Raw genomic sequence first — 118,461 nt, 5'->3', positions numbered from 1 at the left:
TGCTGCTCCCGCACCTCGCCCAGCCAGTGAGCGGGAACCGGTCTGTATGTGGGATCCGAACCCTCGGCGGAAGCACTGCCGCGCTCTCAAGCGGCGCACTGTAGCAGTGCGCCACCAGGCCGGCCCCAGTCAATTGATTTTTGACCAGAGTTCCAAGTCCAATGAGGAAAAGAAAGTCTTTTTAACAAATGATGCTGAGTAACTGGATATCTCAACTTCTGTCTCAGGGAGCGCCGCCGCGCTTCCCAAGCAGCGCACTATCCAGTGCGCCACCGGGCCGGCCCCGAAAAGAAAGTCTTTTTAACAAATGATGCTGAGTAACTGGATATCTCAACTTCTGTCTCTTTGCACAAAAGTTAATTTAAGATGGATTACAGATCTAAATATAAAACCCAGAACAATAAAGCTTTGAGAAGAAAACAGATTATCTTTGCAACCTTGGGATAGGCAAAGATTTCTTGGACATGACACAAAAGGCACTAATCATAAAAGAAAAACTTGATAAAATGGACTTCAACAAAATTAAAATTTCTACTCATTAAAGGATTTCTGCTCATTAGAAAAATAGACAAGCCACAGACTAAACAATATTTGCAGTTGACATACCTGACAGAGAACTGATACCCAGAATATAAAAAACTTCCATATTTTTTTAACTCTTCCTGTTATTCCCATTCTTACTAACTATTGCTTAGATAGATACCTCTGGAATATTTGTCCAATTTCTGACTTTCAAAGGACCATTAATCAGGGCTTATAGATATTAGTTGATTAATATTTGAGGTTTTAAAGGTTGTAAACATAGACATGAAATATATCCTGAGGAATCAGTGGTATCAACTGCTCAAGCTTTCAGAAGTACCAAGTAACTTTGGTGAGATTCTACTCGTTTGTCTACTCTTATTCTTTTCTTTAACTTGCCTCTTTTGTAGCATCCTCATTTGAGATAAATTTAAATAATTCTCCCAAATTTTTATTTTTTACAAGTTTGTTAAATTGCAGTAGTGTTAGATCATTGTTCAGTTACATTGACTGTTTTAAACTAACTATCTGGCTAGCCTGAGAATCTAGTCAACACTTACAACATTATCTCCATTAAAAAACCAGCCTTTGAGTTTTAACAATATAATTATGCATGATTGTGAAATTTTAATCTAAGTTGTAATTTAGGAATGGCCTGTACATGGTTTCACTGTACTCAGGGCACTAGTCTATCCATATATGATGGATTTCCAAATGAGTAATTTTCTTTTTTTTTCAGTTGACACATTGTTCCTTAATATATATATATTTTAATAAATTTTCAAAATAAAATAATTCCGGGACTTGGTGCAGTATTTTGGGAAATGACAACACAGGTTGATTATCTCTTATTCAAAATTCTTGGGACCAGAAGTGTTCCAGATTTCAGATTTTGGGATATTTGCAGAATACATACTGGTTCAGTATCTTTAATCTGAAAATCTGAAATGTTTCAATGAGCATTTCCTTTGAGCATCATATCTGTGCTCAAAAAGTTTGGAATTTTGGAGAATTTCAGATTTTAGATTTTCCGATTAGGAATGCTTTAACCTATAGCAGTTAAACAGAAAAGTCAGCCTATTCTTTAATCTAAATGTGGTGTTCTTGCTACCATTTGGTGAATAGACCTATGCAACACACGTGCAGAAACATGCAGTGGCTAATAAATGGTCAAAGTTATAGAAGTTATTTTTTTCCAATGTGCTTAGCCAGTTAATTTGCTTCTATTTTTCTTTTACAGTTTCAGCTCCTAGCTTCAGCTCTATTCAAGTCTGGTTCAGATTTTACAGCTCTAGGTAAGTATTCCATTATAGTTTATCCAGCTGGATGCCCTAGCATTTGGAGGTTGGATTTTGGTTTCTTTTAAATGAAACATCAGGGGAGATGTTCATCCAAACAAATGGAGCAAGTTTCAGAGTAGCATGCAAAATTTCTAATAACCTGCTGCGGGGTACTTTCCAAGCACTATTCAACAGTTCATGGATCAGTTTGCATTTCCTATCACATGAATTGCTGTGGTATTATGCAAACAAATGGCAATAGAAATACAATCAAAATAAATTAATTTAGATAGCACTGCTTTGGAACACAGGCTGTATTACTGATGTACTTACTTTGAGATAACACCTGTTAGTTGAATGGTTTTTGCTTTCAGTTTGTTCTTTGAGGAATCGCATGGTATCAGGAGAATGGTGATGGGGTAGGCAATGAAATGTTTTGGGAGAAGAGAAAATGAATTATCTCTTTTTTAAAACTGAGAAATTTTGTTTGTTGGTGTCTTAATTGTTCAAGATAAGTCCCAGCTGAAACTGGTTTTTGTCAGACACCTCAGATATAAGCATCAGACTTCATTTAATATTACTGCTATTTAATATTAATGAATTACTAAAGTTGTTAAACTAGACTAGTAAAGTGGGGAGTCTGTACAAGTCCCTGAACTCAGAGCTTTCGTCAGGTAAATTTTCAAGGATATTTTCATTAAGATAACTCATTACTGGTAGCTTCAGGTTTTTTCCAAGATAGTAGTCTTTTGAAGTGTGGGGATTTCCAGCTTTCCTCTTGTCATTAGAAAATGTGATTACACAGTGAGTGTATATTAATCCCACTGGTGTAGGTACTATTATTTGCCTCAGAGTTGAACAATATTATTGAAATTTTATAGTATATATAATATAAATACCATTCTTCATATGCAGAATAAAGTTTAATTTCTTCATTGTTTGTCCTTTCACCTCTTAAAAGTGAGCTACACCTAGAAGAAAAAGACAATATGTATAATTCTGTTGCTTTTCACCGGGATGGGAAAAATAGCATTGTTCCTTGGGGTCTTGCCTCTTTTTCCATAGTAAGTAATTGAGGCTTCTCTATTAATCAAGGCAACTGCAGTCCTAAGTTCTAACTCCAGAATATGTAGGATTCCACAGAGCTATACTGAGCGGACTGCTGTAAAACATGACTCCAATAGGCTCACCTAAAAATTTAGATAGTGGTTCATCACTATTTCATACACTCGAGGGCTTTAAAAAAAAATGTCTACAGGCTATAGAAATCACAGTCCTGGGATAATGAAGAACCTGAGTATAAGCATCATTTTAAAGAGTTTGTGCCCTTCTGAATTCTGTCATTTGAAACAAAGATGTAGTAGTGTTACATGAATCGGGAGCCCAGCACATAGATATTCAGTTTGAATGAATGTGTGCCTTGTTATGTGTGGGTACCGCAGCTCAAGGTCATTATTTTAATTTTATTTGTGAACAGCACTAAATTTTCTCTAGCTGACTTACTTTTAGCCTTTAGAATAAGAATTTCTTGGCAGTAATTTAAATATGTTAGGGTGGTGGTATCAATAATATTTTACCTTCAGCTTAACTTCTTTCTTCTGTCTCTGCCCTATTCACTGCCAACTAATATATTTTGTCAGGAACAGTTTGTTTTACTTGGATTCTAAACAAACCTCAGATACACTGAGAACTATACAAACACAATAGAGAAAAATGCAAAAAGGGAAAATTCCTGTGGGGTTTTGTTCCCTACTTTGTTGGAAGAGAGCCAGTATAGTTTAATAGTTAGGAGGTTAGAGTTGTAGTATAGTGACCTGCTAATTTTAAAAGTGACCTTGGACAAGTTATTTTACCTTTCTAATCATCAGTTTCTTCATCTATAAAATGGAGGTAATGAGAGTTCTTACCTCAAATTGTTGAGAGAATTAAGTGCAATAATTATGGAAAACACTTAGCACAGTAAAACACTTAGTAGATGCTCCATTCAGGGTACTGTTATTATCCGCCTTAAAAATGTTCTTTGTAACATTGGTGGATTTGGATGGGGAGCAAATTCAGGTTGTATGCTGATTTTAATAATGAGAAATTTGATATATTATTAAAAAGTACTTTTCATAAAGATTTACGCCTATTTAGAGTTCTTGGTTCTAGCTCTCATTCATTTTCTGGCAGATTATTTTACCTTTATGCCAATTAGAATTGAAATAAAATTATTAAAGTTATTTACCATGCCTTTCATTGTGTAGGTAATCATTTTTTATTAAACTCTGCTCCCCCCAAAAATTAGCATCAGCCAAACTTTTGACTCTCTTCCTTTAGAATTAATCCAATTTATGTTAACCTTTTAGTGAGAATTAAAGTATTGATTAATGTTATGTAGAATATTTTAAAGAATCAGAAAGAAGAAGAGGGATTTACAAGCAGCTGACATTGTCTTAGTTTTGGAAAAATGACTTCTGAGAAAAATAATCTCCAAAGATCTTTATTTTAGAGCTTCTTGTGGCTGTAGGTACTGTTAAGACCGAACTTAGCCATTTTGCTAATTTTAAAGCTGTGCCTCATTTCTAGAAAATATGCATTGGAGCAATTGAGCTTATTTTCAGCAAAGTACATATCAAGTAGGAAAAATCTGGTCTATAGATCATGTTGCCCCTTTCATTCTTCACAACTCCCTTTAGAAGTTTACAGTATGAATATGATGTTTAAAACATTTTATGCCTAAAGTATAGTGCTTTTTGTCACTCTGTTGATATTAGTGAATTAGAAGCCTTAAGAATTTTATAGCATTTTATGTCCTTTAGGTTTTATATTTTTGCGATATCCACCAAACTTAGATTTCAGCAAGATACTTCCTTCAGCCTCCTATCTGTAGCGCATATGTTTACAGGGGATTTGTAAATAATAAGTTTACTATTAGGACTAGGAAGTGTAAATTAAAGAAAAACTTGTATGCCAGGAGAAAAATTAGAATTCTTGCTATTTCTCCTACCACAAATAGGAAAAGCCAGCTAGTCTATGTAGGAATTAAGTGAAAACTATATTCCTAATAGGTCACTTTCTTTTTAGAGTAGTCATTGTCTTTAGTCAGAGTAGTAGTGATACAGTGATAGCTAATTAATAATATTTACTGAGAACTTACTATGGGCCCAGGTACTATTCTAAGCACCTTGCATGTTATAACTCATTTAATGTCCACAGTAACCTTATGAAGTAGCTAGTATGTGATCCTCTATTGTGTGTGACAAAACTGGGGCACAGAGAGGCTAAAGTAACCTGCTCAGGAAGAGTGCAAGTGAGTGGCAAAAGCAGGATTCAAACTCTGTCAGTATGGCTTCAGAGCTCATTCTCTAAACCACCAACTATACTACCTCTCATTGAGCTTTACCAGTTTCCACTGCTCTGAGTGATTAGTTCCCCATTCCACTCTATGGCGAAAATAAAGTGAGAGAAACACAGTGGTTAGGAACATGAGGTTTGGAATCAATATAACTTTTTTGTCCTGTCTGCCACTTAAGTAGTTGTGTTACTGTCGATGAATATCCTAGACCCCCTGTCCTTTTTTAATATACTTTTAAAAATACGTTGACTGCAAATAAAGCTTAAGATTCTCTGTAAACAGCTTCCCCCAATCTCTGTTCCCTAACCTAAATGTGATCACCCATATCTGCCTTATCTTGTATATCTTTACACGCACACAAATATACAAAGAGATATACAGCTACAGTTGGTTCTTGTTATTCAAAGAGCTTCCCCCAATCTCTGTTCCCTAACCTAAATGTGATCACCCATATCTGCCTTATCTTGTACATCTTTACACGCACACAAATATACAAAGAGATATACAGCTACAGTTGGTTCTTGTTATTCAAAGTAGTTCTATAAAGTCACAGAGAACACTAAATTAGTGAATTCAGAATTATTGTTTCTATGGGAAATACAGAGTTAGGTTCCTTGTGAGCCTCTGGTCGTGACATTTTTTCAAATAAACCCTGTCTTACATATGTTTCTATTTAAAGATTCCTTATTTAACATATATTGTTGATTCATTTACATTAAACTCATGGTCAACAGCACTATAACTCATACCTGAATGAAGCTTCTCTAACACACCTGTTTTCTCCATAAGGTACATCACAGCCTTCTTGTACTTTGGAACACTAGCACTTCAGCACTATAACTAGAGGCCATTTTAAGCAGTGAACTCACCAACAGAAAGCACAGAAATGTGAAAAATGTGGCACCAAACAGAATGTAAAAGAATAGTTGTGTATAGTTTGAGAGGGGAGACAGGGTGGTGGAACATCACATAGTTCCACCTCAGCTGGGAATGTGTGCATGTGGCAGCTCAAATATTTTGCCACTCTGCACATGTCCATGAATGGCCATAGAAGTGCCATAGGTATTGATTTGGGGCTTACAAATAAATTTTAGCAACTAGGCAAATTCACAAATATGAAATACATGAATAATCAAGATCAACTGTATATGGGCACACACATATGTAAATGTACAGTTTTTTTTACTATATAATATAAAAATATATTCTGCAACATAATTTCTAAAAATTTAATGATGTGACTTGGAGATGTTCCCATAAAACTTTACTAGGTCTGTTGTATTCTTATGAAGTAACACATATTATTCCAGAATAGGGATCCACCATAGCTTAACCATTCGTCTAACGATAGTGTAAGTTTCGATTTCCTTATTGGTAAATAGTATATAAAAATAAAAGATGTACCTTTGAGGATTGAATGAGTTTAGCATATTGCCCTACAACTTCAGCACTAAATAAATTTGAGTTAATAAAAATAAATAAATGGGCTTTGGAGTCAGACAAACATGGATTCATATTCCATTGCTTCCCTCACCAGCTTTGATACCTTATTAAATTACTGAATCTCCCTAATCTGTCTCATCTGAAAGTGGAATTAGTGATAACTACTTATTGTTTTTGTGGCAAGAAATGTAGTCATACATAAAATACCTAGCACATATTAGGAACTCAGTGTTTCCTTCGTAAACCATTTGATCTCATAAAAAGGTATAATTTCATTAGAATACTACTGCAGAATCAGTATCTTCTCTTAAAAATATGATGTGCCACTGCATTTTTACAAATTCAGAACATAAAATAGAGAATAAAGTAAAACAAAGAAGGGAAAAACGGTAAAGTTGAATACATACAGAAACAAACCTGTTTATCAAATTGCTAAATAACCACATAATAGGGAAAAAAGAGAACTAAACCTTTTTAGTATAGTGCTTAGACTGTTTACTCTCAGTGCGGTATATTCTAAAAACAATAAAAACAAATATTGAGTTTTTGTTGGTAGTGGTATGAGTATATTAATTCTAGAACTTGCTTTTTATGTATTTTAAGTTGAGCAAATGAGTAAATATTATGATGTTGTTGGGAGGCAGGGTTTTCTTGGTAGAAGAAAGGATTTACAGAATGAGGCATGAAGAGAAGGAATCCTGTGGGATTTTTAAAAAATTGTAATTAGCGATAAAAGCATGAACTCATGATTTTGGGGGGGAAAAAGTGTGTGTATAGTATATGTATATGTGTAGTTCTAGAAACAGTGACACCCTGGAAGTTACCACAACTGATTGTGGTTTCTAATATCATTTTCTACTAAAAGTAATTAAGGCTTCTTGGAGAAATGGCTGACTTGAAAACTTGAAGACTTGAAGACTAAATGCAATGTGTGATCTTAGATTGGATTTTAGATTAGTGGAAAAAATGACTATAAAAAAGATTGTGGGGAGATCAGTGTTGTTTCCTGAATTTAATCTTAATGGTTATTTAAAAGAATGTTCTTGTTCTTAGCTGGAATGAACTCAAGTATTAGGGGTGAAGATGTCCAGCATTTGCTCCCAAATAGTTTCACAAAAAGATTATGAGTGGAGTATACACACACACACACAAAATAAGAACATATTTGGCAAAATGTTAACAATTGACGAATCTAAGTGAAAGGTGTCTGAGTGTTCACTTTACTATTCCTGAAACTTTTCTGTGAGTTTGAAAGTTTTCAAAATAAAAAGTTGAAAATAAAGCAACTTGGAAAATTCAGAAAAGCATAAAATAGAAAAAAAAAATTATAACCTCAGCATTAAGAGATAATCTTTGTTAATATTCTGGAGTATTTTCTTCTAATAAAAAGTTGAAAATAAAGCAACTTGGAAAATTCAGAAAAGCATAAAATAGAAAAAAAAATTATAACCTCAGCATTAAGAGATAATCTTTGTTAATATTCTGGAGTATTTTCTTCCATTCTTTTCTATGATATGACATTAGGCTGTGTTAAATCTTAAGGTCAGCTCAAAGGAGTAAACATTTTCCCTCAAACTTAAAATAACAATAATAAAACTTTTTAAAAATTAAAAAGGAATGTACTGTTCTTGAGGCATTGTTTATGTTCCTTCCAGGAAACTGGTATCCTTGGCAATGTTATGTTCTATTCTTGTTCTTTACAAAATTAAAAGAGATTGGACCTAAAACTGTATTCTGAGTTGAATGAAAATTAGTCCAATTTGAAGTAGTCTTCACTGAACATCACAGCATGTATAATTCTTTATGATGGCACTCAGTAAGTCTCTCATGTCTCAGTTAGGAGTATGGAAATCATTTATTTCATCATTTAAACACCTCATTTGTGGGTAAGAAGTCTGAAGCAGCTGTGAAGAGTGTACCAGCTGACTAAAAGAAGGAGGCATCTCACTCAACATTACTTTGGGCAGAGTGAACTTCAAAATCAAATGTTTATTAGGGGTTAAGGGGGAAAAATTCTTTAGCTTAACAGTCCTCACTTTTTAAGAATGCCACCTACTTTCTAGGGTTTATCTGGATAAAAGTAGTTTGTTGCTCTATTTCTCATATAATGTGTGCTTAGCATAGAACCTGGTGCATAGTACCATAAATATGTGGTATTTACTATGGGCCAGATACCATGCTACATATTGTACATGTATTTCTTTCCCTCAGTCATTTACATTTCACTCGGTTCTCTGAGACTACTTCCAGCTCTTAGGGCCTTTTGTTTTTAGAGCACTTAAGACCTGTTTCATTTTGATTTTATTATATTTTTATTAAAGAAATATTAGTGGGTTAGAAGCATTAAAAAGGCAGAAAAGGGGAGTGAGATTTCCTCTTTTCTGGACTAGCAGAGGAAAAACCTTCTAAGAAAGAGAAGATAAATCGATATTATTTAGTTACTAAAGTGCCAGGCGTTTTGTGAGGTACTTTTCATGTTATTGCATTGAGTCTGAGCAATAACCCTATGAAGTAAACAGGATTATCACAGATGTACAGCTGAGGAAACAGAAAGGCTGAAAGCCAGAAAGGCTGATTGATTTACTTAAAACCACACAACTGCCAAGTAGTAGATCAGTAGAATTTATCTGGTTTTGAAGCCTAATTTGATTTTGGTTTTTCCATTATACATTGCCGCTAGTCTCAACTAGCTTTTCTATTACATGTTGAGTTTTAAACACAATGGATGAATTTCTTTGTATTTCTTCTTCACCAGGCTTTTCGGATGTGGATCACACCTATGCTCAAAGAACTCAACTCTTTGACACCTTGGTAAATTTCTTTCCTGACAGCATGACTCCTCCTAAAGGCAACCTGGTAGACCTCATCACACTGTAACTGAAGAGTCACTGGACACACAAATGAAGAACAGGCATCTGCTTTCAGTGTTTTGGACTGCAGCTCTATTGACCGATAATTAAGCTACAGTGATTGAGGACTGTACCAGAGTTACCATCACAAATTTAATACTCTTCGTTCATACTTGACCTCAACCCCATAAATTTCATCCTATTCCTAAAGGCTAATAAAGTGAAATTGGTATACTTTCCATTTAAATATATATATATATTTTTTCTTACTTTAACTTTTAAGAATGAGTATAAAGGAAGAAATTAGGCAGATTACCCTTTTAAAATTTTTCTTTTTTTTTTTTTATCTGGGAGAAATAAGCACTATTAACAGACTCAGTGCTATAAGAATTTTGGATATGTTGTTGTTGGTTGTTTGGCCTTCTTTCTCCTCCCTTCCCATTTCACTTTACCTCACATCACACAACTGCTTGTAAGTGAGTCACTTGTTTACCTCTTTACTTCATAACAGGTATATATAGTTCTGTAGGACAACTGATGTATGTTAAAGTGATATATGTGTCTATGTTGACTTGTCTTATATTACATTAAACAGTAGGCAGAACAGAGGACTCAAATTTGCACTCCTTGCCATAGAACTAAAAAAATGAAACTCAAGGTTGACCAAGGCACCTATTTGAGATTGGAATAGACTATTTCTATAATGATATATTTTATAGTAGATCTTACAATAGCATCTGACTGAGTCACAGAAACCTTAAAATGAGGAGACTATACTTCAGAACATTCAAGAGCCATTCTAAAAGATGACCAGCAGGAGGGATCTAGTAGGATTAATATGTTTATTAATATCTTTATAGCAATTTTGGAAAAATTACTCTTTGCTCAAACAGAGCTATACAGAACCAGATCTTTAATTTCTCCTTTGTGCTATCTCTTAGTAGCATTTTCATCTGGGTGGGTGAGTTTCCACAGGTAGACTTTCATTATTTCCATACACATCAGCTTCCTGCATCTGCTTCTATACATTGATATTTTGAAGAGTAATGGTTTGTGGTTGTCCACTGAAAGGCATTTCCTTAAGCACATGGACCAGGCTTTTTTTTAAATGGAGAAAAGGAAAAATAATGGTGTGAATATTTTTTCATTAAACAGAAAAAAAGTTATTGCAGATGGGCTTTTCCACAGATCCTTATTTTTGTGTGTGATGGATAGGGGATATCTTCCCATGAGGTGCTGTGGAATGCAGTATGCAAAACCTACATCTAGCAGGCACTCACACTTGATCAAAAAGTGTGTTGTATGCAACTGATAATGTACCATGCTGAAAGCAGACTCAATATAATAAATGTCCATCAGTCCAGTGGCTCCTAAAAGTGAGTGAATTTATGGGATTGAGTATGCCCCTGGGTAGTAAGATTAAACATTACCAAAGAAAAAGAAGCTGATCTGCACTTTCAGAAAGTGTCATATATAGGAATGAGACTTTGAGATCCCTCTTTGCTCTGCCCTTACTACATTATTTTACTTCTTTTGGAGATGGACAGAATATATTTTTGTCATTTTTAGGCTTGAATCATGAGCCCCTTGGCTTTCCAGGCATCCCAAAACAATCAGTAATGATGTATTAAATAGTTAGATCTGTACATTATCTTGTGAAAGGTATACTATATAATTCAGCAAGTACCAAATTGTGTAGCTGCAGAATAATCAGTTGTTGTACAGTTGAGTAAATATAGTCTACTTATAACTTGTACAGTTTCATAAAGTGATTCCCCTGGGTGACAGTTAAGAACATAAGATATTAATATCACTAATATTGTAATCTATTAAATCTTGTTTTGTGGAGAAAGGTGTAAATTAGAATGTCAACAGAGAAGAATTTAAACTTGATAAGACTGCCTAAATTTAAAAGCTCTAGTTTTGCTTCCTGTGAATTCTGGCACTTTAAAAATTAACCAAATGAAATTCTGCCATTTATCTTTATTGTGTTTTTGTAGTTTTTTTCATTGGTCAGTTCTTTGACTTCATATTACTTGGAGGAAACTCAGTTCTTGAACTCATTGATTTTGTTTGTTTTTGTTTCTTCCTAATTGCTTCTTTGCTAATATTATTTTAAATGAATGTTTGTTTTAATTTCACCTTCATTTTATTTAGGTGGAATTTTTCCCCATCATTTCTGGAATTTTTTTTTTTTTAAACAACCATTCTTAAATGGGGTTAAATCATAGTGAAACATTTAGTGTTGCCTAAGTGTGATAGACTTCCTGAGGAGGCCATTGACTAGATAAGTCAGAATCTGTACTGTGGGGTTTAATGAAGCACTGCCAAGAATGATTGCAGAGAATGTAGGACTTCATATACCCATGACCAAGATTGACACATTCATGACATTTCACATCAGAACCATGATTTGAAACTTGTTTATGTATTTAGTGAGAAACTACATGTATTTCTAATAATTCCAGCAGTGTAATATGATTTAAATAATTAATTTGATATTTAGATACATTATTTAGGTAGCCAAGTACATGTGCTTTACTACTTAAAAATTCTTTCATTCTAGTTTAATGAGTCTTAAGTTGAAACATCTCGCTGATGCTTTAGACACATTAATTAATGGGATATAGTTTGTTCAATTTTATCATCCCTAACTTCAACCTCATTCCCATTTCTCTTTTTCCCAATGGAATATATTATTTTCAGCCAGAAATAGACCAGATCTCTAATATTATTTTCAGTGCTTGTGCTTCATGATCTGATTTGAAAGACACTTCTCAGATGCATTTGCATTTTATTTTGCGGAATGACAGAGATCTCACGTGGCCAGCCTGATTAATTCAGAGTGTATCACTTTCCTGTTCAAGCAAAGGAGTTCAGACTTGGATGCTTACCTCTGTGCTAAAGCTGACGGTATTAACCCTTATTAAGGTCATCTTTGTAGACCTGTTTTCCATTTATACTAAAACTGACCTGTCCATGTCTAATAAGTAAAAACTGATAGAAAACATTAAAAAGTTAAGTCACTGGCTTATCATAGAAAGGCTTGTTGGGTTTAGAGTGCAGTGATTTGTTTAAGCTTATAAAACTGTGGTCTTGGGTAAAATATGTTTATTGCATATAAATGGTTGGCAGCTTATCATTCCAATGAATCTCTTCACATCTGCCTTAAAAGTGGTTCGTGGAGATACATTAACAGGATTTCATTTAATAAAACAGGGTTTTAAAATCTAATCTACAAACAAAAACTAGCTTGAGGTACTTAATCAGTGAGAGATTGAGAGTACTGTTTAATGGATCAAAAAGCACTTAGGAGTACGTTTGATTTTATTCTCTGAATTATACTCAGTTTCATGGTAATTACATGAAGAAGTTACCCTATAATTATTCTTAACACTACATGGAATTCATTGGGTAATTGTGGGTTATTTGATTATTTCCTGAGTGAAAGTTATGTGAAGTCCTTAGCTGGTTGAATATTGCACAACAGTTGAGAATTATGGTTTGAGATTTCAGTGGGAGGGGATCATTATAATGTGTACTCTAACAAAGTCATCTACCTATTAAAAAAATACCCTTCCTAACCCTTATTTTCTTAAAAGTCAACATTCATCCAGTCTCATCCCTTTGCAGAAAGTCTTGCCTGAATTTTCACAAAGTTTTAAAATCCTAAAATAGTCTTTGATCTGGGATGTGCAGGCTCCCCCAGAAAAAGTTTATACTTGTTAGAGGGTCTTCAGGTGACAGTACTATAGGTTAAATCTTTGGGCTCTTTAACTCAAAGTTTTTTGTTGTCCTCATTAGTCAAATAACATTATTCTTTCGTGATTTTTGACTGTGGTTTATATCTCCCTGTGATTTGTTTTAATGCTGAAATGACTTGGCTATCCAAAACTTTTAGTCTGGAGATATGTCCACCGAAAGTAAGCATTTCCAAATTTGTTGAAGTAATATGGAGCTGACTATCTCAGCTGAATGATGTTGCCATTGTTTGTTTGGGGTGGGGAGGGAAGATTCATTATTGTAGTATATTGATTTCTTCACCAAGTGCTCTTTTGATTTTTCTCAATAAGTGCTTAGAGATTTTATTTATACATAATTTCTTCCTACCGAGAAAATACTGTGAATTGTGTTTCCATTAGTCTTAGCTAATTTAACTTTACTTTTGACTTTTTTTTTAAGCCCTAGACTTCCTAGGTTTTCTGTGGCATTGCTTAGGAGCATTGTACTGCTTGAAAAAAAAAAAAAAGAAAGAAAGACCAAAGTCATTCTGAACATGCTTTATTATCTTTGTTTGTGACAAGAGAATGGTGAAATTAAAAATTGTATATTATTAATTAATGTTCAGATAATGCTGTGAAAATACTTGAGTCATTTTCCTTTGGAGATAGTAATAGTGGCTGTGGCAGCTTTAATGGAGGTGCCTGTATTGGCTTCTTTTCCTGGCACAAGGAAATATTGTCTAGAACTATTGGTAAAGTACAGACTTCATAAGAGAGCTCATGAAATTCAGCATACCACCAGAATTTGTATTTGCCTGTTGTCTTTTATTTTTATTGTATTTTTTAGCCTTTTCTTTTTTTAATGTTCCTGACTTCTATGAGTAGCATTGATTTTTCTGCTGAAGTTGGAATTTGTGTTAAGAATTGACTTTCAATTTCTAATATAGTTGAATATTAGGAATAGCTTTGATTGCCATGAAATGATTGGTGTTCATTTTCTTCTTAAATAAAAATAAATATAGCCATATAAATGTCTCTTCCCCTCAAGAATTTGAATTTAGTTCCAGTTTCTAATGACTAAATCTTTTTCCCAAGTCACAACCAGGAAATAAAATCATCTGATCGTAGCTTCTGTAGCCCTTAACCTAAGGAGTCATTAGAGGTTATGGTAAATTCGAGGATCTAGTCGTGTAGAAAGAAATGCCCTCGTCGGAATCCCTATCACTGTCTGCCTTTTTCTGTCAAGTAGAACTCTGAAGTTATAGATCTTGAACTAGATCTCCGTTTACAACTTACAACACAAAAATCAAAGGTTGGTTCTAGTTTTTTTTGCTAATATTATTTGCTAATATGCTATCATGTCCCCCCAAACTGCCAAGCTTTCTTGAAAACAGAATTTTATGTGGATGTTACTTAAGAAGTATAAAGTTAACAATTTTAAAAAGGAAGTGTTTGGTAGGGAAGTAAACCAGTGTTAAGATATCACTTATATTTATGAAATAATATGTTTTCATTTTTATCTGCTCTTCAAACAGCCCCAGCATTTGTATGCAGTGTCCTATTTTACCTACCTAAGGCATTTTGACTCCGAAGTATTGAACCTCAGAACACAACCAGAGAGGAGAGGAAGTATACGTTAGAGAAGGAAAAATAGGAGCTTTTTACTCATGGATTTGAAGGATGACAAATCTAAATGAAAAAGAAAGCTCTTCATGTCTAACCCTAAAATAATTTAATCAGTGCAGTGCTGGGAAGACGTCTGTAAAAAAGATTTAAAGCTTCCATTTCTAGAATATTCAGTTATTCTGAATAGTTTTCGGACAGCAGCATTTCTTGGTTAGTTACATTTCTCCCCTTCTCCCAGATCGCAGTTAGAGATCTCAGAATAAGACAGAAAACCCAGTGTAATGGATAGATCTTAAACTAGGTAAGCAGTTACTTATGTGCAGCCCATTCCTGGATAAGGATCCAGAGGGAAAACCAGCAGTAAAACATTTTAACATGCAATTTTGGGGATCCCAAAGGACTTGCTTATTCACCGAGTTTAAGCTCTTGCTGCAACATGGCTCTGTACCATCTGGGATGCTGGCATTTGCAGTAGTTAGATATCTGAGCTGTCTGCCACATGAATACCAGCCTGGGGAGATCATCACTCCTCAGTTTCATTCAGTACCTAATGAGTGCCAAATTAATTGGCAGGAAGGAGAAACACTGTGTGTGTGATATACTGAATAGGCCTGTGTGCACGATTAAGGAGTTGCTCAAATAGCCAATTCTGAGCTTGCTTTTTCTCCTTTGTTAACAAATCTCAGGAAAGTCTTTGTTAGTTTAGCTAGTGTCAGCTGGTTGGTGTATTTTCTAGCCCTTTAAAATAAGAAAAGGGGGCTGGCCAGTTAGCTCAGTTGGTTAGAGCACAGTATTATAACACTGAGGTCAAGGTTTCAGATCCCCTTTAAAAAAAATTAAAAATAATAAAATAAGAAGTAAATTATTTTATGTATAACTTATAACCCATATAGTATTAAACTAATAGTTTCCATGCTTTAAAATAAATTATACGTAATCCCAAGAGTCTCTGTTTGTTCTGCTTTACCAAGAAATATGTGAATTCTGGGCTTGTTGTTAGAAGTAATTTAATAGTTTTGGTTTAGTCGTTAGGTCCCCACATTCATAAAGTGATTGATTAAATTAGGGAAGGTATCTAGAATAAGTCTAAATTCCACTGCAGCTGACACAGCTTTACAAATTCAGTTGCAACAAAGGAGAGCATCTTATACCATCAGGGCCATGCCATCAGATGTTTGCAGTGACTGTTTTAGCAGATTGCCTTGGAGTTGCTGTATTTACCTTCTTGAGATGAAGTGAGGAAAACAGGACAGAGATGTGTGGCTTTCCATTTTTTAGTTGCCTACTTTAAAAGTCCTAAGATAATTCTACCATTGTAAAGACTTGGCTTAATTTTACATATACACATTAGCTATACTTGTAAAAGCACTGAGTACACAGTTATAAGACATACAAAAGTAATTGTCAGCCCAACCCCAAACTTGATAATAGGATATCAAAGTCCAAAAGGTTAAATGAGTAGTCTACTATGGGGGAAGATATATTTCTTTAAAAAAATCTATGTATTTGATCTCCTTGAGATTTTCTTTTTCCTTTCGCAAAAAATGATTTTGACGACTGACCATTTGTAAATGATTTTTGTCCTCAGTTGTAAACCATTTGTTTAGAAAAATAAAAGTGGATTTCCTTTAGTAAGCATTACATTTAGCCTAGGCAAGAGATGCTGTGATTGTGTTATTCTTTAAGCCAGCTTACTTTTTTGACTTGTGTGGAATGTCTTTTGAAATGAATTAAATTAGATTGTATTAATTATCCTTTATGTATAGTCTTCAGCTCAATTTAGAAGTTGCAAAATAATTGACATTTTTCTGTGAGCAGATTATTTTATGGATATGTATATATATTTTACTTTTTAAAGAGATTCCTTCCTTTGCCACCACTGCAAAAGCTATGTACAGTTGAGTCTTCAGCCTCAGAAGAAGAGTACAGGAAAGCTAAGAGAGGACCACTTTTTCTTGTCTTGGTCTTAGGAGCAGACAGTATTCCATCTTTCCAAAATGGCATGTTTATAAGCAGCTTGGGAAAGATGTTTTAAAAAGTCAGTTATTATATTTTTATAAATTAGAAGTACTCAGTGGCCAGAAATTAAGATCCCTTTCGATAGAGGTAGATCCTCAAAACCAAAGTTGGACTGGAAATTAGATTGAGAAAAAAGACACATCTCCATCCAGAGCCAGTAGAATCTGTCTTTCCAGACCTGCTTATTCATGCTGTGGATGGCTCCTTCTCTTTGTGAGAATATCTCCTGGACTGGGAATATGGTGTTACAGCAGTCAGCTCATCTGAAAGTTGGAGAATGTTAAATATCTCTTATGGGACTTTAATAACCTTTATTGATTTTTATGATTATAAAAATGCTTATCATAGAAAATTAGGAAGTTACTAAATGTAAAGAAGGAAAACCACTAATAATTGATGAGACCTCTTCAAAAGTTAAAAAAAAGTTCCAACACAGCCATCTTCTTTTACCTGCGGGTAAGGACTAGTCTGCAAGCATATGTCCCCACCTTTACTTATATGAGGGTACTTCAAAAGTTTATGGGAAAAATAGAATTAAAAGATAATACGAATATTTCCAAGAACTTTTTGAAAACCCCTGTACAACGATGATCCCATAAGATTATAATGACTATACTATATAGCCTAGTTGTGTAGTAGGTTTGTATAAGTACATCCCATGGTGTTGGCACAGCAATGAAATCACCTAATGATGCATTTCTCAGAACATATCCCTGTTGTTAAGTGATGCATTGTTACAGGACAGACGGCCGAGAAACCAAGCATCACCCAGACGGTTAAAGAACTCAAAGATTTATTACATCAGTGGGCCCAGAGTTCACACTCCAAAGTCTGAACCCCAACCCCAGGCTTGCAAAGGGTTATATAGGTTATGTTCTTCCAGGGTTTTGGGTTTCATTTTCTCGGAATCCATGCAGTGGGGGCTAAGTTGATACAAAAGGCAGTCAGTGTTACAAAAGCAAAACAAAAATCAAAGATACAGGCAAAAAACAAAAAGCCAAAGTACAGGGGCAGGTTTAAGTTTTTCTGGGCTTGTCCATATCATTCCCCCCTTTGATGCTTTCATCTAATTCTTTAAGTGAGCATCATATTCAGGCTCTTTTGCAGGCATATGGGGTAGTGGTGATAATCAGAGGCACATGGGGCATCACTGGGGAAGCCAGGGCATGGGTCAGGAGTCATAACAGGGCCCATCAGTGAGTGGTCCCAAATGAACCCTGTCTGGGGACTTTCTAGCTAAGACCTGCAAGGGAAAGACACACAGCAGAAAATTAAAACAAAGGCAAGGATTGCCAATCCCAAAAAACACAGTCCAGCAAATTCTTCAGGGGTGCACCCCCTCATCAGAGATCCTCAAGCTTCAGCCACGCATTGACTGGTCAGCTTCCACAGTGACCAGGGCAGGGCTGTTTTCTGGTTGCCTCTGGAGTTGGACCTTGAGCGGATTCATGGGGTCATTGTGTCATCCAGTGTGACTGCCTTTTTGACACATGTGGTGGATCCAGGGCATGAGACCTGCAACTTTAATAGCTGTGGGAGTAGTAAGAACAACCTGTGAGTGAACCGGTCATCCCTATATAGGATCCGAACCCGCGGCGGGAGCGCTGCTGCGCTCCCAGCACTGCACTCTCCCGAGTGTGCCACGGGCTCGGCCCTTTCCATGAACTTTTTGAAGTACCCTTATATTCCTTTAAACATTGCCCTTTTCTAGACAGTCTGAAAATAATTAAGTATCTTTAAGCCTGAACTTTGGGTGTAAGATATTATCCAGCAGCTATAAAGGGAGCTGCCTTGTTCAGGCCATTGGAAATTTCATCTCTAAGACTCATTTGAATTTCTAAGCCCTTTATGCACCTTACGGGCATATGGAGTATATTCATACCACGAGGAGCCTTCTATTAAGGGTGGACTTTTTTACATGGCCATAATTCAACTGACACAAAAAGGATGAGGTACTTTTCAAAGGCACAGAGGAAAGCAAAACAAAAGAAAAACAGACAAAATGAACATAAATGTAAGCGAGGAGTCCATGAAACGAGTTCCTTATCATGCTTAAGCAGGTGTCTCTCAAAAAACTGTATTTCTCTGCATACCAGCTAAGATTGAGAAGTTTTGCACCTCAGTAGTGTTTCAGAGGAGACTCATTTTCTTATCTGGAGAAAACTGCAACCTATTCTGTGGCAATGTGGGGTTACCTAAAGTACCTTGATCAGGAACGGAAATCATGAAGGAACTCTGGAAAGCTGGCATGAGCTAGTTGGAGCTTTTAAATAGAAGTGCTTTGGGGTAGCAGATCTAACATCATTTGTTTTGAGTCACTGGGCTATGTTATTTTTGCAGTCTTCCCCATTCCCCTCACAATCCTCTCTGGTTTATCTTACTTTTGTCCAATCTATATGGATGTTTTAGGAATTTTTTTTCAATGCAAGTAACTTTTTGATCCCAGGTTTGGTAAATGTTAACACTACTTTGTGAATAAATAAATGAGTGATCTGCTGAACAATTGCAATTGTAGAATTATGCTGTATGTAATGTACATATGAAGAAAGAAATGTATTTTGTTCATTTTCTTAATAAAAAGTTATATATGGACACTGCAAGATGTCTGTCTGTTGCGTTCATTAAAACTACTTTTGAAGTCAGCTTTTAAAATGTTTACATACTTAATAGTTATATTTTTCCCTCAAAAAAGGTAAGTTTTATTCAGGCTTCCAAAGGTGGAAAAGGATACACTATACAAGGAGGGCCTTTGAGTGTTTTCCTTTGAGACAGGGTTTCAATGTAGAAGTACTGGTTGAGCTCACAAAGTTTCTGGGGGAAGTTCCCATTTTTAAAGAACACCAGTAAATTATTTCATGAAGTGTTTTCCCATCTGCTCTTTCATCTCTTTTGCAGACTTGGACATGTGTTTTTCCAGGTTTTCTTTAAGGGGCATGTACCTGTACAGATTAGGAACTGGAAGAAGAAAACTGAACTGAAATAGAAAATTAATTATAGAACAGAGTAAAGGGAGAAAACCTGAAGGTGTTGCAAAGAAAAAAATTCTGGGTCCCTATCCCCAATGACGGGGAAAGAAAATCCTGAAAAAAATAAACTCAGAAATAGGCCACATAATGATACTGGGTTGTTAGGGTTGACTTGTGTGAGCTCTCCAGATACTCTCAATAACCAGGAGATCTTCTGTTGGCCCTTTTCATCTCCAGATCTCATTTACATTTTCTTGGCTTTGTGATCTTGTATTCTGGGGTGAGTTATTAGCTAATTTTACTCAAAATTGGGATTGTGTTTTCTCAATTTACAAATCAAATAATTCATACTATACTGCGTAGCTTTCATTTCTAGGGTGTGCTTTGAGCGCAGCTCACAAGCAGCATTTCTTTGTGTTCTCATAACAGGAAAACATGAGGTGCAGTGATAAGGAATTGGCCTTTACTTGGTTAATCCCCCAGAGAATTAATTCAAAAGGATCAAAATGTGGGACACCGCCCTTGATATGTTTGTCACTGTCTTCTGGCAGGAAGACAGCAATAAACAAAGAAAACTTGGTGCTAAACATAGTGGAGATGCCAGCGGCTCCCTCATCAAGTGAATGTGGAGACCTGCAGAAATTGCAAGTTGTTACTTTAGGGGCTTCCACTTGTCCAAGGAAGATAACCCAACATCTAATAGGGAAATGGCCGTGTGTGCCCATACACACGTAAATTCTCATAAATGTCAGCCACAGAGTTCATAGGAATTACAAAAAAAACTTTTTCCTTGTAAATAAAGGAAACATTCTTTGCCACTAATCCTTCAGATACTGAAAGTATGACTGAAAAGACCAACCGATGGCTCCTCTGAGGCCTATGCTAGTCCTGGCGTAAACATAAATAGTAATTGATGATGTTTCTCCTTAGCACGTGCTATGCCACATCTTCCTTTGCCTTTTATATGTCTTGGAAGGAGAAGAGGAAGAGGAGAGTGGAGACTTGGGGCTTTTTATGGCATGGGGGTGGGTCAGTAGAGGGTGATGTTTGGAGTTATCTTCCCGTCCTTGCTCTATGGCTTCTCTAATGTTCACAGGGAGCTTTCCTCACCCAGGAAAAGCAAAGGCAGGCAGTTTTATCCTTGCCAGAGACATTCTCGTTACAGGGAAAAAGGAAAACTACAGGTACAAGTGGCCTGTCCAGCACTGTGCTGGTGAATTTTGATGGTTGGCAAACCCCAAGAGGAGAGATTAGGACACTTGGCAATGTACATAGACACATTATACATCTGCCATCTGAACTTGAGCCGTAGGGTGGAGAGCCTAGGAGTCAGGAATCCTGGTTTTTATTTCCAGGCCCACCAGTGACTTCTGTGTAGTGCTGGGCAAAGTCTCAACTTCTCTGCCTCATTTTTCTACATCTGTTAAGTAAATATTGGCAGCAGAACCCGTTTGCTAGGATCACTTTGATTTTTTCCGTCTATAAAATGCCAAGATCTTAGAGAAATGCTCAGTATTTATCAGTAGTGTTAATTATAGTCTTCCTTTTTTTTCCCCTTGGGGTAGGGTACAGAAGAAATAAGTGGTTTGGAAGGGATTTATAGGATGCAGAGGTTTGTGAGTGACAGAAGCATAACAAATTTTAAATGACAACTCAGAGTGTCTCTTGGTTGTCGGCAGGGAGCAGGGTCAATGACCTACTCAGGAAGAGAATGGAGTCTTAGGTCTAATTTGTAGCCCATGATAAATTATGAATCACTCCCTTAGAACAGTATGCCTCAAGCATGGCCAGGGTCCTGTGTGAGTTCCTGGTTCTTGGACTCTTTTCTGTATCCTTGGCAAACTCTTGAAATTAACCTCAAAATACCCCTGGTCCAATTCTGGCCCACCCTTCTGGGTGTTAACTGCCTTTCAGAACTCCCATATGAAAGGAAAATCACATTGTAATAGCAGTTGCATTCTAGAAATGTACTTTGTTGTTATTGGAATGCAAGCATTAATGTATTGAAAAAAATGCAGGACTAAAGAGAAAAGATGTGGAATCAAGGCCTGGTACTACCATTTAAATGGCTATGTAATCTCAGAAAACACTTTACCTCTGCACCTAATTTTCCTCTGTAGAGTGGTGACAATTCCTAAATAAGATGTGGAAATGCTTTGTAAACTGTTAAGATGCCAGGCAAACAAAAGAGATTGTCTAACAGCTAAGAATATGGACCAGATCTACCTGACAGTTAAGTTCTGCAAGTTGGGAATGATGATGTTTCCTCCTTGCAGTGAGGAAACATACAGATGTAGATAACGTCACCTTAGAGATAAAGAGAATCAGAATCATCTCTGACCATTCCTTCCCTGAACCTCCTCCTCCTCCACTAGGTACAGGGACAGGCAGAAGCCTCTTGTGGCAAGGAAACAGATCCTTTGATGGGCAGAAACAGGGACAGAACAGAGCTGCTTTATTTTTATTTGTTTGGTCTCTTGCCAGTGTTTTCATACCTGAGCAGGGATCAGCAGCCGCCTTGGGACCTCTGGCGGTGGTGATTCATGTTTGTATGTGAGGCGGAAGGAGAGGGAAGACAGTACATTTATAAAGCGATGTTGGGGGACAGGCTGAGATCACGTGGAGAACCATCGCCACCTCCAAGGTCTCCCTTTTCCTTTTCATCAGTTTCCCTCCTTTTCTCCTGCTCTCTGTGCGTAGCTCAGCGAGTATAACTAAGAGCAAGGTGCTGCATTCATGGGACCCACGTGATGGCCTCAGGTGCTTTCGTGATGAGCCTCACGCACATGTGAGGAATTTAAGCCAATTGGAGCAAAATACTAGGGACTGAACCAGCTTACACAAAACCACTTTAATAGTATACAATTTTCCAAAATATATTTTTGTAAGAAAATGCAATAATTAACTACAATCTTTACAAATAAGTTTCTCAGTAAATTCCAGTGTACTTCAGACCCCTGTCCACTAAGACACGTTCCCCCAGTCTCCTGGGCAAACTGTTTAACATTCGCTAATAACAAAGACCCACATCAACTAGTAATTCCCTTTCACTCAGTGTTGGGTTTCCAGCTAGTGACAATGACAAAAGCTATGCCATTGTTTTACTCTTGCCCTCTGTCTCCCCCTAGCTTGTTCCCTTTGACCCTTAGTCTTGCTAGTAGAAGTTCCATATGTAAAAGCTCATTCAAAACTGTTTCTTGGCAGAAAGAACTGTATGTTTACATCTTAGATCTAAATGACTCAGAAGTGGAGAAGCCCAGTGGGGCTCCTATTTTTGTCTTCTTGCTCTCCCTAGCTTTGCTGGGGTAAGATTTGGGAAGGGAATGCTGCCCTTTGTGTTATTCTGGTGCCTATGAGTGGCAGTCCTTAATTCACTGATTCCTTGTGAGGCACACAGCACTGGACAGTCTGTGGATCCAGGTTTTAATCCTATTTGTCCCTAACCATGTAATTTTAGCCAAGTCGCTATGTCTTTCTGGACTTCAGGTTCTTTTTCTGTAGAAAAAGATTGGATTAGATCTCTAAAACCCACTCCTTATGACTACAGTGTCACCTTCTAACTAGTGCACACCGATTCCAACCCTGACTATCATGGGGCTGGGATTGCTGGGGACGAGGTGAGGGTCATATTTCGAAGTAAAAACACTCGATCTGCAAGACAAATACTTTGTCATCAGCCTGTCTTGTTATTTCATTTTTTGTTTAAAAAAAATTAAAAGCTTGTCATTCCTAATCAGATAGACATTTACATTCCTATTCAGAGAAAAAAAAGCTTAGCCATCTCAGCTAACAAATGTTTTTTCAAAGTATATTCACTTAAAGCAGTGCAGGGTGGGTTAACATGTGGCTGTTTTATTTACATTATCAAAAAATATGTATATATCAATTTGAACTTGTTCTTCAATGTTTCTCCATTATATTGTCAAAAAAGATAAAGCTCAAGAAGTGTTTTAAATAAACTCTTTGCTAGCTTTCCTTATTAAGAGGGGGAAAAATCTGGTGTCTAAACTGGATTAAACCCGTATTGTGTTTTACGATGCAAAGAATATCAAGATAAAGCTCAAGAAGTGTTTTAAATAAACTCTTTGCTAGCTTTCCTTATTAAGAGGGGGGAAAAATCTGGTGTCTAAACTGGATTAAACCCATATTGTGTTTTACGATGCAAAGAATATCCTGTACCTCCTTCATAAACACTGCTGCTTCTCTCCCCACTCACACAAAAGCATGCTTCTTGCTGGGTTTTGTCCAATCATCGGATTCATAATTACTGGCCTTTTGTACAGCTTGGGGAAACCATAGTTAGCCACCGAAATAGAGTTCATAACCTCTCTTTCGTACAGCTCACTTAAAGTCCTGCTGAGCTCCCAGTGTTCCTCTTACCTCTTCTCAGCCCCAGCATCTGAATTACCAGACAGCATTTAGAACCCAGTAAAGATGGGGGAAGAAGATGACCATTACAGATGCATGGCTGTGTAGCCCGTTGACACGAATGTCCCAGCAGCAAGGGCAAGGCCAGGTACTGGCATCTGAAGTTGCCCTAAAAGGCTAGAGCAACACAATTTGGATACACAAAAAGAAGAAACCTCTGAATAAGCCCAAAGCTTCTCCAGGTTCTCCTTGGATAGAACCATAGTCGTTCCTCTTGACCAGGAATAATGACATAATTTCTGTTCTCTGGTCCTTGCCAGTCACCACCTCTTTCCAAGAGGCCTTGGGGTTGCAGCCTTGGTCAGTTTGCAGAGGCATATTTGCTGTCTCTGTTGAAAGCCTTGACTGGTGAAATGTGACCCAGAGTCAGCAAAGAAGTAATAATCCAGTCTGGCCTCTCTCACAGAGGCCATGACAGAAACCCACTGGCCGGAAAGAATCAACTGCTGGTTTGGTTCTTTCCAGTGCTAATAAGATTTCCTCTATTTCCCCCAAAACTGGCACTGTTCTCCATCCTGCCTAACCTCCAGATGCTAGAGAATGAGGGAAAATGCTCTTGGATCCTTGTTAACCTAGCATCTCTTCTCTCAGGAAACTTGCTGGGAGCCCTACTTGAACCCCTGGCCTTCCTTTTCCCCTAGGATTTCAAACAGCTACAGACTATAAAGAAGTAATCAAGGCAGCCCAGGAAGGACAGAGATCCTCCCTTGACTCTCTCCTCCCTGCCCTGCACCTTTCTTAAAAATAAGCTTCCCCGAAGCACATACATAGCCTGTTTCACCAGAACTACTGCAGTCTGGGTCTGCCTGGAAAACCCCGGAATTGCAACTTTTTGCCCTAAAATAAGTTTTAATTCCCTTAAGAAGTTCTGCCCATCTTCTTAGTTGGCTCCAGGGAATTTATGCTCAGGAACAATAGAGACCATGGCCAAAGTCCGAAATTCCACACAGGATTCCCCTTTCTCAGAAAGTCAAATGAAACCTCACTGTGTCCAGTCCTCAGGAGCCTTCTATATGGCAGCTAACTGCTGAGCCCATACAAACCCTCTACCAGGAAGAGGCATGGCTTTGTGTTTCCCTGAGATGCCTCCAGAAACTGCAGGAGAACTACAGCAGCCCCTTTAGGACTATAGAGAAGAGGAAACAGCAAAGCCTAACTTCATGCCAGGACTGCGACAAGTCACTGGGAATAAACCGCCCTTCAGCACCCTAAACTGCATGGCATATGTTCTGAGCCTTTCTTTCCCTGCACACAGGAGGCTCAGAATCAGGGAGATGAGCTAACTGCAAGTTTCCAACCATTTGAGCTTTGGCCTTTGGCAGTGGAGGGCTGGATTAAAAAACAAACAAACACACACATATAACAAACTCCCAGCAACTTGAAAAGTCCCTGAGTTTCCTATGAAATAGAGAGTAGAGCCTGTCCCTCCTGGCTGTGTCAATCCATTGTCAGCTAAGACACATCTCTGCTGACTGGGGGCCCTGGGAGAGGTCTGTCCTACAGCTATTGCTCTCACTGGGTCTCAGGAGGTCCCCAGCTTGAGTCTTCACCCCCACCAGCTAAGCAGTGAACAAAATAGGAACACTTTGCTTTCAGCAGCTACTGCAGATTTCAGTCCCCTGTGGGCATGGAAGGCCACAGCAGATATTGGGGAGCCTCTTCAAGGAGCACCTTGGGACACGGGCCAGTGTTAGTGCTGACCCCTAACCAGCTGCACTGCAGAGGCCGCCGGGGATGAAGAGCTTCCCCTTCTAATCTGTGCACAAATCCCTCAAGCAGACCTCATTCACACTGGAGTCTTGTGTGGGCTAAGTCCCAATCTCACTAAGCAAATGCAAGCGAATCAGAATCCAGAACAAGGGGTTCAAGATCATGAATGCCCTATGCTAATCTCAATAAAAATTGAGTGGAGAGAGGGGGGAAATTGAAGGGGGCAGGAACTCTGGCAGACAAGGCTGGGCGGGAGATAGAAAACTTGGGCATGTAGTTGGAAGTGATCAGATCCCACTGGGACAGGATAGGGCCTGCTCTCCCTTCAGCCCATTCACCGGCTGAGTTCCCCAATCAGGGCGGCTATGGAGGGGTGCAAATGAGCACTGGACTAAGGGGAAGGGTGTCTTTGTTTCCATCCTGTCATCAGGTGGCTGTGTCAAGTCACTCTCTTTAGGCCTCAGTAACCCCACCTGTGAAATGAAGGGATTCCACTAGATGATCTCTTAAGTCCCTTACATGGCTCTCTCTCATCTTCCAGAAGCACTGAGCTCAGGCACTAGTGGGTTATTTTACAAGAGGAAACTAGACAGAATGTGATTTGTCCTGCTTGAAAAGGGGAAAATTAAGGCATGGGGGGTATTGGGAGGAGGTAACACTTAGAGTCCACTGTCCCTCCCGTCTTCCCTCCTCAAATGGGAAGGAGATTTCCTCCCCTGTCCAAATGGCACTTCGGGTGGTCCGCGTGGAGCTCTGTGAGGCTGCGGGCGGCCACCAGCAGGCCCGATTAGAGGTGTGTGTCTTCCTCCTCCTCGAGATCGTCCTTCATCAGGTTGTCCAGAGGGACGATCCAGCTGTCCCCCAGCTCCCCATTAAGGTTGACCACCTTCTTCTCCTGCATCTCAGAAGAGGTCTCCATCACTTCCAGAGTCGGGTTGTCATGGTAACCGTTCTCCACTGTCTGCAGCTCCTCTGTTAGTCGTTGCTAGAGGGGAGAATAGGATCCAGGGAGAAAGGGTCATTTTGGAGGGCTACTGGCCTTACTTAAAAAGTCTTACTGTAACACATGGAGCCCACCAACCCAGGGACCCCAGTTTGGCTAAAGCGAGCACTTGCTGCTCACGTGTGGGGGCCGGCTGCTCTGAAGGTGGTATCCTAAGTGCCCAGCTCACCTCAGCTCACTCTGGTGGCGAGTCAGTGGATATGGATTTTGCTCCCCTGAGACCTCTAAGCTCTTTCCTCTTGCCTCCATTCCTTCCCCAAAACCTTCTCTCCAGGCACCCACGTCAGCCCATCATAATGGGTTAAGAAGGGCTGTAAGAAAATGACCTCCCACAGGCCGGGTGACTGCAGATTCTCTAAGCCTGGCCAAGATGGCACGGTGATCCCTAGAGCCATCCTGCTGCATGGATAGCAAGCATCTGGCAGCAGCACTTTCTCTGAGATACGCCACGTTTGCAAATTAGAATCACCTAGTGAGCTTTTAACGCATGTACTGATCAGAGATTCCACTTCAGCTGGTGTGGGGGCAGCTCGGCATGAAAACGTTTTTAAAGGTTCCCATAGTATGCAGCCATGGATCTGGGTGGAGCTGAAATGATGAGAACCCCTAGTAAAGCTGGTGAAAGAATTTTTGGTTAAATGGGCATGCCTAGAGCCATTTACATCAACGAATCCTCAGAACAGCTCTGCAGGGTGGATATTATCCCCACTATGCAGATGAGAAACCTGATGCTCAAAGAGATGTCGCACAGAAAACGGGGCAGAACTAGGGCTTAAACTAAGTCTGCCCCGCTCCAAAGCCCAGGCTCTTCCCTCCAGCCACACTGCCCCTTTAATGTTCCATGTAAGTAGGCGGCTGCCTGCAAGGGTCCACGGCCCACTCACTCTCCTCCTTTGCAAATGGGAATAAGGAGGGGAGAGTTCATCAGGTGAGCTGGCCAGGTTTCCTGGCCGGAGGAGGGAAGCACTCACCTGGTCCTTCCTCTGGGAGAGGCGCTGGTGGCAGCAGCCGTAGAGGGCGGCAATGAGGAGCAGGAAGGACGCCATGCAGACTATGGTGATGATGAGGGGAATGCTGAAGCGGTCCTCAGCCTCTTCCGGGGGTCCTTGATGCCCCAGCTTCATGTCACTGACTCCCGCCTAGCCAGGAAGGAGACATTTATGTGGCAAAAAACAGGTCCTGAGGCACCCTCTCCCTGAGCTCCCGTTCACCGGGGAGCTCTTCTGCTTGGGGTCAGCTGGTGCCTGCCCCACTGCCCTGCTGTCCCCTCTGTTTTCCTCCTCTTTTCTGGATGCTTGCGCATTGGGGGCTTCTTGTCATTGAGAGAGACTGGAGCTAAGTACTTGTGGACTTCCCAGGAGAGGCTCCTGACCCAATCTGTCCCAGCACGTGGGAGGGGCACACTTACCTCTTTCAGGTAATCCCATTGGTCCTTCAGCACTTCATATATGTCCTTGGGAAGGAAGTTTGCTGTGGGAGAGGAGGGGAGGTGCTGCCTGAGCGGTCTAGTACACAGTGATATGGGAGGGGACAGAGACTGGGCCCCAGGAGGAGGATGGACTGTATCTCAGTCTCCTGAGTGGGTGTCTGTCTCTCTTGGGTGGCCCTGGGAGGGGGCGGAGCTTGACAATTTGTAGGGAACTGAAGGGGTACCACACTGACCCACCCTACAATAGTGGCTCCTGAACCCGCACCACCACCCCCGCCCCATTCCCACCCACACAGGCCTCGGCCCCCCTTCCCCTCAACTCACTCTTGATTAAGATGTTTTTGACTGCCACCGCCTGGCTGTTTTGAACAGGTGCCAGCAGTATTCGGCACTGGTCCTGCACTGAGTTGAAGGTGGCTTTGACTGCTCGGCACAGACGTGTGACCAGTTTGTCATCTGGAGGGCTCCTTTCCTGTTGCGAGGAGACCACAGGAGATTCCTCAGGGATCGAGACAGTAGCCTAGGCTGTGAGGCTGTCCTTCGAGCTAAGGACAGAACGCTGTTGCCTGCTGGAACCTGCACCCTCTCCAGCCTCCACTGGTGCCATTCCCAGGCCTGCTGGGGTCAAGAGTTTTGTGCTGTCCTCCTGGGCCAGTCCCTGCCCTCTCTGCCTCCATCGAATCTCTTCTCTCATCCCTCACTCTGCTTCTTGTCCGTGGTTGCACAATACCCTTCGCCCTAGTGCCCCTTGTCTCCCTCCAAGCTCACGGAGGGTCACAAGTGGGTGCCTTTACCTTCTCCCTTCCTAGAAAGGGCAGGAGGGGTGCTGCCCAGCAACTCCACCCCACTGCTGCTTGCCAGCTTTTCATGCCCAGTTCAGACCTCAGGAGGGAAGGCCACAGCTCTCAGCTATCCCAAAGCTGAAATACCTGTGCCCCTTCCCTCTGATGCCGAGACTCTGATGCTGAAGCCATGAACAGGCTAATGGAGAAAGGTGAGGCCGCCACCCAGGAGGGGAAGATGGGAGCATCTGAAAGATATACACGGCGTATCTTGTAGGGGATCTCATATGTCTCTAAGCAGAAAGAACAAGGCTGATGTGGCTTGAGGGCTGAGGGTGAGAATAAAGGGTGGGCAGCCTTTACCCAGTCCTGCCATCTTCTCTAGGGGTGCCCCCAGCTGGCATTTCTCTGACCTGATTTTGGAAGAAGGGACTGAGATGAAGAAAAGGACTCTAAGTATAGCTTACCTCAGGACCCCCACAAACCACCCCTTGGGCTTCCACCTGGAATTTCCTTAGGCTTATTAATTTCCCTCCCTGATATCAGGAAGGGATGCAGGGCTTTCTGTCTCCCTTTCCTAGCAAAGGGGAAAAAAAAATGCTTCTCACAAACAATCCTACAGCCTTCCAAGTTTTAGCTAAAAAGAGGGCCTGAGGAAAGGCTGGGCAAGCATTTGACTGTCCCCAGCGCCAGTCTCAGTGCGAGTTCTGCCTTGTCCAATAAGCCCACAACACCAGGAGAACACTGCTCCCTCTTAAAACTCTGATCTAAATATATGCTTTTGTGGTGTTCACGTGGAAAATGCCAAAAAAATGGACACCCACCAGAAAACTACTGCAGAAGATAGAGGCAGCATTGGAGTGGTACAAGCCCAAGTTCCCTCCAGCCAAGTTCTCTATCCTAGAGAAAGGGTGTTCTGTTCTAGTTCTTAGGAGGGGTTGCAGAAATAGGCACTGACCAGAGGAGGGCAACAGTGAGCCAGCGATCCCCTGCACTCCCAGAGCTCAAAATCTACTTAGTTAGCATCCCCAGAGCAAAGCCCTTAATCCTCGGGAGACCAGCAGGCTGAAGGCTGCTGCGCACACCGGTACACCCTTTCTACACACACACACACACACAACAGGAAGACTTAGGCAGACTAAACCTCTCCTTTTCAGTGGAAACCTCTGAAGCCCAAAGAGATCACCTTACAAAGTCACACCCAGACTAGTGGCAAGCAGGAGATAGGATGAGGATCTCCTGACTCAGACCACTGAATGGTTACGCAGTGAAAGCTGATGAGACCTGGGTGCTCTGGCCCTGCAGCAGTCCTATGAGTGTGACTTGACTTAGAGAAGTCTGGAACTCGGTTTATTGCTCTGTAAGATGGGAAGGGGCCATTTCCCGCAGGAAGAAACAAGGCAGGAAAGATACACACCGCTCACTCCCTTGACAGACTGCAGCCCCCTGTCCCTTCCTTCCGCTGCTGCTAGCCTGTGATCTGGGGATGGGGATGAGGCAGGGCTCTGATTAGCCGGGTACTCACACAGGGACTGGTCCCCGTAAAGTTCAGGACGAGCAGCTGAGTCTCATTCAGGCTTTCAGAAGGCCCACACTGTATCTGCAAGAAGCCACCGAGATTAAGGGTCAGGCTGTGAGTCAAAGAATGACTTCCCCCGCCCTGGGATGGTGACCCAGAAAGGAAGGAGCTCAGGGCAAGCTGGGGGTATGGCTGGACCAGGTTCAGAGTCAAGAGAGTGAAGGTGGGGACAGAAACGTTCTTCTCGGAGCCCCTTCCCCCTGAGTCTGCGTTCTCATATTTGTCCTGCCCTGGGTGGAATTACCTGGGTATTATTCCCAGGAGTCAAGGTGGGAGGTGTGCAGGAGCCTTGGGGGACAACTGAAGTCGACTTCATGCTGGAACTTGTCGGTCCCCTGACAGGAGGTGTGGCCACTGTTCCCAATGAAGTGCCTGGGGGCGATGATGTGCCTGGGGGCAATGATGTGCCTGGGGGCGATGATGTGCCTGGGGGCAATGATGTGCCTGGGGGCGATGATGTGCCTGGGGGCAATGATGTGCCTGGGGGCGATGATGTGCCTGGGGGCAATGATGTGCCTGGGGGCGATGATGTGCCTGGGGGCAATGATGTGCCTGGGGGCGATGATGTGCCTGGGGGCAATGATGTGCCTGGGGGCGATGATGTGCCTGGGGGCAATGATGTGCCTGGGGGCGATGATGTGCCTGGGGGCAGCGGTGCCTCAGAGGAAGAGGTTGTAGGGACAGCTGGCATCAAGTGGGAGGTGTGTTGAGCTCCTTGTGAGGTAACCAGCGGTGCTGTAATCGGGAAAACAAAGGTTATGGGAAAAAATGAACGGCACCCTTAGGCTAAAAGACCAGGTTCTTTGGTCTTCTCCCCACTGAGACGACAAGCCGGAGAAGCAGGCTTTGAGGAAGAGGAGTCAGAATGGACGAAGCAGCTGCCTGTAACATTTCACAGCCTGGGTCAGACTGGCTGAGCCCATGTGAGCACCAGGCAAAGGAAGTCACGACAGCAATGACAATGATGTCTGCAGTGGTAGCTAACAGTCCCTGAGCACTTACTCTGTGCAAGGGACTGCGTGCTAAGTGCTTCTAAAGCCTTTCCTAGTTAATCCTCCCAGCAGCCCTGAGAAGATGCTGTCATTATCACTATGTTATGAAACAAGGAACCTGAAGCTCCCAGGGGCTCAATGATTTGCCCAAGGTCATGTGCCAACAAGTGGCAGAGCAGGGAGTTGAATCCAGCTTTGTCCAACTCAGAGCCCTGCTCTCGCTGCAGGACATGGCCACCCCTTGTAGTGTGGCCACTGTTAACCTCAGGATGCAACGACATTGTCTGGGGAGCCCTTAAAATGCAGATTCTCAGGCTCATGCCCTGAAATTCCGGCTCAATAGATCTGAGATGGGTCTTGATCTTGGGGCTCATGATCCATCAGTAGATTTTGAAATTAGTTTACTAGGTTAAGACCAGCACTTAAAAATAAATAAATAAATGGAATAGAATAGAAAATATCAAGATGCATAACATATAGTAAGAGTAAGTCCTATTCAGTGAGGCTTTTATTCCTACTACGTGGTTTGCATCATGATGTAAAACTGCAATGTGTTTGCAACCGTGGGTTGCCATCAATCAGGTCTGAGAGGCACCGTTCTAGAGGACTTCTAATACCCCGCCACCACAACCACACAGAGTCTCAGCCAGGAACAGACTGCACAGGCCAGAATGATGTGCTCAACTGGCCAGGCCAAAGTACTGACCTCGCATCAGAATGCACAGCAGTCTTGGCCCCTGCTCATCACTGAAATGGGAAACTAGGTCGGAATGAAAGTTGAACGTATTCAGCATTTAACCGTCAGCATAAACCTCCACCTTCCAGCTGAGCAACTGTGTGGAATATGAGCATTGAAAAGTTTCTTCTTGCTTAAAATAAACCCCGGACATTACTTACTCGGCGTGGCAGGCATCCCCTCGGGTGTGGAGGGGGGCCCCGAGCCAGCCTCCGTGCCTGGGCTCCTTGAAGCTGTAGTGAGACTGTCTTGTTCCTTGGGAGAGTTCTCAGGGGGCTTCAAAGAAACACCAGTCGATTGGTGAGGGGTGACTGGGACGGTCACAGCAGGAGGAAGAGAAGTCAGTTTCGGGGTGTGAGGCACAGTGGTGGGCTGCAGAGTCACCTCCTTTTCTCCCGTCGTGGCTGTGGGGCTTGTGGTAACGCTGTGGCTACTTTGGTTTCCAGGCGTGGCTGAATCTTTCACTCCACTCTGGCCTCTAGTGGTTTCGGGCTCAGCCAACACAGCAGACGGTGTAGGTGTCACGCTGCCTGAATGGTCAGTAGTCTTTGGGTCATCAGCAGCTGTGGTACCAGTGCCTGAGGTTGGCTTCCCACCCATTGCCGTCGTCGGGGGGCTCTCGTTGACCACGGCTGAAGTTGCCCCTGTGCTGCTGGAAGGTGGAGCTGTGCTTTGCGTGACAGTGTTTGAACTTTGTGTTGGGCCACTGGCTGTTGTAATCTGGTTCTGCTGGCTGCAGCCTGCAGTGCTTATGCTGGTGTCTGAGCAGGACGTGGCTGCCGTTTACAAACACAACACAGAATCAAGTTAGGCTATTAGCTGTGAGTCTCTCTACACTTCCACAGCTCTACCCTGGAATCAGGGGCTTGGCTCCCAACCTGGCCATGTGCCCTGATGAAGGCCAGGGTCTTAGGTGTGTCCAGATTATGGGGGGGTTTAAGAGACCTCCAGGAGGGAGGCTGAGAGTGAAGTGGGGAAGTAAGGGAAATGCTGCCGAAGAGGGAAGACCAGGCCAGCTAGCCCCATGGCACACAGAAGCTGCAGGGTGCTCCCCGCTGGCCGCACGCACGTTCACTTCAAGTTTTTCAATACGCCCGCCCAGGACCGGGCTGCAGAGAACACCGCTGCCCCCTCCTGGTTCCCAGAGACATGGCCCCGCACAAGATCCCACAGACTAATGCTTACTGAACTGCCCTTGTCCTGTTCTAAGCAAAGACGAGAGCAGTGTGGCCTCTGTTCTCATGGGAGCTGTAAACTACAAGGAGAAACTAACATAAACTGAAGTTCCACAAATTATTATTTAAGTGCCACATGAATATTGTTAATGAAGAAAAGCACAGTGCTTCGTGTTTAGCACGGTGGCTTAACCTTGTTGGGGGTGGAGGGTGGGAATCACGTTAGGAAGCCTTTTATTCATTTGTTTGACCTAATATTTATTGAGGAAACAGGTTGTGTAACAGATCTGTGCTAGGCCTTGGAGATGCAGTGATGAGCAAGACACACAAGACACACTGAATTCATACCCTCAGGGAGCTGACATTCTGCTGGGGGAGACAGAGACTAACCACGTGGACAGAACTATTAAATTCTGGTAAGTATATGGAAGAAACGAACAAGGAAATGATGCAGAGACTAACCGGGGTGGGGACTATTTAGACAGAGAGATAAGAAAAGGCATCTCTGGGCCGGCCCGGTGGCGCACTGGATAGTGCGCCGCTTGGGAAGCACTGCGGCGCTCCCGCCCGAGGGTTCGGATCCCACATACAGACCGGTTCCCACTCACTGGCTGAGCGAGGCACGGGAGCAACACCGAGGGTTGCGATCCCGTTGCCGGTCTCCGGTCCGGTACGGGGGCAACACTGAGGGTTGCGATCCGTTGCCAGACACGGAAAAAAAAAAAAAAAAAAAAAAAAAAAAGAAAAGGCATCTCTGAGATCGCAGGTAAGCTGAGACTAGAAGGACAAGAACGCCATGTGCAGAATGAGAGGAAAAGTGTCCCCGGCGGCACAGACAGAGCCTGCAAGAGCCCTGAAGTGGGGCAGAGCTAAGAGAAGACAGGTATGAATGCAGTTTAGTGAGTGAAGGGAAAGGAAGGGCAGGGCTCAGAGATGCAAGGACTCACAGGTACAGTGACAGCACCTCCTCGTCCAAAAAGGTAAAAGGAGGACCTCTTAAAAATCATCACTGAGGGCCGGCCCGGTGGCACACTGCTACAGTGCGCCGCTTGAGAGCGCGGTGGCGCTCCCGCCGAGGGTTCGGATCCCACATACAGACCGGTTCCCGCTCACTGGCTGAGCGAGGTGTGGGTGCAACACCGAGGGTTGCGATCCCGTTGCCGGTCCCGGTCCGGTACGGGCACGACACTGAGGGTTGCGATCCGTTGTCGGACACGAAAAAAGACAAAAAAGGGAAAAAAAAAAAAATCATCACTGAAATGGGAAAGTAAGTAAAATGAGACATAAGTCATAATCTTTAGAGGCCAAGATAAAGATTCTGGCTTTCATTCTAGGTGCAAAAAGAAGCCAGTGGAGGCATCAAAGCAAGGAGGTTTTATAGGGTGGTTTACAAAGAAACATACTCTTGCCGTTTGGGGGAGTATAGATTGGAAGAGAGAGAGTGTGGAACTGGGAAGACAAGTTAGGAGGCTATTACAAAATAAAAAGAAAAATTTTTTAAAAAAGAGCCTATTAAGTCACCCAGACAAAATGGATCACGGTGGGCTACATGAAGCTATCGGCACTGGAGATGGAGAGGAGGATGCAGGGCTGTATTCTAGAGATCACCTACTTGCTGATGTGAGGGAAGAGGAGAAACCAGCAGGATCCCTGGTTCTCTGTCTACAGCAGAAGGGAGAGAGTGCTGGGGAGGGGCTGCAGCGGGCCCGTGCCATTCTCTGTGGCCAGCAGCACCTACACCATTTCTCCATGCTTGGGGAATTCCCTATCCCAGGAGACTTGATGGCAGCAGAATGCATCTTCTCTTAGAGATGCGGAAAATACCAGATATTTGCTTTTCTAGCAGCTGCCATGAATTAGACACTCTCATTCCAGCTGGTGAGGAAAGAGACAGTAGGGGAAGGGAACGCTGATGGCGTGGCAGTGAAGTCCCGCTGCCATGCAAGCCGAGGGGAGGCAAGGCTGAGCGAGCGTCCAGAGCCATAGCTGTGGCACCTCGTGCTTGGCACTGGTGGCCAGCAATGGACTCTGTGGCCCAGTTCTACAGCCTGGTCTGGGGGATGTTAAACATAGCCCTAAATATGGTTTCCAGCAATCCCAGTCACTCCATAAACAAGACAATATTCCAATATCCTGTACATACACATTGTGCTACTAAGAAGCAGAAATTTGTATCAGGAGTGGCTGCAGACAGTAGTACTCAGGAATTAGTCATCAGGCCTTACTGGGACCAAAGGGCGGTCGAAATTCTATTAAGGGATGGGACTCCAGGGTACTGTGGCATCTCATGAAGAAGCAGTCACTTTGTCACCCAGCACCTAGAATGTGGCTTTGGCAGGGCTGAGTGGCTACTGCCATAGAAGAATATGAAAGGCACACAGACCAGGACATGTGTCAAAAATCAATGTAGTGTGATGGTGCAACAGATATTTCTCTGCTTAGTAGGTGCTTCTTATAACTGATGGTGTCATAGTCCTTCGTCTTTTGGCAAAAGATACCAAATTGCTGAGAATATTTGAGGAATTAAGGAACATAAGGGATGTGGAGTGGGATGGTAACTTCTTACTGTGGTTTATAGCTTAGAACAGGGTTCTCGATGCTGAAGCTATTCATATTTTGGGCTGGATACTTCTCTGTTATGGGAGGTGGTCCTACGCATTCTAGGATGTTTAGTAACATCCCTGGACTCTATCCAACAGATGCAAGTAACATATATGCACACACCCTCCTCCAGTCGTGACAACCTAAAACATCTCCAGATATTGCCAAATGTCCCCTGGGGGGAGACAAAATCACTACCAGGGAAAACTACTGACTAAAGAAAGAGGATAACAAATTCAAATTCTTAAATCCTCCTCTCAAAGCATGGACAGAAAACCAGAGACTTTCTAATATTACACTAAAGAATCTCTTTTTGTTTGTGGCTGAAGGGCTGAGAAGGCCAAAAGACAAACTTAAAAGTTTGATCCCATGAGCTGTCAAATCACAGTTTTAATTTAATGCATAACCTCACCGGGTCTCTTACGTGAAGATAGGACCTTGAGAATTGAATGGTGACATATGGGAGGATGCAGATGAATCAGGGTCCTCAATGGCATTCACTTCCCAGTAGACTCAACTACTGTTCTGTTCTGATGAGGCTGCTCCTACCTTGTTTAAGACTCTTAATAACCTCATTTGAGCTCAATAGCAGAGAAAGCCAAATCTTATTATCTCCACCACTCTTCATTTTCTTCAAACCTATAACAACAGTTGATTCCAGCATGAGCTGGACCAGAGCTTGACACAGGAGAAGACACTTATACACTGAAATACCTGCAGAAAACCTAGCAAATACATATGGTTATAAAATTGGAGAATGTTAGATCAAGGAGGGATAATCATAATTTTACATTAGGCTGAATTTATGAAAATTGGTACGCGTATCAGGGATATTGGATTCAATATGCTGATTCAAGCAGCTAGAAGTAGTTTCTAACTGTTTCCTTACTTGATTGCTTGAAACCTGTACTCAATGGTAGCTCACATTAAACAAAGGTGAGTTGCCAGAAATTCCCTGGAATAATGTACAGGAAGAAATCCAAAGTCTTGGAGACACAGAAGTGTTAAAGCATCGATCATGAATAACTTGACATTCCCTTTCAAAAGGCTTTGAGAAATACTGTATTTCATGAGTTCCAACATGCACATCTTTTCATGTCACTGAAATGAGATATAGGCAAAGGCCTTCAAAAAGTTCATGGAAAGATTTGTATTCTTTTGATTCTATTTTTCTGTAGACTTTTTGAAGTACCCTTGTACTATAAGTGATAGTGCTTCACACTTTGACAATGGCATATTTTTCTAAGTAGCTCATAAAATAATAGTGCATCTTACAACTGATGGTAGCTCAAATTTGATTAAATTTGGGATACTGTTTTGTTTTTAAAAAGATGACTGGTAAGGGGATCTTAACCCTTGGCTCAGTGTTGTCAGCACCACGCTCTCCCAAGTGAGCTAACCGGCCATCCCTATATAGGGATCCGAACCCACAGCCTTGGTGTTATCAGCACCACACTCTCCCAAGTGAGCCACAAGCCAGTCCCAAATTTGGGATATTGTTGAGGGGACTATTAGCATATTCTAAGAGCTTTATTGTGGCTGTTTTTCATCAGTCAGGTACATTAGTGGGAAATTCTGCTGACTTCAGTGGGATGGACACCAGGTTCCTTGGATAGTAGGGACAAGAGCAGAACTTAATTTCCAGCAAAAAAGCTGTACATGATTCCATAACGGGCAGCAGGACCAGCACGGTGATCAGATAGTCTAGCAAAGTGTATTTTGAATAGCAGCAAAGAAGTCATGTATTCTCTAGGATCAAAATGGATGGGCACCCCACTAACTTCCTCGGTGTAGGCCCAGCAAACTGGGACCTGTGTTGAATAACCATAATAGAGAACACAGCCACTCATCCAGGTCCCAGAACTCAGTGTTTTCACAGACTCAGGGTACTTTGAGTGAAGAATGCATTAGTGTGTTTTAAAGGTACATAAATGTATTTTCTCATGGTTCTGGAGGCTAGAAGTCTGAAATTGGCAGGGCTGTGCTCTCTCCGCAGGCACTAGGGAAGAATCTTCTCTTGCCCCTTCCTAGTACTCCTTTGTGCTCCTTGGCTTGCACCTAATACCACTCTGACCTCTGGCTCACCTTCACATGGGCTTCTTCCCTGTGTGACTCTGTGTCTCTCCTCTTATAAGGACACCAGTCACTGGATTTAGGTCCCACCCTAATCCAGTACGACCTCGTTTTATCTTGATACATCTGCAAAGATTCTGCATATTTCCAAATAAGGTCACATTCACAGGGGTTAGGACTCGAACGTATCTTTTTTGGGGGGGGAGGATACTATTCAACCTCGTAATCTACTCTTGCATATCTCACCAGAGAAAGCAGAGTCCTTAATATCAAGCATTAGAAATTAACTGTCTCTTTTAAACTGAAAGTGAGCTTATTAAAAGGATAATTAGTTAGCTAATAAAATGCATGAGATGGTTAAAGAATCAGGTTTAAGTCAGAAACAGGGCCCAGGCCTCTTCTCCTGAACTGGTCTGGTAGCGTCATTCCTTCCGCCACTATCGAGCATGGATTGCTTCGGTTTGCACCACGGACACCATCAGTACTGGACATGGGGTTTCATTTCTGAAAGATGTGCGTCATTAGGGCTGCTGTAAGAGGTCTTTCCATTTACTTTTAGGACGGGGCACCACAGGGAATCTCCTGGGTTCCATCCATATTCCTCCCTGCTTCATTATTTAGCAGCATGTAGGATTCCTGGTAAGATAAGTAAATCTTATAAGTTCAATGCTCCACTTATTTTACCTTGGAGTGAGTTCCTTGGTGAAGCCCTGTGCTCTGTGGAATACGGTGATGGTGAATGAGGCATTCTGTGAGTCCATGAATGGTGCTGCTGTCAGAAGCATTGCAGCTGGGAAGCACATTCAGATCCAGAATGTGCCTGTCTCAGCTGCCTCCCTGCACCATGGCCACTCGGTCATGAGCCCATCGAGCAATCATTAGGTGATGAAGAAGAAACTGACACTCACAATGGGTCATCTTGTCCATCTGATATTCTAGAGCTTTCTCCAGAGACACAAATTCTCACCCTCCAGATCTATCCCCACAAGTCTGTTCACAGCCCTCTTCCCTAAACTTCTGTGCACTGATTCTCCTTTCTTGTTCCTTAAGTTCCCAACCACTGGTTCAAAAATCACCAGCTATGGCCTAATGGCCTATGGATCTATTCAGATACTTCCCTCAATGTAGCTCTCCTTCAAAAAAAAAAAAAAAAGACCATGAAATATACCATTCACCTTCAAAAAAAAAAAAAAAAAGACCATGAAATATACCATTCAAAGTCCTGACAATTGGAAGAACTTTCTATCTTTCAGAGTCACTCGTAAATAGGGCTACTATCCCAGCAGTCCGCTTTTGGCTGGCACCAGCATATTACTCAAAATCATATACAGACAGGCTTGACTTTTTCACTCCTTAGTCAACTGATGACAGGGAACTAACTCTCCTAGAGATGTCTAGGTGTGGACTGAGGGAAAGGTGGACGTATGGAGGAACAGGAGTGAGGCTGGGAGTGGGAGCTGCACTGTGACTTCCATGTCTCCTTCAGGACCTGCTCAGGCCTAGTTCTGCATAAATCTTCAATATGATAATGGAAAGCTGCAAAATAAACCTAAAGAAAAATAGGAGGACCGAAATAATAATGATAAAAGCAGAAGTCAGTGAAATAGAAACCAAAATACAATAGCAAATATCAAAAAATCCAAAAATTGATTTTTTAAAAAGAGCTAATAAAATAGCAAAAACTTCTGTGAGGTTGATCAAAGGGAAAAATCCAAAGGCATAAATAAACAATAGGTATAGAAATGATAATAGATACTTAAAGCGTAGGCCATCATGAACAAATGATAAATTTGAAGCAGATGAGATGGGCAAATTCTTAAAACACAACGCGGGCCGGCCCGGTGGCGCACTGCTACAGTGCGCCGCTTGGGAGTGCGGTGGCGCTCCCGCCAAGGGTTCAGATCCCACATACAGACCGGCCGCTCACTGGCTGAGCGAGGTGCGGGCACAACACCGAGGGTTGCGATCCGTTGCCGGTCACGAAAAAAAGACAAAAAGGAAAAAAAAAAAAAAACACAACTTATCAGAGTGACTCAGAAAGAAATAGAAAGAATAATTTGTCCTATACTCATAAAGAAATTGAATAGACAGTTAATAGTTTTCTTATAAAGAAACTCCAAAACCGGAATCAAGGATCAAATAATTCTAGTTTTACATGAACTTTCTACAACACAGTCTGTTTTGCTGTAATGTGTGTCTATAAAAAGAATTAGTTCATGCAATTGTCAATCAACGAAACTACAAAAAGTGCAAATGAAAGAAAAAATTTGATAAACAAAGTCAAAGTTAGGAACTTGTGTTCATCAAAAGAAACTATAGGACTTTCAGTTTCAGCTAACAAGAGTAGAGCTGGAAAAAACTTAGCTCCTATTCTTACGAGAAAAAAAGCAGAGAAACCGAAAAGTAACGAATTTTCTCAAGCCCATTGGAGAACTGAGGTCTTGAGGAAAATAACTATCCTGAAAACTGGAGACAGGTGGACAAGTGCAGGGAGACACCGGACCCAAGCGCTTGCTTGCCTGGTACAAAGTTCAGCTAGAAGGTTAAAGTCAATTTTATAATGAACTGCTAAAGGCTGGGTAAAGGCACGTGAAGCCCTGGGAACTGCAGACTTGGAAAGGTTCACACCCCTGGGCAGACTTTCCCCTAGGAACCCCACCAGGTGCTCATAAGGAAGACTGGGGAGAACCTTGAGAAAGCCCCCAGTGCTGAAACTACATATAGCCCCATATCCCCCATGGGGAAGAAATAAAGCCTTTCAGGTGAGGTCCACAAAACCTATAGCCTGAGGGCACTGGTGGAAACCCAGTGCAGCTGGGGAAGAGAACAGAAAAAACAAAACAGCAGAGGGGCAGGGCTATGTGCTAATAAGCCCAGCAAAACATCTAGAAAAAAGGCAGGAACACTAGTGACAGCCACACCCTCAAGTCGCAGGTTCCCAATGCCTATGTGAGGCTTAATCAGAACATCAGAGAATGTCCCCTCTCATGCTCCACAGTGCTAGCAAGTTTTTCTAGTGCTGGTGTAGGGAAAATGCAAGATGAACCTGGAACATCTTCTAATGCCAGAAAGTAAAGAAGTGCTTAAAAAAAAAAAAAAAAAGGCAATTCCAAAAGACATAGGAGCCAACCTGAAAGAGCTCCCAATGGCCAGACGTGGAACAATTTGAGCAACATAATAAAAAATATTGGATTGGAAGCTCCTGCAAAAAATATCCATGAGTCCACTCTGATAAATGATTGAATAAATAAATAAATGGGGGTAGAAGAAACAAAGAATCTTCACAGAAGTATTCCAAAAAAAATTATACACTCCCCCAAAGCTTCTATATGAGTATATAAGAAAACGACTCAATAGAAAAATAGACAAAAGAATTAAACATGTATTCCACAGGAAAAAAGCACAAATAGCCCATGAACATCTAAAATGGTAATTAGAGTAATGAAAAATAAAATAAGAAGGAAAATGTTCATATTTAGGGAAATGCAAAATCAAATAAGAAATTATTATTTCCTACCCACCATACCGGCAAAAAATTTTAAAGTCAGACAATAACAAGCAGTCCAAGAATATGTAGTGTAAGTTGGAACAAACACTTCAGAAAGCAGAATGGCGTTACCGGGTAAAGTTAGACATGCACACATCTTCCAGTCCACTTCCAGCTGTACCACTCGGCATCTGCCCTAGAGAGACACATACCTGTTGGCACTGGGATGCATTTATAAGAACGCCCCTAAGAGTGTTTTTATACTTGCCCCATATATGTAACAAGCAAATACTTCTCAACAGTAGTGTGGATAAATAAGTTCTGGTATATTCATGTACTGGAAAACTATACAGCACTGAAAATGAGTGGACATCTACATGTATTAGCATTAATTGATCTAAGAAATACTACTGAACAATAAAAGCAAAAACAAGAATACTTACATGATTCCATTTATAGGGTTCAGAAATCAGCAAAACTAAACTATATATTTTTAGGGATAGAAATATAGAAAATATTGCTAAAAGATAATTTAACACTAAGTTTTGGATAATTACCTCTAGGGGGAAGGAAAGGAGATGCAATAGGGGCTTCTGAATTTTTTTTTTTTTTAAAGGAGGGGGTGGCTGGTTGTGCTGAAGGATGAGATCGGCAGCATGGAAGTCACTGGCAACCGCGACGTCAATGGGCACAGTACAAGCCTGACTCGGCTGATTGAAGAGGGAATGGGTGACAGGAAAGTGAGCTTGCCAGAGTAGACAGCTCTTTATCAAATGTTAGGGGAACAGAGAAATACGGCAGCTGCTGCAGATGGTCAGCCACCTCCATCTTTGCAACAGAAAGGAAGACAAAGACGGATAGAGACGTAAGTACACTGGTAGTACTGAGGGTGGGAAGAGCTTACGTTTGACAGTGGTTAGAGCTTACATTTGATGGCTTCAATTTTCTCAGTGAAGTCTAACGATAAAGGAAGAGAGGAGAAAAAGTTATGTGGAAGGTTTGGGGGAAAAAGTGAGACCTTGAACCTACCAGGAAAGTGGTTCTCAAACTTTAATGAGCATTAGAGTCACCTGGAGGGCTTGTTAAAACACCAGTTGCTGGACCCAGCCTCAGAGTTTCTGATTCAGCAGGTTTGGGATAGAGCATGAGAATTTGCATTTCTAAGAAGTTCCCAGATGATTCTGTTGCTGCTGGTCAGAGGAGCACACTTTGGGAACCACTATACTAAAGAAATAAAACATGATTACCACGTAGTATTTGGTGTCAGCTGAGGCAAGATATCATGAATTTAAAATTAATCCAATCAAGGGCTGGCGGGTTAGCTCAATTAGTTAAAGTGCAGCCTTGCAACACTGAGGTCAAGGGTTTGGATCCCCTTACCAGCCAGTGCTCCTTCCCCCCTCCAAAAAAAAATTAATCCAACCAGCCAGACTGTGATAATGCTCAGCTGCTCGGGATGCTCAGCTGCTCGGGCGTAGGCATGGAAATGGTGGAGGCAAAGGCTCCCCTGGGAGTGGGTCTTCCCTAAGTGAGGGCAGTGGAGGGTGCCGGGATCTGGGGATATTTGTAAGGCACGGGTTGTCATGGTAGGTGGATAAAGACAGCAGTAATGCCCAGTGGGGGCTGACAGACAATGAGGAAGTGAAGGGTCACTGGCCTGGTGGCCGGGAAGGTCGAGACACAGATGCAAAGACAGAACGCCGAGGTTGCAGAGGCGGTGCGGCTGTGATGGTGATCAAGCTCGCGTGTCAAGTGGGAAGGACTGAAGGAAGTGGAGATGGGAAAGGTCAAGAAACCGAGGCCAGGGTGCTTCACTGTTTATCCAGGCGGGTACTGCAATCACCAATAGTGACAATGCTAACTGAGAGCGAGAGGACAGAGTGAAATCTTCAGTGGGTGATGGAGTGCCGAAGAGGTCACAGGTGACAGCAGGGAGGAGGTGACACCAGGCTGGTTTGGAGGGCCATGCCAAATGAGTTACATGTGCCAGGCCTCCAGGGGGAGCGGTGGGAGTGGGGGGAGAAGGCTGCTTCAGCCTTCAGCAAGCGCCTGCTTCCTCCTGTTCCTGGCCATTTCCAGACCTGGGATTGACTCCTGACTATTAATAGCGGGAAAGGAAACTCAAAAGAATGCCCCAGGAAGAGGCGTGTGGAAGAGGCCAGGAAGGCAAAGGGATGGGAGGCTCCGGTCTCGGACACCAGTGTCCACCTCTCCTTCCTTTGTTACCCCCCAGTTCACCTCCCTCAACATACCTCCACAAAATAAAACCAAAAGCTCCAAGGGGCGACAGTGAAAGGGCAGAAAGTGGGTGAGATGTGCTGTCATCCTGGACTTGTATGTGATAAATCCAGACCAAGAAACGAGAGACCTGAGCCTTCTAGCTCTCGATGTGCCTGATCCCCGGGCCTTGGGCAATCCATCTGCCCTCTTGAAACACATCTGTGAAATGCCCAGATGGGCACGCACTTTCCTGAGCATGGCGCGGTGCATGCAGGTAAGTCTGCTCTGGCTGTGACAACAGAGGCATCCTAAGCAGACGCATCAGAGGGCTTGCTGGCTCCTTCCAAAGGCCACCCACCTTCAGTGCTCATTTTTCCAGCAGGCGACATCTGGTCCGTGAGCCCCTTCCTTCCCGGGAGGAGGAACTGCTGGTAACTGGGAAGGGCACGTATGATGCTGCCTGCAGTTCAGCCAGGTTGAGGTCTGAGCCCCTCCCAGCTCCCAGAGCCCTCCCACTCAGACCCCAGGTCCTGGTGCTCATCGACTGACAGACTTCTGGGTGGTGGCTGGGAAGGATGGCAGGATGGAAGAGTGGAGCCAGTAAAGGACCAGGGGCTGCTCTGGGAGCTGAGAGGGGCTCCGGGCCCACTGTTTCTGGCACCAGTGCATCCATCTGGTGCCCTCTGCACGTAGCCCCCTCACTCTCGTGAAAGACTTTTAAAGACTTGATGCTCTCAGGTTTTAAGTCAGTGCCCCTCCTTCCAGGTGGGACTTTATAATCCCTCTGCTTCAGCAGAGTCTGGTCATCCTCCCCACCCCCACACCTCAATTCCTTCCACCAAAAGATGGAATCCCTCCTGTATTCCCCACTCTACCCCAGTGTCAGTCCTGTCCTTGGTGGCTGTGTGCCTGGTGTCCTGCTCTGCGTATCATTAGTCCTATGTCCACCCCTCATAAATGCTTGTCCTCTGTGGCTTTAAGAAAGCCAACCCCACCCCCTCCCCCCACAAGGTCCTAACCAGGGGTTGGTTGCCCCCGGGAGGGCCCTGACCTGGGAGAATAGCATCAGCAAGGGGCTTGTGGGCAGTGGGCTCCCATGGGAAGGAGGTCAGCGCGCTGGGCTGGGAGGCTACAGAGGGGGCCGAGGGATGGGGGCAGAGAAGGGGGCCGAGGCGTCTCACTTCTGCCAATCAGCTGTGGCCATCTCACAGGTCTGCACTGAGCTTGGGAGAAGCTTGAGCCCTCTCTGCGCCTTGGGTCCTGTTTCAGTTTCCTGTGGCTGCCAGAACACATTACCTCCAGGCATAAAATAACAGAAATCCATTCTCTCACAGTTCTGGAAGCCAGAAGTCTGAAATCAAGGTGTCCGCAGGGCCAAGCTCACTTTGGAGGCCCTAAGGGAGAATCCATCCTTGCTATCCCTTGGCTCGCAGCAGCAGCACTCCAATCTCTGCCTCTATGGTCACCTGGCCACCTTCTCCTCTGTGTTTACTATAAGGACACTTGTCATTGGATTTAGGGCCTACCCATATAATCCAGGATGATCCCATCTCAAGATCCCTAACTTAATTATATTTGCAAAGACCCTTTGTCCAAACACGGTAATAACCACAGGTTCCAGAGATTTCACTTGCACATCTTTTTGGTGGGGGGGGGGGGGGGCAGCATTTTTCAGTCTGCCACAGGACCCCACTTAGAAAATGTGAATAATGACCCCTAGGGTTGCTCTCTGTATCCCTCTATATAGACCTCTGCTTGGGCTAAGGGCCCCAAATATGGAGGTACTCAACTTCCTTGGCATAAGTGGTATTATGAACTGAATGTCTGTGCCTCCCAAATTCATATGTTGAAGCCCTAACCTCCAGTGTGATGGTGTTAGGAGGTGGGCCTTTGGGAGATAATTAGATTTAGATGAGGTCATAAGGGTGGGGCCCCGTGATAGTGAAGACCAGAATGTCTCTTCCTCTTGAAAGGACACTCATTGAATCATGGGGCCTCCACCCTCATGACCTCATCTCTGCTGTGTGAGGATGCAGTGAGAAGGTGGCCATCTGCAAGCCAGAAAGTGAGCCCTTACCAGAAGCTAACCTTACTGGCATCCTGACCTCAGATTTCTAGCCTCCAGAACTGTGAGCAAATAAATTTCTGTTGTTTAAGCCATGTAGTCTATAGTATTTTGTTACACTAACAAAAACCCGAGCTGACTAAGACAAAGGGTTCAGGGTGGAGGTTAATAACGAGAATAGAAACAGCAGGAAGGGCTGCTCCAGCCATCTGAGGAAGGGCAGGGTCCCCAACCTGCCCTCACCCACCCACTCAGGCTGTGTCAGGTAGACACATGTGCAGCTACAGGTTCTGGTTGTGCTCCAGCCTCCTGTCCATTCCTGGGGCCCTGGCAGCCCTGTGGGCTCTCCTATGAGCCTCACTGCCTCTGGACAGCAGGACAGCACCCCAGGGGGCCACCAGGCCTGGGTCCTCAGCATCACCTCTTCCACAGTGGCCCTGCACTGCCCCCTCAGGGGAGATAATTCCAGGCATTCTTCAAATCTGGAATTGTTCTGTCCTTATCAGCTTGTTTCAGCTGGCCTGCCCAGCACTCACTCCCCAGGGTGGGGCCCTGGCAGGCTGTTTCTCCAGGCAGCAGAGGGTGGCCACTGTCCAACATGGAGACCCCCAGTGGGGGAGGGGGCAGCCCGCACTTGGGTGCATTTCTCCCTGCAGGGGATGGCACCATGGCCAGAGACCTGTAATCAGCCCTGGCTCACACCACACCTTCTTCCCGAGGCTGGCAAATCCTCATTCCTTGCTGTCCCCTACACTTGGGAGTGGGCACAGTGCCTGAGGACATTTGGCTCCAGTCTGCCACATATGCCTGCCTCGTCCCACTCTGTGACTCCTTCACTAACACAGTGCAGGACAGTGGACAAGGGCATGCACTTGTGGGCCCGGCTTCACATCTGCACACCAGTTATGTGGCCAGGCAAGGGTCTCAATACATGAGTCCTAACTCTCTGTTCCTCAGTTTCCCCATCTGTCAAAAGTGGGGAATAGGGTAATAATAGCAACTAACCTGTACCTTTAAGTGCTTAGAGCAGTGTGTACATACAGTAAGTGCTCACGTAATGCTAGCTCTGATTCTATTCCTACTGAGCTATGCCCAAGGGAGGGGGGACAGTCTCCTGCACTCTCCAGCCGTGAGATTTGCCCTACCACCCCTCCGCTGCTCCAGAGCCATGCTGACCCCCTCTCCCTCCACTTCCTCTCGAGACGCTCACCTGCACAGGCCCTGACCCGGGGAGGTGGGCACAGGCTGGCCCACCCCCACTGGGGCTCTTCCCTCCCAGGTTCCCCAGTGAGGTGTAGCCCATTTGGAGAGGGGCAAAGATGACAGTACCAAGACAGCTGTGGTCAAGGAGACCCGACAAATGGCTGAGCCCGAGTCTGCCTGGGCAAGCAAGAGGAAACCGAGGCCCGGGTGGGGCCTGGCTCTGGGAAGTGTTTCCTCACCTCCTCAGAGGAGGGAGGGGCTTTCCTGCTGTCAGCCTGAGCTTCTGCCCTGACAGCGACCCCGGACCCCAGTCCCTCGATAAGAGCTATTTAAGGCCAGCTGGGCTCCAGGCCCAGTGCCTGGTGTTAAGGCCACATGGGGGTGGGGGTTTCAGGAGGGGCGTGCTGGAGCTCAGACGTCACTGGGTGTGCCTTCTCCCTCTGTGTTTCCTGCTCAGGAAAATAAAGCTCAATCACTTCTGCCTCCTTCCCCGACTGTCCCAAAGGGTGTGGACGAAGATGCAAGAGTCTGATAAGTGGAAGAAGGTGGGAGCTCAAACTTATTAGAGGACTCCTGTGCTACCGTCAGCTGAGGCTGGGTGCCGTCATCGGTACCTCCCGTGCCTCTCAGAATAGCATGAGGTGTGTGTCATTCCCCTTACTGTGAAAGTGAGGAACTCTGGAGGGTGGAGACTGAGGAGTTAGTGTTTAATGGGTGCCGAGTTTCAGCTGGGAAGATGAAATGCAGCTGGATGGCGGGGTGATGGCACAGCACCATGAATGTACTTAGTGCCACCGACTGCACACCTAAAAGTGGTTAAAATGGTAAAGTGTATGTTATGTATGTTGGACCACACACAAAAAAAGTGAAAACCCAAGAAGAAAAGCCAACTAACCTGTTCAACCCACAGCAAGTAAGTGTCAGATCAGTTTGGGGCTGCGTGTGTGGGGGAGAAGGATGTTATGACACAGTCATGTGTAACGACAGGGTTGGCAAACATTTTCTGTAAAGGGCCAGAGGAAATATTTCAGGCCTTGCAGGCCACATGGTCTTTGTCTCAACTACTCGACTTTGCATGGAGAGCTGGAAGGCAACCCTAGACAATCTGTAACTGTGGTCCAATAAAACTTTATTTAGGGCCAACCCCATGGCGCACTCGGGAGAGTGCGGCGCTGGGAGCGCAGCGACGCTCCCGCCACGGGTTCGGATCCTATATAGGAATGGCTGGTGCGCTCACTGGGTGAGCGCGTGTGGGCGACACCACATCAAGTGTTGCGATCCCCTTACTGGTCACGAAAAAGACAAAAAAAAAAACTTTATTTACAAATACAGGTGGTCAAGCAGCAGTTTGCTGAACCCTGATGTATAAGATCCCTCCTGGGTCTGGGGCTAGGGCTAGAAACCTGTGTTTTATCCATTTGTGGACTCTGTTCTATGATTTCCCTAAAGAGCCTAATAAGCGCCACTTGGACTAGAAATCAGAGGGGTGAGTGTGGCGTGAGGGGTCCCCAGGGAGGGCCCTCCACTTTGCATGGCTGTTACTGTCATTCACTAGTGGTGCTGCTGCTCAGTGGTCAGGTGCTGAGGCCCTCGTGGGAGGGACCAGGACCACTCCCCTCACATCTCTGGCACCTGCACAGCACCTAGTCCCAGTGTTGGACACCCTCCGGTTCCCACAGAATGGCCAGTGACAGCTGGTATCGGGGCTGGGGGAGACACAGCAGGTCACCTAATGTAGTTTTTCCTTCCTCTTCTTGGAGCTGGCTGCTGCCAGTCCAAAGATCCTCCATCCCTAGGCCGCTCATGGAACAGCCTTCCTGGAGCCTGGTGTTCTGACCCCTGATTATGTGCGGCCCAAAGTTCACAGCAGGTCCTGCTGGGCTCGGTCAGGAGGCCCTAAAATACAACCCCTCCCCTCTTTGTCTTTAAAAACTTTTCAATGAAGAATTACAGATATTCAGAAAACAGCACATATCACAGTGTACCGCGTGATGAATTGTCAGCAATGGGACACACCTGTGTAACCACACCAGCTCGCAATAGTGACTGCACCTCAGAAGCCCATCCCCCCGCCCTGTGTTCCCTCTCCAAACCAAGGGTAGCCACTATTCTGACTTAAAATACCATGGGTTGGTTTTGCCTGTGTTTGAGTTTTACATCAATGGCATCGCACAGTCTTCACTCTCTTAGGTCTGGCTTCATTCACTCGGCATTTCATTTGTGTAATTCGTCCTTCTCGTGGTGCGTAGCTGTAGATTGTCCCTTCTCATTACAGTGGAGTACTCTATTGTGTAAACGTGCCACCATTTATATATCCATCCTACTGCTAATGGGCATTTGGGTGGCTTCCAGTTGAGGGCTATTATGAATAGGGCTGCCATGAACATTGCAGTCCATGCCTTTGGGGTACATATGTCTGCACTTCAAACAGGCCTGTGTGGAGGCTGGACAGGCCCGTTGTGCTCCAGCGGAGCTGGGGAGGGAGTGAGCCAGGACGGCAGGCTCCAGGCCCCCTCTCCAGTGCTCTGCCCTTGCCATGCGGATCCCGCACCCATACAGAACCTCAGGCCATCTTTGCGTGAGCCACCCCACTCAGACCCACTCCCTGGACGGCCAGCTGTCACCCAAATGTAGCTCTTCAGGGATGGGATGGTGTGTGTGAAGGGATGAGCCCTGTGAGGAACCAAGAGGCCAGTGCTAGAGCGCCTCCGCTCCCAGCACCTTCAGTGGGCCTCAGTTTCCACATAGTGCAGAGAGGAGCAATTACCTCTGTCTTCCCATGTAATGACAAGCAGGCCCAGAGTTGGTGACACTGGTCCCCCTTGGAAGTCAGAGGGCTGAACCCCACCCCCGCTGTCACAGGACCCATGAGCTGGGCAGGAGCTTGTGAACACATCCTTGGGATTACTATCACTATTACTACAACTCTGTGGCTGGAGGCAGACAGGGAAGACAGCCTGGAATTCAATCAGTTGTGCTTCTTGCCTCGCCGCCGCCTGGGGCTGAGCCTATGGCTGCTGCCCCCCCTCCCTGTTCCTGTCTCTCCATATGCAGAGGTTTCCTGCTCCCCATCCTGGGCCTGTCGCCTGGCCTTGCTGTCCTCAACAAGAGCCTCTGGAGGTTTTGTATGGCCTGTCCCTTTGTCTAGGGACCAACGGCCTGCCCAGGGAAGGGGCTGGGCTCTTCCTGAGCTGGAAAGAGCGCACTAACCTCCTTAAAACAATACCTTCCCAGGGCCTCCTAATCCCTTTGCCCGCTGCAGACCATGTGAATCCTGAGCTGTCTGACCGGGAGGCGTGCCCAGGAGCAGCCAAGCAGCCAGCCAGTGGGTGGGCGGGGGCAGGGGTGATGCCCGCTGCCTTCACTCTCCTCGCCTGCCAACAAGGTCTCCCAAGCAAAGGTCACGACCGCAGGACAGCAGAGTGCCCTGCACCCTGCCTGTGACAGCAGTCTCAGCAGTCACGTGTACGATGTGTATGCAGCCTCCACAGACAGAGCGAGCTAGGGGAACGGGAGGGCTGGGTTCCCGTGTGAGCGGGGGCCTCCTTGGGCCTTGGTTTCCTTGTCTGTTAAGGAAGGGAGAGATATCTACCTTCGGATAAAATGAACATTTACAAAAAATGTATCAGGTTTGGGGACCCATTAAGATATTTCACATCTACAGAGAATATCCTTATGAGGGGCAGGTCTGGATGGATGGGGAACCAGGCTCAGACAAACTTGCCAACGTCCCACTGTGAGCCAGAGAGACAAAGGTCTGTGCACGTGTGTCCTGCCTACACTTGTGACAGTTCTCAGACCATGGGGCAGAGGTACGGATGTGCTAACTCTCTCTCACATGGTGGAATTTCCTATAAATCCACCTATTAAATACACACCTCCCAAGAGCATTTTACCATTATTACTCTTCAGCCTAAGAGCTAGCATTTACTGAGGCCTTGCCGCATTGGCAGGACACTGAGCTAAGTCCTTTAGACGCGTGATCTCATTGGGGCAGACTGGGAGATAGGAGACGAGCCCAGGGAAGGCCACGCAGCCCGGACCAGGGAGCCCGATGTGAACCCGGGCTGTCTGGGGAGATGGGTGCTCCATTCGCTCCCACGACAGTGCCCTCTGGCATGGGGCTGCATGTGTCTGCACCCTCCTGGGCTGGCTCTTTCCCTCCTCCCAGGAGCACCAGTCACACCACACATCCCTGGGCACACATACTTCCAGAGCCAAAGCCTGCGCACATTTGGCACTAACTCTTCCCTTAGCAGGACGTTCAAAAACAACCTTGGTAAATGTTTTTCTGAGGCAGCACGTTGCCATTCCCACGCCACCTCCCCGCTCCCGCAGCCCTGAAAATAACCAGATGTGTACAGGTTTCTCGGGGCCTCTGAAAACCTCTGCCAGGGACCAGTCTCCACTCCTGGCCTAAAACAAACAAGGGCATGAAGCCAGAGGGAAGTCCTGCATCCACAGCTGTGGGATAGTCACCTCTGAAAGGGGGAGTCACCTCTGGGAACGAGGGAGCAGTGTGAAACGGAGCCTGTGCATTTCCCAGGGAATGACCGGCTTCTGCCCGGTGGAAGCTGAAGGTTAAGGCAGCAAGTGCAGCTTTCCAAATTTCCACACTCTTTGTCATCTGTCCTGGAGAGAGTCCTCCCCTTCCAGGAATAACACCTGCATCCTTCTTGCTGCAGAATAACCCACGGGCAGTCATGCACGTTCCCCAGACTAAACACGTGTGCACTGGCGGGGTGGGGGGGCCGGTGTGCTCAGCTGTCAGGCTCCCCCATTGTTGCCCCACTTACTCTGGAAAACAGGGAAAATAAAACCAAACTATCACCCAGCTCTCCCCTTGGCTCCAATAGGTGGAGGAAAAAGCATGACTACCTCCCTGGCACAGAGCACAAAAAATGTGAATTTCTTTGGTGTTTGAAGACAGTGGAGCTCAGCTTGCTGGTGGGGATTGGGGTGAGGGTGGGAGTGATGAGGGGGCGGGGTGTTGCTTACAAAGAACAAACAAACCAAGTGAATGGATATAACTAAATGAGGACTGGCTCCCTTGTCTCCAGCCAGGGCCATCAGGGAAAGTTAAAGGCCACGCTCCTTTTAAACAAAGCCAAGCCATCTTAGCCCTGTGTTTTGAGACTTAAGAGCTAGTCAAGGAAGCCCTCTTTCCCACGGGCTCTGCCCAGAGAAGGAATCAAGAATCCCAGCACCAACCCCAGTGGGATCCAGGTGTCTAAACAGCAGAAAAATGCATCCCTTAAAAGTCATCAAGGAGGTTTAATGACATAAGAGGGGGGCACAGAGGCGTAATCACAGTCAACACACACACACACACGCACGCACGCAACGATTTCACAGCTCTTTTCCCAAGAAACCGGGAGCAAAATGAAATGTTTCCCTCTGAAGTTTCACAGGTCAGGAAAGAGGTCAGGTTTACTTAGATCACACAAGATTGATACTGAAGTCAGACTAGGGACTACAATAGGAGAGGAGGGAGGGAAGGCGCCACCTCCCACCCCACCTTCCTTCTCTGCTCTTTTCATTGAGTTTCCAGTGTTGCTACCCTGCAAGGTGGCTGCAGAAGCCCAGAGATCCAGGCCAGGCTGATCTGACCACTCCCGTGCTCAGAACACTAAGGTGACTCTAAAGTGGAAAAGGACGACTCAGAACCTCGAGACACAGCTCTGAATAAATCAGCGCCCTCCTCCCACCTTGGATTTCCCATCTGGAAAATGGGTACAATACCAGTTAGAGACAGCTCCGGGAGGGAGGCACAAGCCAGGCCACAGGATTTCAGAGATCCTGGTCCCAGGAGCTGTTGCCTTTCTCGTCTTCTCTACAGCCTGGTCTCTGTTGGGAAAGCGATGACATAATGCCTAGAAATAACCCAGGAAGAGGAGCTGATGCCCACACCGCAGGTGGGGAAGCAGGGGCCAGAGAGAAGCAGTGACCTACAGAGCAGCCAGGGCCAGGCTGTGGCTGAGACCTCAGCGCTCTGTGATTGGTGGCTTGGCTTGGTGTATTCCTGTTCTTTAAAGGCCATGCAGGCATTACTTTCCTCTGCATCCTGGGGTCACAATGTCAGAACTAGAGGGATCCAAGACATAACATGATCCTCCTCCAAAAAGGGAGAGCCAGGTAGGCAGATGGGCAGGGCACGGGCACGAGGTCACGCCTTCACTGGTATCTAGAGTTGTGGTCCAACTCTCCATGTGGGCACTTCTATCCTGTGGGCATACATGCCCATGTATGCCCGGCTGCAGTTCCTGCTGCCCCTCCCAGCCACTGGACAGGGGAAGGGCAGGCATCTGAGCTGTAGTGAGATGAAGAGGAGAGAGGGCCTAGGCCAGCAAGAGGACCCACGGGACAGGTGCACACGCCTTTCCCCGAGTTACCCAGGAGTTTGCGGCATCACCAGCTGTCCCCAGCAGGCAACTCCCCCGTCCAGCCATCCCCAGTAGCTCAGCATCATGGCTGTCCAGCTGGTCTCCTCTCCCCGGACATATCCACACCCATGAATCCAATCCACTACACCAGCAGTTCTGGAGCCAAAATCATTGGGTAAGCCAGGCCTTTCAGACAATGGGAAATACTAAACAGGAAGGCACTGGAGAGCTGCTGGACCAGGACCATTCACAGATGAGGAAACTGAGGCCTGCAGGGAGGACTCCCAGCCCTGCATGGCCGGATGGATCATCTCCTTCCTTTGCAAACCTGTTTTCTTCTTCTCCCTGCTCTTTAGTTTAACACTCAACTCAGATGGACCCTCTTGGTTTCTTCTCCATGCCTGCCACCCCCCCACACACATCAACGCACCCACATAGAAATACCCACAGCTTAATTCACGGGATGTCCAAGGGCAGCTTGAGCTGGCATGTGGACACAATTGTCCTGAAGTGCCCATGGAATTCAGAGACGTGATTCTGCACGAACAGGAGCAGATTTCCAGGTTCTCCCAGGGCCTGGGAGTAAAGCCAGAGAATTTCCTGCCAAAGTACAACCTTCCCAGGATGCTGAGCTCCCACCCTGCCTCTTCCTAGGGGCCCACTGTGCAAGCACCAGCTCCCTAGTGCCCTGGCCCACTGTGGCCACCAAGAGGCTGAAACCAGGATGGCCGCAGGGTGAGAAGCAACTTTGTGTTGTGCTCTGGGGACTCCAAATGTGAGTGGCCTGGGCAGAGACAGGGCTAGTTGGGCAGTGGGCTGACAGCACAGGCCTGAAGCAGGAAGCAGCAGGCCACTCAGCAGCGCCCCCTAGGGCTGGGGTGCAGGGCTGTATCTGCAGGAGAAAGAACACCCCCCGTACCCCCCGCATTGTCCTGCCTGGAAGGGGATGGCTTAGGTGCTAGCTGCAGCTTGGAAAGTACATGCAAGTCAGTGGCTCAACAAACAAGCACACGATCCCCTTCAGCCACTGTTTGGCTCCTGACAGCCTGAGGTTGGATGAGACCCCACACGCTCAGCAATCCCTGTTCTCCAGAGCTGTCGGTGAGCCTCTGTGGCAGTGCTGGCTGACATCCTCTGGAATCCCCTTCTCCAAGCCTCCGGGGCAGGATGACAGGATGACACACTCAGACTGAATTTAAAACAGAAACTGATACCATCAGGTTCAGGAACTCAAAGCAGCAGGGGGCAGAGGCACAACAGGAAAAAAAGAAGCCAGGAGCGAGCACAAAGACTGTCTGCTCCCTTCTGGGCAGAAAGATCCAATGCCAGAAAAACACACATCCACACACATCCACACGCATCCACACGCATCTGTAATTCTTTTAATAGTGCCTCCAACTTCTGTCTGAGAAGCAACACCATTGTTAATGCCCACAAGGGGCCACCAGCCTTGAATGTTTACTTGTTCCCAATGGACTCTGGCACAAGCAGCCTTCATACTGGCCATGACCTCCCATGTGCTTTCCTATAAATCCCTAAGGAAGGAGGGCCCTCTAAGGTTTCACTTTCCTTTCATCAAGGTCTTGCTTGGCAACCCCTAAGACACACACCTGGTGTGTTTTTATAGTGGATGCTTTTTAAGATTGGTCCAGGTCTTTACGAACAATGTCAAGTCTGGGTTTTAGTACTGAAAAATTCTCACATCCCAAGACAACCTGTCAGTCCTGGGCAGCTAAGACACACACCTGGTGTGTTTTTATAGTGGATGCTTTTTAAGATTGGTCCAGGTCTTTATGAACAATGTCAAGTCTGGGTTTTAGTACTGAAAAATTCTCACATCCCAAGACAACCTGTCAGTCCTGGGCAGACTGGGACAGTTGGTCCCTCTACCTTCACATCGGTAATTTAATAGGTGTTTTACTAAAAAGAGGAAAGAGAAAGAGAAAAGGAAATAGCCCCATGGTTAAAGAACATCTGGGGAACGCTGGGTTAAGCAAAGGCAACAAGTAATCCTACTTACGGGCTGTCTTGGAGCGTATTAGTTCACAACAAGTATTGACCTTCCAAGAAGGGGAAGAGAGTGGGAGCAGGCAACATTTCCCAAATGTTTTGGATCATGGTTCCCTTTTATTTATAGGACAATTTTTTATTCATTATCAAACATTCATTGAGAGCATAACTATTAAAATCTTGAGGACCACTAGTGTTCTTTTTGGACACAGTTTGGTGCACAGCTTGCTTTATAAAGTATAAAAGTAAAAACAAAAAACCCATGTATGGTGCTAATCCTGATTTCCCATTTGGGTAAACTGAGGCATGAAGAAATGCCTCCCTTGGGATTTACTGCACAGAAAGCCAAACGCAGATCTGTGAGTTCTTCCACTCTCTCTTCCTATCTCCTCCACATCCCATCTTTATAAGGCAACGTTCCTTTCCCTGGTTCATATCACTTGCTGTGTTGTAACCCCAGGTACCTCCCTTCCTCCCACCCTTTCCCTGAAAAGGAAAACTTGAAGCTGGCTGTAGAAAGACCAACATCACGCTTCACTGCCTGGCTTGATGGTGTCACCAGGAATTTGATGCTAGAGTTGGGGTGGGGTTGGATAATACAAGAAAGGAGGCTATTTAGAGGAAATGGGAGGGAGAGACTCAGATGAATGGCTGGACAGAGGTGTGCAGCAGGGGTGGCCAGAGGAGGTTATTAGGCAATCACAAGGGCATTTATTCAGATAGAAAGAGAGCCTTAGGATGTGAGAGTACATTTAACAATGTGATGGGCACACCCCCTTTGAGGGCTGCCAGGACTGGGGTGCAGGTGGCTTCAGGAAAGCCTGTTTTGATTCAAAGCCCAAAGGTGAAGGGCAGCACCCCCTAGCACTGGGATGAGAAGCACCTGGGTGGGAACCAGGAAAGTGGGGAGCTGGCCCCCTGAGCCCCTTGGCTAAACCCATCCTGGCCACTTGCATCTGGGAGTGTGGTTTGCAACTAACTCCCAGAACTGGGGCCTCCACCCCAAGTACCCCAGCTGTGGAGTGGTGACTACATGAGAAAGGGCCTGGTTCTCAAGGAAGGGCCTCAAAGGAGAAAGGTTGGCCCTGCGAAGTCTAGTGGATGTTCCAGTGTGGGAGGGGGTCGCGGCAGGGTCTGCTTCATCACACCTCAGGCTGGGCTAAGGCTGACGCTAATAAAAGAAATCACACCAAAATGTAGTGACATTTACCATGTGCCAGATATACCGCCTACATGATTACATTTGACTCTCAGTGTTGAGGAAGGCATTGTACCCATTTCACTGCTGGGGAAACAGAGGCCAAGGAACAAGCCTGAGATCGCAAGGCTAGCAAGTGTCAAAGCTGGGACTAAAATCCAAGGCTCTGACTTCAAAGTGCGTGGCATCACGTCAAGAGATTTCAATTTTTCTTCTCTTTGTCAGCAGAACTATTTTCTTAAAATAATTTTTATGTGGAGAACTAGCATACAGAACAGGTTAAAAGCAGAGCTTTGCTAAGTGGGTGGGTGTGAAACCCCCACAAACTGGCCTACTCTGTTTCCCCCTCTGCGTGTGCACCCCAAGCTCTCAGTAGCTCCCAGGCAGCTCCACAGATCACTTGCACCTGCACCAGGTTTGAGAGCCACTGGCCCCAGGCACTACTGTCACAGAAGGGCCACAGACCAAACTCCTATAACCCTGTACTTGGCCCTGCTGTGGTGAAGTGAAGGATGGGGTGCAGAAACACTTCTTCCCCACCCAGAGGCCAGGTGGGGAACCCAGGTCCTCCTTCTACCTGCCCTGGCTGAGGCCCAGCTTATGGGGGTCCCTGGGCACCTCGGTTCACTGGTACAGCCCAAGGCTGAAGGACCTGGGTGGAGAGAGGAGCTTCCTTGTGCATTCAAGGAACTGAGCCCTCAGTACCCAAAGGCTAGAGCCACAAGAACCAAGAACTGTGCTGGGACAGGCTGTGCCAGAGGAGGGAGGCCTGAGGGTAGCTACAGAGAAGCCCACAGTTTTCATGGACATGCTTTGCAGTAGCATTTGAGGTCACCTACCCCCAATATCCACTCTCTGCTGCTGCTTTATAACCAAATCATTGATTTTGGGTTAGACATCTGGATGCCTGAAATAAAAATTAGTCTTCCCTAAGGTACTACTCTTTTCTGCTTCCCTTGCAGCTAGGTGAGACCCACATGACTAAGTTCCGTTCAACAAAATGTAACTGGAAGTGTTGTGTGTGGTTTCTCGGAGGCGTCCTCAAAAGAAGAGCTGCATCATTCTGTTCTTTTTCTGATGATTGGAACCCCAGTAGCCACGCTGAACCACGAGGCCATATGCTAAGGATGGCAAAACCACCATACCAGGTCTCTGAGCTTCTACAATCTGAGAGAAACATAACTTGTCTTGTGTGACCCACTACTTCTTTTTAGTTGCTATAAGCAGCCAAATCTAATTCTAACAAACAGAAGTCCTAATCCTCAACTGAAGCATCATCTGGATGGGACGGCACAGGAGACATGAGGCCCCCACAGCCCTCCTCCTACCAAGAGTCCCTGCTTCCTCCCACACCCATGTGTCTACTCCTCCCAGCTCCTGGGTCAGCCCCACTTGCCCCCTGCCTCCCTTTCTTCTGGAATAAGGATAGGAGCCCTGCAGCTGGAGAGCACAGAACTGGCAGACATGGCTTTGGGTTCTAAACCAGCTCTGCCACTCACTCACTGGTCTACTCCTCCCAGCTCCTGGGTCAGCCCCACTTGCCCCCTGCCTCCCTTTCTTCTGGAATCAGGATAGGAGCCCTGCAGCTGGAGAGCACAGAACTGGCAGACATGGCTTTGGGTTCTAAACCAGCTCTGCCACTCACTCACTGGCTCATTCAGCGAGTATTTATTGAACACCTACTATGCACCAGGTACTATTCTAAGTTTTGTGGCTACAGCCCGTGCCCTCACGGAACTTACAATCTAATGGGGAGAGACACAGAATGCCATGATATACATCAAGTGGTGAGGGCTATGGAAAAAATAAAGCCAAATAAAGGGCCGAGGGTGTAGGGAGGAGGGTGTGTTTTATAGCAGGTGGTCCCAAAAGGCCTCTCTGAGGAGGTGGCATTCAAGCAGAGAGCTGAAGGAAACGAGGGAGTGAGCTATGTGGTTATTTGGGAGAAGAGCTGGCTGTGTGATCCACTCTAAGTCCTTGTGCTTGTGCCTCAGTTTCCCACTCTAAAATGGTCTATGAGATAGAAGCTATCTAAAGGCAACCTCCTGCTACCCAAGCTGGAGAGCTGTGGCTCCATTTGGCATGCTTGGAGTAGGGTAGCACGGCACTCCGACTGGATGGAGACCAACGGCTGTGTCTCTCAGACAGACCTCCTGCTACCCAAGCTGGAGAGCTGTGGCTCCATTTGGCATGCTTGGAGTAGGGTAGCATGGCACTCCGACTGGATGGAGACCAACGGCTGTGTCTCTCAGACAGAGCTCTGGGAATTCCAGGTAAGAAGGGGCTGTGGCTTTGGCCTCATACATAGCTGATGTGTTTGAGAATTACGAAGTGCCCTCCTTCTTGGGCCATGCCTCGTTACTGTCTCTTATGTAGCTGGAAGATTAGAGATCAGACAGCTGTGGGCCTCTGGTGAGCCCATGCATCTTAAGGAGCCTGGCTCCAGGAGGGCCCCCTGCACCCCAACCTGGGGCTGGATGGCAAGCCTCCCTCAGCCACTCCTCAGAATTTTCTTCCCCCTGAGCTGAGGCACGAAGCCTTCCGGCCATGACAATTGGCGGACGAGGTGCCACCCTGCGCCCTGGCCCTAGGGAAGTGCGAGGTGGCTGACCCGAGGGGGATAAGGCTACAAAGGAAGAGAGCGTGGTGGTGCATGTTGGGAAAGAGGTGGGGACGAAGGGAAGATCGGTGGCCTGGAGGCCAACCTAAGGTGGGGTCTGTGCTGGCCGTGGCTATAGTGGTCCAGGGTGGGGCCAGGACTCAGGGACAATACAAGAGCCTGAGATGTGGGAGATGGGGTGGGGGAGACTGCTGAATCTTCAACTGACCACTGCACTGCACGGCCAGTTGTCCCATGAGCATTTTCTAACCACCTATTTTTTCCAGGTGCTGGCCAGATGCTGTGGACACTACAGGGGCTCACAGGCCAATGGGAGACACACACACATACAGCCACAATACATGATGGCCAGTGCTGTGACAGGGTGCTCGAGGAGCCCTCAGAGAGCCTAGCTCTCGAGTGACAAAGTGACTCCAAGCCTCGCAGGTGCTGGCCAGATGCTGTGGACACTACAGGGGCTCACAGGCCAATGGGAGACACACACATACAGCCACAATACATGATGGCCAGTGCTGTGACAGGGTGCTCAAGGAGCCCTCAGAGAGCCTAGCTCTCGAGTGACAAAGTGACTCCAAGCCTCGGTTTACTCTGATGGTGGAGTGGTGGGGAGAGGGATCTGGGAACAGTACAGATTTATGGCCACCATAGAACCCTTTTTAAAAGGGTTCCCAGGAGACAAATTGGCACCAAAAGGGCTGGTTCTGTTATGTGCTAGTATTTAAGACCTCACACACGTGCGCACACCCACCTCCTGGGAAGCTGTCATTGGGAATCAGTAGGAACTTGGGCGAGTGAACCCTCTTCCTTGGTCTGTATTCCCACATCTGAAAAATGAGCGGGTTGTAGTGGATAATTTCCAGAAGGCTCCCCAGCTCTAGAATTCTGTGTCCTATGATTTTCTGGGCTATTTAGAAGTGGTGTGACAATTACCCTTTGCCAAGTGAATGCCATTTGAATAGCCACGGGCTGTCTGCTTGGAGGAATCGTATGGTAAATGCTATTGCAAAGATGAAGAGGTTCCTTGTACTGTGTCTTTTGTGTAGATTTTCTTGAAGGCTTTTCTTAAAGAGAATACCTACAGTTCTTTGGCTTATGTGGCCTGAAGAATCTCAACACCAGATTAGCTACCTCACTCCATCTTCTAACAGCCTCACAAAGTGGACAGGACACACGACAAAAAGAGACCTGTCCAACTTTATACCCATGTTTCTGGGCACAGGATGGGACAGGAAACCCCACCAGCTGAGCTCCCTGCCCTGCCTCGTACCCCTGGGCAGAGACAAGAAATGAGCCCAAGCTGAGGAAAGAGCTCTGGCCTCTGAGGCCTGGTGAAGTGTCCGGCGGGCTCAGGACCAGGCTGGCGGGCAGGGGCAGGCACAGCAATGTCATTCTCTTTCCCCAGTTATGTCAGAGGGGCTTCCATTTTGGCTAGGTCAGAAGCTTACCATCAGCAGACCCAAAGAGGGCCCTGCAGCCTCGGCGTTGAGCGATGTGAAGAGGCAGCCCCTTCCCAGGGTAGGGGACATCTGAATTCCCTCGCAGGAAGTCCAATGAGCTGTACACAGGGTTCTTCCCACTTCTCTCAGGAGTGGAGGGATTCCAACTAAGTGCTAAGCTGTCCCTGAACAGCTGCCACCAGCCTGGGATCCCAAGCCTGGAAGCCCCAACCCTCAGAATTGCTCCTGCCAGCTCTGGCTGCTGGAGAAAGAGCCCCCGAGCCAGACATCACTCTGAGGACACAAGCTGGCCTGGGGGCTCCCCTGGCAGAGAGCCCGAAGCCAGGGGCTGGGGCCATTTCCCTTCAGCTCAACAGTCTGGATAGAGTGTCCCCAGTGCTGGGCTGGGTCCTGGAGGTAGAGATGAGCATGGTGCAGTCCCCACCCTTGAGGGGCTCATCGCCCGGTGGGGGCAACACACACACAGACCCTGGAGCACAACTTGGCTCCATCTAGGAAAGCAGGGAAAGCTTCTCAACAGAGGTGACGCCTGAGGATGGACAGGGGTTGGTGCTCCAGCCCTCCCCGTCCAGGGGAATTCTAGCCATGTGGAGTCAGTCCCCTTCCCCTCTCGGCTCCCAAAGGGCAGCGGTATCAGAACCGCGGCCCCTCCGCTCCCTTCACGCACAGCTTCCCGAGGAAAACGCTTCTCCAGCAGCCTCCACGCCGTCTGCCTCTCCCTGACTGAGTGCCCTGCCTCCTCCAGGCCCACGGCGACCCCCTGAGGACCCACCCAGGCATGCCAAGCTCCCCTTCCTGGGTGACCACACTGCCATCTGGTGCCTTTGTGTCCTTCAGACAGATACTCCCCTCCTCTCTCTCAGGCCTGGCTTATGCAAGTCTGCTCCTCCTGCCTCAGAGTCCTGCCCCGAGCAGTGCCATGCCAGGAACACCCCAGTCCCCTGACCCCATCCCATGGAACTTTCTCTCCAGCTCTGAGGGTTCTTGTTCCCAAAGCCTTCCTGCAGTTCCCTGACCCCAATTCAAGATCCCCCATCATGGACATTGCGGTCCCTAATCTGTGTCTCCCCCTACACCCTACAACTCATTCAGCCTCCGCCACCCCACACTGACCCTTTCATTTTAAAACCCCCATATGAAAACCCCACCTGCTTCAGGAACTTTCCCAGACCACCCCTTCCAAATCTTACCACTCTTTTACATATGCCTCCCTCTCCCCCACCCAGTGGCACTTGGGCTTCAGTTTTTATTACTGTGACTGACACTCACAAACATTAGCAGAATCCCGATGCTTGGGCTGCCTTAACCCACTCAGGGGCTTTATCAATCATCATAGCTACTACTTCTTCAGCTCTGACCATGAGGTGGGCCCAATGCCAAGCCCATGACATATGTTTTTGGTTTTTTGGTGGTCGTTTTTCGCTAGTAATTTAAATTTTATTTCATTTAACTTAATTGCATTTCCACTGCTGCAGGCAGCCTGACAAGAAAGGGCTACATAACATTCTTTCTCTGAAATGTAGTGTCTCCATGCCATGTTCTCTCTCATCTTCAGGGTAGGCTGCAAGGTAGGGCTGTTATCACTTTATAGATGAGGAAATTGAGGCTCAAAGAGGTTCTCTGTCTTGTCCATGGTCACACAGATCCGACCCAGCATCTGAGTTTTCCACCACACCAAGCTGCCTTTCTTTTGCCCAGAATTCACCCTTTGAATGACTATCAGATCAACAGCACTAAATCAGCCTGTCCTTTTGGCAGCTGAGGGAACATGGAACCCCAGAAATCTTACAACAGTGGAACTAGAGGTCCCTACCACTCTTACTCTATCTCACAGATAGGGACACTGAGGCTCAGAGGTACGACTTGCCATGTTAGTTCAGCCAAGCGGATATCAAACCAAAAAGCACTAAAAAGGAGTCTATGTATTGTCAGCCCCTAGGTTTAATGCTCATTAGGTTACAGGCTGCACGAACCACCCTTATTAGAAGGTATTAGAAGGTAAGCATCTCCAAGGGGACCTGTCTGGGGATAATCCCTTCGTTACAGACACTCACACTATAAACCTATGTTGCTTTGAATCAAATCGCAAAACTCCAGCAGTTTGGACAGATATTTCAGGCAGCTACAGCTTTGGAAGGGCAGATGGAGCTGGCTTTACCGAGTCCCTAGAATACGGAGTAAAATAAAATTCATCACAGCTGCTAAACACCAGCCCTGCACCCCTCAGCCTCTTCTGGCCTCAATGTATGATCAGCAGCAGCAGCAGCAGCAGCAGCAGCAGCAGCAGCAGCAGCAGCAGCAGCAGCAGCAGCAGCAGCAGCAGCAGCAGCAGCAGCAGCAGCAGCAGCAGCAGCAGCAGCAGCAGCAGCAGCAGCAGCAGCAGCAGCAGCAGCAGCAGCAGCAGCAGCAGCAGCAGCAGCAGCAGCAGCAGCAGCAGCAGCAGCAGCAGCAGCAGCAGCAGCAGCAGCAGCAGCAGCAGCAGCAGCAGCAGCAGCAGCAGCAGCAGCAGCAGCAGCAGCAGCAGCAGCAGCAGCAGCAGCAGCAGCAGCAGCGCGGCGGCGGCAGTAGCAGCAGCAGCAGCAGCAGCAGCAGCAGCAGCAGCAGCAGCAGCAGCAGCAGCAGCAGCATCCCCCCCTTGCTACTTTACATTTTTCAAAGCACTTCCCTGTATTACTGCATGTTGTAATAGAATTTTAGGGATTGGTCATTTGGGGCTCAGAAAGGCCATGTGACTTGCTGGTTGAGGCTGGAGCTGGGTTATGGTCATTTTTGTTCAGCACGTATTAAGCTCCCACAATGTGCCAGGAAAGACAGTTCCAGCTTTGCCACCAGCAGTGGGCTGGGGTTGGAGGTTTCCCCACCGGTGCTCCCCTTAGGGGGTCTTTTCCCATAGTCCCTACCTCAAAGAAAGGGTGGCTCAGCCTCTTGAAGCTCAGAAGCACTAGGAACCTCTCTTTCCCAACACAGCCCTGCTCGGGCGGGGCTCAGAGTCCCCCCGAGAAAAGGCTGCCTGTGAAGAAGACCCACCGTGAAGTCGGGCTGCCTCAAGAGCAGGGCTGAGGAGGGCCACCCACTCCAGCATCTTCTCATGCCTGCAGTCTGTGCAAACCTGCAGGCACTGCCATCCTCCAAGGTGTTCCCACCTTTCCCCACACTGTGCCCCCTCTTCCAGGGGCACACACGCTTCCCCACTGACAGAGTCCTTCGTTTCAGGCCAGGCTGCTGGAGCCTGGGCTGCCCACTGGAGAATGCCCAAGCTTGCAAGATCTGAGCGCTGGCCACCCCTCACCACCCAAGGTTCCCATGGTGCACAGGAAAGACTGTACTGCCATCTCACCTTCTCCTCTTCAAGAGTCTAGTCCCAAACCGCCAGCACCTGCCAGCAGCAGAGTCCTTTTCCTGTCTGGGCTGCCACCGCAGTCCTCCTGGCCCTAGGTAGGAGCACCATCTTTGCTCTTTCTCCCTGCAGGCACGTGCTCAGGTAGGCAAGAGAGAATAAGAAATAAGGTTCTCTCCTGGGGCTGAGTCTCCAGCTGTTCCTAGGGACTTTGGGACACCTGCTCTGGTTGGGTTTGCAACTACTGCCAGTCCCCCAAAGAGAGAAAGTAACATTCCACCTTTGGAAGGAACATGGTGGAGTGTTTCTAAGGTGCAGCTCTCTTTTTAATGAGAAACAGGTGCAGTTTCTAAGATGTTTCGAAGATGCAGCCAAATCCTGTTTCATGTGAGAGAAGTTCCTGTTCGTACAAAGGCGGGGGTGGGGGTGGGGGGTGTCTCACCATGCCGGCAATGCACTGAGAAAGGATCTGTTCCTTTGTCGACACGGAGGCAGGTACCCCACTCAGCCTCGTGACTCTGGGACTGTGGCAGGTCCACTTACTCCCCTCTAATTGCCCCAGTACGGGCTCAAGTGGGTTGAACCTGCACAATGATTGGAAAAACCTCTCTGCGAACTGGTGAGCACATCGCCCGCGTGGGTTGTTACTGGAGGCTTGTCACCTGCTTCAGGGACTTTCTCGTGAGCTCTCAGCCTCCGCTTTGCCTGGAATTAACGACTACACAATACTGTCCCTCATCCTCTCCAAGACGCAAAAAAAAAGGTGTCATCAGACCCTGGGGGACGCGCGGAAGCATGGAGCCTGGCGGCGCCCTAAGTTTCTTCTTTCTCCGCCAGCCCGTTCCGCGCCGATGCGCCCCGGTTTGCCCCGGCGCAATCCACCGCCCGCGCCACCCGAGTGGAGACCCGGGACTAAAACCCGCTCAGAGCCCGGCACCTGCGGGCCTCTCGCGCTTGAATGGTACAAGGTCATGGCTCCGCGTGTGGCCCCGGCGGTAGAGAGGCTGCTCCGGCTCGAACCACATGGCACGGCGGACTTCCCAGCAAACCAGCCTAGCCGGGGGCGCGCGGGCACGGGGAGGGTCCCGGCGGAGTCCGGGTCGGCCACTCACCATACTGCAAGGGCGGCGACGACGACGACGGCGGCGACAGCAGCAGCAGCAGCGCCGAGAGAGCCAGTGGGGAGCGCATAGTGTCCTCGCCTTGGGGTCTGGAGCAGGTGTCTGCGGGGCTGGCGGAGGGTCCTTGCGTCAAGGCGGCAGGAGCGTAGGCGCCGCTGGGGGAGGCCTGGCGGTGGCCCGGGGCTCCCGAGTCGGCCCCGGAGCCGCCGGGGCTGAGAGCGTGTGGGCGCCGGCCCCGCGCACAGGTGTCGCCTGCAGGGCTTCTTGGGGGATCCGGCGGGATGCCCCACACCCCCGAGGCCCGAGGACGCGCCAATCGCAAGCGAGGCGGACCCCAACCTTGCGCGTTCGCTAATGACCTTCGCAGGCCTCCCCGGCCACAGCGCGTCCTGCAGCAGCGCCCGAGAAGCACGTCTCCCACCTGGCAGGTGCAACCCGCGCGACTTCCGAGCACGTCTGGGACGCGCTGGGCCACCAGGACCCATTGGTTGCTTAACCTTTCCAAGCCTAGGCTCGTCACTGTGAGATGGAGATGCTGGGTAAAATAAAGACAAAATATGCATGGATCGATATGTGCCAGTCTGTGTTCTAAGTGCTTTACACATATTAATCCATTTGCTCTTCGCGACAGTCGTATTCTAAGCCTCGTTTTGCAGACAGGTAAATTGAGTCAAAAAGGGGCTAAGAAACTTGGTCAAGATCACATAACAGGTAAGTGGGAGACCTGCCTCTGAGAGTAGACAAATACTTTGCACAGTGCCTGCCGTGTAGTAACTGTTCAATAAGTATTAGTTATTCATGATCTTGCTCTATGAAGAACAGCAAAAAGATTTAGGGCTTTGGACTCAAAACGTAGCTGTGCCGTGCTAGTCTACTAGCTGTAAATACCTGGGCGAGTTCTCTGTGCCTCAGTTCCATTCATCTGTAAAACAGGGATCACACGACCTGCCTCCGAGGTTGCTGGCAGTTTGAGTATGGTAATACAGGAAGAGCACTTAGCCCAGGGCCAGGACCACATAAAGGAGGAGAGAAATTTGCAGCTTGGAGCTGGGGGGTGGGAGTTGGAGAATTCCATGAACTGTTTACCTGGTGAAAGAACAAAGAAGCCACCACCATCCCCCCCCCACCTTTTTTTTTTTTTTTTTGCATAAGCTTCTTGGGGATGCACACCCTGGAGCCCCTGCAGAGGAGGGACTTCAGCGGCGCCGGATGCTGACCTGGACAGGGAGGGGTGACTAACCCTGGTTGGGGGAAGGGGTGGCGTGGATCTGGCTCACGTGACTTCTGGGTTGCTAATCTGGAGTCTTTCTGCCAGATGGAGCTGGGGACTCCATGCAGGTCCCGGAGAGCTTGGCCTCCGTGAGCCCCTCAAGCCGGCTGCACACATACGCTGCCTGCAGGGCACAGCGTCCGTGGAGTCGCGAAGGAAGCGCTGGAGCCCTGGCTGAGGTTCCGCGGCAGCCGGCCTCGAGCTTGGGAAAGGCTGACGGAGCAGTTTTCCTCGGGAAGTTTCTGCAGGATCGTTCTGGCCCCCTTTTCCACGCCGCGTACGGGAAAACAGAGGGTGTTCCGTATGAATACTCTGGGAAGTGTGTGTGACTGGCTTTGATGTTTTTTTTAGTACTGTTCTCCTGACATCCATGTCAACAAAAGGCTTGTTTCTCTTCTAAAACCAAGCAATACGCTTAGAAAACTGGGATTTTAAAAATGTGTGTTGTATGTTCTCTGATTTAAACAGTGTTTCTGCACTCAATGAATCAATTTCTTTGAAAACTTAATCATGTTAACTTTGTAAACGGAGAGCGTATATTTCAAAGCTTGGGGAATTTTAAATTCACAGGATTTGAGTTTGGTCCCAGATCATGCAAAATTAAAACGGGAGCAGACACCTGGGCTTAGGAAATGGGCTACTCTGTATGTGAAGACACTACGAGGTCAGAATTGTGCTGGAACCTCCTCAGTGTCCAACAGCGCGTGCGCTCTCCTGCCCCCCGCCCCATGCACAAAGGTGCTTTACGGAATGAGGCTCGGCTAGGCTTAGAGGCTCCCCGAGGTCAGTGAGCAGAGCTTTCCCCAGGTAACTGGCATGTGCCTTGGCCCTGCGTGGGTACTTCAAAACATTTGTGGAAAAATAGAGTTAAAAGACAATATGAATCTTTCCGTGAACTTTTTGAAGTACCCTTGTATTTGGCATCATGCTCCAAGTAGTGAGTTCATTGGCTCAGAACACCTGAGCTTATAGTCGAAACTCAAAACACTTTATAGATGCTATTTCACTATCCTTCTGGGATTTATTACATTTTGGTTGTTTATATACATACATTAGCTCCTCTAGTAGACTTTATTTATTATTTTTTTCATTAAATTTTTATTTTGTCAATATACAATGTATATGATTATTATGGCCCATCACCGACACCTCCCTCCCTCCTCCTCTCTCCTCTAGTAGACTTTAAACATCTTAACATAGGGCCTTATACATCTTTTATTTCCTCAGACCACTCAAAACAGCAGTTCACCTCATATATATAAAGAGAGGGAGATACAGATCTAGATCTAGATATATAGATATAGACACGTAATGCAAGCATGAATCCCAACTGGGAAATATCACACAGGAACCTGTAATTTTTCCCACGGATCCTGTCAGTCAATGTTAGGGCTCATGATTCTCAGCCCCCTGGGCAATGTGGTGATATTGCTGACCACATCCTTAAGTATAGGCTTGGTAAGTCCTCTTGATCCTCATCCTAAGAAACTTTCATCCCCAGTCATAATGTCATCTAGGGATGGGACAGAGCCTCCCTGCACACCTCACAATAAAAGGTGAGTACGTGCATTTGTCCATTCTGAGGCCACAGCACCTGCTCATAAGGAGCCAGGGATGCTCTTACCTGGAGTTCTACCCACTGATCTCTGAGTTCCTTGAGGGCCAGAGCAGTGTTTCATCCATCTTGGAATCCAGAGTCCAGTACAGTGGTGCTGACCCCAAGAAGGTGCTCAATACACAAAGGCTGAGTAGATGAAGTGGTTAGATTTTATCTCCAAGGTTGGGCTTCATCTATGAATAACAGGTGGGGTATAAGTTGGGCACCTCACCCCAAGGTCATGCCCTTATGTATTATTATAACATCTGCTCTAACAGCGAGAGTGTGCCAGGTTCTGTGCACCACACGCAAACATGGAGATCGGCCTCCACCCTAGGGGGGGAGAAGCAACATCTGTCTACAAACAGGGCGAAGGTGTGGGAGGGGCTGAAACAAATGGCGTGGGCAGGCACGTGGGAAGAAGACAGCAGCTCAGCCTCGCCTGGGGAGGTCAAGGGAGGCTCCTGGAGGAGGTAACTAGGCCTTGGAGGAGGCATAGGACTTCACCAGGGTGAGAGAGAAAGGTAAGGCATTTGAGGCAGGTGGAGCAACACGTGAAAGTGAAGAGGGGAGCTGAGATCTGAGGGTATTTTGTCCTAAGCAGAGCTCATGGTTTGTGGGGGGTGATGGGAGATGAGGCTGGAGAGGTGAACAAACGCAAGATCTTTAGACAATGGAGAATCCCTGAAGGGTTATAAGCTGGAAGGGACAAGACCAATTTTCTGTGTGACTAGATCATTCCAGCTACATTGGACTTAGGGATGGGTGGGCGGATGTGAAGCTAGAGGTGAGTACATCGTTTTGGGAGGCTAGTGCAGCTGTCCTTGAAGGGTCTGAACTCAGACAGTGGTAGAGGGGAAGAAGTGGAGGGGCCTGATACAAGAGGTATTTGGGGGCAGAATTGACAGGACTTAGCAAGCCCTTGGATGTGGATGTGGTGAGTGGTGTGCTGTGCTGAGGGCATAAAGATGTGGCAAGAGTCTAGATTTCACACTTGGGCTACTGGGTGGATTACCTGAGTGCCATGATTGAGTGGGAGAGTGAAAGACACTAACTGCGATGAAGAATATAGGAAGAGAAGCAAATGTGGGAGAAAAAAATGATGAGTCCAATTCCCAACACGTTGACTCTGAAGACCTATGGCCATGCCTAGAAGTTTTATCCAAGACCAGACTCAGGGTTGCGGCTAGAAGTTCTATCTGTGACACTGAAGCTCGGAACTGAGGCCAAGACTGGAAATAGAAACTCAAGAGCCATCAACGAGCAGGTGGGGTTATAGTCATGACTGTAGATGATTAGCCAGGAATATTCTTAGTGGAGAAGAGAAGAGGCTGAAGGCAGAGCCCTGCAAAAGGCCGGCATTTATGGAATGGGCTGGGGAAGGGGAGATGGAGAATGAATTGCTGAATAGGAGGTGAACCAAGGGAGAAGAGTGTCATGGAAACGGTGAGAGAATGTTTCAATAAGAAGGAGGTGGCCATGAAGTGTCACCTGCTGCAAGGACTGAAATCTACTGAGTCTGGCAATGAAAGTGGCCTTGGGGATCTTACGCAGATGATTTTAGTGAGTGCAATAACTTGGGGGAGGGAATGGAGATGAGGAAATGGAGGCAGTGAGTGTGGGTGTGAAGGGAAGGAGGGAGAGAGTGGGGTCAGCGGAAAGGTGGGTGCGTTGGTTTAAAATTGGAGATGTGTACATGACTGAGGGCTGGGAGGAGGAAGCCAAGTGAAAGGGAGATGTGATGAGAGATGGGAGGGAAGCAGAGCTACAGGGACTAGTCTCAGGCCAAAGGAACTTCATTGATATAAAGCATGGGATGGAGATGCTGCCCATTATCAGGTGGGGAATGGCCTTGGAGTGAGTAGCCTAGAATTTAATCCTTGCTAGGTGATTTAGTAGCTATGTGACCTTGACTTTTTACTTAACTTCTATGAGGCACAGTCTCCTCCTCTATAAAACAAATTATAGAATCAATCTTGCAGAATCCCTGTGAGAATTTGTGGGAGTGCATGATGTTAGATGGTGCTCATTAAGAGGCAGGTAATAGTCTTGTGTCAGTGGAACTGCTCCAAAGCCCAATTTGCTCCTAGTGCTTTCACTCCTGTGAGGAGCCTGCCCCTCAGCAGACGTTCTCCCTCTCAGAAGCCCTGTGCCCTGGGTGGGAAGAGCAGGTCATGCCCCAGTGTGGCAGGAGGATAGGGGTTTCCACAGTGGCTGCATCTATTGTGGTCTGGGGCTGCAGGTTGCAAAATCACATTGCCCCTCCTGCTTAGATGCCATGGAGCTGCTTGTTTGTGGGCCCTCAAAATAAGGCCAAGCACTTATCCGTGTTCTTTGGAATTTACAAACAGCCCAGATTCAGAAACAGCTCAAGGCTCAGTGGATGTTAGAGATCCCTTGGCCCAGAAGCCTCATCATACAGGAAGAAGCTGAGGCCTGGAGAGTTGAGGTGATGTCCTGACACCCACAGTTTGCAAACAGCATAGGTTCCATCACTGGTCTAGAACTCCAGCTGCTGTTCTAACAACCCATCACCTCTTGGACAAGATTACCCTTACTCATGTGTCTGTGTCCCATGGCTGTTGTTCTCACAGCTGAAAAAGCCACAGGACCCCTGGCAGGAGCAAAAGATGTGCTGTGGAGATGGAACTGGGGGAGGACGTTATGAATCGATTCCTAATAAGTTGAAATAAAAGAATGTTGCTTTGCCTCCCATGGATTTGTCACTCCTTTTCCCCTGGGTGACAGATCCTCCAAAGATTGCTCAAAACCCATCTTTTCTGAGCAGTGAGAAGCCTGAAAAAGGGGTTAATCTCCCAGAACCCTCAAGAGAGAGGCATTCCTTCCATTTGGGAAATTAACCACGAATTCGGGTTCTCTTCCTGCATTTATTCTCCAGACCAGAAAGTTTCAGGAAGAGAACATGGGTGGGGTTTTTGCTAAGTACAGTTTAACAAGTTTAACAATAGAAGCTGGTAACATTCAGTAAGACAAGCAAGGTGACATTCCATAATGCAATTTTCAAGAAGTTAAGTTGATCCACCAACAAAAGTTTGATCTTAGCAAACATTCTCTTCTTACAGCAATTTTCCTGTATCTTTACATATCAATCAGTAACTGTCTGTCTTTGAGCCAGTAATTTTGCTGTGTTACAATTCTTTATCTTACGACAGAGACTATATCCTGGGGAAAATTTCCTGTCCTTTGCAAGGTTAACATTTGAAACTGCAAGGCTTTGGAAAACCAGGCCCTGTGAAATACATTTGCTTTATGTATACTCCACAAAAGAAGCCCAAGGCATCAGCTTCAGCTCAGTCGTCCTTATACCCCCATCCTACTTTCCAGTCTCACTTAGCCCCTGACCATCCCTCCCATCCCTCCACCTGGTACAATAAATACAGCATGCAATTGGCTTCTTCGACCCTGGAGATTGACCAGGGCCAGAGTCTGCTCTGGGGTGTACTCCGTGGAGTTTTGCCTGTATTCTGGGCATGGTGCCAAACTCTTTACTTTCCTAACATGATGTGATCCTCGTGCAGTCTGGAAAGGTAAAATATTACTGTCATCCCATCTCAGACATGAGGAAATGCAAACATTATTTCCCTACCATCTACCTGCAGGTAGACGCGGCTTTGTTTGGTGGCCCTTCCCTGGGTGTTGACTGCATGTGTCTAGTTTCCCTATGAGCTCCAAGCTGAGGACAGGGCTGTGTCTCATTCTCCTTTGTTCCCTTGGCAGTCAGTGCCTGGCTCTTGCACCTCACCTCTCTGCTCTCCTGCCTTCCTACCCTCTGCTGCCAGAGTGTTGGCTTCAGAATCAGATGTGATTGTGTCCCTCACCTGTTCAAACTCTTCTCTGCTTTCTGGTTGCCCAGACTTTCTAACATAGCATTCAAGGCCTTCCAAATTTGGGTCCCAGCTAACTTTTCCATCCTCTTCTCCCACCACCTGGGAGAAGGCTCCTTAGATTCAACCATGACACTCTCTCTCACTCGTGGGTCTTTGCCAGTGCTGTTCCTTGTGCCTGGAGATCATCAGCTTCCCACCTGTCATAACATTTGAAGGTCAGGAATAACCACTTCCTCTTCTGGATTGTGTTTGCCTTCTGTGAGTGCCTTCATTCACTATCTGACTTCACATGTTTTTGTTGGTTATACGCATGTACAGACCTCAAGCTCTTTCTCTGAGGGCAAGAACCTCACTTGATTTAATTGTGTGCCTGTTCCATACTTAGCACAGCATCTGGCACATGGCAAGTGCTCAGCAGTTGAGTACTTGGCATTAAGTAATGAGAACAATGTGGGTAGGATCTGAGTTCACCGATCTTAGCATGTGTGCTAGCACTGAGCTAGGTGTTTTTCACGGATGGCCCATTTAATCTTCATAACTCCATGCGGTAGTTGCTATTATAATCCTGTTTTACTGATAAGGAAACAGAGACCTTTGTGGAAATTAAGTAACTTGTCTAAGATCACACAGCTGTTAAGCTGGGAAGTAAGGATTCTTGCCCAGCAGCCTGACTTCTATAACTACCACGCTATTCAGACTTAATGAACGTGTGACTGCAAAGCCATATTTCTTGTACTGTAACTTAGCCTGCTGTGTCTCATGATCATGGTTAAAAGATTAAAATCCTGAGGAGCAATCTAAAATATACTATGCAGGTGAAGCAGAACTCTGGTATTCTTCTCAATTCAAGGAAAGGCTGGGAATAGGCATGCACCCCCTCCTACATTTGTCAAAACCACTCTACCCTGTGTCCCCAAAGAAGTCCACGCACCTCAAATAAGAATGAACATGGACTTAGCCTTACAGTTTCCAGTTACTGAACCTTTTTATACAATACATATGTGACCATGCCCTGCATTTAAGTTAAACACACATGAGAACTTTGTATTTAATCACAGGATCCTTCACATTTCTGGGCTACTTCCTCCATCTGCAAGAATCAAAATGGCCACCCCACCCCAGTGTTTCTACACTATTGCTCCCCACCTCTACCTTCACATGCCCATGGTGCTTCCAGACTGTCTTAATGGGAGCACAATGTTAAGGGGTTTCATTCATCTTTCCTGGTAGCTTGATTGACAAAACTCAGACTCATGCAACCCCATTATTACTTCTGCACTTACTTCATTTTCAGAGCTTTAGCTCTCGGAAAAGTATCTAGCTCAGATATCCTTCTCCTAGGCTACAGAATGAGTAAAACTAGAGCAGCCCCACCAGGAGCCATAGGGACAGGGCTGCAGACTGGCAAAGGTCAACAAGCCAGCCCAGGTAGGGACAAACAGCAGCAATAGATCATGGATTTAGCAGTGGAGGTTCCCATGACTCCGTTAACCTCCAAGCATTGTTCTTCCCATGTCACCAGGGCATTTTGATAACATTTGCACACTATAAAGTGCACAGCTGGGGCTGTGCAGTCTGTGTCTGTGCAGCAGGAGACAGCCAGAGCCCACAGCTCAGAGAGGGCCAGCCTGCAGCAAAGGCAGCTGGAGGGGCTGAAGGAAAAACCCAACCTCCCCTGCCTCCCACAATCACAAAGACTTTTGGTAAAGGCCACGTGGGAATTCCAGAATTCTCAAATTGTAAAGAATCTTGACAATCACATAGCTCAGGGGCTTGAATAAAATCACTGACTCAGAGAATCCTAGAGCTTACAGAGCTCTCCCCATCTCTTCCCTCTAGCATGGATGGCTCACGCATTTCTAGATTTATTTCTTTATGTGTGCAGGACTGGCCTCCCCACTACACTCAAAGCAACATAGGAGGGTACGAGGGTCAAGACCAGTGGTTTGTTCCTCTGTCCTAAGGTGGGATTGCACTTATTCATTCTGAACGAGGTAGGCTACATCCCTTTCATAGAGAATATCAAGAGAGTGGGTTTCTACAGCTTCCTTCACCTCTTAGGAGGGTTCTAACACTCAATCTGTCCAAGTTCTTCCATACAGACTGCAAACTTACTGGGTAAAATAGTTCAGACTCGTTAGAAGAAAGCCTGAACCTAAGGTTAGTTAAAACATCTGGCTGGGAACCATTCCTCCCAAAGAGTTCACATCCCACCCCCTCACCATCTGATGACTGAAGGGGCCTTTTGCTTTTCTAACAGCAACCACCACCGACAGGATCAAAAGATGCATTGTCTATGTAACTACTGAGTGCTGTGGGTTCAGCCTGTTGCTTTATACACAGAAATAGAGCTCCGATGCGTCCTCCCTTCTGCCCAATGCCCCACACATCCCCAAACCCCAGGTCTCCACACTGCAGAACACTCCAAGCTCCGCCTCCTCATTTTCCTCTGGTGACCTGTCAGCTTTTCCCTTTCCACTTTTTTTTTTTTTTTAAATCCCATTATAATTTTATTTATTTTATTTTATTTTTTTGTTAAATTTTTATTTTGTCAATATACACTGTATATGATTATTCCCTTTCCACTTTTGAAAACAGAAATCCACCTGAGGCAGTGAGGTTTTACTTGGAAACTGTAATGTATTGAGTACATGGAATGAAGCACTCTTTGGGCCATAGAAAGAGAGCCTGGAAGTGCCTGTCCAGTTTTCTAACCTTGGATTCAGTCCTTGAAGATGTTTTCTTCTTTGTGCATTGGGTAAGTCTAATAATCACAGTCACTGTTTGCTGAGCACCTACTTTGTGCCAGGCCCTGTTTGAAGTACATTGCAAGTACTACCTTATTTCATTTCCACAACAAACCTATGAGGAAGGAACTATTGTCTTCCTATTTTACAGATAAGAAAACTAAGGGGCTGGCCAGTTACCTCAGTTGGTTAGAGCACAGTGCTGATAACAAGGTCAAGGGTTCAGATTCCCAGATCCCCATACTGGCCAGCTGCCCCCAAAATAAACAAATAAAAAAGAAAACTGAGATCTAGCGTGCTTAATAACTTGTCCCAAATCATACAGGTGGTAAGTGGAGAGCTGGGCTTCAAACCCCAGGCAGTCAGCTGCCCATGCTGTTAACCACTCCACAAGAACTGTACCTTTCAAGTGAGATCCCTTTTCTCCTTGCAATCCTTTTCATTCTTCAAGGCTCAGCTCAAAAGTGTCCCCGCTGTGAAACCTATTTTCTGAACTTTCTTCCCTGTGGTACTTTATGCATAAAGCCCTTGGAGCTCTTGCTATGTCTGTCCTTCCCTCTCCTCACCTTCTCTTGCAGTAGAGGAACGATGTTGCCTTATGTCCATTGCTGACTCCCCACCTCCTAGAAGAAGCTCCACAAATGTTTGCTGATTGACATCATAATGATCAATAAGGTGGTAGATTCTGCCACAAGCAATTCTGGGGACCAGGGTGAGCATCACACGTAGTTGAGATCTGGGAGGATAGAGAATGAAAGAAAGGCATGATATGGGACTTTTTAGAAACTTAGGATCAAGCTGGGAAGTTATACATGCATAACTTGAAACACATAGCTTAAGGCTTTGTGAAGCAACATATCAAGCAAGGCAGAAATGTGTATCTAGATACTGATTAGGAACATGGATCAACTTAAAACATTTTTTTGGAGTAGGTAGTGCTATGATTAGAATGTCTATGTCCTTCTAAAATTCATACATTGAAGCTTAATCACCAAGATGATGATATTAGGAGGTAATGAGGTCATGAGGTCTCTGCCCTCATGTGTAGAATTAGTGCCCTTATGAAAGAGGCGTCAGAGAGTTGGACCCCACCTGCCAACCTTTATTTGTCCTTTCTTTTTGGAAGCGGAGAGCAAGCCCTCACCAGACACCAAATCTGCTGACACCTTGACCTTAGACTTCCCAACCTCCAGAGCTGTGAGCAATAAGTTTCTATTATCTATAAATTACCCTCTCTAAAGGTATTTTGTTATAGCAGCACAAATAGACTAAGACAGGTAATAATTCATGTGGTTCCAAAAGTAAAAATGGAATATAGTGACTCCTCTCCTCACTTCATCCCTCAGCCACTCATTCTCCTACCCACAGACAACCAACACTATTAATTTCTTTTGTATTCTTCCAGTGATATTTTATGCATATGCCAGAAAAAATATATACAACATATTTTAGCTATAAACATATGTATGTAACATATTTTATATATGAATTTTTATGGATTGACTTTGGCTGGGGATATTCAATAATGTAACAGTTCCTCAATTAAAATCCAGCGTTTAATAAGCTTGCTATGTGCTCATGCTGTGTTGGCAACTGGACCCATAAGATGAATATAATACAGCACTAGAACCCTGTCTGCAAAGAGCTCCCACCTTGGATGGGCTGAGACAGGGGACAGGGGGCAGGAACAGGGAGGTAAGGGAGAAGATGGGGTGGAATTAAGTTTTAAAGGAGAATTAATCACTTTTCTCTACTTTCTGCCCTGGGAAACTAATCAGAAAATGAGTCATTGTAAAGCAAATCATATTTTCTCCCTAAAAATAATGCTGCAGTTGGAGGTTACATTCTGAAGTAGGAATTTGGCATCAAAAAACAGATATGACTGGAGATGTCATAAGAGCAAAGAACTATAAAACTTTATAACCACTTAAAATAATAAACTTATGCTCCAAGGCTTTTTAAAAATGTGTATAAATGTACCGATCATATTGATTATACAAAAGGCCCTATGAATCATAAAATGTACAGGCAGCACATAAAAAATATAACATTGCTGTCTCATAAATTTCCCCTTAAGACTGATAGATAGCTTATGATAAGCACGAATTAAAAGATCAATTAATAATGCTTCTCCCTGCCCTTCACAGAAATTAGAAAGGCTTTTTAAGAATAATTTGAAGATATTTTAAGATAATGATTTGGAGGCATTTTTTGATTTAATAGTTTAATAAATTTTGAGAGACTTTTTAGGAGTCCAAATCTCATTAAAAACTTACCCAAGAGAGTTTGAACCACTGCCTAATTCTTCTCCCAGTAATTTTTTTAAAGGAAACAGAAATGTTCAAAATCACTCCTTTGGCATCACTGTCATTGCCCTCAAAATGACAGCAAAATTTTCTGAGCACTAACTTTGTGCTAGACACTGGGGATTAAAAAGAAAAAGGAATAAGACATGGCTTCTCCCTGGAAGAATTTACAGGGGGTTGGTTAGTTGTTAATGTTGGTAATGAGAATGGCTGCCCTTTTGAATGTTTCTACTATAATAGGCTAAACATTAGATACCCTTAGTTTATTTAATGTTCTTGATAGGAGGAAGATGGTTTCGTTGTACCTATTTTATTTTTTTTATTTTTTTATTTTTTTCTCCTTTTTTTGTCTTTTTTTTCGTGACCGGCAACGGATCGCAACCCTCAGTGTCGCGCCCATACCGGACCGGGACCGGCAACGGGATCGCAACCCTCGGTGGTTCGCCCGCACCTCGCTCAGCCAGTGAGCGGCCGGTCTGTATGTGGGATCCGAACCCTCGGCAGGAGCACCGCTGCGCTCCCAAGCGGCGCACTGTAGCAGTGCGCCACCGGGCTGGCCCCTCGTTGTACCTATTTTAGAGAAGAGGAAACCCTTTGAACTCACCCAGGTATTACAGATTGAATTGTGTCCCAAAAAGAGATGTGTTGAAGTCCTAACCCCCAGTACCTCAGAGTGCAACCTTATTTGGAAATAGGGTCACTGCAGATATAATTAGTTAAGATAAGGTCATACTGGAGTAGGATAGACCCTTAATCCCTTATGACTGTTGTACTTATAAGAAGAGGAGAAGACACAGAGAGCAGAATGCCATGTGAAGACACAGAGACACCCAGGGAGAAGACAACCATGTGAAGACAGAGGCAGAACTGTATCTACAAGCCAAGGAATGCCAAGGATTGCTGGCTGTCACCTAAAGCTAGGAGACGATCATGGGACAGGTTCTCCCTCAGAGTCCTAAGAAAGATCAACATTGCCAACACCCTGTTTCAGACTCCTGGCCTCCAGAACTGTGAGACAATCATTGTTTTAAGCCACCTGTTTTGTGGTACTTTGTTACTGCAGCCCTCAGACACTAATACACCAAGTCACACAGCTGGTGAAGTGGAGCCAGCACTGGGTTGGCCTCCTGAGCCCACTCTCTCAAATGCCACCATGTGGAGTGAGAGAAGTTCCTGGAAGAGCAGTCACATCCTTCTGTGGAAGGATGGGGAGGAGCAGCCACCCCTGCCTGCAGGTGGAATCAGGGAAGGCTTCTAGAGGAGGAAACTTTTGAGTTGGGTCTTGGTGGTTCCATAGGAGTTTGCCGGGGCAGAGGCAGGGGGTGGAAGGGCATGCTGGGCAGAAGGATCAGCACGTGTGAGGTGAGAGGTGGCTGTGCAGGAGGGAGTTGGGGAGACAACAGCAGGTTTGTGGAGATGGTGGCAGGTTTTGTCCCCAAAAGAATCCTTTCAAAGCAAGGACCGAGTCCCCATTTCTTTTCTTCATCTTCTCCTACCTCTTTGAGGTAGTGGAGGCAGAGGTCCACTCCCAAGCACCGGCTCAAGCCCCGCCGGCCTTCCTCTGCCCGCTCTTCCACCCTTGGAGCCTCTGCTCTACCCGTCCTGTGGCTGACCCTTCTGGTCCTCAAGTCTTGGCCCAAAGGTTACCTCCTCAGAGAGGCCTCAGAAGCACTCTCTGCCTCCCAGATGGCATCCCCAGACCCATGACCACACTTTGTTTTCCTTATAGCACCTTTTATTACCCAAAACCATCTCATTATAATTTATATGTACTCTTTGTCATCTGTCCCCCTCCCACCCCTGCTTAAGCTTAAGCTCCATGTGAGCAGGGACCAGATCTGGCGTATCCCCAGAATTGAGGGTGGGTCTGGGATTTAGGATACTAGAGATTTGTTGAATAAATTTCCTACCAGTGAAAGCAATTTAAAAAATAAAACAGATGGCTTCAGAAGGGCCTATGACTGAAGGGATCCAACAGAGGCACTGTGGGTGGGCATTCAGGCATGGAAAAGCAATTACACCAAAACACCTTGAGACTCTGAGAATGGGTCTGTGCAGAGCTGGGGCCCTGATTGAAAGCTAGCCTGTGTTTCCTCTGGGACTCAGGTCTATCAGAGGCAGGCCTTTACCTGCATGAGAGTTCAGAAGCCGCCTGGCAAGGAATTCATCCTAAGGAGTGAGACAAGCTCACACATCACTTAGCTGCCAAAACAGGGTCAGAGAGAAGACTCAATTCTGAGGCTAGAAAGTGTCTGTTTCCAAGGCTGTCCTGTGGCCCAGCTCCTGAGGGCTGAATCATAGAGAAAATGAAAACAAAAAGAGATGCTCGAGTAACATCTCCACTGGACAGAGAGAGGGCACACTGGCATCAGTGGCCCAGGCTGGGAGGGCCAGAGGCTTTATCAAGGACAGAGTAGCACTGCACACGTCGGCATCAACAGTGGTGGAGTGGCCATTGTTGCAGGGACCTGGAGGGTGACCACACACGTTTAGGTACGTTGTGCCCTGGTGTGGACTTGGCCTGCCCAGAACGTGTAGTGCCTTCTCCTAACTAGCACAGAGGTGCCATCTGGCCCGGAACCCTGGCAGGAGGGCAGGATATTGTTGGCTAGACAGGAGAACTATGCTCTTACGCAGGGCACTCCCGAGTGTTGGTGGTGAGCCCTACTGGGTGGGAGCACGGAAATACTGTCCTTTACAGTCTTTGTGGCTCTTTTTCACTCCTGGACTGGTTTTGTCTGGGAAAACAGAGTAGCGACTGTTCCTAAGACTATTAAATTTTCCTTCCTTAACCTTGAGTGTCAGAGGCACTTCCTGACCCTTGCTGTCAGAGCACTTCACGCCTCAGTGGTGAGCCAGAAAGGAAGTTGACGGAACTGGAGCTGTGAGGGGTTTCCCACCCATTTGGTGAGACTGGACAGTTTGCCTGTCCTTTCCGGTGCCCACCGCAGGCGAGAGATCAGGCCGGCTGAGTGAGTCCCTACCTTCCAGGAGCTTGCGGTCTATTTGGAGAGGCAAGATGCAGAGCACGCTCATGACTGAGATGGAGCAGATGCTTCAGAGTCCATGCAGAAGCAGAGCTGGAAACGTCTCAGCCATCCGCATGGAGCAGGGAGAGGGATTTTCACCAGTGACTAAGGCTTCTTGTTCAACGAGAGGCGTGACCTCGACAAGAACTTTTGCAGAAAGAACAATTGTTGAGTTTTCATCTGTAACAGGCACTGTGTTACATGTAGGTGCTTCATATAAATTATGACACTTAATTCTTACAGCAACACTTATACAGATAATGAGACTGATGCCTAAGGGAGTGGCCCACCCTGCTGCACAGCCCAGTGAGACCAAAGCCAAGGGCCTTGGAGGAATAAAGTACATTGATCCCATGAGAACAGCATCCTTGTAGATGCCTTTTTCTTTCATCATTAAATCCTCAGGGCCTGACTCAGCGCCCAGAGCATAGTAGGCGTTCAACAAATCCCCCTGGAATGAGTGAAAACAGGGCCAAAATACTGTAGTTTATGACATAAGAGCATTTCCATGTGCAGAGACTCACTTTATCCTCACGTTAATCTTGTGAAGGAGGATTAGAGCAGGATTACTGCTGCTGTTGTGCTATGATTACTACTGTTGTTGTTGTTGCTGTTGTATTATTACTACTATTGTCGCATTATTAATCATTCTCCTTTTGCAGCTGAGGGAAATGACTGGGCGCTCAGAGAGGTTAAGTTTGCCCAGGGTCAGTCAGTAAAGGCTGCCAGAGCTCATGATCTAGCTCAGGTCTTCTGAGTTCAAATTCCAGGTTTTTTCCCAGTCCATTCGGCAAACAAAGTGAGCCAGAATCCATAACTACCTACGTTATTCTCCTAAGGAGCTCAGGTCTTATTTCAGACTCCAAGATTGCTTCCTCCTGCCTCTGCCTCAGTTTCTCTCTCTACTCAAAGATAAACCTGTCATCAACGCTCACCATCCTGGCTTCCCTGCATGCCCTCCAGCCCAGATGGTTGGATATACTGGAAAAAGTGCTTGGCTGGAAAATTCATCCTGGAAAATAACTCAGTCCTACCTGGTCTGCCATATGTGGGCAGTACTGTCTCGGGATTGGAGAGTCGATTCAGCAAAACATAGTATGTGGAAGGGCTCTGTAAATTTCCAAGTCTGTGAAAATGTTAATTATTATCATTTTTTTTTGAACATCTGCTCCCTGGAATTCCTCTAGAAATATTGGGGGCTTCCAAATCATACTCTGAGGAGGGGGGACATCTAATTAATATCTCATCCCTGTCTTTCCATGGGAATGATGGGCTGGGGCTCTGTGTAAGAAGGGGACGGAGGCTGCAAGGAAGGGAAAGAACAGGATGCTTTGTAGGAAAAGGGCAGAGGAGGAGGATTTTGTCAAATAAGCATGCTAGCCTGGCCAGCTTCTGACCTTGCACCTTAGCTCAGAAATAAACTTGCATGAGGCAGAATTTTATTCTGAATTTTAATTCTGAATATTTATAAGTGATTTTTTTTGCATAGAAGAGAGGAAGTTATCCTATTTAATAATAATTTGTTAAATTCATACTACATATCATGAAGGCAAATAAAGATATATGAAAAATGTACCTCAGTGTTCTGGATCTCAGATTTCTGGTAACTTCCTCTCTCTAGAATAGAGGCAAGAACAAGGAAGGAAAAAACGTCATTGATTAGTGAGAAATACTGCACAAGTATGCACATAAACTCATGCACTTGTGTATTTACTAGTAATTTGCACATATTCCTAGCAGATTAAGAATTCACAAATTTGAAAAAGAGAGAGTTGCTACTATGAATGATCCCATTAACAACAGTCTACAATTAGCGTAAAAATGAGGTAGGAGAGAAGCAAATCTACCCAAAACTTATGAGAACACAAAAAGTCAACTGTGACTTAGTGTGTGGGACAAATTGTCTTATGTACCTCAATAACTTTTGTATTGACATCACCGGGTGGCCTCATGGTACAGAACAAATCATAGAACCGCAGAACATGAGAACTGAGATGAACACTGCACATCGGGCCAACCTCTGCGAGCCAGAGAGTGAAGGAACTCACTCCAGGTTACACAACTAGCCAGGCAGCATGAGGAATGGAACCCAGATCTCTCGGACCCCCCGGTCAGGGTTTTTCTACTGCTCCGCAAGGGACTCATAACCCCAAGTTTCTAAGAAAAGCTCAAATGCTGTTCTACATCTTCTGAGATAGTAGGATATGGATTCCCTTTGGAGAGATTTCCACCATAAACGATGATGACGAAGAAAAGATTGGGAGTGTAAAGGGATCCCACGTACACCTTGCCCACAAACACACACGCCAGCTATCTGGAAGCAGAGACTGACCCTGAGGAAGCCGGCAACAAAGATTTTCCATGGTGGAAAGGAGTGGTCTTTCTTTTAAGGTGTCCACACTGACATTGGGGGTTGGGGCCTGCAGACCAGGCCACAAGAACCCAAGGTGGGGGTTGGTGCCAGGAAAGCTGACGCATGGGCAGGTTGTCATTCCCTGAAATGTGCCAGGGCAGTGTGGGGCACATTTCATCAGGTATATAAATACCAGGCAGACTCATTATTGGCTGTACGTGCCACGTTATTTTAATTTGGCAATCCTGCCCCAGCAGTGGGCATCCTGCCAGTCTGCATTCCCACATCCTGCTGCTGGCTTCTGGGCCCACCCGCTTCTATATTGAGGAGCTGCTCTCCATAAATAAAGAACAGGAGTCAGGCACGAAAGAAAGGCTGTTTTGAGCACCAAGAAGGCTGTCACATGGGCCAACAAAGGGCAGGAAGTACCGGGCGGTGGCTCCTGTGTCCGTCCCTGGGCCCAGCTCACCTGGCTGGGTTATGGGGCCTTTGTGCAAAAAATGTCAGACCCAAGTCCCGAGCTTCCTGCCATTTGTCAGGCTGTGCCGTGACCCGGAGTTCACCGAAATGCTTGCTGCTTCCAACAATACACACATACATCCTTTGGAAAAATTCTCTCTCTGTCTCCTGTCCAGGCAGCAGTGGCTTTTTATGGAAGTGGCTGGAGGGATCAGGGCTGAGCAGTGGAAAGTTAAGATTGGAATTCTGTCCTGAAGAAGCCCGGCTCAGATAGGGAGGGGACAGAGCGGCATCCCTGGGGTGGGGGACTGAAGTCCCGGGTTCTCACCCCAGGAGCTGTGAAGCCAGGGTCTGGGGATGTCTGCTTCTGTGACTCATTTTCTTCCTGCTCCTGCCCAACCCTCCAGATGCCCCATCCCATCTGCCTCACCAGAGGCTCAAGGACTTCACTGCCCATGAGTGGGAAACAGTTAGTGTCATGGACTCCTGAGTGCCTAGAGTCGAGTTTCTAGGAGCACAAAATCAGGATGAATGTCTGAGACAGAGTCTAAAGGGATGGAAGTCTGGGTGTAGGGTTCAGCCATGTGTCTGGCTCCCAGGCGTGATCTTGTCAGAAGAGACTCAGGGTAGCTTTTCTTTTTTTTTTTTGTCTTTTTCCGTGTCTGGCAACGGATCGCAACCTTCAGTGTTGCCCCCGGACCGGACCGGGGACCGGCAACGGGATTGCAACCCTCGGTGTTGCTCCCGCGCCTCGCTCAGCCAGTGAGCGGGAACCGGTCTGTATGTGGGATCCGAACCCTCGGGCGGGAGTGCCGCCGCGCTTCCCAAGCGGTGCACTTATCCAGTGCGCCACCGGGCCGGCCCACTCAGGGTAGCTTTTCTATAGCCAACAACCAAACAGGGATCAAGCAAATGCTGCTCCATTCACTTTAGCTCACTCAGCCCTGGTGAGAGGCTGTGACGGTGGCTCCCAAACACTGGCATGGATGTTGACGAAGTGGTCTGAAGAAAAAATGACATGGGATGAATTTTCTGTTTTGCTAAAATTTATTCCATCGAAAGGACTATCCTTTTATTCTGAGATTATGTTCTGAAACAAAGAAAAAGAAAAATGTGTTTTTTTCATCCTTCTGAGCTTATTTAAAATTTTTTTTTTTTTTTAAAGATGACCAGTAAGGGGATCTTCACCCTTGACTTGGTGTTGTCAGCACCACGCTCACCCAGTGAGCCAACCGGCCATCCCTATATGGGATCCGAACCCGGGGCCTTGGTGTCATCAGCACCGCACTCTCCCAAGTGAGCCACGGGCTGGCCCCTGAGTTTATTTAATTTTAAGCGTTGTCCTTTATTCTGGGATTATGTTCTTTTTACTTTCTTCGTGTTAAAATTTGCTCTCATTTATGACAACGCAGTAATAGAAATGTATTTGTTTAATAAAATAAAAAGTGTGGCAATCCTGCACTAGTCTTCCAAACAAAAACAAAAACAGAAACAACAGACTGGTTTGTGAAGCCCACAAATCTAGGAGCCACTGCCATGGGGGATTTAGAAGATGTGGGAGACAGGTTGTTGCCCTCAAGGAGCTTATGACATGGTTGAAGGGCCACAAGACCTGTAATGTGACATGTTATAAAACCTGCAGGGATTCTGTGCAAAGGTGTGTGGCAGAAGCTACTCATGCTACTGGAGCTCAGAGGGAGGCTGGTTAGTGGAAGCATCTGCCATATTGGTCCATAGGAAGTGCTCAATTAATAATGGCTGAATAGACAAATGAGAGGAAGGCATCGAAGAGGATTTAGCAAAACTGGGTCTTGGAGGGAGAAGAGATCTTGACCAGGCGGAGGAAATACTGAAGGGTGTTCTTGGTCAGGGAGCCAGCTAAGGCCGAGTCACGGAGGACCCCAAGAGCATGCTTGTGTGGGGGCTACAAGGGGCAACACTTGTTGGAGTCATGGGATAAAATGTTAAATAAATGGAGGTGCGCCTTGAGAACCAGACAGACTTGACACAGCCAGATGGAGGGAGCTATGGAAAGTTCTTGAGCAGGGAAGTGCCTGGGTGAAATAGTAGTTGAATATTTCTCCAGCAACTGTGCATAGGAGGCCTGGAATCCCAGATGCCAGGGAAATGCTGTCAGAGGCCTCTGACCTGGAAGGGCATGGGAATGGGCTTGGGCAATGGTGCTGGTGGGGGGCACTGCCAGGATGCTCAGGGGACAGGGAGGTGACTGGGATTTAGTCCGTCAGTCTTGAAACTCCCTCGGGCACTCTCCTGGGCACAAGCTGCAGTTGGGGAACCCGATGGAGGAGGAGGTGCTGGGCCTCACCAGGAAGGTCTGCGGCCTGGCCTTATAACGTGTGGAATTCAGGTCTGGATTAAGGGAGGAAGAACCGCCGGGGATGAGTGGCCACTCTCCCTGGAAGGGGGTGGAGGTGGCTGTCAGGCAGGCTCCGCCTAAGCCAGCAGCCTAGATAACCCTGAGCTATTTCGGGAAGAAAGCCCTAAGGAGATAAACAGGCTGGTGGCCAGAAGATGGGCAGATAACCTGTGCTTATCCCCAGGAAAGGCGCAGGGAGCTCTTGGGGACGGGGTTCTCCAAGACAGGAAGGTGCCACAGCGCGTCAGAGGGAGAGCAGGAGGGGCTGGAGCAGGCCGTGGGGGGCTGTGGCTCTCGCTGGGGAGGGGGCAGTTCACACGCTGGCCCAGTCTCCCCTGACAGGAAGGAGTCCTTGTGATGCTGATGGGTTCCCTGAGGTCACCCAAAGTCCCAAACCTCATTCTGGATCTGAATGCCCAACAGCAGCACCAGAGACTGAAGGCCTCTGATGTCTTATTCTTTCAGGTCGTTCACAAGTCAGTTGCTTGCATTTCCTGGAGCTCAACTCTAGTGTGGTGAAGTGCATGTGTGTGTGTGTGCGCGTGCACACGCGTGTGTGTTCTGGGGGAGGTGGTGTGTGAGGGCTGCTGGTTACGGGTGGAGTGCCATGTGCAGTGGGCACAGTGCAGGGCTGGTGGTGGCATGTGTGTCTGTGTGGGTGTGTGTGTGCAGGTGGCGTGTGGGTTGGGAAGGTGTGTGGTGCAGCATATGGGGGTAGTGTGTGGTGCAGCGCGTGTGTGCGTGTGTGTGGTGTGGGTCAGTGTGTGGTACGTTATGGCTGGGTGTGGTGAGCGCGTGCCATGGCGTGACCCAGCTCCCACCCACATCATTCTTAAAAGCAGAGCTGGGGTCACAGTTGCTCCGGGTGCCTCCAGGCTCTGGGCTAGGTGTCCCTCAGAGCATGGTCCCCATGCCTTAGGCTGTCACAGAAGCCTCATGATTCAGTTCCCACCTCTTCAACCCCCTTGTCCCTCACTGTCACAGGCCCTCCTTGTCTCCTGTGCACAGGCCACGTTTTCTAGCATCTGGGCCTCCCCTTTGCGCAGCTTCCTCTCTGGGGAGGGCCCTGCCCATTCTCTGCACCTTAGAAAGCGTCTCTCGCCCTCCCCCGGCTCTGCACAGAAGGCTGCAGGTGTGGCTGGGTGCTGCCCTCACCTGGGCTGAAACTCCTCAAGGACCAGGAGCAGGAGGGCTGGGACGCCCTGGCCCCTCTCACCCTGGAAGCCCCTCTGGGCCACTGGGGAGCTCTGCAGCGTCTGCACCTGCCTCTCCTTCCCATGGCTGTCGTAACAGGACTTGCCAGCTGGATGTGTCTACAAGAGAACTTCACACCCTCATGGCCACACCCACCTCTGTGTCTCAGTTCCTGACTTTCCTGAGGGCCCTGCCAGCCTAGCTGCACCCAGGCCAAAACACTGGGCCTTCCTCAGGCTCCCCTGTCCCTACTCCCTAAATCCAATCACTGACCACATTTGTCCTGTTCCTTCTTCCTTGTCACCATGTATCCTCTTCCTGTCTCACCCAGACTGGGCTTTCATTTCCTCCTAATTAGACTACAATAATAACAGCAAATATTCGTGAAACATTTTTTAGATTCAGTGTCAGAGACTGAACCTATCAACACCTCCAAGGAGTTTATGGCCTCAGTTCCCGACCACACCAGAGATAACGCTGCAGTGGACATCCAGAGTGTAGCCCCTTGTGGAAGAGCTGGGCTTGGGGCCGGCCCGGTGGCCCACTGGATAGTGCACCACTTGGGAAGCGCGGCGGCGCTCCCGCCCGAGGGTTCGGATCCCACATACAGACCGGTTCCCGCTCACTGGCTGAGCGAGGCGCGGGAGCAGCGCCGAGGGTTGCAATCCCGTTGCCAGTCCCCGGTCCGGTACGGGGGCAACACTGAGGGTTGCGATCCGTTGCCAGACACGGAAAAAGACAAAAAAAAAAAAAAAAGAGCTGGGCTGTACCCAAGGACTGTCACATGGCACTGCAGGACGTCTGCACTGCCATGTTCCCAGCTCACATTTCTTGTTGCGGTGCTGAGCACTTCTTCCCATGCTCATTAGCTATGTAGTCTGTTCCTATCTCTTGCCCATTTCTATTGGGTTGCTGCCCTCTCCTCACTGATTTCTAGGAGTCCTTTGTACATTCTAGATATTAGAATATATCTAGAATTAGAATAAAATCCATGTTGATTTCAGGCCTGGATTCCCATTCCACCACCCATCTACTAACTTTGCTTACAGTATGCTTTATTGGCAGTGAAACTTATCTTGATTTAATGAAACTCAATCTTTCCAACTTTGGTACATGATGCTGAAGTCCTTGGATGTCCTTTCCAGTTTCTAAGTCACAAAATATTCAATTTCTTATACTAACTTTATATTTTTATCCATATTTAGTGTTTTCCAGAGTGACAGGTATTCTGCAAAGAGCTCTATAGACACTAGCTAAATAGGTGGAGACTGTTTTAGATACTTTACATGTATTAACTCACTTGATCCGCATAATAACCCTATGAGGTAGGAACTATTATTACTTATGAGGAAACTAAGGTACTGGGAAGTTAAGTAACTTCTCTAGCGTCACACAGGTAATGAGTTGAAGAATCAAGGAGTCGGGCTGTAGAGACTGTGTCCTCAGCCTCTGTGCTAAACCATCTCTTAGCTGATCTTCACAGCGGTCCTTAGACAGGAAAACAGGTGCCACCCCTGCAGTGCCTTACCTCACAGCGCTTGCCAGTGGCAAAGGCAGTGTGATCCCAGACCTGTGCCCCGAGCCACCGCACTGTTGTCTTAGCCTCAGCTCCTGCTGGGAAAGAACCTCTGAGGCCTGGATCCAGGTGTTTCATTTTGGGAAGTGTTCCCAGAGAATACAAGAGGAGGACTGGAGAAAGTGAATGGGGAAGGAAGGCGAGCCAAACCAAGGATGAGCTTTCAGGCTGGTTGCTTCTGTGGGTAGCCGGGGCTCCCTCCTGCTGGGAACCTCTGAGGAGTACCTAGAATGGGTCTCAGAATCATCCCCAGGAAGAGTGGAAGGGGACAGTGTTGATCCACCAGCTCCTGTCCCTCAAGGGTCTGACCAAGTGTTATCCCATCACAAGTGTGAGTGTCCAGAGTGCCCATCGTGGTCACAGAGGAGCCCTGGGGCAGAAGGAAGAGGGTCCCAGGTGCAGCTGAGTGAAGGTGCCATCAGAGGACACCTGGGCAAAGCTGGGCACTGCAGTCAAGGCTGGGAGAAGGTGGGTGAGAGCAGGAAGGGCCCAGGTGCTGCCAGTGCTAGTGCAACTGACACCTGCCACACGGTCTCCTGAAGCTTTTCTTCCCCTGTGCCCGTCTCACTTCTGCAAGCAGACAGCTGGCTTCTTCTGGCAGGTCAACACTTTAGCTCCTTGATCTTTGTTTCCTCCACGGTGCCCCAGAATGGTGCTGGGGACAGAGCAGATGCTGTGATAATAACACTGTTCTTTTACTGAGCACCTTTCATGGTCCAGGCACCAGGGCGGGTTCTCTACAGATACCATAGACTTTAATCCTGGCATGTTCTAACTGCTTTACAGATGGGGACATTGAGGCTAAGAGATTAGGGACTCAGCTCAGCAGAGCTGAGATCAGAATCCAGGCTGGAGCCAAGCAGGGGCCCAGAGCTTGCTCTGTGCTGTCTGGAGGGGCGGAGCTCCCAGTTTCCCCTGCCTGGACCAGGCAGACTGATAGGCATGGCTATTGTGAAGCCCTCTAGGCAGAGGAAATAGCTAAAGGCTTAACAAAGGCCCAGGGGCAGGAGAGCCAGGGCTCGTGTAAGGAATAGCAGTTTGGCCAAGTGCAGGAAACTTGCAGGGGCCTTCCCACAAATAGTTGCCATTTTGGGAGGAGGTTGCCGCAGGGAGGGTGTAACCTTCTGCAATTTAGCTGGCAACGGGTGGGGGAGTGTGTGTTGGACTTCAAAAAGCCCCTGTCACACTGCAGTCTCCTTGAGAGCAGGAATCCCTGCTTCTCCTTCTTTGTGTTAGGGAGAGACAGAGAGACGCCATCCTTCTCCCCGCCCCGGGTGTGTATAGGGGTATGTGTGACCCTTCCTCGTGGACACGGAGGGTGGGAAGATAAGCCTGGAGTCTGACGGGGTGGGGACTGCTCTTGCCGGGTCTCAGCTAATCCTTCTGTCCCTCCTACCCTCACCCACCCACCAGACCTACCATCCCACTTGCTTGTTACTACTTTCATTACTGGCTTTCAGCAAAGTGTCTGAAAGTCCCTGGGGAAGGGGGCTCCATCATGTCACGTAGGCACAGAAGGGTTGGTCCCCGCATTGATTCCCACAAGCTGCAACCCTGCCCAGGCATGCACAATTCAAGGCAGCAGGAATGGAAGAAGGGACAAGAGAGTATCCCTGGATCTGTGGCCGTGTTGGCCAGCCCTTTGCCAAGGAGTGGCAAGTAGAATTTGTCCTTGGTCTTCCTCCTGCATGTCCCTTTCCTGACTTTGGCAAATTTCCTGCCTCTGCAGGTAACTGGCCTTTTACCTTGCCTCCTGTAGCCTGGCCCTGGTCCCAGGCTCCTGGCTCATCACATTCCCCTTCAATCCCTCCTCCAAGAGGAGGCCACTGTTGATGGTCAACTCTGTATGTTTGTCCTCTCTCTCTCTCTTTATGCACACACATGAACACACACACATACATATATATTTACATGCATATGTGTATATATACCTATATATGCAAAAAACCTCTGTGTATTTGTATACATATATATTTTTCAAAAACAAGATCATACAGTGTACATTACTGTTCGAATTCTTCCCCTGCCTCAATAGTATCATGGCCATTTTTCCATGGACTAAACACGGACCCAATTCATTCTTCTCAATGGCTGTGTGATGTTTTATTACACACCCATGCCATAATATTTTTAACGGGTTCTCTTCTCATTGTTTACTGAGGTCCTGTCATGGACAAGGCTCTGTTCCTAGGGACCAGAATTTGCATTCTAGTAAGGGAAACTGAAAACATACAAGTAATTAACTCGATAAGCAGGAGTATTGTGGATGGTGTTAAGTGTTATGAGAAAAATAAGACAGGGACTGGGGGCTTTGGAGAAAGTGGTATTATGGAGGTGACATTTGAAAGCACAAATTCTAACTTCTGGACAACATGTAAGATGCATACTCCAGTTATGTCAGTTTTGTGCTAGGACACGCACTGCTGATGGCACCTTCACTTCATGTGATGTACACTGTAGAGATGGCTGTGGGACCTTCCCCTCAGATGGGATGAGCCCTGTGACGCTAGTCTTCCCTCTCACCCAGTGTCCCTGGGGGTGGTGGTACCTGGTCCAAGGTGGATGCCGAGGGACAGTGCACAGGCTGCTCACTCAGTGGGCATGACAGGACATTGGGCCAGGTCCAGCTTTAGTACTTCCTCACCCTGCTGCTTTAGGGCCATTATGTTGTGACCTCTCAAAGTGACAAGGGTGCTTTCTTGTTTGTGAAGCAAATGGAATGCCTCTCTGCCTCTGCTTTCACAAGATAATGCATGCAAAAGTGCTTTAAGAGAGGAAAGTATCTGCACTGGTTTGATAGGGCTGCCATAACAAAGTGCCATAAACTAGATGGCTTCAAATGTGAGTTTATTGTCTCACAGTTCTGGAGGCCAGAAGTCCAAAATTGATGTGTCGACAGGGTTAGTTCCTTCTTGGGGGCTCCAAGAAAGAAAGAATCTGTTCCATGCCTCTCTCCTAGTTTCTGGCAGCTGGCAGTAATCCCTGGCATTCTTCAGCTGTGACACCTTTACTCCAATCTCTGCCACTGTCATCACATGGCATTTTCCATGTGTGTCTGTGCCCAAATTGCCCTCTTCTTGTAAGGGCACCAGTCATTGGATTAGGGCCCACCCTACTGACCTCATATTAACTTGATTACATCTGTAAAGATCCTATTTCCAAATAAGGCCACAATTGTAGGTCTCCAAAGTTAGGACTTGAGCCTATCTTTTTCAGGGGACGTAATTCCACCCACACAGTATCTGATATCTTCATCATCAGCACCTTCGTTGTCATCATCATCACAAAAAAATCAATGTTAAAAACCAAACACACCAAAAATGCATTATCAGCAGACTGGCTCTGCTTGTTTTTGTATGGGACTGTCATTTTACTGTAGTCATCCACTTTAACCGTAGGAAGGTAGTGATAGATTTACAAGAGCATGGGAGAGACAGAGACAGGGTCCTGCTCATTGCTTCTCAAACCACAGGTGCACATACATGACCTGGGGGTCTTATCAGTTGTAGACCCTGCTTCAGGGGTCTGGGGCAGTTTGACATTCTGCATTTCTGTCAAGCTTCTGGGTGATGCCTCTGTTGCTGTCCCATGGACCATGCTGTGAGTAGCAAGGGTCTGACGGACTTTTACGATACAGGCCACTGCCCTGTCTAAGGCCCACATATTGGTCACCTTTAAGGGGATTGGCTGTGTCCTTCTAACACGTTCTCTTCCTCCCATGACTTTCACGATGTCAGGAGCCAACCTAGCAGGCCTCATGCATGTTAGTTCCTGCCTAGGTGGTCCCAGCTGTGAGGTCCTTCCCTACCTAAGCCATCCCTCCACATGGCATGCCACACATTGTCTTTTCTGAGCCTCCATTAGTATTCCAGGGACTGTCCTCGCCAATGGTGGGACGCACTGAGGAGAAGCCCAGAGGAAACTCAGCTGAAAGAAAAACCGCAAACACATCAGAACAAAAAACTCATACATTCAGCCAAAAGACCCCCATTCCTGGACTCCATCCAGACCCGTCCCTTTATTATTTTTGTTCTCCTTCCTCTTTAACTAGATCTTGCCTGAAAACAGCCTGGGCGTTGCTAAGGTAACGCCTTAGAGCCTCCCTGAACACATCATTGTTTCATTCCAGCAGCAGCAGTCAGGAGGAATTTGCTATTTGTTTAAGAGATGAAAGCCACAAACTTCCCCACATTCTTCTCCAGTTTTATTCCCCCTTAGTGGTAGGGCCCAGCTAGAGTGGAGCACATTGAGTGGAGGGGACTCATGGGAACCAACAATATAGTGAGTTCTGCGATGATCCTCACTACTCAGGGACAGAGAGATCTGGGATTCCTCTTGACTGGGTCTGGAGGAAGAAGTGTCCTCATGTGAGAGTCTGGAAAGGACATGATGGGACAGGAAAGCCTCTCAGAGATGCTTCCTCCAGCCTCAAATCTGCAACTGGTGAATTGACCCAAACCTCCCCCAGGGCCTCAGTTTCACAGATTGTAACTTGAGGAAGGATGCTAGGGACCCGCTGAGCAGCACACTCAACCAGTATGTATAACACATGAAAATAGGCAACGAGACTCAAAACGAGGGCTGGCTTCCATGGGACCCAGAGAAGCCACAACCAGGAAGAGCTGAAATCAGCAAAGAGCCAGTTTCATGAGGAATGGGATATGATCTGAGGGCATCCATACAGGTGCCATTTAACAAGCTTTACCAGAGCCCACTGCGCGCCTGTGGCTCCTGCTAGGTAGGGACTGCGATGCAGAGGTGCGAGGTGACAGAGCCCCAGGGGCTGTACATCCCCTGGACGTGTAGCTACATGAGAGCAGGAGGGCACAGACCCCACTCTCCACTCTGCCCCTGCTTCCTTCCTGTGCCATTCTGCTTCTCTCACTGACAACCACCTGAATCCCCCTGTTTTACACCAGGAAGAATTTGTTTGGTTCTGGTAATCACTAGCTCCTGAGTCAGGCTACCTCATAGGACACTGGCCCACCAGTAGAGCAGCAGCCTCCAGGTCAGGTGCCCACCCTTCATCCAGTCAGCTGTGGCCCAAGTGATGACACTCAGAAGGTGCAGCGTGGTCTTTAAAGGGGGCTGCAGGTGAGGCAGGTCTTCGAGGTGTGTCCATCCATCCAGTATGAGCCATGTGATAAAAGTGACGCTTTGAGAAGAATTCTAGGAAGAGAGCAAAGCTGTCTAATGAGACAGCGTGACAAATTTTGTGCTGTGCTGTGACGTGTGATAGGTTCTCTCCTCTGTCATCCTGTGGAGACTTTGGTGAAATGCATGTCACTCACCAGTATTGCTCATGTTAGACCTGAGTTTTTGGAGAGAGGTTGGCCATGCCGACTCTGTCTGGCCTCCAGAAGGTCACAGGTTTAGAACTGAGGCTGTCTCTGGGCACCTAGTCACAACTCATTACCTACAGAAAACCTTGAGAAGTTTGTCAGTGACTGGAGGGAGAAAATAGGATGCCTTTGTGGAGGTAGCAGGAACATCTGTTCATAGACCCACAGAGACCTGTGCAGAAATAGCAGAGACAAACACAAATACACACTTGGACAGCCACAGTGAGGGACAGAGATAGAGGCTCCTAGAGACACAGAGACACACATATACAGAGAGAGACACACGGAGCCAGAGAGATAAAGACAGAGACAGAGACACAGACATAGAGACATACAGAGAGACACACACAGGGGCACACTCACACCCACTGAAACAAGCAGAGAGGTAGGGAGAGCTTGTGGCTCAAGTAGAGCTAGTCTATTGGAAGTGAGCCCTGCACTGTCCCCGTCTTATGCATAAAGAAAGGGCCACCTTTCCGATGCTCAGGATTTCATTGTAAAGTATTTGCTGAGCTCATCTCAGGAGGGGAGGGCTGAGGTGAGTCAATATAATCCCTTTAAATTGGAAAAAGTGTTCCTTAAAGTTGAAAAGCAAAAAGCCAAAAACCAGAAAAGCAGGACCACAATGCTTTTGGAGAAGTTGCCAGAATGTAGATGAGTTCTAAACGTCTGTTTAGGCTGTGGCCCCAGCACTCAGAAGGACCCCCCTCAGGGAACACTGGACAGCGTCTGTGACACTGGCCAGTGTCTGGAGAAATGACCAGTCTGGCCAGAGAGCCCACATTGCTCAGAAGGGTGGCTGTCATCTGTCCGTGGCTTTCACCATGCAGCCACCCATAGGGTTCCTTTGAACTGCAAAGGAACTTGGATACTAGATTCCAGCCACAGCCAGTCCCCAGGGGCAGGGCCAGCACTGAACAGCTGAAGGAGTGAACGGATGAGTTGTCCCTGCAGTGAAATGTGGAGCTCACACTTAGCCTCAGGTTGTCATATCTGGAAGGCACCTTAGAGGTCTTCTAGTCCAAGCCTCTCCTTTTTCAGGGGGAAAAGACCGAAGCCCAGAGGTGAAGTGATTCCCTGGAGGTCCTGCAATGGGTTAAGAGTGCCCTGGCAAACTCATTTATCAAAGCTGCTCTCCTTAACTTAGGCCAGTTTTCTTTTGACCTCTTGGAAGGGGATCAGGTCTGGAGGCAGGTAGTGGGTGGGCAAAACCTGACAATGTGTACAAAGGTCCCTGACAGAGGTCGCTGAAAGGGTATTGGCAAACTGTCCAAGAAACTACTGCTTTATTTTTTGCAGGATCTCTCCTCCTTTGGGCCTTTATGAAGACTTCATTATGGTTACAAAGGGGATAGGGTGACGCAGGCAACCCCCTCCTCAGTAAGAGAAAACAATTGAAAACACAGCCCTTCAGAGTGTAGGTGATCTGGGGTCCCAGAACCAGGACCAAGTGAACCGAGAAAATCAGCGGATGGTTTTCAAGGGCAGGCTGTGGAGTTAGTCACGGCAGGGAGGCTCCTGGCCACCCTCCTCCAACAGTGGCTTGTGAAACAGTCGATTGGGATGCAAAGTGGCGTCCGGTGGGAGGGAGTGAGCAATTCATCTGGGAATGAAACCACGAGGATCTCAGATTGGTAAGGGGGGGACCCTTGTTCACAATCTCTGTAAAAGCCTGGCTGGACAGACAGGTACGTGGAAATCTGAAATGACTGGCCCTGGAGGCTTCCGGCTAACCTCCTGATGGAATTTAGCCTGGTGTCCCTGTCCCTTATTAATGTTCTTAACACGGAACACGCCTAACCTGTGGTGTCCTTACTATTCCCAGTATGGGGAGTCGAGGGACAAAACCAAACTCTTCTTCACGTTGGGCGGGGGGTAGGAATGTGGCTTTGTTAAGGGACGCCCCAACCCCTACTGAACTTAACATATGCATTCTGCTTCTGTACAAGTCGCTTGCTAAAATAAATGGGGGAATAAAGAGAGTAGCAGGGCCAACGCCATTTTAGGCGGCTCTGCTATTTTAGCCCGAAAAGTCCCTATGGGGAATCCAGGGTGGGGAGGGGCTACAGGGCTAACCACAAAAATTAGCTTATGTATGGCTGGCTTGCTTGCATTGGCTAGATTGTGTCAGGTGTGAGAAATTCCCGCCTAGCTAGAAATAAAAGCTGCGAGAGGTTTCAACTCGGGGCGATTGGCCTGCGTAGCCCTGGCTGCCAGAAATAAACTTTTTTCCCTTTCCTATCATCCGGTTCTCGTGGGCAAATTTCTTTTACCCGTCTGACACTGGCCATAACAGCTTCAGAGTCCACTGTGGTTTGCTTGAGGTCTTGCAGGGTCATCAGGACCCAGGTGTCCTGCTCCCCATTGTGTCCACCTGCCACACAGGTGCCTTAGAGGCTCTTCCGGAGCCCAGGGAGATGGGGAGGGCTGCTCTTCTCTGAAAGGGCCATCGCATTCACACCACTTACGACTCGGGCCTGGGGAAATGCAGGGAAGGAGGAGCAAAAGAAAGCCAACCTCCACATCCCCCTACCCCCAGGGACTCACTCATCTTTGAGATGGAAACACAGCACTGAAGGCTCTCAGTTCGCTGCTAGGATCTCCCTTTTGAATGCAAAGGAGAGACTGGGAACTCAGCAGAGTAAATGTGGGTCCCCATCTCAATGCCCTGAGACAAAGGCCAAAAATGTGAGGAATTTCCAAAGTGCCTCCTTCCAACAGCGTCTCCCCCACCCTCTGGCTCTGCGCCACGGGCACTGAGGGTGGGATGTCGCTTGGCTGTCTTCTCCGGCCTGGCCTGGCTGCTGCCCACACGCTAAAAGCTCGTGTTTGAGTGGAATAGAATTAGGGATCGCTCTGCTCAGCCCATGCTCTTGTCCTCATGTAAGGAGATCCTTCTGTGACCTGGAGGGTCGCTGCGCCTTGGTCCTGGTACTTGGCGGAGACGTCGGCATGGGGCAGGGCACAGCCTTGCACACTCGCCCCCACGAGAGCAGCGCCAGGATGGCGGGTCACGTGATGGAAGCCCCCACCCACTCCGGGGCAGTAGGGACATTTTCATTTTCTGAGGACGGCCCTTAAGAGGAGCCCTCATTTGGCTCAGGGCTTTCTGATCTCCTTCCCCAGTGGAGGCTGAACCAAGGGGGGTAAGCTTCCATCACATCGTGAGGACTGAAGAAGGAACACACAGAAGTCTCACGTGAAGACATCTACAAGGGACAGAGAGTGACCTGATGTACCAGGGCTGTTGGCAGCCCAGGCGGGATCTGCCCACCTCACTGTGCCAGCTTATTTAACCTAACCTCCCCTCCCTTCTCTGCAAGACACCTGGTTCTCTGGGGGTCACTGCCGTCCCTCAGAAGGTGAGAAAAAGCAGAAAAGATGACAACCTGGAGATAAGCTTTGGGGAGGGGGGATTGGTTGTGACAATAACTGCATTGTACACCCGTGGAGGGCTGCTCCAGTTACCACATGACAATATGAGTGAGGTGGCCTCCCTCACTGCTGTGACCTGCCAACCTGGTGGACTTGCCTAGTTTCTTCCTGCTCCCTTCTGGCGGCCAGAATGCTGTCAGGTACCAGCTTAGTCGTACCATTGCCAGCTTCAGAACTGCAGTAGCACCCTCTGGCCAGGAATCTCAGTGTGCAACCTAAAGAAAAACAACAAAATTTCACCCCAAGACATACTGGCCATTCAGAGGGGCTGAGATCCACAGGAATAGTTTTGAAAAGCTGCCTTTTGTGGGGGAGATTTGCATCTGTAGAGAAGATCTACATGAGTGAGATAAACAGCAAGGTAAAGAGCAGATGCAAACAGGCTTTGTCTGAGCCCCACCAAATCCCCGGCATGTAGGAAAGATGATCTCACAGGAAAAGGAGAGGAGAGGTCTGACAGACACAGGCTACCACCTACTTGTTCTGAGAGCTGCTACCACGGGGTTTGCTTTGCTTCTCAAGACCGCCTTCTCCCCTATGTCTTTCCTCCTCCCTTCCTCCCGCGACCTGTCTTGCCTTGCTCCAGGCCTCTATTCTTTCTGTAACCTCAGGATGCTATCAGATCTTCAGCCATCTGGTCCCTCTTTTGAGCCTCACACTTTGTGTATGACTGCTGTACACACGCGTGCATATAATGAATTTGCACGCCTTTTCTCCTGTTGATCTGCCTTTTGCTAGTTGATTTTCAGCTAATCTTCAGAGCGCGAAGGGGAAGTTTTCCTTTGGCCCTTACACACTCAGGCCCCATGGCAGCCCAGGGTCCCCTTCTGCCAGCCCCTACAACTCACCCCCATGGCCCTTCAACATGACTGCTAGTGTACCCCTCCCCCTTCTCTCCCCTCCCCCATTTCCATGTGACATTTCACAAACTCCCTACTCCTTCACCGCTCATTACATTCAGAACATTCACCGTCCAGCTCAGTCTCTTTTCCTCTAGGAGACTTCTATGCCAACCCCCCGACCCTCCGCTCTCCCCGCTGCCTCCTGGTATCAGGCCAAGCTGGCCTCAGAATCCCGCTCTGCTTGCCACTGTGTTAGTTGCTTACTGTTGGGCAAGGGATGGACCTTTGAGCCTCTTTTTTCCTCATCTGTGTAATGGGAAAAACGGTTACCCACTTTACAGGTCTTATGATCATGTGAGATAATGACCGGATCGTGGAAGGCACCCAGCAAACGTCTTCCCTCTTTTTTCCTGCATTCCTTCAGATTTGCTGTATTCAGTCTGCATTGCTTCATTGGCAGTTTTGCTTCGGAACTGTCTTTGGGAACTCAAGCATATATTGGTTGTCTCAAATGGTCTGTAAGCTCCTTGAGGTCAGGGGAGACCACTATTCCAGTGGTTCTCAAAGTGAGGTCCCCTGACCAGCCACAGCAACAGCAGCACCTAAGAGTCTGTTGGAAATACAGATTTCTGGCTCCATTCCAGTCCTAAGGCACCGCTGACTCTGAGGGTGGGCCCACCAGTCTGTGTTGTATTAGGCCCTCAAATGCTCAGGTTTGAGAACCGCTGCTGTATTCTGTTGCTTGAGACATGAATGGTCTGAAGAATAGTATGGGACTCACCAAACTGCACGGGCTTCAAAAAGCCAATCAACTCGCTCTCTACTCTGATATGGTCGCTGTCAGCAGCCCCTCTTCAGAACTGGCTCTCCGTTCAGTCCCTGGAGATAGGAATCTTTCAAATAGCTCCTTTTTTTCTCAGTCATTGGAAGAGAAAAAAAGTGTCTTCTGTGAGCTTTGTCTGTGCGAGTTCTCTTATTGAAATTTCATGGCAGCCAGGAGCTTGGATGACTGTGGACAGAAGAAGTGTATGTGGTCCCAAAGACCAGCTGTCTGGCATGTACGCCTCGGCCCTGTTGCTCTGAGCCAGTGTCAGGACTTCCCAGAAGGTAGTGCCGGGTGGAGAGAGGGAATTCAGGATGCATGTGCTTAGCCTTCGTGGACACCAGGGGGACCACCCACCCTGCACCCCAGGCAGCTTTCGTGAGCCAGTGTCAGGACTTCCCAGAAGGTAGTGCCGGGTGGAGAGAGGGAATTCAGGATGCACGTGCTTAGCCTTCGTGGACACCAGGGGGACCACCCACCCTGCACCCCAGGCAGCTTTCCTTGTGGCCAAGATGGGTGAGCCTGGCACGAATGGAGACTTTGTTCTGAAGCCCTCGCTAGAGTCAGAGCCACACACAGCGGCTGTTAGCAAGGTGCCTCACAACAGAGGTGGCATTGAGCGTGACTGATGGCTCACAGGCAGAGGTGGGGTCTGGCAGACGTGTGGCATTGTGGAACAACATTGCTGCCCCTGCTGAGACCTGCCTCAGCTGGGGAAGGGGTGCTCAGAGGTCTCTGCTCAGAGGGCATGTGCTAAGAGTCACATCATCTATAGCTGAAGCTGCCCTGGCCCCCCTCCGGGGCACAGAAATGAAGGGGACGACATGTGCACCACTGGAGCAAGCTGGTGTGCTGGACAGGAAGGGGTTAGAGACAGCTGCTAGAGACATTGCCACGGCACCACTCCTGTGGGGCTACGCTACAGGACAGGGGGGGTGCCACATGCCTCTGTGGAGGGGATAGGACACCTCCTGCCCCCTTCTAAGGGGTCACTGAGAGATGAGGAGGCACTGCAGCCTTGCTGAGGGGCAGTGCAGAAGCTACAAGCCAGAGACACACAGCACCTGCCCAGGGGCCATCAGGACAAGGGGTGATGACAGGGTTGGGGGCATGGCAGGTTCAATCCTTCCAAAGGAAAGGGGTATCCCTCCCCCATATATAGACACACCCTCTCTCTGTCCACCTACAGCCAACACTCATTTACCCAAGGCGGTTGATCAATGAATTAGCCAGATCCCAGATTTGCTCTCTGACTTTCTCTCTTTTCGAGCTGTGTTCTTGTCTAGGGTGACCAACTGTCCTGGTCTACTCAGGACCAAAGGATTTCCCAGGACACGGATGTGCATGTATGTATGCATACACATATTTGTATGTGCACATGTAGATACACGCCCAGCTCTTTCCATGCTCATTTCTGTATGTGCTCCAGTAGAATGTCACCTCCTTCAAGGAAGAATTGTTTTCTTTTATTCTTCTGTATTGGCTACCACATGGAAGGCTCAGTAAGTTGTTTGCTGATAAACGAATAAATGATCAAATTAGGGGGCTGACTGGTAACCTCATTTGGTTAGAGCGCAGTATTATAACACTAAGGTCAAAGGTTCAGATCCCCATACCAGCCACCCAAAAAAAAAAAAAAAAAAAAGCGAATTATTCCCATTCAGGTGAGAGACCTAGAGAAGACTTGGTGGAAGAGGGGCCTAAGAGGTTGGTGTGCATATTTCAAGGGAGAGATTGAGCCACTGGTGGCCTTCTGGGAGGGAGCCGTTTTTGGCACCAGGTAGACCCGGGCCTGAGCGTCTCCTGTTCGGCCACCCCTGCGCTCGCTCTGTCCTGCCCTACTGTCTCCACAGCCAGCCTCTGTCAGCATTCGTCATGTCTGCTCTCTGTCAGGGCCAGGCTGGGTGGCTGTCGCTGTCATGCCATGGTGACATGCAGTGCTGATGCACTGCTCTCCACCAGAGCTTGTTTTTTCCCTGAGCTCATTGACAGGCAGGCGCAGGAGAGTGGGGGAGCAGTCCTGCGGGCCTTGAGTGCCCAGCCCTGTCAAAGTGACGGGGGCCTCGGGGCCACTTGATTTTCAGGGAAAGCGCTGCTGTGCTTTCAGGCTTCCACCAGAGAGAAACAAGTACTCCCAACCGGGTCACCTTGGGGCACTGGTGGGTTTGTGTGTGGCGTCACTCATGGGGCATCCATCTCCCTCCTTCAGAGGCCCCCCTGGGGCCCTGCCCAGGCCGCTGAGGCAGCTGGTGAACCCTCACCAGCTCTGGGCAGGGGGAGAGCCCAGGAGGCTTCCAGAGGAGAGGCTGGGGGTGCTGGAAGGACTCAGCTAACCAGGGCAGGCCGAGGCTGCCTGTGCAAATGCCAGGACCTCACGGCCTTTCTGCTCCCTGCCCCAGCCCTGGCACACCTTCTTCTACCCCACCTTCCTTCTCCTCTTTTCTCCTCACTCTGCCCTGTCTGCACCTCAGCTTCTCCTCACCAGCTGGTAGTCCCTGCCCCTTGGCCCAGGAGAGGATGCCGTGGGTGGAAGGGTCTCCACCCTGGCTACCCCATTACCCTGCTTTGTTTTCTTTAGGGTACTTATTACAACCTGAAATCGATCAGTTATTTATCTATGTACTGCTTTCTGCTTGCCTCCCCCACTTGAATGGAATGAGGGCAGAGACTAGTCTATTCACGGCTTGCTATGCCCCAGCACTTAGCAACTGCCTGGTACATCATAATTTATAAGTGAATGAACCAGGTCAAATCTTCAGTCCCCTGTGGCAGACCAGGCTCTGTGTCTGCAAGGTGCACTGTTCATTAACCTTACAACAAACCCACAAATGTAGACCTTGTTTTTCATATGAAGACCACTCAGCTAATAAGACCCTGACTCCAAACCCGGGGCTACCAGGTTACATCTCAGTTTCCTAATCCTAAATCAGGACACTTCAGTCTTGCCTCCCAGTCCAGGACTATTTCTATCTTACCATTTTGCCTCTCTGGCTTTCCCTTAGCTCCGTTCTCTATCTGAAGAGCATCTGTTATTTAAAGGTCAAAGTTTGTATCCTCACGTAAAGTCTAAATGTAAAGCCTATTTTTTTTGGCAGCTGGCCGGTACAAGGATCTGAATGGTTGCTCTTGCTTGGTGTTGTAATATCACACTTTAACCAACTGAACTAACCAGCCAGACCAAAACATAAAGTCTAAACAATGGTCCCTGTGGTTTTCTAGGGACTAGGAAAGATATTACAAAATGCAGAGGTGATGGGGAAAGACAGATGATCGCCCAGGTCTAGTCACACTGGAGCATAAAGTATCAGAACGGTCTTTTCCTCTGTGGGTCCAGCACCAAATAGTCAATTCAAGTGTGTTTAGTGCTCACGAGAGAGGGACAGAGTTATAGCAAATAGGACCCATGACTTTAAGGAGCAAACAGCCTAGTTTCTCAGTGGGAAGATTTATGTACTGGACAGGCAGAGACACTACTCTGAGTTCACCAAATCCTTCTTCATGTCTCTCTTCCTAGGCACATGGGAAGACTACATTTCCCAGATAGCCTTACGGTTAGATCTGGGGTCAGAAGACTGATGAGATGTGACTTTGGAAGTCACATGTTTAAGATGACATCATCACGTGTTGGCAATAGCCTGGAAGTGACAAGTAGAACCACCCAGTACTCACTGGGCTGTGATTCGTACTTGAGGTTTGTTCCTGTGGCACAGGCTGCCCATCCTGGCAAGAAAACCAGCAAAAAGAAAACAAGCTTTAACCAACTTCAAAACCAAACTAAACTGAAACAGTCGCTTAGAGGTACATACATGCGTATTGAAAATAGACTGAAAAGCAAGGGAATGTTAAACAAAAATTTCAAAACACCATTTTCCCTCAGGTGGAGGGTGGAGAGGTTGTGATTAGAAGGGCGCAAAGCGACCTTCAAATGTGTTGGTGACATTTTCTTTGTTAAGCAGGGTCATTCACACATGAATATTCATATTACTTTTATATGTTATTTGTATAGAAATAATGTATAATAAAAATTTAAAAACAGATCGGTGCTTTATATCATTTGCATAAAAAAATCTATGTGTGTATAAATGTGTGTGTGTGTGTGTGTGTGTGTGTGTGTGTGTGTGTATCCCTATCCTATTTACATACGGTTGGCCCATCTGGAATGGGGAAGGAGGGTAAGTGTCTAAGGAAAGGAGTGTGAAAGGGGAGTGGACCACCTGTAAAGCCAGTAGCCTTGCAGGTAGGAGCTGAGAAATGAGAAAGAGCCATCGACAGAGACAGAGCAAAGGATTGGCCAGGGAAGCAGGATCACAGCTGGGACCGTGAGGTTGGGGAGTTGATGGTGTGTCATAGTCTGTGTGGGAAAACAACGGCGTGCACAAAGAAGGTTATTGCAGAGAGTTTAATAAAGGGGCTTTTTACAACAGGTGGGCAGGGTTAAGGGAAACCCACAAGAGATGGCACAGCCTAACAATAGCAACAGCTGGGAGCCATCACTGCCCCTTGGCTTGAGGGGGCCTGGGGAGGGGGAGCTGCACAGAGAGGCCCAACGGCCACCCAAGGGAACAGAGCTGCTGGAACACGTGTCCTAGGCTCACTCTCCTCCTGCCTTCCCATCTCCTGGGTGTCCCACCCACTGAACCCAGTGGGAAGCCAGGGGGAAGCCCATTCCAACAGTGCACAGGAGAAGAAAGCTTTGTTGAGAAGTAGTTTCCATAATGTCAGAATCCTGTATCAGGCTGGTCCCTTAGCCCAAATCAAGGCAGTGGCACCAAACTGTAGGAGTTCTCACTGTATTCGTCACCACCAGGCACTTGCCAAACCTTAGCCCAAATCAAGGCAGTGGCACCAAACTGTAGGAGTTCTCACTGTATTCGTCACCACTAGGCACTTGCAAAAAAAAAAAAGCCAGTTTCACTTAAGAATGTTTTCGATGAAGCAGTAAGAAGTATGAATTTTGTTGTCTGAGCCCATGATTTGTTCTGCATGTGCTGAAACAGGAAGTACCCGTGAACTTCGAGCGCTCACTGCAGCAGGATGGTCGTCTTCAGGAAAGAGCATGGGTGAGTTTTTTTGAGTTATGAGATGAACTAGTCCCTTTCTTTGTGGAACCTCATTTTCTTACTTGAAAGAATGACTGACAAACTGTGGTTGTTCAGACTTGGATATTTTGTAGATATTCTGTTGAAAATGAACAAAGCGAGCCTGTCACTTCACTGAAAACGATGATAGTATTTGTGGCCAATTATACAATTTCAGCTTTAAAGCAGACATTAGAATTTTGCAAAATGTATCTGCTGCTGTGAGTTTGATGGCTGTCTGATACTAAAAGGCCTTTCTGGTAAGATTAGTGTTGATGGTCATGAATGTGGCTTTTCTATAAAATGGGCCCACACTTGGAAGATTTTTATAATTCAATAAACCGATATTTTTCAAATGACCAAAGCATGTTAGTATAAAATCATGCATAGATAAGAGATCCATTCAGAATGCAAGAGAGACTAACATATTTTACCGTAAGAGAGTGTAAAAAGTTCACTGATATATGGTTTCAGATTCCACATTGCAAGCTACCTTTAAGAAATGACCACTTGTTGAGTTTTTTGTGTGGTATCAAATAATATCCAGTATTATCTGAAATGGCTATGAAAACACTCCTCCCTTTTTCAACTACCAATCTGCAAAGACAGCTTTTCTTCATATATTTCAAACAAAACAATGTATCACAGCAGATTGACTGCAGAAGCAGATATGAGAACCCAGCTGTCTTCCATTAAGCCAGGCAACAGAGAATTGCAGACATGGAAAACAATGCCACTCTTGTCATATATTTTTTGTTTTATAATAAATTATTTTTATTAAAATATGTTATTTATTAATTTGATAAGTTATATTTAATAAAAATAACTTTAAAATGTATTGAATAAAATATGTTAACACATAATGGGTTTATTGTTATTTTAAATAAATAAATGTTTAATTTTTTGTTTTAACTTCTAACATGGCAAATGTCAGCACATATAATCCAGCTATTCAGGGTCCTCTACAATATTTAAGAATGTGAAGGAGTCCTGAAACCCAAAAGTTTGAGAACCACCGCAACAAAGGAAACATAGTACAGGTACCTAGTTCTGAGATTATTGGAATTGCAGAAAGGTCAGAGGGTGGCGAGGAATGTAGGACTGTTGGGAAATTGCTACTGCCCTTGAGACTGGAGGAACAAGGCAGGACATGGAGTTCCAGTGCCCATGAGCAGGAACTGCCCTTTGGGACCTGGCATCACAAAGGAAGACCATCTGGCAGGGTGGGAGCCCAGAGTCCGAGGTACCTGGTGGGAAGCAGGATGATGGCAGGGGCTGCCTGGTGGGAGCTGATGGAAGAGGCAGCTCCCACTGAGGACCTCGCCCAAAGCCGAGAGGAGCGGGGAGAAATGCCCTGTTTGCTTGCATTCTCCCATTCCCCAATTTCCTGGGACAACTTTGTTTGGAAGCTAGTTTACAACACAGCTTAGAGAACAGAGCTTGCAGAAAGCAGTGCCACTGTAGCTCACAGCACAGAGCAGGAGAGGGCTAAGAATAGATCTGGGAGCAGCAGGCACAGGACTGGCACAGAAAAGGAAGGAGATAAGCAGAGGTTGGTTTGAGGGAGCCACAGGGGTGAGAAAAGGATGCTCATGATGGGAGAATCTCATCCTGGTGTGGGGGGAGCCAAAGGAGAGGAAGACAGGGGTGAACCCAGTTCAGGCAGGAATAGGCGCAGAAGGGAAAGGGTGGTAGACTCTGGGCAGAATGGTTGGCCTTGGAGACAGTGGCCCCTGGATCTAGAGTTTCCATATGACAAGGCTTAGATCATGTAGTTGGTTGGAACTGGAAAGAGGGAACTTGTTTAGAAATCGTTTGCAAACTCCTCTTACCGAGGTTCTGTTTATTTGGGGAGATTGTTGGATACTGGGCATGGAACGGCTGAAGCCATCTCTCCCTAGGCTAGTAGTTTTCAAGTCTGTATGTAGTCTAGATGCCTCTCACATGCAACTGCCTGTTAGAGATCTCCACCTGGATGATGGGTGTCAAGACTCTTTCGCTCATGGCTCGGGTAACTGTTATTCAGACTTTTTCCAGGAATCCCACCCTGCCTTCTAGACTAGACTCTCCTAGCTCAGGCTTTATTGTTATTAGTTGTTTAATCTCTTCCCACTAGAATGTAACTGCATCTGTCTCCAGCTCCTAGCACAGTACCTGGAACAAGGTAGGTACTTACTACACAGTTGATGAGCAAATGAATAGCTGGTTGTCACAGGGAGATGTGGAATGTTGGGGTGCATCCCTATCTTCAAGGGTCACATGGAGCAAGTATCCTCTCTCTCCTGCCTCCATACTCCCAGGATGCCAGAAAAGAGAACTGAGCTGGACAACCTTTCTTTCCTAGCACACACAGTTCACGTTGAAGAGCCAGGAACTTGAGGGTTAATGTGGCTATCATGTAGTGGCTATGACATCTCGGGCAAGACGCACAACTTTCCTCAGTCTCCATCTTCCCATATATGAAACAGACAGTGATACCTGCTCTCCCCATTGTCAAGGCTGTGAAGGTTAGAGTCGATGTGGCTGATAAAACAGCATGAAAGCACAAACGCCAATTCAGAGGAGCCCCTAAGAAATCCTCCCGGAGCACTGGGTGGCCCCTCACTGTCACCAGCATTGGTGTTTATCTTCTCCTGAGGGGAAATGTCAGCTGGAAGCACATCAAGGGAGACAGCTCTTTGGCTGTGGGCTGGCCCACGTCTCCATGGGCTCTGAAAGCAGTAGTGGAGGGAGCCTGCAGCAGGTGTGGCAGGTTCTCACGGGGGGCACCTGATGCAGAGTGAAGTGGGGAAGACCCAGGAATTCTGATTCCCAGGTCTGTTCTGGTCCCAGGACAGGCTGTCATTGTGTCAAGGGCAAAAGAGAGAGATCAGTCCTGCAGAGAGAGGAGCCTTCCAGAAGTGCCCCTTCCCTGAGGACGTCTCTCAGCAGAGACCTTTGCTCAGCACTGGCATAAAGGGATAGAATGAAGGCACAGCTCAGCCCTCAGAGCTCATGGTTGAGCAAGGGGTAGCACGGCCACCCGCATATGGACATGAACTGTTTTGGGAGCAGGAAAGACTAAGGGTTGTTGGGGACAGGTTGGTGGGTGAGTGGGCGAGCAACCCTGTGCTGCTGCTGCTGGCTGGCTCCTGCTCTCCTGGAGCTGCCAGGCCTGAGGAGGTGCTTCCTTGCCCAGACACTGGGGTTGACTCATGGGCAATGTGAGGTGGATGCCCTGGGCAGGGACTTGTCTCAGAGGAGGGCCTGAGGTTCCCTGGGAGAAAACAGCTCACTTCCACACTTCTCCAGCTGAAATGCTCGACAGCCTCCCTGCAGGGCTGTGAGAGCACAGGGCCTGGTCCACAGAAGCCTGAGAGACCCCTACACACAGGGGATTGCAGGTGAGGTGGTCTGAAGGAATGCAGGAGCCCCCTCTGCGCTAATCCCCAGGGCCTGGGGGAGGGTGCGGCTGGTACGGACTAGGACTGCGCTTTCACCACCAAAGTCCCTCTGAGGCTGGGAGGCCAGCCTACATGAATTATAGGCCTGGCCCGGCAGGGCAGGGGCTGAGCCCGGAGCCCTCTAGGATAGATAAGGATAGATCAAAGAAACTGCTTGTGGGCCCACCCCTCACACAACACCATTTCCAGAATCCACAACCCAGTGGCTGGAGTGACAGGACAGATAGTATAGAGGCATGGAGGGAATTTTGCATTTCCTTTTATTTTTTAAGGCTGGCCAGTTTAGGGATCTGAACCCTTGACTTTGGTGCATGCTCTAACCAACTGAGCTAACTGGCCAGCCCCTTGCATTTCCTTTTGAAGGCTCTTGCACAAATGCTCTCTTGTGTGTGAGCCAGCCCACCACCCCACAGGGCTTGGGTCTTGCTCCTGTGTCAGGTTCTTCTGGAAAGCTTCTTCCAGTTCTTCTTCCTTTGCTGGGTTATCCCCTGGAGTCCAGGTTGGCCCAAAATGAAGATCAAGAGAAGCTTCCATGAACCTGAGTGTGACTGTCTCCCTGTGGGGACCTCTATGCCTGCCCTGAGACAGACCTGGGTTCAGCCCACATTTTGTTAGATCCTCTAAATACACATCTGCCCCCAAGCTCTGGGGTGAAGTGTGGACTTCCCTGAAGGTCTTGTGGGGGCACGGAAGAGAGAGCAATACTACACACTTATTGCTGAGTGACACTCAACATGAGACTTCCTGGCCCAATAGCCCAGCAGACACTGCCCTCTCCTGTGCCCTGTCCCTTGGCATCCACTGCGAGGCCTCCTCTTCCTTTCCTGCTCCTTGTTCAGACTTTAAAATCCCCTCTTCTCCCCCAGGCAATGGGGTCTTTCCCAGGTCCTCCCCTCAGGCCACCTCGGAATTTCCCTCGGCTTGTGGATGACATCTCCCACCCAGCAAGCAGAACCAGTGCAGAGACAGAAGCCCAGTAAATAGCTGCTCTGCAACTGCCTGCAGTTTCTAAACTTGCCCAGGGTACTGCCCCCTGGCCCTTCACCTAAAGAAGAGGAGGACTGCAAGAGGTCTGATGGTGGGGTGGGCAGCGCTCAGCGGGGCGGCCCGCCCAAGTTTCTGCCATCCTGGGCTTTGTCCCTGGGCATTCTCAAAGCTCAGGGCTGGGGTCTTTGTTCATTCTCGGGATTCAGGGAATCATCTCTGGCCACCCCAAACCCCGGCAATCTTTCTTCCTTCCAAAAAATAGCCTTTTTGATCTTTATCACTCTCTTGCACATGCATATCAATGTCTTGGGTAATGAGAATAAGATTTTCAGCAGACACGTGTGGAGCACTTGCTATGTTCCAGGTACTATTTGAAGCCTGTTACAGTTATTAACTCATTTACTCTCAGTAGGTGGGGGTGGGGGGATGTCTGGTTTCTTTAACTATATAGTGACATCCTCAAGGGCACAGACTGCCATGACACAGCTTTGTACCCACCACACCACCATTCCTCACACCCAGGAATGTTTTCTGACTGACTCGGTCTGCTGCTGGGAGGTCCCATCCCATCCTGGTTACACACTTTCCCTTCCTCTTCAAACAGGGCTACGTTTTCTCACCCTTTGCTACTCCCTCAGGGAGAAGGAATGACAGAAAGTGATCTGGTCTGGATCCCCTGATAGCAGGTGGGACAGACTGCTCTCCAGCAGAGGCACCTGGCAGAGACAAGCAGAGAGAGACACATGCCAGCTTTCTGGGAAGGAGGGAGAGAGAAATCCTGGTGTGTTTATGGGTATTATCTCTGGATGGGGTCTGGGGGGGATTTGGGTGTTCTCTTTATGCTGTCCTGGATTTCCTACCATGAGCGAGTATTACTTTTACATTCTCAAAAGGGGAACTAGAAATTTTTTTTTAAAAAGACATTTATAGAGCGTGTGTTGAGTAGTGACTTTTGGGATCAGCGTTAAAGGCTGAGTACAGAAGCCTGCGAAGCAGAGCTGGCGTTCAGCAGGTACCTCCCAGTATGGCTGGCATCAGTCCTGATGGTCATGGACCTGCTCTGGCCAACCAGCACCCGTGCCACACCCTTTGGTAAATATTTTGACGTCTCCAGTCCAGTGTTGTGCTTTCTATGTTGATCTCTCTGAATCTCTGAAGATGGCTGCGTGAGGGGGGTCTACCTTCTCTCTCCTAGGTTCTCTGTTTCACCCTCCCAGCCCTTAGAGTTGGGAACCGCCAGCTCTAATGGGGAGTCCACCCTCTAGAGCAGAAGTCTTCAGCCCTGGCTGCATGTTTAAAAAAATACCAAGGTCTGGGCTGCATTACACACCAGTCAAGCCAGAACCCCTGGGGTAAGCCTGGGGCAGGGGCATTTTCTAAGGTTCCTGGATGGTTCTGCTGGGCAGCCAGAGTTGAGAAACATTGAAGCAGCCAGGCAGATGCAGAAAGGCCTGGCGATGACAGAGGGACCAGTGTCGATATGCCTGGGCATTCTGGAAGAGGACACATGATAACTTGGAGGGCTTAGAGTTGATTAGAAAGTTCATTGGAGAGCTACCTCCTGTGCACAGAGACAGGGGCACTCAGTGCGGTGTCTGCCATGGCAAACGTGCCAACACGGAGGGTGAGGATATAGTCATCCTGGAGAAGGTTCTGGAAGAAGTCTTGAGGAGAGAGTCCCTCACACTGGTGAACTGACTCTTCTGGTCCTTTCTAAGGTTTTCCTTAGGGGCTACTTATCTGATGAGCCAGCCCCTCTGTGACTCTAGCCTACGCCCCCTGACCACCCCCTGGGCCCCCGGGTGTGGCTGGCCACTCTTCAGTCATTGCTTTGGCTCTCTGGGACACCCCGGCAGGGCTAGGCCCCAACAGATAAGAGCCCTGCTTGTTAGCACAGCTGTTCTCTGCAACACCCAGCCTTGTTTTCAAACCTTCGGAAACTTGGGTGCGGAAGTGTGGCTATATCCACCCAACTGCAGAGTTGGGCTTGGTTCCAAATAAAAGGAAATTGAGCCAGTTTTCCCAGACACAGGGACAAAAATAGAGTTGACAGGAGCCTCAAAGGGTCTGGGTTACCAGGGTCACACCTAGAAGAATCAATTGTATCTGAGCTGGATGCCTTCAAATGGCTTGATCGAACTTGAACTCGACACCAACAAATTCTGCTCTTAACGGTCCTAGAGTTTCTGTGTGTTTGCTGAGCCTCTCTAGACAATAAGCTTAGTACAAGGTTCTGGGATTTATAAGGGTCAGAAAAATTCTCTGCATGGTCAAGGAGAATGCACTTGGAGGTGGAAAGGAACTGGATGGTACAACTGTGTTTGGATAGATTGGGTGCTGGCACAATTCAAGCTTCTAAGCTCATCCTGTATAAGCTCCTGCTGCAGAATGGGGACTCCCATGGGAACTTATTCTGCCTCAACATCCCCAGCAGGACTGTGCTGAACAGGTATTGACATCCCACATGTCCTTCCTCACGCTTCTGGAGAAAGTTCTCCTTTTCACTGCCCTTTCACCAACTCAGCTCCAGTGCTTTATACTCAGTGTCAGGGAGGGCTTCCATGGGCCTTGCGAGGATCCTGTAAAGTTGGGGGTAGGGAGCACGTTCCCCACTATGTGACAGATAGAAGTCATGTTGCTGGAAAAAGTGCAGAACTGAGCTTGAAATTCAAATCTTCCGATTCCCAGCCATCCACATAGTGAGCTGTGTGAGGTGAGACTGACCTGCGCATCAGAGGGTCTCTAGGAACCAGAGTAAAGCAGGAAGCATATCATCAGGGTTGGAGAGGACCACCCATCTCCCATATCTCCACACATTCATCATTGTGCCATGCTGTCTGTGGCCTGGACGAGCTAGAGCTGGTCCTTGTGGACAATAGAACCATCGTCATTCTCTGTGGGACGGTTCCCAGAGAGCTCTGGGCTTCTAGTTGTGTTGATAGTAAAGGGAATGGATTTAGGATGGCTGGATATAGAGATGCAGCACAGAAACACCTGGGACAAGTTATTTAACCCCTCAGAACTTTAGTTTCCTCATCTGTAAAGCAGGAGCAGTGAAAGTACCACTTCAGCGAGTGTCGTGAAGGTGAAGGTGAGGCGGTGTCTATGAGCTCTGTAAGGAAACGTCCCAAGGCTGAGAAACCCTGTCTCCTGCCTTCCCTCTCCCTTTCCCTTGCCCGTCTCCTCTGAGCCCTTGAGGGGTGGGTGTGGGATGGGTCTGTCCCTTTGAGTAGCAGACAAAGGTGCCCACAGGGGAAGTGACTTGTCCCTGAGACATGCAGTGAATCAGCAGCTTGGGGGTCCTGGAGCTGTCTCCCTGCCCACGCAGGTCTCTCTGCTAGAGTCCTGAGCTCTGCCTTCTGCTGGCCAGCCTGGGGCTCTGCCTCCTATCTTGCTCAGTCCCCTGCCGGAAACCCTGCCCCATTGTCCTAAGCCACGGGCCTTGGGAGTCCAGCTGTGCTGGGCTGCTGGTTTCCTTCTTTGGCCAGATAACTCCAGGAGATGCCAGTCGGGTTCAGGAAAAGGGGAGGCTCTGAGCAAGCTCTTCTCTGCCTGTGACATCGGCAGGCAAGACTTAGAAAGAAGATCATTTAACCTCACAGCCTGCCCTCTGCAGCTTCCTTCCCCTCCTTGGTCTCCTTGTCCTCCCCGCATTCCCCCCACCAAAGGCTTTGATGAGTCTCGGGGAAGCTTGGGTGTGAGGCTGGGAGAGTGTCTTAATGAGACTCCTTCAGCACTGTCAGTGCAGGGTGTGGGAAGGTGGCAAAATTGCCCTTCCCTGGGCAGTCTGATAACCCCCAGAAGCAGCGATAGGGCAAGTGGTCTTTTAGGGGGCTGGGGGAAGTTTTAGTAGGAATGGTTCAATTGTTCTAGTTTTTTTTTTTTTAATTTATTTTTTTTTCCCTTTTTTTATCTTTTTTACTGACCGGTAACGGGATCGCAACCCTCAGTGTTGCGCCCGCACCGGGGACCGGCAACGGGATTGCAACCCTCGGTGTCGCGCCCGCACCTTGCTCAGCCAGTGAGCGGGAACCGGTCTCCACATGGGATCTGAACCCTCGGCGGGAGCGCCGCCGCGCTCCCAAGCGGCGCACTTCTCCAGTGCGCCACCGGGCTGGCCCCAATTGTTCTAGTTTTGTCCCAGGAAAAAGCTTTGTGGCTGAGCTTTGGAGTCAAACAGATGAGCTTAGTGATCTTGGGAATCTTAAGTTCTTTCTCAAAGCCCTGGTTTTCTCCTCTGTTAAGTGGTGCTAAAAATACCCACTGCTTAAGGTTACCATAAAGATTAATGATCTAATAGGTGTAGAGAACGGAGCAGAGGGCCTGGCACAGGAAAGCTAGTGGGACGATCATTCCTACAAAGGCCACCTCTGCGTGGCCATTGGGTAGGTGACCTCATGGCAGTAGTGAATAGGAACACCCCCCACCTCACACTTTACTGGAAAAAGCAGCTGAAATTCTGACAGGAAAAGCACTTCATTCATTCAGTAACTATTTATTGAAAGTTCACTATGTGCCAGGCATGAGTTGAAACAACATGACAACAGCGAGCAAGATAGTCCCTGTCCTCAGGGCGTGTATGAATGTACAGGGTCTGGGCGGTGTATGAATGTGACGTGGGGGTGACGGGAACAGATAGCAAACAAGGAAAAACAGGTAAAAATAACATAACTTCACATACAGATGGGTGCTCTGACGACAAGATAGAAGAAGGGGTTAGAAGGTGTGCCTGTGTGCTATTTTCGAGAAGGCCCTTCTAATGAGGTGATATTTGAGCAATCTTTGAAAGGAAGGAAGGAGTGAACAGTGAAAACACATGGCAGGGAGTTTTCCAGTCTAAAGAGCAGCAAGTTGGGAAGCCCTGAGGGAGAGACCCAGCTTGAGGGGACAGCAGGAGGACTGGAGCGGGAGGGATGAGCGGAGGAAGGGTACACAGGAGCTCAGAGCCGGGCCCCTTCTCTTCAGGTAACCTGCCCACCTGGGCTGAGGAGTCTCTCCAGGGCCCAGGGCTGTGTGTCCTCAACTGTGACCTCTGTCCCTATGCAGCTGGCCTGTTGCCTGCACGTGTGTGGAGGGGGAACCAGGGGCAGAAAGCTGACCCATGGTGGATTGCATATTTTTTTTAATTAGGGTGATGACCGGCAGCTGTTGCTGGTTTATTTACATTTATGTTGTCCCTGCTTTCTGATTAAACTTTCTGGTGCTATTTGCTGATGCCAGAAGCAATGATGAGTTCTGAAAACACAGCAGGGCCCAGCTGCTCCCCTGCACATCCCCTCATTCAGGAGCAGCTCGCCTGCCAGGGGCAGTGCCCTCCACGTGGCATTGCTCCGAGCTCTGGGTGCCAGCCTGAGGCCCTCATTAGGACCATAATTCAGGGAGAAGAAAATCACCTCTTTCCCCAAGTCAAACTGGTTACTTGACTAAATGAACTGATGTTTTCCCTAATTAAACTGATGCTCATTCAAGTCGTTTCAATGCAACAACCGTTTCTTGGGACTTGGCACTGCCTAAGGTGCAAATCCAGTGGACTGTCTTGGGATGGTGGCTAGCTGACAGCTGTTCTGATGGGTTGGGACCCATGCCCCAGTTATTACATGCTTTAAATGAGCACACTGCTGGAAAAAAGGAGGAACGAAAGAATGTCTCTGCCCTCAAGGAGCAGGCACCTTGTCAAACCACCCGATGAACTGTCCCACAGCCTGGATGAAGTAGGGTTTTGATAACTGGATAAACAAAGCACTGAGACTGAAAGTACATCAAATAATCGACTTTCCCCAATATTTATCTCACTGAGCTAAAACCACACATTGCCTGCCTCCTCTGCCCCTATTCACCAGGAACATCCATTCTCAAAGTCTGTACTGTTTCTTTCATTTCTTCTAGGTCCTCCCCAGGTTTTCACCTCTGATAATGGGAGCTTGGGCTGGCTGTACTCCAAGGAGCCCTGTGGCATAAGGCTCAGGACCTTTTGGGGTTTTCGTTCCCGGATTCCCCATTCCCACTGCAGCCTCTACCTCCCTGCAAAACTTTCAGTTGCACTTGTCTTCCTGTGTCTGTCTTTGGAACCTCCAGCCATTCCTTTCTCCTATGAACATCCCTTCCCCTGCCTGTCCCAGCTCTAATTTTGCTTCAGGGTCTCCTTATAAAGCCCCATGGTCTCTGTGGACTCTCATGGTCACCACGGGCCACCATCTTCTAGGCACAATCTCATGCTTCTCCGGCCCGTCTTCTGTGGGCTTCCCGTCCTGCTCTGTCTCAGCTGCCCCTGTCCAGCACTGATGACATAAGGGGGTTTTGGCTTCTACCAGCTGGCAGGGGCAAGGGCAGAGCAAAGGGGTAGTGGAGCATGGCTTGGGGTTCGGGAAGTCTCCCTGTGCTAGTGGTGGGTGGGCTCAGCTGTGATACACCCAAGGCCAGGCCCAGAAGGGTAGCTGGCCGGGGAGCAGACTCAGCATCTCTCTGATGTCCTGGGGTGGGAGGGTGTGTGCACAGTGACCAAAAGCTGAGCCCAGATTCATTCTGGGGCATCCACGGAATGTCATGGAGCAGGATGGAGCGTAACTCCCTGACCTCAGGCAGCTTCTGCCTCCCCTGGATCAGAGTAGGCATCAGGGCTCAGTCCACACTGGGATGGCTGTGGGCTGCCTCTTTTTCTGTCCATTTTCTCAACTTGAGCCCAGGAGCGGGCAGGTCAGGGCTGGACTGTCCCCCCAGAGTAGGGCTCCTCAGAAAGCCTGTTCTAGTGCAGGATGTGTACCGGGAGTCATCCCAAACTTCCTCTTCAGCCTTTCTCCTTGAGCTGGACAGTGACTCAGCAGAGCAATGACGTGGTCACAGGAGCACGTGTGGGACAGCCCAGCCTGCAGGTCGTGGGGTGTGGGGTGGGGTATCCGGGGCAGTCAGGAGAGACCCTCAGAGAGTTGACTCTGATGGTTGAGACCCACTGTGTGATGCAGAGCAGAGTCCTGGTTCCTGGGGCCAGGAGGAGGGCGGCGGGCACAAAAGAAACAGAGACAGAGCCAGTGGGTGGGGGAAGGCAGAAAGTCTGGAGCAATAGGGGACTGAGGAAAGTGCTCGCACAGCGCCACATGCATCCCTGCAGCCAGCTCTCCCTTTGCACTGAGGGGAGGCAGAGGAGAGAGCTAGGAGCTGGCGTCCACCCCCATCTACCCCTCCTGGCTCAGATGAGGAAACCGAGGCACACCTGGTAGAGGGGGCTCAGCCCCAGTGGTCACCCAGCCACAGAGGCTGAATGGGCCCTGCAGAGAGCCCCGAGGATCAGGGCTCTTTCCACATCCCTTCAGATGCTGCCCGGGGTGTGGGGTGTGAGGAACCTGAACTGGGAAATCCGAGGGGTTGGGGTTTTCTGGGTGGGGAACGATTTGTGCAAACCGCCAGGGTGGGGACGCTGAGGTTGAAGCAGAGGACAGCGACCAGGAGTCCCAGCAGATCTGACAGCCACCCCTTGGGGGGATGTTCTCATCCTCCTTCCTCTCATCTCCCTGATTCTGGCGGGGAGCCTGCACTTCCCTCCGGGTCCAGCTTGGCTCGCAGTTGCTTTGGTTTTGTCATCCCCAGTCATAGACTGAGGGAGCACCGTGAGGAGTACACTGGAAGACAAGGCTTCTACCTTTGAAGGCTGCGGGACCTACGTGGGAGAGTCATCCAGCAAAAGCTCATGGCAGAGCTAGCACGTGCTGGACCAGGAACTCAGGTGTGAAGGAGGATGGGCCTAGTGTCCAGTGGTGACATGAGCCACCACTGGGTGGTGCGGTGGCCAGGAATAGCTCAGCTGCCTTCCTCCTCCCTTCTTCCCCCGTTCCTCCTCCTTTCCTCCTTTCTTTCCTTCCTTTATTCTTTCTACACTCTTGGGTGTGTCTGTTGAGCTCTGAACCTTAATTTCCAGCTTCTTGCTAGACGCTGCCACCTGGATGTCCCGCAGACGTCCTCGCTCAATACTCCCCTCTGACCTCACTATTTTCTTTTCCATGCCTGCTTCTCTGAGTTTCCCATCTCAGGTGAAGGCACTGCTCTGTGGCCCCAGCCAGAAACCTCCAGTGTTGTTCTCATCTCCTCCGCCTTCCAAACACACACAGAGCCAGTAACAGATGTGAGGACCCACTCCCAAATGCTCTCCAGTCTGCCCCTCACTTCTGTCTGTCCACATGGCCTTGATTAACTTGGGTTCCCACCATCTCCTCCCAGATCCCTGCAGGGGTCTCCCGCCTGTGTCCCCACAGGCTACTCCTTCAATGCTCAGCCCTGCCAGGAATGTTTCTAAAGCACAAATCAGACTCCATTACTCCATTTATTTATTTGACAGCATGCATAATGGAATATTTTGTGCCGAGTGCCATCCTAAGAGCTTTATAAATATTAACTCACTTAGTCCTCCTAACAATCTTATGAGGTATGTATGGTTATAATCACATCTCGTTCACTTGAAGGTGCCATCAATTATAAGATGTGCCATATTTTTGTAACACTAAGAAAGAAAAACTATGACACAGTGTTTTCTTATCACATTGAGTTTTTATTCTATGTTTCATGAAAGAGCTCTTTTAGATTAATTTAGACATGGATTTGCAAAATCATATATCTATCTTGCACATACTTAAGAAGTTTAGAAATAGAATTAATTAGTCTAGATAATCTTAAAGCTTCCTCATCTTGAGTCCCATCCTTCTGAATTGTTTTGAAACTTAGAGTCATCTTAATTCAGAGTTATGTTTTTCCACATAATATTCTCTGTGCCATTAAGAGGGATGTAATCTTTCTTAAAAGTGTGCATTTTCTGCCAATTGGCTGCCACTGATTCTGCAATTTTTGACATGCATGCGTAAATGATGACAATTGTATCATGGCCACCTAGCCAGTGATTCTAAGATGATGTTAGGCATGTTAAAATGTTAAAAACAAAACGAAAAACATCACATATAATTAATGAAATACGTTACCCTATTTTACAGATGATAAAATGGAGGCGCAGAGAGGTTAAGTGTCTTTTCCAAGACCACACAGCAAGTAAGTGGCAGAACTGGAATTTGAACCCAGGCGGTCTGCCTCTGGGGGCTGTACGCTCAACCATTACCAGCATGTTGCCTTACAGTAAAGCCCTTGCTAGAAATCCATTTCCTAGAGCAAATGAAACCTAAACTCTGCTCACAGCATTCAAGTCCTTTTGACATGGCCCTGCTTTTGTTCCCAGCCTCCTCAGCTCTCAAGTGTCTGGGCACTGGCTGCGCTGGCCGGCTCCCAGCCAGGGGCTCAGGCCTGTTGCACCGGGGCTCACCCTCTGAGCCCTCCTGCAGAAGATAGCCCGGACACCACTCGAGTCTGAGGCTTGGCTCCTCCTTTGTGATACCACCACAACCCTTTTCGGTGCTCTGGAAGAATTTAGTCTACTGTACTATGGCTGTGGGCCCCTCGGGAGGGGGACTGGCTTCCACCTCTGTGCCTCTGTCCCTGTACAGGGCTTGCATCTGTGGCCAACCTCCCTTCTTCCCACCTGGAGTGACAGGAAACCTGATGGTTTGGGAAACATTTTGGAGAGCTGGAATTCTCTACAGTTGCCACCTGGATGTTGACCAGCTGGGGACTGGCTGTATATATAAGTAATATCCTGTTCATGGGGTTATGTTCCTAGCATCAGAGTGAGCTGTAGGAAAACACTGATTTGGTGTGGAAGGAGCCCAGGAGATTTCATCTGAAAATATGACATTCTAGTATGATGAGTATTTTAAGTTAAAGGCCCTGAGAGAACAGCAGGTGCTGGAAGAGGCTCTTCTCATAACTGCGCAGAGCCTGGGCCAGGAGGACAGCTGCTGCCATCCCTCCTGACCTTCTCCTGACCCAGCACAGGGGAGGTGACTGGGGAACGCAGCCACGCGTGTCCTTTTTCACAAATTAATGTCTGTCTCTTGGGCTCATTTAAACTTTCAAGAAAATCATTCACAAGTTGATTTTTGTTTCTCGGCCCATCCATGCTCCTTACTAAACACTTCAAAAGAATGACCCGAACCCCACAGTCCCCCGCTCCCCAATCCTCTGTCACTCTCCAAAGCACAGGATGAAGTTGTTTCCTTATCTGCCTGGAGTCCAGACCACCAAAGAAGAAGACAATGACCTTTGTTCCTTTCCCTGAGTTTTCATTAACTTAGCTCATATCACAGAAAGGAAAACTGGAGTCTGTCAACACATTGGGACAGAATTTTGTCACAGACCATTGTCTTCTATTTTGGTCTCATTCAGTATTTTAAAGAGAATCATTTACTAGTCATTTTCTGATCTGCAGGCCAAATAGACTTTACCCCAGGCCATTGTATGCTCTCCAGGCCCACTGAGTCCCCCTCCCTAAAAATCACTTCCTCCCACCCCCC

General features: G+C 47.3%; 1 protein-coding gene and 1 long non-coding RNA gene across 2 annotated transcripts; one reads left to right on the top strand and one right to left on the bottom strand.

The window, feature by feature from the left end:
- The first annotated feature begins 1,760 nt into the window (after positions 1 to 1,760).
- On the top strand, positions 1,761 to 9,682 carry LOC103591576. Its single transcript, XR_550589.1, has 2 exons — positions 1,761 to 1,817; positions 9,338 to 9,682. It is a non-coding gene; the product is annotated as an uncharacterized LOC103591576 (long non-coding RNA).
- A 16,777-nt stretch (positions 9,683 to 26,459) lies between these two features.
- Positions 26,460 to 65,277, bottom strand: PODXL (podocalyxin-like). Its single transcript, XM_008574055.1, has 8 exons — positions 65,190 to 65,277; positions 32,585 to 33,199; positions 30,940 to 31,430; positions 30,642 to 30,716; positions 28,659 to 28,806; positions 28,314 to 28,375; positions 27,877 to 28,044; positions 26,460 to 26,887 (listed from the first exon to the last, which is right to left on the bottom strand). Exons 1-8 carry the CDS (start codon positions 65,275 to 65,277, stop codon positions 26,690 to 26,692), a joined length of 1,845 nt encoding a protein of 614 aa, XP_008572277.1. The 3' UTR covers positions 26,460 to 26,689.
- Between the last annotated feature and the right edge of the window lie 53,184 nt (positions 65,278 to 118,461).

The sequence above is a fragment of the Galeopterus variegatus genome, unplaced genomic scaffold (genome assembly GCF_000696425.1).
Source record: "Galeopterus variegatus unplaced genomic scaffold, G_variegatus-3.0.2 Scaffold992, whole genome shotgun sequence".
NCBI classification, from domain to species: Eukaryota; Metazoa; Chordata; class Mammalia; order Dermoptera; family Cynocephalidae; genus Galeopterus; species Galeopterus variegatus.
The sequence above is the reverse complement of the archived record's forward strand: the minus strand, read 5'-3'. Positions and strand labels throughout refer to the sequence as shown.

Bases quoted from the DNA above. Each gene is read 5' to 3' on its own strand.
- PODXL (XM_008574055.1), bottom strand. From the start codon at position 65,277: ATGTGGTTCGAGCCGGAGCAGCCTCTCTACCGCCGGGGCCACACGCGG. The intron at 28,807-30,641 runs GTGAGTACCCGG...TCCTCGCAACAG, and splicing joins TTACGGGGACCAGTCCCTGT to GAAAGGAGCCCTCCAGATGA. The intron at 28,045-28,313 runs GTAAGTGTGCCC...CTTCCTGGCTAG, and splicing joins AATGGGATTACCTGAAAGAG to GCGGGAGTCAGTGACATGAA.